Here is a 144,179-nt window from a genome sequence, read left to right as displayed (position 1 = left end):
TGCAGAGCGGTGGTCCAGGGTAGCTTCGAGATTCCATGAGACACGGAATAAGTACAGAGAAAAAAAGGGGTGGGGCAAGAGAGACGCATGGGCCCGAGGCCGGCATTAATGACGGTACGTTCACGGCACTCGTTCGCCTCGTTACCGTCGCCCTGGGGCAGCCTGCACCCCCACCCCACCCTTTACCACCCTCCCTCCGCGCCATCGACTCCTTCGCGTAATGCGGCCAGGGTATTATTTGTTTTCACTTGTTTGTGCCGCGCACCAGAGAGCCTCCCGACAAACAAACAATCTGCCTTCACCCAAGAGCGCCATCGGCTGACTGGCTCTCCTCTTCCTTCTTTCTCTCCCCCTTTTGCGTTCTTCGTCCCCGCGCCAACCCCTTTCCATACTCGCTGTGAGACGTTCTTTTTACCGTAAATGGATCAGGGATGAAGTAAAAAGAAAAATAAAAGGACAGGGGGGAGGGCCGTGACGAGGAACAAGCGGCGGCGGCTTCTATCCAGCGACACGCGAGCCTGGGATGTGTACCGGGAACTAAGGCGTTCGCCAGGCCAGCCCTTTTTTCACTCAATGCCTACGATAATTATTTCTGTAGACCGGGACGCCGTAATGGCTCATTCAGACGGTGTCGCGAGCTTTTTTTCAATGGTAAATCGCGCCATTAAGCGGCCATAATGAACGGCACCGCCGCTGGCAGCGACTCCTCCCTTCGTGATAAGTTTGTCTCCACAGATGACTGACTCGGGGGTGGGGGGCCCTCGCCAATCCCGCGAGGTTTCACGCTTTTCCGCGAGCGTGAAAGAGACTGTCGCCTAGCTAGGTGACTGGGGACGATTCGCGGAGGGCTTTGACGTCGATGGGATATGAGTCGATCGGGAGACAAAAAGATCTAAGGACGTTACCGATTGAGGAGACTGTGCTTCAGATCAGTGCTTCCCAATGTGGGGCAATTTGAAGATTTTCGGGGGCAAAATTAGCAAAGTAGTTGACATTCTTTTGTTTTATCTATGTGACTTTTTTAGTTGAAGCAGTTGTCAATGTTAAATGGTATATATGAGCATATCATGCGATTTTAATGATGGGTATACTTTGTTTTTAGAATTAATTTGTAAGAATAATACGTACTACTTTTTTTATATCTTATTCATTAGGGTATAATAAGGATTGAATGAGTTATATGTACGTGCAAATTATATTAGTGTAGGTCCATTGGACTCACCTTAATAAAGGTTAACATTTCGAGTAGATCGAAGGGCCAAAAGATCCCAGTATCTACAATGTTTGATTTGAACCTTGATGTTTGGGAACAACCTGACTTTCGCGTCAAAGTATCTAGATTAAATTCTAGAAAAACCTTCTAGGAATACAATTTTCTAGATACATATGTACGTTCATGTTGCGCATAATGCCAACATTCTTCGTGATAACTACCCGTCAGATGCGCGTTTGATATTGTCTAACCACCTATTCTACTTGACATGCTTTTGATACCGTCTATCTGTTCCATGTTACACGCAGGCTTAGCCATAATTAACTGCATTCTATCAAGTTAAATCTTGCTGGCGCCTGCGTACTATGCGTGATATGCACTTGATACCAAACTGCATTTTCTACTATATTAATTATTATACTAGATGTTTCCGTATTAACCAGGAACCAATACGATATTTCTGTGACTATGACGTCATCTATTATTGCACTTGGTTAACACTGTGATAAAAAATTCTCGATTATAATATCCTTGTTATCTTGAACCAAAATTAATATTAATTTCCAGGTCAACATACTTTAATCACCGCACAATAAGTCCTCACAAAAACAGTATCTTATCGCAAGCGAAACATGCAAAATCCGCGAATAGATAAATCCTCCCTTCCTATCGCAAGAAAAATTCCCGAAAGCACAAATAACAAACATCAAGTCTTCCTACCCGTACGGTCTCCCTCCCCCCGGGGGCGCAACCACCTGTATATATCCGTTATTTATTCTCTGTTCGACCACTGGACTGGCTTAATTGCTCGGCCAACATCGGCAACGCTACCTCCATTAGGCAGCAAGCCGCTTAATGCGACTCGTATAAGCGGCCGCTTCATTTACGCTTAATATGGCGCGTACGTGCATAAACTCTCCTTTCTCTGTCTTTTACTTGCTCCTCCAGCACGGCCAAAGGAAGCGTCTTGGGGCTCCGTGTAACTCGCGGGGATGTTTGGCCGAGGACGATCGGACGGCGTGGATCGTAGAGGGAAAAGCCTTTCGGCTGTGGTATCCTCCTGTCCCCCCTTTCCACGGTGTGTTTCTACGTTTATCCGGGCCGCTTGCACACAATCGTGCGTATCCTCCCCCACCAGCAGCGGCGGCGGCCACGCCAGAGGCCCCCAGCTACAAGTCCGCTCGAGTACATTGCACACACGCCGGCTAATGGCTCCACGGTGCACAGGTAATCCCACCGCATGATCGTCTCTCTCTCCCAATTCTACCTGCTCGACACGCGCTCTCGCGTCTTCGCTGTACACGTGTAAATTTCTCGCATACCCCGCCGCCACCCTCCACGGCTCTCACATGATTGTTGACCGATCGAATCGACGCGATACGGTTCATGTGTCGGATCCGTTCCAGTGGGTAATCGAGACGGATCATCGGGCGTGTACAGCCTTGTGAAACGGTTCGATGATTGTCTGGCCTCGCGACTTGGTAGATTTGTGTTTCCGAATGAAATTCTTTCTTCTGTCTATGGGATGTATTGTTTAATTGGTTTGATACTGTGGATTAGAGTTGGATGGAATTGTATTCTACGGTAAATCCTTGGTTAATATTCGAAAGCTCCTCTACGCTGACAAGGAGAGATCCCAGGGTGTAACGTTGATATTTTAATGAGATTGCCACCGTGAGAGAGCCTGGAATTCTCATGTAATGCCGAGGAGCCTTCGAAATAATAAATATAGAATCCAGCAGTGATACCAGATTTCGGTTGTAGTAGCTTTTCGAAAGGATCTGATTATAAATGAATAATCTGCTATTACAGTTTCTTCGATTTCTACAATCCACGCGACCTGTCACGTGATTCACAATATAAATTACACGGATCAGCGTTACGTACTCGTAGCGATCGGTATTAATTAATTACAACAGATCAGAGGAAACAAAGTTCACCTAACTCTGCCTAAATCCCCATTAACGATCCATTATTCAACGATAAAGGCGAACATCGATCGTGTCTACGATCTTCTCTTAATCAACATCTAAGATCGTGCTGGTCCGCACACGATTTCGTCTTTATCCTCGATTTCCAAATCGATGTATACGTCTCATTTCGCGTAATTTCCAATTAAAGAGAAGCACAATAATTATCGCCGCTGCGCGAAATCGACACACGATACACGCGATATAATTGCGGGGCCATTCAACACACAGCGATGATTGCAAGTCAGTCGTTGATCGATAAAACCCGATTATCCCTCCATTAACGACACGGCAATTTACCGTCGGAGACACAACATTAAAAAACCGTGTCGCTGCCCCTTTCATATCTGTCGAATGATTATTTAATGTTCGCCCGCAACGAAATCTCGCGGCCCCGAGTGATCCTCTTCGGCGGCGGCAGGTGCCTCACGAGATTGTATGGCCGTTGCATTATAATTGGTCGAGATATGCCTTCGACATGGGTGCGATCGGATAATCGGTTGTATTCGTTTTCGCGTGTACGCGGAACGGTAATTACCGCCGTGTGCTATATAGGTATGTATATAATCAAGAGGATCGAAGCCGCTCGAATATACTCTTGAAACGCCGCGGCCGAAAATTTTACAATAACACGGAAGAATCGATCAACCGATCATTATCGAGCAGATTATTGCCGAAGGTTGCGCTGGAAAAATGAGCTTTGACCTCTCGAACGACTCGATGCGTGACCACCTTTCCTTTTACGCGCACCTTACCGGTTCCCATTTATGAAATGACTTCGACACCGCGAAATTTTTATGGACTTCGATGTTCGTTTAGACTGGATACCATTTTCATAAACAATTAAAGACCGCGCATGAAAAGAGCTGTGTATGTGCTGTATGTTTAAAAAAGTATCTTTTTCCATGAAGTAGGTGAATGTGTCAAGGCCAGTATCAGTAAATGAAAATGCCACTACAATTTTTATATGTGTACATTTTTATATATTGCTGCTTAGCATCGATAGTGGCACAGCTCGACAAATTAAAAATTTTCTTTTATTGAACAGAGGGTCGACATTATGTTTCTGTTTTTATCATGTAAAACTTTACCTCAGCTACAGAAATGCAAATTTTAAAAAGTCTTCTAAAATTTATATTTTTTATAGTTGTACCACTATTAACGCCAAACAGTGCAATATAAAAAAAATAAGTTTTTATATATGTCGTTAATAAATAGCATTATGGTAATTAAAAATCGTTCCCTTCAAGAACGTTTACTCTGAAAATCGGCCAATTGAACCAATAATCAACAAGCTATTTTTTTCTAGTAGACCAACCTGGACATTTACCTAGTCCATAAGACCTAGACCATTGAGGTACGAATGAACCTCAAAACTACCCCTCACAACCCTTCTAAGCATGCCCTCTAAAATCGCTCACCTGCTCGAACACCTCCACAGCAGTGCACACGAAATTCCTCTCAATGAATCCATAATCATTCGTCCGCTCGAAACCGACGTTAGGAGACTCCTCCGCGAAAGAATCTTCCAGCCCAAGGGGTCCAAATGCCTGAAACAATATTCCCAGTCGTCAGTGACACTCACCCCCATCCCCCGTTCCGCGCATTATTTACAATAACTTTCATTGGCAACGGTCGACGGTATTTCTCCAAGACGCGCACAGAGCAAAACAGCGTGTGGCGTCGCTTTCCCACCGTTCGTCCCACCCCCTCATCGCTTCAACCACCACCCCCAGCCGGTTTTTTCTTCGAACATCGTGAGATTTGTGGATAGCCGATCCACCCTCAGACGAGGCTCTATTCGTAAAATAAGGACCGCGTTGGGGATGCAAGCTCGATATGCTAGCCGACTTCCTTCGAGGCGTATTCCTCGAGGAACCCACCCTCTCGCGCACCCTACGGGAGCTTTCACAGCCAGACAAAGCCAGCCCTTTCCTACGGTCTTCACACCCCTCTGCATTCTCCCTTCTACCATTCTTGGTCCCCTCTATCTTTGTTGAACCACTCTGTTTCCTCGTTTCTCCTCTCTTCTTCGTTCCACCCAGCCACCCCTTTCGTCCTAGCCTCCCCCTGGTTCGCGGCTCTCTTTCCACGCCACGGCGACGAAGCATTGATTGCAGGTTCACGGTCTGGAACCTCAATTGTCGCATCTAAGGCGCGCTTCCACGCCTCGAACAATCGCCACGGTGCCGCTTCCTCTTCTTTCTCACCCCTATTCCTTCGCGTCCCACCACCCCATCCTCCACCTCCATCCCACCCACCGACCAGAAGAGTCGATCCTCTACTCTGCTGAAAACGAGCTACCCCGTCGACGACGACGACGACAACGACCGCGTCTTCATCCAGCGGCAGTCGTCTCGACAAAGTATCCTGGATGAAATTATGACTCTTGAATCGCGTGTCGGTTGGTTCGATCCCCTGCCCCCTGCCAACCCTCAACCCCTGGGAATATTCTTGAACTGAAAGCTTTGTATTGTGTACTGGAATAGTTATTGTAATGGGAAGCTTACGGTTCAAGAGTATAAATGATGTCTTGTTTTTTGTTTTGGAATTTGGAATTTTTACACTGGCAAGGGAATATATACCGGAACCTGGACACGCAGAATTTAATTGTTCGTGTTAAGAGAATGATAGCAATCCCATAAATTGAGGGATGAATATATATTTTTTGGAATATATCGATACGTAGAGGAAGTAGGAGATTCTTTTTTTATTTTAAATTGTGTGTTTTCGAACGGAGAATTTAGTCACATAAGAGAATTAAAGAAAAAATTAACATTTTGATTACACTATTTAGACAAATAATTTTTTGAAGAGGATATATTGACGGATTTCGCTGTTCAGAAATGTCTCGATGGTTGAAAAGTTGTACTGTCTGGTATTTTTTGGGTTGAGTTGAATAAATTTTCCCGTTTTTAGGTCTCTATTCTAGGGAATGGTGTATAGTAAATTATTACTACGATTAATTTTTAATCCGAGATGATACCGACGACGGTCGTATGAAATTTTAACGAAAATGGGCGATCAATGATGCATGGGACTTGGAATTACACTTGCGTGTTGCGTTACATTGCATCGAAGGCTTTGTGCACGTGTTACAGGTCATTAAAGAATAATTGCGGCCAAAATAGCGTGAACATGGTAAATTCAGTAGGGAAAACTAATATTGGCTTTTCACGGTATAATATTTTTTACTCTGTGCTGCTTTTTAAATGACTGCTTGTCTACAGACTTTAATTGGTTTGACACACAGACACGTTGTGATATTTTGGTCTGCAACTATCATTTCTATACTAAGGGGTAGCTGTAATTTTATTTTTTGCAACTTGCTGATTAGTTTTGACCTTTAGGGGTTTATACTTTATTGTCCGTGGTCCATATGAAAATATATAATATTAATATATAGGTTTCTCCATATTTTCTACCTAGTCACAACACGTGTATCAATATAAATATCCTTCGAAACAAAATACCCTGTATACCACCACGTCAGACTCGTTTTAAGATGTATATCGTTGTCACGTCTAAGGCGTACATCAAAGAAGTCCGACGAGCTAATAATTCTATTTTTCCATTAAGAGCATAAATTACGGGATCATAAACTGGTCGTTATTATTATAATTTCGATGATCATCCGATCATCGCGCCGCTCGAAGAAAGACGAAAACCAGAGGTTCTCCTCGCGTTTCGAAATTTTCGTTGTTAAAAGGTGCACCGCACCTGGCCGCGCGTCACGGTCGTCGGTTCGATACCGCCTGGTTGCCCATCGTAGGAAACGGCCGAGGGATGGGATATATTTATTGCTTAATTCGCGCTTCTTTGTTTCATAAAAGTGAGAAACAGCTTTAATAACTGGCCTGCGGATGGGACTATAATGAGGGGTTGCTCGAACACCGGAGATCCTCCGTCGTGCGAAAGAGAGCGCGCCATCTTTATAACCCGTTTCGGTTTCACGAAATTGACGGGACAACTGGTTCTTTATCGTTGATACTTAAACGCGCGATTATAATTCAATATCTTGGCTATCCCAACACGCGACACAGGATTCTCTCGGGTGGAAATCAGTTTCTACGCGTCTTGATTAATTATTCCGTAAAGAAATAGAGACAAGATGATTACAGATGCAATCATTACTTTCAGCAATTTTATAATGCCTCGTAACAATTACCACATATTCGATAAGTGTTATAACACTTATCAGTCAGTGGTGTATATTAACCCTTTAAGGCCTGAATTATCTTAACATTATTTTTTCACCGCAATTTTTATCCTAGATACTATAAAACTGGTCAAATATAGTTCATCTTATTTTTCTTTATTTCTTGCATCTTTTAATACAAATAACTAAATATGGTGTCTCCTAGTGCTGACACCATTTTATAGTATCTCAGAAAATTCCAAAAAAATACTAAAGAACTTACAAGTTCTAGCTGGGTTCATGGCAGCATTTTTTTATAATACAAGTTGTACTACAAAATACCGCCAGGACATACAAGGTTAATAAATCGAATGTTGCAATATTCACAAAAAAGTAATCAACACTAAAAATTCATACCCAAAATCTGACCGTACTAATCGCGCATAGCACCGCGATCCACGAAGGTTAACGCCTGTGAAGCGCGACGAAGGAACGTCCTGATAGTTTGACCAGGGTCGCGTCGCACATATCGCGCAAATAACTTAACACGACGCGAGCACAATGGACGACGGTTCGTCCAGGGGAAGGGAGGTGGTGAAAGGAAGCACGGGGAACGGCTTGTTGCGACAATGGCGCGGTTACTTTGTCCAGGAAGTATAGCGCCGCTGCTTTCCCTCCACTTCGTCCCACCCCCCTTGGCCGTGAGACGCTAATGCAACTTCCGGCGAGCCCCGAGGAAACGGGAACGGGGTGTACAGCGTGTATTAGGAACAGTTCTACAGGCTGTTTCTATAGAAATGTCTCGCGGGAACTGTGCACGGATCCGACCATTTTCTTTTGCCGCCGCGAACCTGACTCTGTGAACATGTATCACCTGCAAGGTGAACACGAGGCAGCGTCGTTACGGTGTCTTGCAAACGTAATTTATAGTTCGAGACTAATGAAAGAGACAAATATGGGAAAATTGATGTGTTAACGGTAGATATACAGAAATATTTTGAAACTATAATTAATATTTAGTAACTTTCTAATTTCCCGTAAATTTTATTTTGTATTGTTTGTAATTTTAGTATTATGTAATTCCTTACACACATGAGATCTACAACTACCATACGAAAATCGTAGTAACTTTGTACACTGTCGTGAATAACCCAAACTAAACGAGCTTCGATATTCGGTAAACATCTCGAAGAAATTCTCAAGGAGTCACCAGGGTTGAATCCTCGGCGCGAAAGGGGGGTGGGGGTGGATGTACTTTTCCGATCCAAAAGGACATTCATACCTTGCCGGGCAACGAGTGCTCCTTCAGCCTCGTAACATCGAGTGGCCGGTTCCTTTGAGAAATAAGAATACCCATCCCCAACCGGATCCTCGTTTTCTCGAGGATCGTGTCTTTATTAAAGGACCCCGGAACGGCCTATTCCGTCGGTGTCCGTGGGCACTCCTTTTGCTCCCTCGTCTTGGCCCGGTTACGACGCGGGGCAACGGCTGCAACATCCACCCGGCTCCCGTCGTTTCAACTTTTTATCGGCACTTCATTGGCTCCACTGTTCGCATAATTAACGATACCTTGGCCCGAGCTATCGGTGGCATATACCGAGCCAGTTTCACGCTCCACCCTTCCCTCTACTTGACCGACTCTCGACGCGATGAAACTTTCTTACGCGATAGAGCTTATCCCGCGAATGGAACCAGCCTCAAACTATCTTGCGTAAGGGTGTACGCCGCTGTTTGGGTATATATATCTGCTTTGAGGGTGAGGCTAAATGACCCTTAAGTGACGTGGGAAAAGGTTGATCAGTGGATACTCGGAATTGAGGAAGAAAGGAATATAAACTAATTGTTTAAAAGTAAAAAAAAAAGACAATATTATGTGCCAAGCGCGACCTGTTTTGAGAACGTTCGAAGGACGTGTAATTACATCTTTAAAAGAAAATTGGTTTGACTTGCATTACCTTCCATTAACTAACCACTTTAGTGAAAATTTTAAAGTCGATTTAGCTCGAAATACCGGTTTAGTGTATATGCACTTTTTCCATCAATGGCCTCGATGGCTTTCCTGAGTTTGTTTTTAAATTCATTATTAAGGAGGACGAAGTGAATGAGAATGTTCAAATACGTGGTGTGAATGAGTTAGAATATGATCGATTTTGCACTACTTGGATCAAATTGAAATGAAAGCAAAACGTAGCCCTTGATCTTACTTTTTTGCTGTGGAGATTTATAAATTGAAAGGAACACCAACTAATTTCGTCGCTTTCATATTGCAAAGAAGTTGTAAAATATCCAAGAAAATGTCTTTTTGCAACATTATAATCATCGTTACAAAAGTCTACTAACCCGTCATTTTGATTGCTTCGATAATTCTAGTGTTAAAGTACATATATCGCAGTATAATTTAAAAAGAACAGTACACATTACTTACTGATACACCTAATATATTACGACCCACACACAGGTAAATTTGATCTCTTCGTACATCAGCTTCAATATGACGTGATTGTTCTTTTCACCATAAATTAACGTTAACACGAATCTCACAGTCTTCAAAATTAACATTAAATATTTTTCTAACGTTCCCGTACCAGCGACAACCAGAAAAGTCAAAGGAAATGAAAATCACCGGTGTCTGGAGCGTAGTTGGTAATCCACTCCGCAGCGAGGATAAAAGTTTACTGCTCGGTATTCCTCGGTTACGGTTCGCCCTGTAACGAGTGTCGTACACGCGTATTCCGTCTAATTCCGCCTCGAGCCGACGGCAGATCGAGAAGGGCAAAAATTGCGACCGCTGGGAGAAGGGTGGAAGAACGAAAACAAGGAGACGACCTTCGCGCCGGGAACACAATGGACTCCGAGCGGCTTAATATAAATCGCGGTAACGATATTACTTCCAGTTCTCCTCAATTGCGATTCATTCCCTTTTTCACGCGACGAGGATCGCGCCACTGACAAGACGAACAAATTCCGTGTAATGTCGGTTATTGTGCTCCGGATAAAAGGAATCGAATCCTCTGATTGTTTTATCTACCTGGCCTAATTGGTCGATCCACGGTCGTTTGTAGTCAGATCGTAGCGATGACTTATAGTCATACGATTTTTGGACCATAGGAAGTTAGAGGCTCTTGAAATGGATCACTTTGTGATTACATGGGTTTGGATAGTTAATGAGGGGGGGGGATGACAGCCATTCAGATAAGCTAGTAAAGAATTAATATTATAATGATAATCAAAAAATCATAACAACGTAATTAAGAAATAATTGTGAGTTATTGAATGACCTCAAAAGACTCCATGTCCTAGGTCAATGAACTATTCTCGGAGCGGGCTATACGTTTAGTTAAAAAGGGGTACGTAGTTGGATTAACAAAAGAACAAAGATAACCTTGAAGGCACCTCCACTCAAAAAAAAACTTGCTTTAAAAAGTCACTCTTCAAGGCGATCCTCTATCTTCCTGTTCCATAGGTCACTCGATCACCATTCGTCCATACAATCAGACGAATGTCGGACCAACGGAATCGTTCGTCTACATTAGCCGTCATAACGCGTATTTCCCAGATAGGAAGCATCGTCTCCGTGTCGCGAATGGGGTAGTGGGTAGCTCCGGGGCGTGGGTGGGGATGCAGTCGCGCCTAATGCGCGTTCCGTGTCGACGGGGGCGGCTCGTACACCGCGCCGAAAAGGAACCGTTCTACGTAGACCTTCTACTTCACCGGGATACGCTCCTTGCTGAGGGCCCCAAGAGGGGGAGAGGGGTTGTGAGACACGTGTTTCTAGGGTGCCGATTACCCGGCGTCGCCTTCTTACACGCGTGCACGGTGCCCCGCTCGCGTAACGTCCCCCTCCCGACGATAAAAGCCTCGGGGCGGCCCCGTGTTCTGATTTATGCAAGGTATGAATGTAATATAGACCGGGTCCCCCCGGTCGTTGTCACTCTTTTTTAGAGTCTCGTCGCGAGAAGTTCGCCACTGCGAAACTTGCTTTCGACGGATTCCGGTTGCGTCACTGACACACACACACGGGTCCCTTGTTATGTCGACGATTGAGAATTATTACTAGACTTGCGGAAGTTTATGCAAAATTATTTTTTTTGCAAATTATTGTATTTGAAAATTGAGAATAAAATTAAAAATTTAAAATTAAAAGTTTGGGATTTATTAAATTTTTGTTGCATTTTGAGATTTTGGGATTTTTCTTATTGTCCTTCGTCCTTCTTTAACAAGTACAGCCTACGTACCGCTATCGAGAATGTCTATAACTCTAGGCGATTATACACTCTAGACTGTCAATGTTGCCAAAAGAAATAATTTCCTCTTGAATTTCTATTTCTGTGAATTCATCTCGTAGGTTTCTAGGGATTACATTCGTAAATTAATCGATTATATCAAAAACCCCGAATTTCCACAAGTATATCAATAAGGACCAGTGAAAACTTCCCACGGTAACGACTCACGGTTGCGACCGTGGTCATCGTGTACCAGTACGTCCGTTCAGAGACAATGAACCGTTACAACTCGGCGAACGAGGCCGCGGGCTATCCAGAATTTGAATAGAAAAACCCGCCCCGGAAACGCGGAAGTTCGATCGTTCCCGTGGGTCGCATTATGCAGCCGCCTGTAAGAGGGGGTGTACTCGACGGGGGCCATGAATTCAAATTTAGTTTCGAACCAGGTCCTCTAAAAGGAGCCCAGAAGGATCAGGCTTAAAGCGGTATCCTCTAAACTCCGAGTAGATGTAGGACGTAGGTGACCCGACTTCGGACACCCTCGCTTAAGAGCGTATATCCACGACGGTCGAGGATGAGAAAGGGAGAGACAAAGAGACATAGGAGAGAAAGAGAACCGAGATGAGACGGGAGAGGGTGAACGACGAAAGAGGACAAGGGTGCCTCCCGATGGAAGAGTAGGGAACGTGAGCTGTATCGCCAACCGCGGCTTTAATAAACCCCTTGGATTCCCGACGACGCACCATTGTGGCGGAGTCAGACCCCCGGATCCTAAGGTGGTGGTGGTGGTAGTGGTGTCGTCTCCTCGTCTTCCGTTCACCCCTCACGGTCCTGTGCTTCGACTCGTCTTATCCTCCTCTTAGCCCTATCTCTCTCGCGGGAGACTCTCAATATCCCTTTGTTTAGGGCGCTTACGAGCAGTCGGAGCAAAGATGTCGTGTGCCCAACGGTAGTGAGGAACGGACAGGGATCCATTCCTGACCCTTTCGACCCCCTCCTCCCTCAGAGGTCCACCTTGTGTACTCCAATTCGTGTCTCACTCTACGCTTTCGGATACGGGATTGGTTATAGGGAGAAGATTCCTCTTTTTTTTTAGGGGAAGGTTTGATACCGCCGCTGGAAAAATATTCCAGTGAGTATACTTATCAACGGGTCAATTAATCCATATCCCAAGCTCCTAACCATTAAGCGTATCATTTCGACAACGCAAGTGCAAAAGTAACACTTCGAAGAAACAAGCACAGATCTCCCCCCGGATCTTTGGGCAATAAAAATTTCTACAACACGAGACCCACAATAACACTTTCCGTTCCCCGATGAAATCACTACTCCCGGGCCTCCCCACCCGATATCAATCATGTCGTCACATTAAAAATAAAAAAAAGAAAAAACGAACGAAAGAAAGAGAAATGTCCGGCCACGTGGGTCAGGCGAGTTTTGGGGGGCCTTTCTTTCGGCACGTGGCCACGTCCGCCCATCCAGTTTAAGGGCCATCGAGGACCGTTCTACACGCGTGCCCCCGTGCGCGTCGCTTGTCTCGTTCGCCGTTGCCGTTCATTAGAACACCCCGCGGGCAAAATACGGCCCACGTTTCCGGATCGACGAGGCCCGCGTACACATGTCGTGTTACGATCAATCTTGACCCTCACCCCGTTCCAACGCCCTCGTGGTTTTCATTCGCGGCCAAAGGAGAAGAGGGGGCTTTGACAAATTACGGGCGCGGTGGTGCCAATTTTCTGTTTGGTTCGACGAGCTTGAGGAAACGAAACCGCGAAAGGACTCGTTAGGGGGTTAGTACGTTTTCGACCCTAAAAATAGAAGCTATTGTTTGGAAATTTTTTCTGGGTGCAAGTGAGGAAGTAAACGGGAAATCTATGATAAGATATTTATTGTATGTATCTTGGAGTACGTGGAAATATTTTTTTTATAATAAAATGGCTCAGCCATGTTTTTAAATGAGTACCTAATCGGTGTGCAGAATAATTAAAAATTTTCCTTAGGACAAATAGAGAAACATTTTTATGTTCTACATGAAATTTACTAGAGAAATATGTAGTAAATGAGTCACGAAAGAATTTCGATCTAGAGAGGGTTAAGCTGAGTCTACACTTATAGCAAAACAGTGTTATATAACCATGTTCTACAACATGTTCTTATGACTCGTTACAAGATTATAGAAGTCCCTAACAAGTTTGCGTAACATTTCGCATCTGATTATTAATAATAACATTACACATGATAAATTACATACAACACCTTGCTGTATAACATTTTTCTTCCTGTTTTTCTAACGAGTCTTATAACTTTAATTGGTTAAACCATGTTGGACAATGTCTGGGTATGTGTAAACTCAGGTGTGTGAGGGCTACAGCCTATACGTTCTGCGCTTGATATTGAACATTTAAAGAAGACAGGGATTATCTCGACGATACAATTCTGTTACGTTGACAGTACAGAGACAGGATATATCGCGTTTACTGCGGCGATTCCAGGTGAAAACGACTCGCACAGGATTTATTCATAAAGGGACCGACGAGAAAGCCTCCCCCCGTGGGCAGAGGATAAACGCGGAGAGATATGGAACATGAGAGAAAGAGAAAGAGCGAGGAAGATTGAAAACTGGTGGGGGGTAAAGGAGAGACGACTGTGAGCGACGGGCAACAACACTCGGATTCGACGGTATACGCGTCGCGTTTATATTAAAAGCTTGCAAATTCGTCGCGAGCGCGAGGCTGTCCCGAATGCAAAAGAGGAGAATGACGAGGAGGTAACGTTTGGCGGGGCGGTAAACGGGCTGGATGGCTGGCCAATGGATGGAAAAGCGATGAAAAACCTGGATATCCCAGCGACCGGTGGTTACCTTTTTCTCTCTCTCTCTCTCTCTCTCTAGACGTCGACTAATATTACCGGGAACGAGCCCAGGCCTCCGGGAACAGTGGACGAGTATTTTTAATTATTATTTACGAACAAAATGGGAGGAGCGAGAAGAGAGACGGAACGAGACACAGATGAATATGAAAAAGCACTTCATTTTTTTAATTGGATACGCCCGGCCGCGGAACGGCACCCCCTTTCTCGCCTTGAGCTGACTCGGACTGAATTTTAATTTTGATTAACCGGTGAAAAGCTCGACGTTCGAGGCGTGTCTCTGTTCGCCGAATTCACGGGAATCGTCCACGGAACAGCACCTACTTGTGGACCCAGATTTTGTCTATTGGTCGAACGGCGCACGCTTGAGCTGCGTCTACGCTATACAGAATGTTATTATAACTTTGCTATATAACATGTTTTTATAATTTGTTACCTGATTATATACGTTTTAGACAAGTTTGTTGCAAGTTTGTCAAGTTTATCGATCGAAATTGATATGCGTTTATCGTCGGTAATTCTAGTATTAATATCCTCTAAACAATATTTATTTCAGACGTTCAACAATGCCATAATGCCCTGTGTATGTATGGGGTGGTATGATATATTTTCAGATACCAATAAGTGAATATTATTTGTAAATCTTTTAGCAGACTTCGCCTGCCCTAATGGGCCCGGTGTCCAAGTAAGGGAATTCTGTAAAAAATAATCCTACCGTTTCGCGACGCTGCTGGAAGGCGGAAAAAGGGGTGAGACGCGACGGCGGCGTACGTTGAAGTGGCATTCACTGAATTTGCCGGGGCTAATTTTTGACGCATTTATGGTCGGCGCGCCGCCTTCGGCGAGGATTTATTTTGCTTCTCTTTGGCAAGACCGCGAACGTGCGCGCGCGAGTACCCTACAGAGCGAAAGTGTGCTCATGGTAAACGTCCAAGTGGTTTCTTGGAAGGAAGAACACGGCTACCAGCTTGCAAAATAGGCATTCGTCGACACTAGCCACCGTTTACCTTTAGTCTCTATTTGTACTTATTTTCCGCTCGGCGGCGAAAGTTTCCGCCGTGGCGACGCGACGTGTCGCCGAGGTACGAATCGAGTTCCAGAGACCGGGAAGGGGGGGCTCGTGAATATTTATTTTCACGCTTTCCAGTTGAAATCTAATTTTAAAGGAGTACCGCCACCCAATTTAAGCCCGTGACTATCAATTTCGTGCGGCGTGACACTTAAATTGAAATAGTTTACCTATATATACATTCTTCGCTTGTCGACACAGAATTAATTTAATCAGGTTCAATGTTTAATCGGATGTAGAAGATGTTTCAGAAGTATAAATACGAACGTAATAATACTGATATAGTTAGTTGTTGCTATAGTTAGTTCCGTCGGATCTAAAATGTTAGATGTACGTATTAATATTTATCACGTTATATCATATTGTGTCAGAATCCTGGACATATTAGAGACCAATATTGTCACAGTAAGAATCAGACAGAGTACAAGTGTCTAAAAGATTCCTACGTCATTAATTCTCTCGGTAACGAAACACCAGAACTATGATTCAACCATAAATAGCAGTTCTTCTTCACTACCATCATTTCTCCAGAGGTACAATATTTAATAACCAGCCCGATGCACTAGGTTGCTTAAAAAAATATTATCTCTAAATTTCAACTAAAGGGAAACTCCCGATCAAAGGGGCGAACCATCTACCAAACGCACGCCGTAATTCTAAATGTTCAAATTTCCGAATCATCACAACTGTTTAACTTAAAAACCGCACAAAGCACCAACCAGAAATATACACTGTAATGCTCCATATAAATATTTACCTCTACAAAAATTAAATCCTCGTCCAATGGGTTTACGTCAAGCAAACTGTTCCATCAACCGAATATTCCAACGGAAAACAAATTTTCTCAGCACACTACTAATCTCTAACCCTTTCGATAACGTGACGACGGAGTTCCTTCACGCTTGGAACGATCTCCGAGAACCGATCATCCAAAAGAGGAGGATAACTCGCGAAACGGTACCAAAGAAGGTGTACAACGGCGGTGCAGAAAGGAACAGGAATACCTGGGGTCGACCTTCCGGGGCCCGTCGGAAGGCAACCGACGGCGGCGAGTGCGTGCGAATGCCTGAAAGTGCGACAGAAGTGCAAGGGAACATGGCCGCCGGGCGACGATAGGATTTACCTGGAACACTTGTGCATGCAGGTAGGCCACGCACGTACGCACCACGGTCAATTGCCCCTGGCGGGCAGCCTCTGGCTTAGGTACCGCCCTCCGGAAGTACTGCCCTGTCGTGCAACCCTCTTCTTCTCCCCCTTTTTATCCTCCCCCCTTCCACCACGCTTTCTATCGCTCGTGCTCGGTTGTGTACGCACCTATCAATGACAAATGTCCTCGCGTGACCCCTCCTGGTAACGTAATGATTATCAGCGCACGGTTCCCAAGGTGCCACCCGCATTTCAGCGATCGTAATTAAATAGGCGAACTACCGGTTGAAGGATCAACGTTTAGCAGCTAACTAGGGGTCTCTAGTGTGTCCAGTGAGGCCTAAGTCTTGGGGCCTAACAAGGGAAGGACCCCAACTGGTCCGACTTCGATTTTAAGGGGATAATGGTATATGCGAAATATTAGGTGTAGGCATTCGATAATTTTAAAGGTATTGAATAATTAAAGTTACGAACCTTCGAGATATATTATAGATGTAAGTCAAAGTTATCAAAGTATAAGGTTGTTTGACTAGTAAATCAGAGGTTCTGGGATCGATTCTTGTTCACCGAAATATTTATGTTTTACTTTGCCAACGCGAACTTCGATAACTTTAACTTATATTCGTAAGATATCTCGAAGGTACGTAACTTTATATTCACAAGAACGATACATTGGAAGATATAAAATTATTGCAAGGAAACATCGAAGCAAAATGTAAGTTCGAGCAGTTTTTGAGGGGAGCAGATGTAGGAAGTGAGTGTTCCAGGGTGTTTCAGGCTGGATAAACCGGGGGCCCGGTATCATGGCCTAACGAGGCAGCCGGTGCTTATTTAAAATAGGCTTATGACTGTTACACCGGTGGGTGCAGGATGCCGAGTAATTTGCCCGGTAAACCGAAGGGCCCCCGGGGCAGCTCTTAAGTCGGGCCGAGGGTCCGATCATTATTATCTCCGCAATAAAGAAATCTCTCGATCGCTGTTGCCAGTCGCCCCTAGGCGCGGACTCCTCATTTCCGACGTTACACACGTTGTAAAACCGTCCGACCGCAAGAACGCACTCCCACCTTCCATTACCCACGGGCCCCCGGTACTCTTTTGTCTAGGATAATGGCACGGTCCTCGGCGACCTCGAACGGTCTCGTACGCGCTTGTTCATTACGGTTGTTTAAATATTTCAAAGGAAAAAACCTACTAATTACCAACGTAGATAAATTTCGTTATCGTAACAGGTTCGCGTGGATCCGCTGAACATCGCCCCGCTGTGAATCGGTACCGATGAAAGGGGATATTAACGGTGGATTGTTTAATTAGCCTGGGAGGAATATCCTTCGAGAACATGACGGTTACACGATGTAGATAACAAGTGCGGAAATTACACTGTACGTTTGTACCAGTAATAATACCGATTTGATAATTAATACATTAATCCCCCTGGGTGAAATGAAAGGAAATGTTCCATACTCAACTGAACCACGAAGTTCAAGCTGCTTTAAGAATGATACCCCAACGGGGAAGAATGATAATTACCAGATAAGAACGGTATATCTTAACGAAGACAATACACAGATAAATATCACGACAGCTCTTGATACCATTACACCAGAACAAGAGAGATGGACGGTCTCATACTTGCTCGAACAACTTTCCAAACTCGCGAACCAGTCACGTCGAACGTCGAGCTCTCTGGAACGTGTCATCCTTTCACCGTCAACGGCTCACGAGTGGATTCAGTAACGCGGAAATAAAATTATTTCCCGAAATCCTCGCGATGAAGATTAACGGTACACCCGGGTCCGCCGCGAGAGATTTTCATCCTCGACGGCAAAAAGAGAGAACGGCGAAAAGAAAGGGGGGAAAAAAAACAAGCGAGCAGGGAACTCGAGCTTTATTCCCGAAGCTATCGGGGCTGTATATCATCGATTATACCGCTTAATATTCGGAGTTCGAGGAACCAGCTTACCTCTGGCCGTACTCTTGATTCTTTTGTTCTTCGAAGCGTACTCCTGGCCACCTATCTCTCTCTTCCTCTCTCCCCCCACCCGGCGAAAATCAAAAAGGACACGGGTCGGCTTAGCGGCGGTCCACGCCGCTTGGCAGGTCTCATCTGAAGGGGGAGGGAGGGGGACACGCGACACTTTGGGTGGCCGTCCGCCTTATCCGGGCCGGGATAACGGATCCCTGGACCATACACCTTGGCATCAGTTATTTTAATCCGACGATTAAAAATGTCAGACACATGTTCGTGAACGGGCGCGATCCCGGGGAACTGCATTGCAGCCCGAGCACGACTTTCGGGTGGGGATTATGTCCCCTGTGGCCCAACAGGGTGAGGACGACACCTCGGGAGCCTCGCGAGGTGGAGTGAGACTGCGGGCTGTTCCACAGGCCCCGTAAATTTGTCTGTTTCTGCTGCGAGAGGTGGCTGTCAGACCGCGGTTGGTATCCGACAGGAGGATCCCCGTATAGCTGGGACCGGTTAGGAGAGATCCCTGGGAACTGGGAGAATCCTGGACCGGATGAAGAAGGTACCTGATAATCGAGATACTCTGGATCATTTGGAAAAGATCACTGAAAATTTCGAGAACATAGACTGGTTGGAAAAGATCTGTTGAGAATTGGAAAAAGCTGCAACAGTCAGAAAATATCCCTGAGAATTAGGTGGAGCTCGACCACTTAGGGGAGATTTCTAAGAATTGGGAGTACCTCGACCAGTTACAAAATATCCTTCTAAAATAGGACAACTTTCAATTCCTTGAATCGTGAACTTCTTGCTTTACCATTTTTTCCCGACTCTGTTCACCAGAGTTACTTTGTCTAAAGATTAAATGTCAATACCAACACTATGGTATTTATGAATATAACATTATATTCATGGCTCCCATCGTAGATTACCAAACACACTGTAATTGAACAGCTGACATAAATAGTCTCACGGTTTATCAAGATAACGGTGTCCCCGTCAGTCACTACAATACGATTCCGTAAGCCCCGTATTAAAAGAGCACCACCCCTGCGAGACATAGATTTTAATAAAAAAAGGTTAATACACAGGATCTTGTACAGCACCTGGCGTTTCACCGTGTCAAAGGCAAAGTGCAACCCCATCGATCAACGTCAACACACCAACCCACCAAACTCGCATGTAAAGACAAGAGGTCATGTACATTTAAAGGGCACATCGATGTCGTGGCTACTTCAATAAAGACTGCCTCCGGATAATTCTTGCACAAGACAAGGCTACTATCAAATCTCGAACCTTATCCCAGTTCAGATCTCCTAATCAACCTCACGAAAATTCAAAAACCTACTTCAAAGATTTCTTTCGAAACCCTTCTTCCCACCCCCTCGAGATCATTCATCATCCAAGAAATAAAATTTTCCTCAAAACAGTCATACCAAAATAATTCGATTTCAAAACCTTGTCCAAAATACCCTTACACGAGATTTTTGAAGCTAAATCAAATTCGAGTGTTTCACGAGGGCTGAAACCCTCGACCAAATTTAACACCAAGAAAGCAATCCTAGAAACATTTTTCCAGACTGTATCTGGTTTTTTTCCAATTGTAAATCGATTCGAAAATGATACGGCACGGACGAAGTTCAAGGTGCAGCACCGTGCACAGGTGTCTCGACCGCGCATAATTCGAAAGGGGGCGTTCGCGGGGGCGGAGACGGAGGAAAGAAAGAAGCCGGGGCGCACACACATACGTGCGGCCTCCACGGAACAAGGGTGAGATACGGTGCCGCCATCGAGGCCGCGATATTTCGAGCAGACCGCCGCGCCGTTTCGCTCGGTGCTCTCCTTCGGCAGGAAGTCTGGCTGATTCCTACCCGTCGAACGATACCATCGACAGCTCGTACGTGCGTCGAGCTGTCCCGACGTGTCGGGACGTTGTCGGCGAATAACGAACGCACGTTACTAGCTGAAACAAAGACGATGGTGGATTTCTACTAGAAACTAGAAAGTAACTCTTATCCCTACGTTATGTATCGGAAAAAACGCTTCATTTCAAAACCATAAAACGGTCTGAAGCCCCTAGTTTTGATTGAATACAGTAAATCCTCGATGAGTGTACGAAGACTTCTTGACACTGACATGGAGAATTCCCCAGGTGTAACACTGACATTTTTAATGGGATTTAACTTGGAATTATGATGCCAATGATTTTTGTTGCAGCAGCATAAGGCCACTAGTTTATGAAATATTTATTATTCAGTGCCTAGGAGCCTTCGAATACTCATCGAGGATATACTGTAACTGTGAAACTGTAACAATCAATATACTTGATTGAATTGAATCTTAAATACAAGAAAGGTTTTATAGTTATCAGATGTACTGTATTGGTGTTCGTCTAAAGAACTTTTTTCCCGAAATAGCAACTGAAGGGTTGGTTAATTAACTTCAACAACCACCAGCGTTCTTCCAGACAGACGAAGAATGTACCCACGAATCCACGATGTACTATTAATCCACCACGAGTCTAATACAGCCACCCATTCAGACATGTCCCGCGAAACCGAATTACCCCGTTGCCGCGCAAAACTCTCCGGAAGTTGGGAATACGCGCGAAGACACAAGGTTTAAGAACGCTTTCGGGAATTGGAACCGCGCGCGTCCCGGCAATTTCTGTCGACTATTGTGTTGCCCCGTGGCCCGTCCCCTACCTGAAACACGAGCAACAAGATGTAGCAAGTTCGGCAACGACGCGGTCCCATTATAAACTCGGTGTGTGGAGAGTGTGATTCTGCGCCCCGCTGCGCGCCCAACGGATTCGCACGCGTGTTAACACGGCCGTTTCACGGGCGCGCGCGCCTGTGAGCTGCAAGGCCTCATCGCGGACGCTTCACACCTGTCCCACCGTGTATAGACTGCGGATACGTTCGTGTAGGAAAGTGTCGCTAACTAACTTGGCCCCAGCCACGAAAATTCCCGTGCATACAGTAGACTCGCGTTAAAGTAGCGGTGGTGGCTCTCGAGGCAGATTTTTCCTGCAAACGCTACTTTAACGTGAGTATACAGGATCTCGTGGAAATTCGGTCGACCCACCAATTGGATCAGAACTTTGGTTAGAAATGGCGACCGATAGTGGGGTACACACACGTGTGTGAGTAATTCAAGTGAGCTGGGGAGTTCCTATCGTTACTTTAACGTGAGTCTACTGTAACTTGGCCCCAGCCACGAAAATTCCCGTCCATACTTGGTTAGCCGTCGCGAGATGCGCGTCTCCAGGGGAACAAGAGCATCACCAAACACGTACGAACTGACCCTTCGTCTTATTTTGCAGACCTTAGGTTCGTTTACCGGTCTGTGGGGTCTCGTTGCGACGTAGACGACGTTGGGACGTGTTTTCTGAGGCTTTCGAGTCGGTGGGGTGGATCTTTGGGAAGGTTGTCCGAGGATGTGATCGTATGGAGGCGGAGAATGGTGAATATTGAGGATGAGACTTTGAGAGTGTTGGGTAGGTAGTTGAAATTTTTAGAGTAGTTACATAGTTATGCCACGCAGTGTATAATATTAAACTTCGGAAACTTAAACCTCAATCTTCTCGATTTAGAAACTAGTGGAAATAGAACAATCATGACCTAGAGCAACGATATGGTTCCTATCCTGACCACTGCTATTCACCAATATTAGAATATTTGACCTATAAATAATAGAATATTTCTCCTGAAAATTCAACAATGTATGAAAAGTATTAAATATGACTTTTATTATGAAAGAACTTGCCCAACTATATATACGATCCATGGACAGACAAGCCCCCGTATCTTCGACGATAGAACGCGACGTCGTAAAACGTGGAACTCTTGTTTCTTGTGTCCACGGGCGAATAACATTTCCGCCGCGTCGATGCGAATCGAATCGGAGGAACAGAGCGCGCGAAAGAGAGAGTCTTTCTTAACGATTCATACGGGGGGACACACAGCCGGCACTGGAGGATCGTCACGAAAGAAGGGCCGTCATCCGCGTGCTCGACGATTACGAGGACGGGGGCCCTTCGCGAATCACTTTCCGGTAAAAAGGCTCCGATCAATTTCAAATTGATGGGGCCCCGACCACGTTAATTAGCGAGCCGGATCCTGAACGACGCGGTGAGAGAAAAAAAGCGCGTCTGCAGCGGGCAACATCGGGCGTTGGTCGATGGGTCCAGGAGGCGGCAAGTGGGCCCCCGGCTATATGCCCGGATCCCGATACAGTTCCCGTATCGGAATGGAATATCGCAGGGTAACAGGTGTAGTTTGCGACGGTTTTCAGTTTTTGTAGAGTCGATGTAGTCGATATAGACTGGTCGTGAAATGTGAATGCTTGGTAAGTGGTATTAATGCCACAAGACTGGTATAGGTCGATACAACTTAGGGTCTGTAGGAGACAATACTAGTAAGTAAGGATAATTCCTTTGCTAGTAGGAAACCTGTAGATAGTCATTAATATTTGGAGTTTTGTGCTGCGTTGAAAGAGGATCTTAGATTTAACTTTACTAAAATGGAGTAGCTTTTTGTGTCGCTGTTTTCAATGCATATCCTCTTACAGTAGCCACTAATGACTCCAAAACATATCCATTTAAGTCTTAATCTCTAATCCCCACATACCTTTAGCTTAAAATTTTCGAAATATACTGGGCGATAAAAAATAGGTTTTAAGAGTTTAGGGTATCTCCACCACATATCGAATTAAAACACAAGATTGGTTTAGAAGAACATTATTCTAACTTTCTATGAAAACAGATTATTACTAGTATCAACAAAGATTCCCAGATAAAAGATCATTAGAAATGGAATGAAGGCATACGAAACATATGTACCAAATATTCAAACTATTACATTTTCCTTTAAGAGAATTAAATTCAGGATCTATATCAATATTTTCCACTCCCCTCGTTGAGTACTTTAACCCCCAAACTCCATATTCTCAACGCTCAGACAAGCGAAGACACACAATCAACCGAACTATACCTGACAAATCCCTGGTCATTCACTTCCTCCAAAAATATAACTACTCTTCACTTCCTCCAAAATGACAAACAAGTGCCAAACAAATACTTACTAATGCTTCATACATCCTCCATCCCAGTCAATTATCCAGGTCCATGCAAATCGAGTTCGGTCCACCCAACACGGCTCACCAAGTCCGCGAGGAGAGTTCCAATTAGCGAGCGGTTCGGTCGCTAAACGAGCCAGAGAAGCCCGTAACCGCCAGTGTGCTTCCCGATCGGGATACGCGCACGTACCCGCGTAATGCATCATCGAGCGATGGTTTCGTAGCGTTCAGGCCACCTTGGAGGAGCGGTTCGCCTCTATAAGGCGGTGACCGCCGCGCGACTAATTAGACTATTAGCCGGGGCCGCTCGGGGCCAGCGGCCGCTTCGAAAAAGGCGACGGTGGTGGCCACCAGGCGACGTGAGCGAATGTGGTCGGGCCCCGGGACGTAACGTCGCTTCGCGGCACCCGTGAGGCGTGAATTACGACGCGGATTTCTTTCAGCCGCGAGTCTGCGACCCGCGCGAACCGATATTACCGCGAACACCCACCCCCGTGTGCTTGAGCTGAATCGTTCTTGTTTTGCAATTAACCGTTGCCGCCAGAAAAAAATCTGTTCGTGACAGCATTCATCGGTATCCTGTACTTCAGCGGGTTAGGTCTGGCTGCTGATGATGTACAGTGGTGAGAAAATCTAATAAAGGCGACAAAAGTTCTGTTGAACACGCGGTAAAAGTTTAGAGGATACAACTTCTTTCCTCCGAAGTAATTTTTTACAGTTTCGGGGGAGGTGTTGTGGGTTGGGATGGAGGACTTTAAAAAAAAATGAGGATGTGGTTCCTTAACCTTGACATATGCTGCTGTTAAGAACACTCTTCTGAGTAGTCACCAAGAAGATTTAGCTGTCATTGGTTTTTTATTAAAAAATTATTTGCGAAAAAAGTTTGCAATATATACCAGTTACTCTAACCAAATCCGATGAGTGTAATGCTTCAGAGAGTGACCTTGACAACATATGTCTTTCAGAAGTTTCATTTCACTTACTATACATATATAAATTCATTAGGAAGCTCGACTAGGAGAAAAGATTCCAAAAAGATCTCATTATCGATTCCGTTGACGTCGCAGATCCCGATATTCCACTCCGATTTTCCTTTTATCACACATTTCAGTCCCATCTGAACCAGTTCCTCGCGCAGCGATCTTCAAAAGTGTCAACATCGAGTAAGACCAAATCGTTTGTCAGACGACCAACGATCCACGATGGGCCAGTGCCTCGTCGAGCGTCGTAGGGCCTAATAAAGCAGTCCCAAAGTCGGACAATATTTCCCCGATGGATTAAGTACCGCGGTGAGAAATGATCGTGGCTGAATCTCGAGAGAACCGAGAGGCCGACGGTATACGGACGACGTTTTCCAGGTGCAAGCGTGCGTCGCCGTCCATAATTCGCGGGCCGGTCAGGTGAGTTATGGCGGTGTCGGTTGCGCGTACCTAACAACCTACCCCCGTTGATCGAGGCGCGATCGGTCTCGCCTATAATGCTCCCGTGTAACAGTATTTTCATCGTCGGTAGCGTTCCTTCTCGTACACACGTAGCACATCCGCCCGATGCTGTCTCGGCCGTCGGTTCGTTTATGGTTGACGACGTACAACGTGCTTGATTCATGAGTATCGATGTGAATTTCAGAAGGAACTCGAGATCATCGTTCGGTTACCTTCGTTTCGGTGATGGCTATTTATTTATGGGGTTCTCTTTAACACTTTCAGAATTAATGTTATTGAACTGAACGAGTATGATGACTGGGCTGGGGAATGCTTATGCAAAATAATATTTTGGAAAGTGATTCATGTGGACAAGAGCAGGAACGGACATTTCTTTCTTCTGTTAAGTATATTGGTGGATTAAGGATGAAATAGAAACCTCGTTGCATCTGATGAAAGTTTCGTCCTTTACATTGTCTCAGATCATTTTGCAATTCTTATTACGATTAGAAAGTAAAGAAATTGATCAATTAATTAATTTATAAATTTTCAAGAGTTTGTCATGTTTATCGACCGATCACTGTAGATATGCGTATATCGTCGTAGTTCGAGTGTTAAATACATAGAACACGTTAGTCTTTAAAACCAAGTCACTTTCAATTCCTTAAACAGTCCCCAAAGCTCTTGCAATATTTATTTGTGTAAAAATTTCTACATTCTATTTTTTTATATATATATATCACAGGGACGAAACGCCTGGTACAAGCGCGAACGAATTGTGTATGAATTCATGAAAATATTTCCCGTCCTGGTGGCGTAAACGGGGCACACGAGTGAGTGCTTGAGATTTAAAAAAAAATTTGGCCAAAACAGCGGTGTAATTAATGGAGAGACTCCCTGGCCGGCGGCCCTCGCGTGTGACAAATCGGTAAAAAAGCGTGCAAAATTGTCGCGAAAACCGCGGCCAGGTTATAATACGTAAACCGTCCGGCGAATCTGTGTGTGTCTTCGTCACTTTTATGGATTCCTCGGTGCTCGAGCTCACTTGAAACGGCGACACACGCATGTATTTTATGACGTTGTGTCTCTTGCAGCAGGCACTGAATGCACACGCGCGCGGGCGCCCCCGTAAAAATAACCACGGGTACATGAAACGGGATTAAAAAAAAAGAGAAGACAAAAATAAAAGAAAAAAAGAATATGCACGCAGCGGAAATAAATGGTGTAACCGCCCGGGGATGATGAAGCGACCGCGTCAGAGATCGGGATTGCCGGGGCTTGAATTATGGTTACGCGAAATTCGCTGCTGCTATCGCTACATTAGCCGGTCGAGAGACACGCTGGAATAGATAAATAAACGACGAGTTGCTCGGTGTCGCAGTTCAAATATTCGAAAATAATGATTTAGAACTGTTACCAGACAAATGGTGATTTTTCGAGAAACCTGGAATTTTGTAGAAGTTACAGTTGAGACGATTCGGATTTGCAAAATGTTCAATACTTCGAAAACTTAAATATACAACGCTCGATACTAAAATATTCCATTAAATTCCAGCCTAGCATTTCGATTATTCGCTTTAACATATAAACAATTATTGTATTTTTTGGTCCAAAAACTGATTACCAGGCGTTCTCTGTGATGCAAAACATGAACATCTAATTCGATCATCCAAAAATTCAAAAATCCAAAAATTGCTGCCACTCGAAGGGTTCCTTTAAACTTCCATTCGAGGTTATTTCAATTATTCCGATGTGATGCCGGCAGAGAACCTAATTTCACCGTGATCCAGAGTCCACCGTGAGCCAGTGGAGAGACCTTCGGCCGCGGTTTCACGCAGAACTGAGCGCCCCTCGATAGCAATCTGAAAGCGGCGACATTCCCGAAACGGCACGGCGGCAAAGGGGGAGGAAAGAGAGTATTGGAATCTCCACGGCGAGCAGAGGATCGTGGGCACCGTCACGCCGTGGCCGGGGAATATTTACAGCGAGGGGCTGGAAACCAAAAATCGCGCGCGGCGGGAGTATAATGGCGCCGCGCGTCCCGTTCTGCGCCGAGGAAGATCGGACCCCGCTTATCGGCGGATCGCGGGGCGAATTTTTGTGCGAAACACGTGTTAAAACATTCGGGGACCGTCCCCCCGTAGATCGTTTCGCTCGAGTCCGTATGGAACCGGGACCACGAAAGCGGTTCTGGGACAGTGATCCAAAAGGGGGAGGGGAAGATCTTGGAAGCCAAAGGGGCACTGTGTTCTCGTGTAACAGCTGTTCTAATGATGCTGCGTGTTGTTTAACGGAACGAAACTACGGGTTGGAATGTTCTCTGTGCACTCTGGAACGATCGATTTGTATCAATTGTATATTGATAGGTTAATAAATTATTCGTGAATGTTGGATGTGAGATGATGATTTATTTACTCGTGGACCAACCATCGATAGGAATAATGTTAGAATAATCATAGAATTCGTCAATAGAATTCATTGATAATTTTTTGATCGATTTTACGTGATTTATGTTCTTAGAGTTATTCTAAGGTTAATTTTGACCGCACAGTTTTAGTTTTGAATCCGGTGTTAATAAAGTCATAATGTATAAGTAATTTAATTCGATTGGATCTGGAGTAAACTGGAATAATTAAAGTGTGGTCCTATCGAATGGTTCGTTCTACAGAAAATTCCCCTTTAAAAATCATTTCCTCTTAATGAGCAAACAGTACAAAACCACCTAGACCAAAAGACAAGAATCCAACCTAAGACATAATTAACGAAAAATATCAAAATTCCACAAGACTCAAAGAAAACGACAATTACAACCGAGAAGACTACAATCCCAGAAAACGAACAAAACTAGAAAATGTCTAAAGTACAAAGGAACGACAGCAACAAAGTTAGTAATGTTAGTATGTACCACGCAGAAACATGGGAAGCCCGAATGCCAGCCGACTAAGTACAGGGCTTGGAAAAGAAGAGTGCTGCTATCGGTGGTTCTCGGTCGCGGTATATAAATACATCGGTCGGATGGTACCAAGAAAGACAGCGAATCCCTTCGAGCATATACACACCACCAGAAAGAAGAGGAACGGGACACGGTGATCGTCGACATCCTCGTCGTCGGCATCGGGGTTCACAGCCGTCCGGAGTGGCGTGCGCGCGGGCGCGTTCAACCGGGGCCCACAATGCTATCTGGCCGTTGGGATCAAATTGTCGAAGAAGGAACGAGCATATTTCGCGTGACCCCGCGGGTAAAAGCGCGGTACCGCGGAGCTGCTGCGCGGCTCAATTCCTCGGGAATACCTCGATATATTTGTCCGCTGTTCCGACCGCGGCGTGTATATATACAGGGTGTTTGCGAAATGGTGGTATAACTTCTAAGATTCTATATGGTAAAACAAGTTGAAAATGTAGAATAACATTTTTTCGTGGGATGCTTCGTTTCCGTGGAAATCGAATTTGAAGATCTGCTGGATACGCGAGCAGTTATCGTGGAGGACATGGCTAACGCGTCTGTTCGCCACATTCCGTTTCTCCTAATTGTCACCAACTTCATCAAAGTTCTAAGTGTTTTTTCTCCAAAACGAAGCCTTGTATGAAACAAATGTATTCTTCTTCTTCGAGTTGGTTTTTTATATAGAATTACCTTCAGGTTGTACTGCCCACCTGGGACACCCTGTATATATACGGAGGCGCAACCCTTCGCCCTTTAGCTTCTCCCCCCTCTAGTGTCCTGGCCCCTGCTCGAGGCTGCTCCCCGCAGCATTCCACGCGGTATAAATCTCGAGGGAATGCGCACCGTGGCCCTTACCTGCCCGATGGAAACCGACTCCTCCGTGCCGAGATCTGACTCGTACCGATACCGAACTGATCGGGAGGAAGGGGTACAGGAGACAGAGAGCGTGCTCGATACGCGATCCGCGGGATCCAAGAATTTGCTCCGCGGAAGGGATCGTAGATTGCCGATCCGTTGGCACAGTTTGTACGGTATACCACGCGAATCTTCTGTCGGTTTTCGTGGTGCTCGATTCTCGGGTGCTTTTTCGGAAGGTTTGCTCCTTCGAGCAAGTTTTTAACACTTCGATCAAAGGTTGGGTAAATTATTTCTGTATCTTATCTAGAGGGCTGAGGGGTGTAAATTATGACAATATACACCCCATACATACATCCCAGATGTACAATCTGTATGGATCATAATTTCCTGTAAAATTTGTAAAATAAAATTTTTAACACTTTGACTGCCCACGTCGCCTAAATATGGGTGACATGTATGTTGCAAAGAGGCTGAATTATCTAAGTACCGTTATTGAATTTATTTTCGAAAAAAGAGTTCCAAAATAAATTATTTCAAACAGCTGTTACTTATTTTCATTTCAAATAACATTTGCCAAGGCTGCTCGATACGTACTAATTTTAATTACGACTCTGTCGATGCTCCGATACCTTGTGGACACCTGGGGCGGCTCTCACTGCTGCCTCGTGTAACGTATCGGGCTGGGGTAATGGCGAGAGATACTGATACTCCTCAGCCGGTAATTAAATGAATCATCTTGGCGCGGCCGATCGAAGGCATCTCCTAGTATACCCGCTCGGCTGCCGACACCTCCTCGAAAACGGCGCATAGTTCCTCGGCCGAGACGCGATATATACGTCGCGATATGTATCTGCCGTAAACCCATACTTAACAGCGTGTCGAGCGGCTCGTTCCTGCTGCACCGATATGTCCTCTTCCTCTCTTTGCTAAGCCTTTCTCCTTTCATCCTCCTTCCTTCTGGTGTCCAGCCTCTTCCTCTTCCTTTCTTCTTCTTTCACCGTTCTCCACTCTATCTCGACTGGGTGCGTACGAAACGATTGTTCCTGCGTCGCCCGAATTTTTCCGTGTTCTTTTGAACAAGTTCAACAACATATCCAACAAATGATTGGATGACAAGACCCCCAAGTCTTGAGCTCGACGATAAGACTATTAAATCGTCAGAAACGGGGATTCCTGGACAGTCGCACATCACTAGGAAATATCTACTGTATTAACAAGCCCAAGGCCCGTATCATCGTATTCCAGACTCACAGAAACGTACATCCACCAACGATTTCCGCGATATTAACACTTCGAGGTTTTCCATGACTTTCTATATTTTGGAGTTAGAACTATTATATATATTTTTCATAGTGTTACACTACAAAAAATAAGTGAACCTTCTAGAGCCTAAGAATAGAAGTTCATCGCTCAGCATGACACAACAATTTGAGTACAATATTCAGATAACATCAGGCTGGGTGTCTACCTCTGACTCGAACGAATCCACGTTCTTGAAAACCTTCGCTGTTCATAGCCACGATGCCCACCTGTTTCTTTCTACTTTTTCCACTCTTCTTAACCGATCCAAAGATCCCACGATTTTCACAACTTTGTTTCATGTAACATTTAAAGCATTCCTATTCAGCCTGTCGCAATGTAAAAGGATTTAAAACCATTCCACACGCGCTACACCAACGCAGACCAACTGTCTTCGCAGCGCAGATTCCCCGCATTTTCCATCCGTGAAAAGGCATTAAAATACCGAGAGTGAACCCCCTCGTTCCGGCGTTCGCGCGTCGTTCCACCGCGCCGTTCGCAGCGGATTCCAATTGCTCGCGATTCCGCGGCCACGGGAACGGGACCCCATTTGCATGATAATTGCCGTTGGAACGGTCTAGGCGGATCACCCCGGGCCGCGCTCTGCTCCAGATACACCCGACCGGACACTGTGTTTCTACCACTTGTAGCAGATTAGATAGGACGGCAGCGGGGGCCCGTCCTCTATCCGTGGTCTCCACCCCGTGGCGGATCGCGTGGTTCTCACGGTCCACGGTTCCCCGATGCGTTTATCGATAGACGGCTGCCCGGAACGGATGAATATCAAACGATACGGACGATGTTGCTCTCTCTCTCTCTCTATCTATCGCCAGGCGCCAATCGGACCCCTTGTTGTTTCAATTTTCGAGGTCGGTGTCGGACCGCGTATCTCCTCGAGGATACCATGTTCGAGGCGTTCGAGCACTTATTGCCCCCCTCCTCCTTCCCTAGCTTCAACGGGGACGATTTATGGCCGGGGAACACCGGCGGGCGTTATGGAGACGTTCCGCGCGCGATTGTCGGAACGACCAACGGGGCAATATGTTCCTTGTACCGTGTCGATACTTTTATGGTAAGTTTGTTACTTAAATGATTGTTGGAGAGTAACTACGTGATATGACATGGGCCTGGAGTCGAATTTAAGAGAGGTACCAAGGTGTCATCCGGTTGATGACGTTGTTTTTAGGCCCCCTGTGGTCAGTAGAAGTACCGATATGTTTTACAACAATAAAATATCGGAGAAACTTTCATGGATGTTATTGACTCAGCACATTCGATATTATATATGCACCAAACTAATAGAATTTTATTCCCCCGTATTAAAAGATAAGCTTATTTTCTTTATAAAGAAAAAGAAAAATTCATAGTTCTTACTATCCATCTTCTGTGAAAGACCCTACAATTTTAAAACTTTATACACTCAACCGAAAAGACATTTCCCATACAAATTCCAAATACACAAGTGAATCCAAAATTTTATCATTGACATATTTACGAGGGACCGATCCACTCGAAAAAAATCTTCCAAAGTGATCGCAGTACATTACCATCCCCAATAATTTTATATCCCCGATCAAAGACAAGCATGGTACCATACCCAACTGTCGCCATATATAAACGTGATCGCTATTAAATTAACATTCGCCCCGCTAATGCCATCAGAGCTGCTGCGCAATTTAATTTACACCCAGGACAAAGTTGATAAAGACACATCGGTGTCCGATCCGGGAGAGAACGATGAGAAATGTCGAGGGCCCCTGTCGATTCCGTAGCGCCTTCAGTTTCTGGGCGACGCGATGTAACCGAGCCCCAGCACCTGCGTCCACACTTGTACCCGAAAACGAAGTCGTCCGCGGAACAAAGGGAACGGCATTATGCCACGATGCTCGTTAAGAACCGCCGTTTTGTTCGAGAGACCGCGGCGAAACTCCGTGAAATGCCAATAATTGGCGCAAAAATGCGAACTTATCTGCGGCTCAAAGTTGCACCTGTCGTCGTCGGCCAATGGAAAAGGGGGGGGGGGTGCCCGCGTGGCGCATGCAAATGCGAGACCCAAGCCTCCGCATACCAGAGATTGATATCTGCAATAAGTCGCCGCGGTAAACGAGGGTGTAACCTGCTGCACGGTTTAACAAGCCATTCCCATCGCGAGATACGCTTTCTCGTAAACTATCGAAGTTAATCGAGAAGCCCTTAGTCGCGTTTCGCCGGCACCAAACGAAAAAACTCGAGCAGAAAGCACGATTACACTTCCCTCGAATTCTGGGAATCGTAGTAACCGAGAATCGAGCGAACAGGACAAGAAAATCACGTTTTGCGTGCGGGTAATACACCATTCCTGAAGAATCGTCGAGGAACGACAATAGGGCGAGACAGGACACACCGTGGCAGGACATCCATTTTGATAACGATTTACGAAGGAGCCCTCGAACGTTTCGCCGCCAGGGATGCTGGAAAATCGCAGGCAATTCACGGGTAGACGTCGAGTAAGCAATTTTCTTATCGGGCCCGTCATTTCCGGTCGTTTATCTCATGGCTTGTAGTTAAGAAGGGACATTGATTAAAGGACCATTTTAACGCCCGCGCTAAAATACCTCTCCCCCCCCCCTTCGCAGGGTCTCTTCGACTCCCCATTCCTCCTGCTCATTTCGCCTCCTTTTGATTCAATTTACGAGTAGGATGGCGTCGATAAAGGTACCCCCGGACCACCTGACCGGCGCACCTCCCTCCATCGACACCACCACCATCGTTCCACTCGTTTCTCCGACTGTCGCCTCTTTCCTGTTCCGCGTCGGAAATATATCCGCGTTCTCCTTTTCCAACTTCCAGGCTACCTGGAGATCCTCGAACCTCCCCTCTAGAAAGAGAGGTGGTCGTGTTTTACCTTTCTTCCCCCCTCCCACCCCCCCACCCATCTTCTCTGGTTCTATCCTCTGTCACCCTCTTCGACCTCTCTCTGTCCCTGTCCGAGGCGCGCTGGTTCACCTTCGGGTGCCTTTTATCGCGTCGAGATCAAATCATTCGATTCCTTTCCACGACTCGAACGCGGCCATAATCGCCGGAGCTGCTACCTCCGATTCGGAGAAAGGAGAAAAAATAAAGAGGGTCGCTTTGGTGTCCTATCTCCGGTGACCCCTCAACCCGCCCCCCGTCTCTCCCTTTCTCGCGATGAATCGGATGGCTCTTTTAAGTCGGCGAACCCTCGAACAGCCGCAAGGAGATCGTGTTCACCTCGCGACGATCGTAAAATCGCCGAGCGAATAATACCGCTTGTATCCACGCGGTGCACGCTGGTATTTGTCTCTCGTTGGGGAAGAAGCGGAGAAGAGCACGAGGAACTGGAGTTTTTTATCTAGAAAATTGTTTTGTTGATCGAAAACAAGAAATTTACTTTGCCACATATTAGACACATACTATCGGTTCATTTGACGAATACCATCATCTCGAGTATCTCTGTTCGTAAAACTTCCAATCACAAGGAACTCTCAAAGGTTCTCCCGCCAACCAAGGAACAAATTTTCCTAGGAGAATTTACATTTTAATAACAATCCGCGTCGCAAACTCGCCGAGCTGCGCGAATATACCCGAGGAGGACCAGGAGGCCAAGTCGGTGTGGGTGGGTGGATGAAGACAAGACGCGACCGAAGTTTGATATTTCGCCGAAAAGTCCTCGCATTGTCTAAAAGTTGATGGCGTCACCCCAAGGAGGAAGATAACATCTGGTGCTGCCTTTCTTTCCCTCACTTCGGTGTCTCTTCACCTCCTCGTCACTCTTTCGTTCGTTCTAACACGACTTACCGCGTCGCCACCATCCGGTTCGCCTTTCCCCACCCACAACCCACCCCCTCCCTCTTCAACCACCCCCACGGCGACTCGCTCCTTTCCTGCCCGTCTTTCCGTCTGTCAGCCAGTTCAGACGAACAACGAATTTATGGAATTACGAAAGGCAAGGCGGAATTCATTTGCATCCCTGAAAAAGCCGGATATATAGCTGTGTATTTGTGTGTATGTATGTATATACGAGCGTCTGTGTCCCAGGCAAACTCGACGGGGATGATACCTCGCGAGGAGAGGGAGAAGATACGCGGTAATTGGACCGTCGACCGTTCCAAGCAGCGTAAAGGGATTTCTCGGTGGAGTTATAGATTCGGAAGAGTGCAATGTGCGTTCACGGTTCCGGGAATTCATTTGGTTAATTGACGGTGGTTCCTTTGGTGGGTGTGCTTGACCGAGCCTATCGAAACAGTGTTATATAAAAAATTGTTATGTAACTTTGCTGTACAATATGTTTCTATAACTTGTTACAAGATCATATCTTTTGGACAAGTCATTATTAACAATAGCGTTACACTTGATGCTGCTTTAAAATCAGTACAACTGTAAAGAACATACGATATCGACGCTATTTTTATTAACATCCATAGAGTCGACAATTCAATTCCAGAGGATCGAACGTACCTTACATAGTGCCACTCTAAAGGAAATCACCACGAGTCCCCGTTTCTTTCTCTTCGTGCCTCGAACATAGATTTCCGAAGCGTCCCGACGCGTTAAGTGGCTGCTAATCCTATCAATCAAAATATATTAAACCGGGGGTGCCCGCCCCTGGGGTGTCCGTTACCGTCGCCACTCCAGCCCCGAACTTTACCCTTTTAATAAACTCCTGCCTGGGGGGCAGACGGGCACGATTTAAAGAGTTTTTCGCGGGAAAGAAGCAAGCTGCGAGCAAACGGGGCTTCGTGGAGAGCGGCCCTCCACCCTTTGAGGGCGGCGTAACTACTTAATTCCAAAGGACACCGCGACGCCTTGCTCGCCTCGCCACCTCCGATTTTCCTGCTACTTTTCTCTCCACACCCCTTTTGCATCACAAAAGAACCGCAGGAAATTCCGACTCTGGTCGAACTGATCGCCGAAAAAGAAACGAATTTTCCTCCAATTGTTCGCTCGATTTCGTTGTTAGCGAGAATAAAAACAGTAGCATTGACGACACGTTCAAACGGACGAATTTTTACGACTTAATTTAACAAATTATTTTTAAACAACTGATTAAATATTGGCTTCGGTCAAATGGATCCAATGTGATAATTACGTTTGAAAAAGGAGGTGTGACAACTGAGAGTTAAGAACGAGTCAACCGTTATCGCGTTTACGTCGATAAATCTCGCGCAATCAGGGCTGGTAGCACCGGAGGCCAGTCTGACGTTCACCGCGTGTAACGATCGGACGTAAAGCAAACGCAATTTTCATAATTACACGTTGGACAAACGCGAAAACGTGCGTCGCCATCGTGTATTACGCCGGCGAACAGACGAAAGATTGTTACTATGGCCCCGTTATGTGTATATCGTTTTGCTAATTGGCCGCCGTGACTGGTAGAGAGGACTGGCTCTTAATAAACTGTAAATCGTGCTCGGACAACGATTATATCGTTACGAGAAATGATGTGTAAGAGAAATACTATTTTACCATTTAGAGAAATTTTATTCTACCATTTTTGACCTATTTTTATTTGTCCATTTATGTAATACTATCATTACTATACCATGGCCGATTATATCAAATTTATGGATTAGTTTCTCGAAACTGGACGTCAAGAATAACTTATTTACCCTGTTAAGGATTCCGGTCGTTTCAAAATGTAAAAACCGAACCAGAATGAACTTATCGAATCTTTTTATTATGCTGAATTCCAAGCGATCGTATATTTTATAAATAGGTCAATTAGGGGGTCGATGTAATATATCAAGGTAAAAGAAAGCCTGCCCAAGACACCACGAATTAAACCATTAAACTGTTACCCGATAATCTTAAAGAGTAGTAATTAATACGAGATAATACGACCGGACTACGTAAACTGTCTCAAATAACACATTCTCTTCGATAAACAGCAGGTGCCTGAATAAACTTTTACCTCGACGAAGTAATTGTAAAATACGTACGTTTCATATGTTAATACAAAGTTACCAGCGATCTTATCTCGCAGAGAAATTACGAACAATAAAATTCCACTTGTATAATTCTCGCTATAAAGAAAGGAGATCCAAAGACACCTGTAGTCTTTTGAGCCTCGACTCTGCAATTTCTGCGGACCACTTGAGACTCGTATAATTTGTATCGTCCCAAGGATGGTACTTATTAAATAGTACTTATTAAATAAGACTGGAAACGATCGGTTTTACGGGCGAAAATGTGAAAGTGAGATACCAGCAAGCGACAAGAAACGAGACACGAGACTACTCTCGGACAGACAACTGTTCTTATGACGACCGTGTCCTCGTCGAGAAATTCCCGCCCGACAACAGCCGGGCAATTCCACGGAAAGATGTCCGCTAGAAACGCGGAACGTGCCAGCGGTGACGGCGATTCCGCGTATTCGCGGGTCAATTAAAAGGAACGCAGTCTCGCTGACAGATCGACGGTTTTGCCCCAGCGGGAGAAAGAGAAGGGGGGATCGAGCACCTTCCTGGCACGCAGATCAATCGCACGTGCAGAACTTTTTATCGAACGTGACCGACAAGTCCACGTAAACGCGGAGGAATTAATATGGTCGCGGTTCTTGCTGGATGTCGATCGTATTAACAGTACCGCGAACCACCGACCAGTGTAATTTCAACTTTTTTTGCAATCTGTCCGGTGCCGTGAACTTGAAACGGTTTTTAGAACCTTGAAATTTTCGGATACTTGCGATGGGAGTTTTACCATTCTTGTTACTTCATAATAGCATAAGTGTTCTCCGTCTCAATATCACCTAAACAATATTCGTGACACCCTTCGTCTAATTAAAACACTCTAAAGGCACGAATGTCCAACGAAACAAACCATCCCGCGTATACCTCGCCAAATCTAATACTAAATCTATTCCAAAACCAAGAACTTTCCAAGAAATCGACTCGAGCTCATCCTCCGACATCCCTAAAAAACGTCTGTGAAACGCGTAGCCCAAGAAAAAGAAAATGTACCAGGCGAACGAAATCATCCCTTCGCCCCCTCCCACCTGAACAGGTCTAGGTACTCGAAAACACGTCGCCGCGACACGAGGCCGTCGATCCCGAAAAAAGCAGCACGAACCCCGCGTAACACCGAGCCAGGACAAACCGTAAGATCACGGAGACCCCGGTTGGACACCCCGGAGGGCGCTCTCGGTGGAACGGCCTCGACCAAACACCGCCTACCCCTACGCCACCTTCCCCACGTTCGCCTCTCCACGAGGATGCGCCACGGAAAGCTGGTAAGGTGCAAGGTACAATGCTCGGTGGGCACAGTGTGTCCGACGTTTCTCCGGGGAGCGATCAATGATAGGCCGGGGGTACGAGTCACGTGACCTCGCCGCGGGGAGTTCGCGCAATGCATCACCAACCAACCACCCAGAGCCACCCTCCTCCACCTTCCTTCCTTCTACTGGGGCCACCCTCCTCCTTCGCAACCCCTCCCATCCTCTCCCTCGCCCCTCCGCTTTCGACCGCCCCCTCGACACCCCGCAACACCACCGTAACCAGCCGTCCCGCATCCTGCCACCCCACTCTTCACCTTTCAAACCACCCTTCTTCATCCCGTCCACCACCGCTATCCCCCGCGCGACCATCACCCACCGCCATCGACGTCGTCGTCCCTACTCTCTCTCTCTCTTTCTCCACCTACACATTCGAGATGCTCGGCACCGTCGACGACGACGACGTCGTCGTTACCATCTCGACATTTCTCTCCGTATTCTCTCTCTCTCTCTCTCTCTGTCTCTTCACGGCGCAGACACGACGAGAGTACTAAACGGGGTTGTTGCTACGTTGCTCTTGGCGACCAGCAAGTGTCGTCCTCGTCGTCGACGTTGTCGGCGTCTTTGAGGAGGCGACACTATCCCCCGACCCTCCCACACCCACCCTCTTGCAACCGGCTCTACTCGTCTCTCCCAACGCGACGCCACCTTTTTATTTATCGTGCTCTACGATTGATTCCGAGGCTGGTCCACGATCGGTTGCTTATTCATCGAGATGCGGAGTGGAGATGGGGATATTGGATTTTATCGGCGGCGCAGGATTTCGTCGTTGTTTTTTAACCCTTTAACGCCCAGACACTTAAATCGTTGTTTCGAAATTATGGGAATGATATATATGTTAAAACTTGCTGTTTTGAAGTCGAAAATATCGGTATTAAACAAACTTATCCTTTTCTTTTTTTATTTATTTTGAGGGGGAAATTTGAATTTTTCAATTGAAGACGCAGAGATCTACTTTTATTATTCTATTATATATTATACTATTTACTTGTACTTTTAATGTGATTCTAATGTACTTTTAAAATGAGTGTTGTAGCGGTGCCGAGTGTTAAAGGGTTAAGGATATAAATGCACAAAATCTGCTGCCCTCAGTTATTACTAATCATTCGTGAAAATTATGGGTGAAGAAGAACACGTGATATTTTAGGGAAATGTTATTGTTATTTAGGTAGAAACTTACGTTATTTGAACTTTGAACTTCTGTGTATTAAGGAATTTATTGAACTTAATAAAATATTTTCGAAGTTTGTGATATATCTATTGACTCTGACAAGAATTATATCAGCAATAGGTTTCCAGAACCCATAATGAAGAAATTATTCACTTATTCTTTTAAGATATCTTTTGCAATCTTCCTTAACATATTTTCTCATATAAAATTTTAAGGGTGGTTAAATCGTAAATGTATAAGTCACAAAATTGGTTTGCACGAAAAATTGCGTTCTCGAGCCTCCAGACTTTTCCTTTCATTTCCTTCTGTTAGCGCGCCAGACGCCAGCTTTCACGGAGAGAAAAAAATATTCATAATGGTATTTAAATTTCGCGGTCAGCCTCCTAGTTACATCGTTATATGACAGGAGGGTAGACGGCCGCCACACGCATTCGTATGAAAATATACGAGGAACCCCGCGCGACCCCTGGGAAATCATGGCATCCGTTACTCACGACGAGACGACTCGAAAAGGACTCGAGAAAAATTCTATGCATCTGTCAGCGGCTACGCGCGACGTTTTCGTCCGCTAACGCGACGATAATGATAACCTGACGAAAAAAAAATCTGCCGTGACTCCCTCTGCTCCCGTTTTCTATTCCATAAAACAGATCGCTTGTGTCATGTTACATCGAAGTAATTATCCGAATAAGCGATAAAAGATGAATTACCTTTTAAATTAATTTTCTTGAAATGGAATAATTAGGTAGTTCAGACGGGGGATGATCCTAAAGATAATAAAGTAGTTTACACATTTAATCACCTTTACTATTTCAATGAATTGTAAAATAAAAAAAATCTTCAAATCCGTCATTTTTCCAGGTTTTGTTGTTCTCGCTTTAATTATAATTTAACCTAATAGTTGAAATAGATTTGATTATGTCAAAATACGCTATCGTCTCTGATTGACGAAATTTGTCCAAGTCACCCATACGATTCGGCAATTCGCAACAAGGCGTAAAAAAAACGTGCAAACAGATGGAAATCGTGGGCGTCGTAACTAATGCGATTTTATTTAAACGGGCCAGCAGCGTGTAAAAGGCCTCTCGCCTCGGGTGGCTGTGTACACCCGGGCGCACATCTACATTCCACGGGACTTTCAACCCTTAACGTCGCTGTTATATTGCCCGGAGAACCGTCTGTTTGCATACTAAAAAGGTTTAAAACTCCCGGGACAGAAATAATATTCACACGGTTACGAGCGACGCCTATGGCATCCCTGATCGTTCCGGGCTGATGTACCGATAGTTGCGCGCCGTTTAAATATAAAACGCGCGCACCGGTAGGTATACCGATAACCACGCCTGGTCGTACCGTTTTCTAACGGATGAAAATTTCGTATGAAATCTTAAAGGAACAACGTTGCTTGTTCGAAGATTTTTGGATGGTAGAAAAATAAAAAAAAATATTAACACATAAGAATCAAGTATCTGGGTATTTAATGTTCTAAATACTAATTTTCTTAGTCATTATACAGAAGGAAGTAAATGGCTAACTCGACTATTTGAATTTTTTCAAATTTCAGTGCCAAAGTACTTGATTGGTGTTTAACATTTGATATTTAACACAAATTTTGTGAAGCTAATCGCTTTGGCAAATTAACGACTCAAATAACAGTATACCCATTATAAGGCATCTAGATATCATCCTTCTCTGGTCTTCTCGAAAACCTCGAATTTTCTAAAACAACTTATATATTCTACAAATTATAATATTATACATTTATACTGTTCAGCGACAAGACGACCAAACCTATCGATTAAACACTAAAGAATTAAAAATAACCTCCAGCTATCACCAACCCAGAATACCACCCCCTTGTCCACTGGAAACCCTTAAATCGCCCCCACGTCTAAACCACTTACTTACACCTTATATCAAACAAACCCTAATATTATACATTTACACAGTTCACCAAGACGATCAAATCCATCGATAAAACTCGAAGGAATTAAAAATAACCACCAGCCCTCGACAATCCACAATATCAGCCCCTTGTCCACTGGAAACGATTAGAATGCCCCCACGTCTGAACCACTTAATATTTTCTTTTTTTTTTTCCAAACCGACCGATTAAACCTTCGCTCGAAACACTTAACCACCCTTGTGATATATTCCATAATGGTACCTTTTTTTTCTCCCCGTAGTGGTCGGACAGGTCCGGAGCACGCACGACGGTCGTATATTTCCCCTCGCGAGAGGGTTTTCGCCCCGCATATCGCGATTCATTACATCGTGTTTAGATAATTAATAAAGCGCGGTCTACGTAAATAAACGACGGGAGGAGGGAGGGGGTGGTATCACGACCGATCTGCCCCGCGAAGTTCGGAGTAATTTTATACTTCAACGTTTTCCTCCCAACCCTCCCCCTCCAACCTTCGTTTTATCGTCGCGCCGTGGTCGAGGCGTGTTCCCCACCGTTTCATTCGCAATCAGCAGCGCGGTAGCCGGGAAACGCGGGGCCGAACGGTGTGTGTCGTTCATGGCGGGGAGTACGTAAGTGGTGGCAGTAACCTGAAAGTTATCGCACGGCCAACAGGGTCGTAACGGGCACACACCGCGTAGAGAATGCAGGTTACCGGTCGAAGGGACGGCATTCTGCCGGGCTGTTATGGCCACTAAGGCTTGTTTACACTGACGTTCCTTCAGTCCACCCGGTGATAATGCGTTCCCCCTCGATCGTTCGCGATCGCGGACTCGCGGTTGGACACCCGAAGAACACCTCGATCTCCTTTTACGTTTTCCTCGAAATTTTTGCGGATAATCGCCGATCAACAGGTGTACGACACATTTCGACCGTGAACCTGCGGACTTGTCTGTCATGGCCAAAAGGAATGCGGAATACTACTGACTAGGTTTCTAGGTCTCTTCATTTTTGAATTTTCAGGGTTTTGCTGGAGGAAGAGAAACCTCTAGGATCTGTGTTTTATATTAATTTCGGAACTAGCGAAATGATGAGTACAACTATTACCCTGTTTTTACGTGGACTATAAGTAGAAATAGTATGGAAGAGTAAATAGTACAGAAAGTTCTACCAGGCGGATTAGGCATTTAGGTAACTTATAAATATTAATTGTGAACCCTGCGACATATCACTTATGTAAACAAATAATGACCTGTCAAATTGGACATTGATTATTCTTCCAATAGAGAAACGAGATGTTTTGATGGTTCTTTCTCGAACCCAGGATTGTTTACACCTTAACGTACCTGACCTGTAACTGTCCCTTTTTCTATTAATTATTCTACAATTCGATAGCTTTCCCTAAGCTGCAACACTCGATGCTAAAATCTGAATTTCGATTTAAAATGGACATTTTATCGATCGATTACAAAAGTGATCCTCCCGGAATGACCCTTCCGTTAGTCATTTATACTTCGAACCTCTGAACCGTACCCTTCGTCACGAACTTCCACCCCTTAGTCAAGAGATCGTGAGTTATGTAAGGGAAACGAACTAGCATTTAAGAGAGTCTCTGTAAAACTGACAAGCCTTCACGTTCTATGAGATATTTTATTCACGAAGCCTGTTTACCGTATCGCCACTCAATTGCATATTCCCACGTTACGTTTCAGGTTCGAGGAGATTCCGTGGCGGAGAGCCTGGTGATGGATGAACGTAAGCAATATCTAACAAAGTCAGCGTGCAAACTAAGTTGTAGGTATAGAGAGAGTGAGAGGGGAAGGGGATAGCAAGGGACACGCGGACGGATTATGGACGGTTGCGGACCGTGGTCCGCGTGCGGTCTCCACCAGCGGAGGTTTAGGCGCGTGCGAGCCGGATTTATGGCCCCCATTATGACGTTGACGTATCGCCTTCGTGAGGGTCCTAAACCAAAACCCAAGGCGGATCTAAGCTCCGTGTATCTAAGCCGAGAGAGCTAGCCACAGGTTACCACCGCAACCGAGGACGAGAATATTCGAGATCCCCCGATCCAACCGTGGACCACCCGTGTCCGATAAATGTCCGTGTGGACGGAGGCTTTTCTGGGACATATTCGGACTCGAACTCGAATCCAAGGTAAGGGCATTCGTATTGGTACTGGTGAACAAATAAGATGAACGAGAAGAGGGCAATTCTTTCGGAATGTATCTTGTTTCTGAAAGTTGTTCCTATTATTGTTGTGACTAATTTTATTTGTCTTCTGCAGGTAATACCACTACAGAAACTCATGCACTATTGGTAAGGAGGCTCAGCTCCCAGGTACAGCTCATCCCCGTCGATTAAACGATTCTTTCATATATTACCATCTTCATTATCATTTGAGTAACACGGTATTCCTACAACACTGTTAGAAAATTGTGTAGAATAGTGCAGTTTTGTTGGTTTTTGGAACCTAAGGCAATCCACATTCATCCTGCCCCTGTTTCTGTTTCTTCGTTAAGAACGTTACCATTCGAAGACAAGGCTACCATTTGGCCGAAGAGAAGTGTCCATCACAACCCGACAGTATTCGACCACCTTCCACGATGTGATATTCCGAGACAATTCCTTCGGGAACGCGTACCCAGTCAGATCCTCGAATCCCACACCGGTGGATCCCAGTTGTCCATTAACTCTACGCCCTTTAATGCATCGTCCAGACCTGGCGTCCGCAACCTCCTCGGTATTTTGACAGTCGTCGATGCGTGACGCTGCCCACTATACGTCGCCTGATCCATTTTGCACCGCGATTTATTCGCGTCACCCCTCGAACGTCACCCTCCCCCTGGGCTAGAAGACCGCCGTGGTGGCTACCACCCCCTAGTATTTCATCGAGGAAAAAGAAGACAGAGAGAAAGTCGTCATCCAGCCTAACCGGAAGTGGACGAAGTGCTGCAATCCCGCAAGATGTGTGGCTCCGCCCGGAAACGGGTTGCTGGAGGGTATAAATTGAATCTGGGGCCGACGTCGCGCATCCGACGCGTAAAAGCGACTTCGCACGCCCTTTAAATTCCCGATGCGCGATTCTTTCCGTTTCCCCCCACCGTTTCGCCAGACCAGCCATTACGGGCCGGAAAACGCCAATAATTCTCGCTGCCAGCGCCGTTACTGGCATACCTTCGTTCGACTGAACCCCCTACTAGGGGGTTCTTGCGGTTTCTAATTCGATAATGTCAATCTACCGGCCTCGTGAGACGTTTCAACTGTGTTTCTATCGTGTGTCTCTGACGAACGTAGAGATGATTACATGAAACATTACATGTTCTCGACTTGTGACACTTTTCTTGCCTTGGTGCAGTATGGTTAAGTACACATTCGGACAACGATTTTTATATGAAATCTTCCGTTAGTAAATAGGTTATAGTGAATGTATTGTAGGTACTGCATAGGTACAAAGCAACCCAAATGAAAGACCTAAGGGTATATCATTCAGACAGTAAATTCTTGAGAAGTGTTCGAAGGTTTCCCGGCACTGAACATGAAATATTTCAGAAACTAATAGCTATATGTGGCTGAAACAAATATCATTGGCTTTGGAACTCCAAGTTCTATCACTCTACTAAACCTCATTAAAAAGCCAGCCTTACACCTGGGGACTTTTCCTCGTCAGTGGAAAATTCCTATTTGTTCATATTAAAATGCTGCCTCATATTGTAATTATGTTTAAAAAATAAATAAAGAATACTTTATTTGTGATTGACAGTTCTTTTCATCTGCACAGTTTCTCTTCCATCCGAATAATTACGTGAAAGAGTGGCGCATAAGCCAGCGATATTGAAAGTTCGAGAAATGTATCTATTTTATCCGGCGGGCTCGAGACACGCGGGAACTGGATACGACGTATGCTAGTTCGAGATTCTGGCAAACTCTCCCGAGGGGAAAGCCGAGGATATTGAATATCAGATCGCGTGTCTCCCGGTGTGTTTATTCGCGCGACGCCGAACCCGGCTGCGGCACAAGGAAACAAAATCCCGTGCCCGAAGGGTAGTACACGATCGCACAGTGGAAAGTCTTTTTATCGCGGGCCGAACGTGATTGAGGATAAGTGTATAAAGTCGCTGCACGTTTTAACGCCCCTCCGCAAAAAAAAAAAACAAGGAAGGAGCATACTACTTGCGTATTGTCTTTGTACGACAGGAATATTAATTTTATTTTTAAATATAAGAAAACCTTTAACCCATTTCCCTCGAGTAGCTACACACACCTTCAAACATAATCTTCCGATTCTACTTGCAAATCAATACACAAAAAAACATTAAATTCTACATAAATATGTGCAGTCAGTACGCCAAAAAATTCTTAGCTGTCATGCAAATTGTTAAATTAACTTAATTTTGCACGCGAGAAAAAGAACTGCAAAATCAAAAATGATCATTTCCTAGCATTTGGAACAAAGTCATCCCAACGTACGATACCCTAACTATGGACACTAGGCTGACGCATCTAGATCGATCGGTCCAAGACTTCTCGAAGTCAAAAAGTCATTTATACAACACAACGAGAGAAAGTCCTCGGAACGAAAGAGTATCAGAATCCATCGAGCACAGTTCCACCCCGTCAGCGCGAAGTACCGACCCCTTTTCACAGGAGGCAGCGAAGCCAGATCTCCGGTTGTACGGTCAGGAGATCGTAGGTAGCTTTACATCGCCGCGTGTAGCTACGGGGGTACACGCCGCCACCGGGAGACAAATGGCGGCGGTTATCTCTGGGAGCGGGTGGCCGGGGGTGGTAGGTAGAGAAAGATAAAGAGAAATACGCGGAGAGAAGACTGGAAATCGCTGGAGAGCAGATGGGTGGAGGGGTTGGTGGCGGTACGAAGGGGGGAAGGGCGGGGATAGGGCACAGACAGGGAGTCGAGTAAGGAAGATGGGATGAAAACATCGATTGCAGGGGCTTGTAACACCGCGGTACGAACAGAGGGATCAGGCCAAGCGATAAACCAAGCGGCCTGGAAAATGCCGGATCAACGGCGCGATGTTTCAGCAAAAACTGTCTGGAATCGGTACAGCCTTGGCTCAAGGAGACCGAAGAGAACTGGGGGGTGGCTGTAACGGGTCAGGGAAAGAAGAGAGAGAGAGTTATGCTCCTCGTTTCTGCCTAAGGTCCTATCCTCCTCCTCCACTCCCACGTGGACCTCAGTTAACCGTATATATACGTGTATATACGTACCTATCGCGTTATATGCGACATTATATCGCTTACCTCCCTTAGACTTCAACCCCCTCAGCCCCACCATTCCGCCGACTACCCCAGGCCGGCCGCGAATCCCGACGGATTTATGAGAAAAGTAATACGAATTAAACTGACGTCTGTTCCTGTTCCATCTGTGTGTATACAGGGTGTCTCGCGAAATTTGATGCCTGGTATATTGAGGGGAAATCAATTAGATACTATCAACTCTACGAGTGTGTACGAACTATGTGTCGTGTTAAATTATTTACAATTTTTTTATGTTTGCTTCCTTGAAGTTGCCTATGTTAATCGTATCGGAAAAGAATGGACTCTGAATGTTAACGGCGTAAATGATGTTTGTTATTTTACTGTTGGTTTTAGAGAAGATACGAATGAGAATATCTACGATTAATTTATCAGTGTTATTAAGCGGTTGTTTATTGTAGATTGTGGATTTCGTGTGACTAGTACATATAGCAGTAACTTAAAATAAAATAATTCTTTAAAGTGTAACAATGTGCCCCTTATTGTAGAGATTAGGAAGAAAGATTCAGATGAAGCATTTAGTCCTTTATGCTATCGATTATATAAGAGTGGTTTGAGAAATTCTGAACTCGATGTAACAAACATAGTACAATTTGAAAATTAAGGGGTTTATTGATAAATCAACAATTCTGAAAATAGAGACTGACATCTATGGTGGAGACGACGAAACACCTGAATCGATGAAAACATTTCAACTACGATTGTGTTACCATCTACCAATGTACTTTTCTGTCACATGCTTTGGGGGCTCTAGAGCCCCGTTACCATTGTATCTAGTGGAAATACCCGACGTTACCGATAAGGCATGAATTATTATCACAGAGGTATATGTAAAATGACTGATAGAATGTATCACCGAAGATGTGATTGTTATAAATATTACATTATCGACAATATTTAATTTATTGTAAAATAATTTCGTGCGAATTAATGTAAGCCAAAAATTCTATTCCAAAACCTGTAACAATTATTGTCAACGACAAAAACAGTCAACCGACGATCGAAGAATTCCCATTTTCGACAAATTTAACGATTCATTTCGTACAAATTTCTGTGTACCTCGTAAGAGCTCGTTTATTGTAGCATAAGAATGTATATATGGACAAAAACCTAAATCAGGGTAGTAGAGCTACAGGAACTTGAAAAATTTTCTATAGCAGCGCATATGTTTGAACCCGCCAAATCATATTACGTACACGTAATGTGAACGACACTATAAAGCTGAAAGAGTATTCATCAGATTCTTAAACAAATTGAATCTCCCGCCGAACCACGTTTCAGGCGTCACGTGTCAGTGGCGACGTCAGCGGTGATCATTGACACTTTGTATGAACGGCTGATTCTGATCGATAAGCAGCATAATTCCGCCGCGTCCTCAACAGTTCTCAAAAAGGGCATCGAAATAAACATTACGTGTTTATGTGGTTAATCGAGCACGATAACGTTACTTATCAGCATTCCACGGAACGAAAGCACTGGCTGCAGTCGCAGGTATGTCAATTACATTGCTTTAATTCACCTACTATCCTTTATTCTAAATAATATCGCGGAGAGCCACGTTGTACATTCCGCTTCCGCCTTTACACGAAAAGCTGACGCAGCAACAGCCGGCACTAGTTCGCTTACGCGCGCGTACGCGCATTTATGACGTTTAATGTACCTATACACTTGTAAACTCTTCGCCACATATTTAGAAATATGTATATTACTTTGCATATTAACTTGTTAACTATATCGTTACTGTTTCACACAGTTTTTTATCTTTATTAAAGTAATATTATTGTATACTTTTACCTTAAGGCGTACCTTATTAACGCAGTATGTTGGGAAATTAATAAAACTGACATTAAAAAATAAAACCGATAATATTATATATAAATAAATAATTTTAAAAAATATGAGAATTATGATTACATTGATATTGAATTATGTAACCGTTTTTTAAATAACCGTTACTTCAAGATATCAAAGTGAATTTTTAAAACGATATAGATATCGAAGTGAAGGTCATAAGGTACTATTAATAAATTAAACAATGTATGAATATCATTGCACGGAGTAATTCCTACAATAAGTTCCGATTTGATAACGGAAAATACAATATATAATGCTCGTTCTCACCAATTTGAAATGCAGATACGCTCATACCGCCGTGTACGTAACATCAGTCTTAATCCAAACGGGATTGTGTGGCGCGGATTGATTTCTGATAATCTTCGTTCCTGAATGTGTCATTAAACTTTTAACGTATCGTGATAATTGTTAACAATAACAATTCTGGTTTATTATCGCTGAAATTCTTGGACGGTCTGTGTGCTCGGTTCGAACACTCGCGACTGGATCTGCTGGGTGTTCTGGCTACTGGCGCCACTTGTGTCCAATTCGAGAACCTCTAGAGCGAGCCTACGTAGGGCGGGACGATTCGGGTAATTCAATTTTTTATTTTCACGATTGAAAATTTCTCGTTAAAAATAACATAATTATAGCCTTGATAAATGCACAAAGAGTTATAGTGTGTTTCATGTTAATATTATAATTTCTCTTGGTGTTTTGAAATATTCTATTTGTTATTTAGGTTCAGTTATATTCACGTTGATTTTTTATACCAGTCAGTTGTATTTAATGTTATTATACTTATATAATTATACAAGCAATGCGTCGAAAGGTCTGCGAAAAGGTCAGGTATTTTAATTCATTAATGAAAACCAGTTATCGTGAACTCCGTCGAACATTCAAGTAGGCAATTACTAAATCTTCTTGAACTCCCTACTTACGAATCGTTAATATCACAGCTACCACTCCGTAGAAGATACTCCGTAGAACAATTTGCGATCGACTGTGAATATTTAAGCAACTGTTAAAAACATATTTTCACGTTTACAAGCTATGTTGTTACTCGGATGAGACTCTCGATCGATGTTTGAAACATGTATGAAATACATTTGCATTTTTGCGAACATTTGCATTTTTAAAGTTCCGCGTGGAAGTGAAGGAAACAGGAAAACGTTTTAATCGTGGCTGTATCATCGAGTGCGTCGATAGCCGAGAGCGTTTACATAGTTTATTGCACCGATAAACATAGATCTACGACCAGTATGATTCATCGTGTGATTATTACGTGTGATGCACACAAGTTCCAAGAATTCACGTTAATTTGTGCACATCGAACACTTTTCTTATCCCATTGAAAAACGAAGTATAGAACTTTATTTATAGAAATGATCATATCAAAGACCTAAGTTAAGAAATTCAAATTTTCAGAAGCGGAAATTAACGTTGTGTGTTTCAGATTTTATAAACCAGGAACTCAATGTACTTAGAATGCAAAGGGTAGATTCCTATTAACTTTTTCATTTCAATTCAACTGAAGCTTCCAACAGTTTAGGACAGATCAAGCGAACGAGCTCGCTATCTTCTCCAGCCACGTAATTACATCAATGGCGTTGACCTCGTTCGCGATTGTCATTCGGAGACATCATCGTTCGTTGGACAATCCGTTCTGACAGCGAGACAATTTTCACGTTAAATTTTTGCTCTGTCGTTTCTGAATTTCTAATTGGTAATTGAATTCTTAACCGTTTCTACACTGAAAAAGTATGTCCCCTGGCGAAGAAATTCAAATTTCCCGCGTGAACGAAAGATTCTTTGAAAAACAGCAGAGTACGATCAATTCGGTTCAAATGAAATGAGTCGATATTAGTTAAAGATAAAAGTTTCAAACAAATTTACAATATTACTTGGAAGTTATATATGAATTTGTTTTAGAAATGTCACACAACACCAATGGAAAGTGCGATGCGGAAGTGGATAGGGTTCCCATTTTCCGGCCGGATGAGAAGATTCAAGGGAGGCTGAACACTTTGGCTGCACACTTCAAGAAGAAGTACGATGTTCGACCTTCATTCTTCGTCAGAGTTCCAGGAAGGTATTTAACACTTCTAAATATTTAAAACCGATAGTGATATTAAGTTCAGTTACCTGGCTATTTTACCTAGAACACAGGATGCTTTTTTTTATTTGCAATTTCCAAGGTTCTTAATTTGTTTAACTTGACAGGTTCGTTTATTTTTGCTGCGTCCTCCTGTCGGTTATGTTAACTAGTTATTATTTTATCTACAGTTCTAAAATACCAAATTGAAATCATAGCAAATTGAATTCTAATATTGTTCGCTTAATGGTTATTTCCGCCGTCCCCGATGACTTCCATTTACCGAAGGGAGTGGGGAGGTGATAATTGAATTTATTTTGTACGTCCGTTCATAGAGTTAATTTAATTGGCGAGCACATTGATTACTGCGGATACGCTGTTTGTCCCATGGCCATCGAACAGGACATTCTCGTTGCCGTGGCTGTCTCGCCTGACAATGAAATACGTCTTACCAACCTGGACTCCAAGTATAAAGATTTCCAGTGCGACTTTAAAGATGTCAGGTAAGTAAGCCCTTTATCGTATAATCTTTAATAATACCATGTCCCTTCCTGATTATCTTCGATCATCCGCGTCGAATCCTCCTAATCATCTTTGGCCTACCTTCTCAAATTTCTCCGGTTATCTTTTCACCGACATTCTCGTACCCTTCTTGGCCATGCTTGGCCAACTTTCGCAAATTTCCTTTGATGATTACTATAAATCCTCGAGAAGGTTTAAATAACCATTGAGGTTAATGAATGTGCGTTAACTTCCTCTTGAATTTTGCGTGATGACGGCTAGTCCCCTGTTTAAATTAACACTATCAGCTACCAGTTTATTTCAAGTACGTATTTTTTAGTCTTTGAACTTTACTTTAGCACACTTCTATTTATCTCTTCGATCAACCACGAAGACAACAATATAGTCACTAAAAGCATTTGTGTACCTACACTAAAAGTTTTATCACAAACCCCTTGGTGACTGATTCTACATATAAATAACTTCAAGGATCACTATAAAAAAAACCGTGTACCTATGTTTTTCGATCAACCATCGCTCGCCTCGGCGGGGATCGATTAATCCCCAAAAAGAATAACAACAGGATATTTTTCGCCGTGGCACCGAGAGCTACGAGGAAAACCTATTTCTGGCTCCGATAATCGAAACTTTCGTCGCGCCGCGGTTCTGTATTTTCCTTCTTTGGCGAAGATTCGCGGAAAGTTACTGCAAAATTTCCACCTCCACGCGCCGCGAAACATCGGAATGCAATCTCTCGGGGCCGAGGAGAAATTTCTGACCGGTTGTTGTGCATTTCCTCTCGCGGGAAGGATAAAAATGAAACGCTCGTCCCGACGACGTGGAACTAATTCGTCGTTGGAAACGTTTCCCACCTGAATCTGTCGCGTCGGATTAAAGGGATCGCGATGACATGAAAAGTGGAACAATGAAAGGCAGCGCTCGTTCTCCCGTAATTTCATTATTTCGCCGCGATGCTTAGCGGCCGTCAATTGGAATCGCCAACAGCGCTGCGGCTGCGAAGGAAATAGACAAGGGAACGATCGTTACAACATGACCGTCGGAATTTCCCCGTGGAGAATTATTCTTCGCGGGGCTGCAGACTCGAGGAATCAGCGAAACGTCGAGATGTCACGCGGGTAGAACCCGGGAGAGATTAGGGGATGGGGGTGAAATTCAAACGAGGACGCAGGACGAAATGTCTGGAGAACCGTTTGATTCGTGTTTATAAAATATAATAAGTTGTGAAGATCTTCCTACTTTTGAAAAGATGATTTTTAGAGAATTAATATAATAGAAAACTATCTCTAGCAATCCACAAAAGGGGCTTTATTCATTCTCGATTGCGGTTCTCCGTTTTCCATATCGAATCGGTATCATTTTCGGTCGTTTTGCAATCGGTCAGTTTCAAAGGAACTCGCCCGTAAAACGTCGGAGGGAAAATATTTGCGGAAAAATAACACGAACTGGAAGTTGGTTGGATGTGATCAGAACAACAGTTGCCGCGTTTGTTGCTTATTACGTGAGAATTGTCGCGAGTTACTTACAGCCGATTCTCTTTATTGAGCGTGAAAATGCTGTGTGAAGAACCTCGTAGAGCTCATAGCTCACCGGCGGCTTCATATTTCTGAAACTTATTCGTGGCGACCGAACCGAGAAATTTCTCAAGCGGTTCTGGGCTCTTTCATGGATCGTTTAAAAGTGCAATTCCCTGTACGATCGACTACGATAAGTTGAAACGGAGTCACTGGAATCGATGTCTTTACGACGATCGCTGGTTCTACTAGGTTTCTTTAAAACCGATTTTCATCCGTTGCCCCGTTACGATCAAATTGGCCTAAACGTTCTTTATTAATTTCCTTCAAGTAGAGAACCAGTCTTTCGTTCCTCAAATCAGGGATCACGAGAGATTCTGCTTTGGAATATTTTAATTCCCGAATAAATGAAATCGTAGAGATATATTAAGCATTCACAAGAGATCAGACTACAGTTTATGAAATCTCGATGAGGCAGAAAATGGAAAATTTTATTATATATCAGTGCCAAGTCTCTTAAGCGTTTCATTATTATACGAAATTAGGATCAGAATTCGACAAGCAAATTTTAGTGTTCAATTTTAGAAGCAATTTAGTCTTCTGTTCGTAACCTGAATACAATAATGCTCCAGGGAATAGAAGCAGAACTTGTTGCACCGTCTCTGATTAATCCTTTTCCCGTCGAGAAGAAACCGTAAACTTTCCCGTAAAATAATCGCGGTCTCTCCGACGAGAGAGAAAAACAAACTAATGAGAATGAAAAGAGTAATATGCAGGCGGGCAGCGTAATTCGCGATCTTTCTGTTATACCTTTCATCATTCTCTGTAATTCCTCCCGGTATCTTCCCGACAAATTCATTCGTTTGTACCACTGGCGTTTGTAAACGATGTTGTAAATGGAAATATTTCTTATAACAACAATAGAAAAACATTGTAATATGCGAACATAAATGTTTCCTTCGTTTAACAAATTTGAAAAGAGTTAGAAAATTTTCCATTAAAAGTACACAAAAACAAATTAAACTTAGCTAATGTAATTATAAAAAACACGGTTGAAATCGTAAAGTCGTCAATTTATGCAAGTGGCTCAAATAATTAGACCATCCAACTGTATGTTGCGCTGTTTGTTATGAGACGCGCCCCTTGTAATAATTTAAAGGCACTGGGGTACTAAGAAGCGAGCTAAATTCGTAATTTCCCGCAGCGTTTGCGTCGAGGACGCCGGCGGTGGCCCGGACTGGTACAAATATTTCCTCTGCGGCGTGAAAGGCGCCCTCGAAGTGATCCCGGAGAAGGGCGTGCCTTCGGGGATCCTGGCTGCAGTTTGGGGAAACATTCCTCCTAATTCAGGGCTCTCGAGCTCGAGCGCTCTCGTCTCCGCCGCTGTTCTTCTTACCGTTCACGCCAGTCAGGTGAGCAACGCCCTTCCCTGTTATCTTTTTCATCAGCTAACATTTATACGAACCTACGTTCCCCCGTAATACACGTCTGAATACACGTTCATCCATTCCCCTTGAATTTACGTTCATATCATTTCCTTTGAATGCGTGTTCCCCTAACTTTCCTATCGACAGTTTGCGCGTCACAGAACATAAATGATAAATAAGATAAAACCCCGTGTAACACGGTGGTTACGTACCTATGAATTAAGTTATGAAATTAATACCGAAACCGATATTACCAAAATCGATATATTACCGAAAACCAAAATAAATACCGGTATTTTTTCGGTTTTTCTATTATATACGTGGCAGGGACTTCTACCTGGAAGTCCCTGGTTTCACGATGTCTATTATTCAGGGAGACCTATACGTACATACAAAATACAGGATTAGATTCCGAAAACTAACAGACCTACACTATTCTATACAGTTCTGTAACAATAAGTGTGTCAGAGTGAAATAGTGTTATGGGAACGCCGTGTTATATTGGAGTCGCCTGCTACGTCAACGGAAGCAAATTTTACGATAGAAATAAATCGAAGAAATTCCAAACTGGTTAGACGTCATAAGACGAAGTTGCCCTTTAAGTTTCGTCCCTTAAAGGTTGAAACTTTTTTAACAACCCTTAACGCACGGGGAAACGCTTAGAGACCGGTTCTCGAAGGGCGTACGAGTTTCAGACTTGCCACAGTTAGGGGAATCTCCATGCAAATAAGCTTGTTCAACACTTCGAACGAAAGTTTCAATGTTTCAGTTACCTCGAAAGTATTCGATCATCGTTTGTAATCTCACGTATGAAAATATAGTGTTTAGTAATGTTTGCATTGATTCCTTTTCGTTCGTTCCAATTTTTAGGCTGGTCTTTGTGGAGTCAGTAAGGGAGAGATGCATTACCAGAGTTTAATATCACTGGATTCTATAACGGATCGTCACTTAATAACTCGCAACGAGTTAAGAGTGGAGATTTCGGAGTTTGAACGTGATGCAAACTTCAATACCCTCGTGAGGATATCCTCTACACTGGTCGGAGGAAGTTTCCAGGAATCCCAGTTCCCGTAAGTCCTTGCTTAACCATCGAGCCCTTCACGTAGATCCTGAGTATTAATAATCCTGTGGCAAGGGATGGTTTCTTCGCTGCTGAAAGTAATTAAAATATTAAATTGTACAAGTAAGTTATTGCACGATAAAGTGCCAAGTACTGATTCACGAAGAAATTGTGGATGTTGCGCGTAAAGAGGTTTTATTATGTAACCACCGACAAGTCTACTAACAAGCAAACTTTTCTTTTAATTATTCTTTTGGCCAAAGGGTTGATCTTAATTTAATAATACCTCTCACCGAACTGGAATTTATATAAAACAGTCTTAACAGAGACTGAAATTAATGTGAAAGTCTTCGGGTACCGTGTTTTAGGTGAAAAAATATTTAAAATTAAATATAACATCAACTAGGGGTTAATCGTTACAGTGAAACAGTTTAAAATTTATTTGCAATCACTATCGTTTAACTTCACAAAAAATACTTTCCTAGATAAAGAAAAAACGATATTCTTCAGCGAAACGAATCGTTCGCTAATCGCAGCATGTATCATTGGCACAATCCACCGTCCCAAATTGTCCGAGATTCCAGCTAATTACGCAATAACGTCGGCTAATGAAAGCTGCCGACCGCCATTTTTACCTTCGACCGTAATATTTCACCTGGTGATCATCCCCCTTTTCCTATTCACGCTCGATGCGAACGTTAATAACGTTTAAAAAATGACTGGAAATTTCTTCCCCAAGCCACCTCTGGGGATTAATTTCCTCCCCCCTCTCCTTAGAGGGTTCATGGGGCAGCGATCAACGTTCTCCACTGTCTGGAAAGAAATATCCTGACGTTTTACAGAGGTATACGATCTGTTTAGCGTCGCCTCTGAAAGAATCACCCTTGCAGAAGTTTTATCAAGAACGGGAGGGGAGGGATTCAAAAGAGCTAATCTTTCACCTGAAATTGCCTTTCCAGATAATCGCTGAGTTTCTGTTCGCTTTATACCAAGAAAACGGGTAATTGTCAGACGAAATAGTTACCACGTGTTGCACCCGCGAATATCAACAGCAGAATGTTAAGACATACAAAGTCAAAATGTTGACTATGCTCGTCACGCGCGGAACTTCTGTATTCCTTTAACATGCACGTGTGCTTTACGATATTGAATTTCTCGAACGCCTTCCCCGTAAATTCACAATAAATTAAACGCCCCGCTGGAACACTGCAATTAAGGGACTTTTATGAAACCCGGATAGTGCTCAGAGGAAGAGGACTCGCCGATTTTATTATTATTCCAAGAGGATCTCTTTCCTCGGTGGATTACTTAAGGAAGTTCGATCGTAATAGAAGAGGAATTTCATGGCGATAGGGACGACAGAGGAATTCTATAGGAAACGCGCACGTGATGCTCTTCAAACTTTTTTCACCTTACAATTACACCTACCGAAGGATTTTTACGAACAAGATTCTTACGACTTCGATGGATATTGAACGATTTTTTTAAATCGAACCCTTTTTTACATATTCCTACCACCTCGTGCCAATGGAAGAATTTCATGAGAGTGTCTTGGGTTACAGAAAATTCTTCTCATTATCTAGTATAATTACTTCGCTGTGGGAAGTCAAACAGACTCCTTTTATTCGCCAAACGATTCCGAGCTTTAAACCGAGAAAGAAAGATATTTCGTTGAAGGTACCAAAAGTGTTTCGCCAACAGCCCCCGAGCAGCTTAACTTCGAGATAAGAGAGACAATGCCTGCGAACTTACGCAACAAAAGGGGGAGAGGGAGAAGCAACCGCGCGACTCGACGGTGTGTTTATCGAGCGAATCACCGAGCACACAATGTTCCTCGTCGAGTCGCCATTCGTAAGGTAACGTGATTAACAATCAGCACGAGGTATCAGACGTCACGTTTCCCCGACTCTGGTGTCGCGACTGGAACACGTACACACACGTCACCCAATTCCTGGACCCCAAAGTGTATTAAGTCATACTTTTCAAACTTTAGAGGAGAGAAAATCAAAGGTGCGAAAACCTTGTAACTTTGGAACCGTTCGGTAAAAAGGGAGCGAGAAACAATCGCCACCTTCGAATTATTGAATGGATTTAAGACAAGTCTCTATACGTAGAAATTGTGAACTTTGCATTAATCCCCTATGTGATGAACTTTACACTGTTTTAAAAATATGAACTTAATATCATTTTTAGACTATTATGTACCTATATTAAAAACTAGACGATTTAAAACGAAATAATTTGTACCATCAGAAAGGGTGAAATATTTGATACAGAAAACATGAAAAATGTCATTTTTTCAAAAAGTGGATTTAATATACTAAGCGGCTGCCATGAGATTTGATAAAAAAAACTAAGGTTCCCTATTTAGTGAAGATTTTTATTTATAACTTACACAAAAATTAAACTGTTTATACTGAACTTCGCACGTGTCAAAATGAGAAGAAGACAATTACAAACGAATAAGTAAGAACGCTTCGAATGAAAGTAACACCAACCAAGTACGACTAAATTCTTTGGTTAGTCCTATAAACAATTCAGCCAAATTATAGAAAAATCTGTGTTTATCACTTCGTAAATATCCTCTATGATGTAACCCTACTTTCCGATCACCCTTGATACATCAAGGAGAATCTGAATTTTCGTTGGAAAAGTAGAATCTGGCCCTCCTTTCTCGTTCCTCGCCAGACACGCGATTTCGACCCATTTCTAGTCGCCGAAAGATCGATGAGGAAACTTCCCTAGAAACCCTAATGTCTCTTTCAGCGAAGTCACAGGAGCAAGACCTTCGAGATTATGCGAAATATCCAGCGGATACTCTCATACCTTCCTGTTCATTGAAAACCTACTCAGGATGACTTCCGTGCAGGCTAGTTACCGATCGAAGAGCACGATCGATCCCTCGATGTTTCATCGAACAGTTGTGACATCGTTATCTAGTCGTTACCCGAGTTATACCGAAGCGATTCGTGGCGCATACATCGCGATTCTGTCTAAACGAGATGATTTAGGATTCCGAAGCTTTCGTGGAATTAACGGAGAATCGAAAGTTGAATGTCTAATAACTCGATGGGCAGACTGTCGATGCGTATGCAAATTTATGCGAATATTAAACACCGATTTAGGCAAATGAGAATTTACTTCGTGTACCAGGAATTTCATTGAATGTGCATTCAGAGACGCTATAAATGTATGAATATTGACAGTCCTGCGATCAATCGATAAATTTTCTTCGCAAATTCAACCGACTGAGTAAGCTACATGAATTGTTGAGGACCCATGTGAAATTTCATTTTTCCCGGACTTTCCTCCGAATTTTTACTTTCATTGACATTAAATTTCAACGATTTGAACTTAATGGATAATTGTTTAATGTAATAGAAACTTTGATGAGTATCCCAGAATTGTTTCAGATTTTTTGAATGCCTAAAACAAAATTGTGCCTACCCAGTTGTGAAAAAGTATATTTATCTGCAGAGGGTTAAATGGTGCATTTTCCCGTCTTCTACGCGGATAGTTCTGATAAGATTGTTTAAGTTTATTGTTCGCCCCGTCTGTATTTCTCGAGAAGAGATATCGTTCCTTGGTTTCACTGGTGGAAGGTTCATCCAACGAGAGGACTTTCGTCCGGCAATTCACGCTGGAATTTCCAGCGTCACCTGAGAAGACATTTCCTCTGGTTCGGAAAGTTGAAAGCACCATTAACTCCGGGGAGCTGATTGATTGTTTGTGCCGAGCGTTGATGCATCGCCAGGACAAACAATTGTGACAATTACACCAAACGTAAAAGGTTCTTTCGTTTTGCTAAGAAAATTCGGATTTGTATTTAGCAATGCGTGATAAATAATAATGCAGTTATTTCGACAAATACTCATGGCGATTAAAGTTAACGTAAAAGGTACTTTTTGGGGGGGGAAAAATGTTGGTACTTGTACGTAGCAACGTGTACGAAATAATAATTCAGTTATTTCGGGTCTCTTTCTCTCGTGACTTTCAGGAGAATGGAATTCTGCTCAAGAGTTGGAACAATTTTAATTAGAGATTCGACAGCGCGCAAGTTTCGCTCGACAAAAATGGGAAAAGTTTGCTTTTCTATTTAAAGCATTTTTCGCGTGACTCCATGTTGCTTTTGCAATTACCGGGTTCGCTGAGAGGAGCAAATGTTTTTGAAAGAACGGAAAGTTTTCCATCGTTTCGTCGATCATATCGAAACGACGGAAATTTTTATAAAGTCACTCTTGACTTTTTCTAGCACGACCAGGTTGCAGAAGGAATTTTTTCACGATTTCGAGTTAATAGTTTCGATTCCTAGAATTGTTAACTGTAATCGTGAAGTTATCCTGGCGGTAAAATAATAGATTAAATGAATTTTAATCGAAGAACCTATTCGTGTTGCAGCACCAACTATCGAAACGTGAACTGGCTACCATCAGCGCCAATGCTGAAAGGTACATAGGCACGCAGGGCGGTGGAATGGATCAGGCTATCGCGTTTCTTGGGAAGGCTGGTGATTATCTCTTTTTTGTACAGAAACAAAATACTTGAAACCTTCTGCTATTCTTTAGCAACTTTCTATAGAAACGTTTATTAACACTAGAACTACCAAAGCCAGTCAAAATGACTGCTTAGTACACTCTAATAAAAATTATTATAATGTTGTAACAATACATTTTCTTAGATATTTCCCAAAATTACTCTCAACACGAAAATGACGAATTATTTGGAATATTTTAAAGAGGTTGTCTTGGTCATCGATCCAATAGAAATAGATATACATACAGTTTATCGTCGGTAGTTCTAGTGTTAATGGTGATATAACGATAACAAAATAAATATAAGGAAGTTATTGTAAAGAGATCGACAGCCTCATATAACAGGGAAATACTGCATTGGTGTTTGGAGAGACAAGTGATCGAATAATTTCGAACTATATTTATGATAACACTCGTCAATGTCCATGAAGGTTCCGCGATGCTGATCGAATTCAATCCGGTGCGCGGCACGATTGTTACTCTGCCCGAAACCGCGGTGTTCGTAATAGCGCACAGCCAGGCTTGTCACAATAAGGCTGCCACGACGGATTTCAATTTGAGGGTTGCTGAGTGTCGACTGGCTGCACAGGTAACGTACCCTCTTACGTAATCGAATATTTCAATTGAAACGTAGAATGATAAGAGAAGAAACAAAATTAAGGAAGTATAAATATAAGAAATAAAATTTAATTTTTTTTTTGGCAATATAGTGATATGAAATTCCTGTGATGGTACATTATGTCTCGTAACTATAAAACAATCTTGAAATTTTGTACTTAAGATTCAATTAAATCAAGTGTATTGCATCGTATTGAAAAGCAGTACTTCTCTGTAAAGAGAAATATTAGAGATTTGTGCACATCAAAATTTCGTTATTGTTTCATAGCTGTTCAGCCGAAACTGGGGGCTTCAGATAGTTTAGAGATTTGAAATGCAGTGTATAGCATTAAAATAACGTGTAAATTATGTAGAAATTATATAAAATAGCGATACTGATAATAAAGTATTGATTTAGGAATGAAAGAAATTCATTCAAGTGATTCCTTTGACGCAAGGGAAACCAATTTGCAATCTTTTAATACGAGGAGAGATGAAAGAACGTGAGAGAAGTCTGCCACGATAATGACGGCTCTGACAGTCAAAGACATATAACATTCAATTTGATTATTGGTTTCAAGCGACTATCGAGCATTCGAAGAGTTTCAAAGAGACTAACGAGATTGCTTTTCGATTAAATTTTACGGCTGTTACACAACGGACTTTGATCGATGCGCTTAGCACCCAGAGTTCCCTCTCTGTCTCGCGAAGTAACGAAGTACAAGTATGAAAACCATCCGAACAATCTTCTCCCGTTGCAAAATAACAAAGATTGCTGTCTATGGAATGGATTTCAGTTCGTGAAACAATTAACGAAAGGAATTCGACTGTTTTGTTGCGCAACCTTCGAAATATCAATGGAATGGAAGACGCTTTAACGTTGAAGGAAACATTTTGGTATGAAACTTCGTTCCCATAAAGAATAATTCTGAAGATTAATTCGGTGCAATGTGATTTTTCATGAAACTTTAAATTTACTTCGAAGACGTAGTGTTTTCGTAATCGTTGAAAAATTCAAACCTTGAGAAGTTCATCTTTATTTCGGAGAAATATATACAAAAAGTAGGAACACCGTGGAGGATAGATGAGAACCCATGAATATTCCATGAGCTACTGCGCGCGATTTATTTTCATCGTAGCTGTTTCCGTGTTCGCAGATAATAGCAAAGAAAAAGAACAAGGACTGGGAACATGTGCAGAGATTAATCGACATCCAAGAGGCACTCGACATCAGCGTGGACGAAATGGTTTCTGTGGTAACCACCGACCTTCACGAGGAGCCATATACCTTAAACGAGGTATGCACTTGACGTAGAGCCCTAATAATAAGGTCATCGATATCTTTCATCAATATTGAGGTATCGAAAGAACTCCCCGTGTTAATCGTCGCGAAGAACAAATGAACGATAGAATAAGTCGAATGTGTCACAGAAAAGAAACTCAATAGCATGTGAAAATTGGGTGATCGTCTGGGTGAAACTAATTTATAAGCAAATAATGCGCTTAAATGATCACAGTCGTGGACATCGATAGTTCACTAAACAATAACTAAATCCTACTAATAGCAAAAATATTTTACTTGAAAATCAATTGCTAAATTTAACAATAATGAAGGACGAACAATATATGAAAACGAATTGTAATATCTTTCAAGTTGGTTTAAGTTTAAAAAGGGAAAATGAAACTTACTTAAGACTTATTTATACTTTGTTTGTTCGCAAAGAGTGTTCTTCGATAATTCAGTGTTCCTCAATTTCCTCGATTCATGTTGATACCAGGGTCATGTCCGTAGCAGTCTCTAATCTTCGTTGTAGGAACTAGGGATACGACCCTCGTAATGGCACGATCACTGCCAGACATTATTGATGGGGACATTTTTGTACTATTTCAAGTCGACGGCCTGATTTTTTTCCTTACACTGACATTTTCAGCTTTATGTAATAACCCCCTTATACCGATGACTCTCAGATATCGGAACCCATTTTCTCCAAAGATAGAGATTCAATTCGTCCAAGTTTTAAATACCAATGATTTAACAGCTTTATCGTGTGGTCATTATTAGCAGAAATGCAAATTGCTTATTTAGATCTGCAAGAACCTGGATACAACGATCCAGAAGCTCAAGGAGATCTCGTTCCTGGGATCTTTCAGCGACTCCCAAACGTTCAAGCTCAAACAACGGGCCCTGCACGTGTATCAAGGTAATGGGTCCTTTTTAAAAGAAATTGATGTACGACTAATAGAAAGCTATTATTCCTGATTCGCGGTAGGTCATATTTATCAATACGAAAATGTTCCCGGGAAACAGGCAGGAGTAAGGCAACGATTCCTTGTCCCACCATTTTTCTCGAAGGTGTTCCGCTCGATTGCGCGTGCACTTTCACGGGAATAATTCATATATGCAAATGTTGATGTTACTTACAGGGAAGGCAATCTACTGGTCTCTGAATAATGAAGGAATTCTGACCATCAGGTCACTTATTGTAAAATATAGGACGTTGAAGAAAAATGCTGCAGCATTTATAGAACCGTCAGTTATAGATCAGTTTTATAATTCTGTTATTTACATATCCATTTTCATCATGGTTCTCCAATACCATACGCCATTTTTATCAAGCAAGACGTCGAATGGCAATTTCATATTTAAACTATTCTATTAGTCTATTAGTCACTGAAGCAAATTAAAATCACCATGAAACTTTAAGAATCGTTCTCCAATCGATTTACAAATCGCTCGCCATTTCGTCACGACGTTCTTCATTCTGTGCGGAAAATTTGAATCTCTCGATCGGAAGCAGTTTCGTTCCAACTGATAAACACTTAAGAACTCAACTTTCTAGATGATTTACCAGGTGATAAATACTGTCTCGAACCTTCAGAGAGTCTCCTGTTCACTCAATTCACAATTTGATGACAAGTTCAGTTACAAATTTCTGTTACAAAAGCCCGTTGATTGCCGAGCGCGAGCACTTACACCTGTTCCTTTACGAAGCAATGAATTTTCACGACAGCAAGCGCATCGATTGCGGTTATTGTTCATTCTCCCCTTTGTACTGTGTTCCGACGAATCCATAAAATTTATTGCTCTGGAAACGCAACGGAAATCACGTGTAGAACGCTCCACCATTGTCTCGTTTTTTTGTTCGTCGCCACGTTTCCATACGCGAAACCGATCAATGGTCAGATCTCATTAGTTCGATAAATTTCCTTTGACAGCCGGGCGAAATATTCAGCGTTCGAAATTCATATTGAAAATCCAACGAAATTCAACCCCCTATATAGCGGGGACTCGTTATGACTGTCACGCCCATGCGGATAATAGCAACTCTCTTTACCTAAGCTACTTAATACGATTGAATTTCATGCATTTAACATCGACGCAACGGGGCGACACGCTCGCTATATTTTCAGGAACGATCCGTGCACGCGAGAACGATACAGGGTGATTCATATTCATTTTCCGGATGGATCGCGTTATTACGGTTAGGCAGTCAAGGGCGATTTGTCATCGTGATTGTCTTGCATTCTAGTTTCTAAAATTATCCGTAAACAACACTTGTACTTCCATTTTTTTAAAAAGTGGGTAGTAAAAAAATATATTCTCTGTACTGAATTTTGTCTCATAATCAGTTTCCCCGTACAGAAGTTTTATTCAGTCAGAAGACAAGTATCGTTTTATTAATTCTTAATATCTGCGGAATCAAGCTGTCTAATCTAATAGTAAATAAAGTATGGAGGTAAAAAATGACCATTTCGTAGATCGCTTGGACAAGAAAAATTCTTGCAGGACAAAAAAAAGTAGGTCAAATGTGAAAACGGAGCAATAATCGAGCTCACCTGACTGTCACTTCTACTCATCTCAACAATAAATACAAATCATTTAACAACAAAGATAGATCTCGGAATCCTGAAACCAATGATATTTGTTTCAGTCGCATACAGCTATTAGTGCATGAAATATTTAATGTTCAGTGCCGATGAGCCTTCGAGCACTTGTCGAGGATTTAGTGTAACCAGTACGACCGCGATGATTCAGCCTGTAGAGTGCTATATATATGTTATAAATGCACACGCGCCAGCGACGTTTCCTTGTACGCGCTATTGCCGCGATTATTAAGTTTCGATCGATTAAACGGTCGTATGGACCGCGTGTTTTAGAGGCGGGCCGAGTGGTGGCATTCCGGCGTGTGTGCGAGGAGAACGCGTTAATGGAAGCGGAGAAGCTCCGTGAGCTAGGCGGCCTGATGTCCGGGAGCCACGGGAGCCTGAACAAATTGTACGAGTGCAGCCATCCAAGCGTCGACGGGCTCGTCGAGAGGTCCATGAGTTGCGGTGCGCTCGGCGCTAGGCTCACCGGGGCCGGGTAAGTCTGAACGGAGAAAAGTGGAAACCCCCCACACCCCTCATTCGCGACCCGGAGGACCCGTGAATTCAATTTAAGAATGGACAGATACGATAGATACCCCTCGTATGATCAAACGGAACGACGGAAAGGAGATTCCGTCGGATCGTTGATTCGATTTAACCCACTGCGCGGTGCTTGGATCCTTATGGAACCGAGTTTTTAAAAGCTTCATCTATCTCATCAACCTGTGAATCGTATTTATGCTAAAAGATAATGTTGAGTTACGATGGAAATAATGTTTTAACCACCTCACTGCATTTTTCTGGTATCTTGTGCAAAATTTTTTAAGGAAAAGGACACCGAACACGATGTTATTTGAATCGTTTACAATTTATCAGAAGCGATCAGAATGAGATAACATGAAATAAATAAATATGATACAAATGTATATAATGTTTGGTGTAAGTTTCAATTCGATCATCGGTTAGATTTCAAATCAATTATTTCATGGAACATTATGACAATTTTGAGTATATTCAAAGTTTGTTAATGCAGATTATAGATAAGTATTTCAATATTTAATTTTTTTTAACGTTAGAATGCATGGTCTTCTTTAAATAGCTACACGAATGCAGTTCGAATTGGATTGCCAGGTATTACGTAATTTCTAATTAGAAACAGGTACAGGGAAATGAGATCATTAATTAAATTGCGTTTTGAGGGAGGTCGTTGGGAGGTTGAACCGAATAAAAAAGTTCCATAAGTATAATACACAAATTTGCTCCTTAAGATAAATGTTAGCCGAACATAATCAACAGGATGAAGCTTCTACAAATTTGACCTTAGCAGTCAGACGACGATTACATTCTCGTTAGTTCCATTGATGGATGAGATGTGAAAGTAATGCCCCGATAAAACAGTCTTATCGATCACTGTGCAATACAAGCAAGAGATTCTCGGAATTATTTGTTATCATGGAAAGTATCTCATCAAACATAATACTCCAAAGACACCAGTCACGTAAACCGTGAGTTGATCTTGTACAACAAAATGGTTATCACATCGAATCACGCGAAACAAGTCGAGCCATTATTTAATTATTGCATAAAGGATCTTTGATCTGTTCGTGGTCCGATAATGTCCGCCCAGCCTGCCGAATGTATGTCTGTTGACAAGTTCGTGACACACCTCGGAACTCCGCCAGTTACGGAACTTCCTTTATAACCTAGCAACGATGAGTTTCATCCCCCTCCTCCTGATAACCGGCGTTTCGCCAATGGGAAACGGCCGCGTAAAATTCCCGTGGATCGAACACGGAAGAAGCCGGGGGCCGGAAACGAGCGCCAGGGTAGAACGGGTTAATCGTTTTACGATGAAAACGGGACGGAACTTTATATCCAAGCGCGCGGAGGCCGGCCTCGAGGACATCTTAAACGACTTTAAAAATAAGTTCGACTGTATTTCAAACTTCCACGATTTCACGTGACGCAATTTCATTCGGGTACTTCCTCCCAACCCCTCCGGGCGTCGAGATCCTCCCCGAAATTAATCACAGCATGGTTTTCCTTGGGTTTGATCCTCCTTGGAAGTGGGGCTGATCAACCTGCTTGAAATGAACGGCGGAGGGAATTGATGTTGTAAACATTGTAAAATGTTTAGAATTTATAGCCGAACCAGAATGATACAATAAATTGTTTAATTTAATTTATACCAAAACAGAAAGTAGAAAGGAGTTTATATTTTTTTTTTCACGACCTTTCAATGTCGAATGCAACACTCCTGCCGAGGGGATGTATCAAATCGATCCAAGGGTGTGTTTGAATTGCCGGCTTAGTGTGCCAATGAAATTGCTTTTACAGCCTGGGAACACGCGATTATGGTCTCTATGTTGTTTCGAAATTTTTTTGTTTAAATTACTAAATTTATATTGACTTCGATTTGACTTCGTTCCGATAATTGCGTCTATCGTTTGATCCAAAGATTTGGAAACACTGCATAAATTATAAGATACGACAATCTTAAAAAACTGTAACTGATCGTAGAGATTAATAGCATTCAGGATGAACTGTCAGGAGAGAATTTATCGCACAAGATAAATGATTCCAATCGTCTGAACAACAATTTATAATCGAATACAACTTACACCGCTATACAAACGTCTATCACGGTTTAGAATCGATCGAATCGTTCGACCACGATATTCCACGATGAATTAGTGAAAGTATAACCATCCGGAACACAGAGCTGAGGGTTTTCATTTTTATGCAGGTGGGGCGGTTGCATAGTGGCCATCACAACGAAAGACAAGGTTTTCCAATTTGTGGACGCATTGAAGAAGGAGCTCGCTCGCGATGAGATAAAAGATGGATTCAAGCTCGACGATCTGGTCTTCCCCACGGAACCGAACCAGGGAGCGGCTATTTATACGACCTAGTTTCCCTAGCCATCTTTTACCGACCTCTTCTTGAATTTTAGAAAACGTCCTATGGACAGTCGATATATTTACCAGACCGTAACTAGTAGTTGTCATGTTATTTCTCTATACACCAATGTTATGTTGAAAAAAAAAATGGTAGTCGAATCAATGGAAATTATATCTTGCCAGATGTACCTATCTTTGCGGACGCAAAGTTTTGAGAAGAGGCTGAACTTCGAAATAACATTTACCGTAGCATTTAATATAGCTCTTTGAATGATTAGCGAAACTGCTTCGTGCAGTATACAGGGTGATGCGATCGAAGGGTCGAGGAACTTCCAAGAACTTCGATAGCACGAATATTCCAACTTTTCTGACACTGTGCCAGTTCGTAGAAGACCTCGATAAAAATATGATACGGTATTTGTTTCGTGCCAGTTTTTCGATCTTCAGGGTGAAAGCAACACTTGAAGATTAATGTCTGTTACTCCATTTTTCCTGTACGTTTCGAGAACCATAAAACTATGTAATAAAATCGTTACAAATTTCTAATTCGGATGAAAGATTAAAGATTGTTTTCGTATTTCCTTCTCGGGTAAAAGATTTGTTCAGAATTAACTGAACGTTGAAGGTAATTACTACCACTCTGAAGATCTCTACTTTAATGCAATTGTCTTTCTACGTTCCTCTTAATTTCTCGATCCCTTCACCGCCAATGAGTCACCCTGTATACGATACAAACCATAAAATAACTTTAATTCTGCCAGTACCCCACATTCAATATATTTTGCATAGTCAACACCCACTGCGTGAAATACAGAAATATGTAATATCACCCCCATCGATATTTCAAAACATCCTTTCCAACTTTCTCCCAGGATAACTCATGAATTTCGTAGAAGTCATGGTAAAGTAATCTCTGTGAGTCGTCTCAGATTGATTTACCAGCACACGATCGTGAATGGAATCCTGCGGGAAACAAAGGGTACACTCGTCATCGACATCGTGGGACACCTCCTGGACAGACTCGAATCGACGATCGTTAACGGTCAACAAAGGAGTTACGCGACGAACAGAAGGACTTACGGTAGCGAGCCTAGAACTTCTGTCGGGGCTTGAAAGGGTGAGGCGGAACAGAATTTGTCAAGGGAATATTTCCGTTCGACCTACATCCGTCCGAGAATGTTCTTACATGATCCAATCCTGAGAATTCTGTCACGGACACGGAAATTAGAGTCAGCTGGTCGGCCGTGACTGATTGCGAATTTGTTCGAGATACGAAAATTCTGGAGCCGAAATCGTCGTCATACTCATAAATAAGTCAAAAATGTCGAATAACGTTTACTCATACGATGTTTTGTTTTCGAAACAATCGAATTTCAATAATCCGTTGGATACGCGTGCACTTGAATAAGATTTTTCTACCTCGTCTGTTCATAGCATTCCGTTTCTACTTAGTATCACCACGTGCCACATATACGTGTGTCGGATGAATGTGAAAAATTGATTACCTTGAAAATGAAGCATCCATACGAAAGTATTTTCACATCCTTTCAGATTCTACAAACAATTCAGAAACACCCACTATAACTAAAATGTGTTCCTTACCATTATGGTATTTATTGTAAAAGACCTACCCAGTAGAAATACTTTCTATATTCAATATACCTCCAGAATAAACTATATTCGTACAAATCCTGGCCATACTTTTTTCCCAAAAAAAATCTTTCTCTACGCATCAGCCCGGCAAACGATATTACAGTTAAAACACCGTAGAAAGTATCGGAAAATGTCTCCGGGCGTGATTCAGCTTTCCAATTAAATTTCCCGCCATTCCTGCGGGTTTTATTTTGCGTCCCCCTCGCGGATGATCGATACCCGTGTACACGAAATTGCGAAACCGTAGCAGAGACTTCTTTTTTTTCAACGTGAGGCAGGTCGGCACACACCTGCCGTCCTAAAGTCCGACGCAGATATTGATTTCTCGCCGTCAGTCCGTGTCAATATAAATTCCCCTCCCCGATAAGAAAGCAAGCTACGATTCAGCGAAAGTTTGGTCGAAAGCAACGAAAGAAAAAAAACGTTCCCTTCGAATCGATCGAACGGATGGATAGATGGAAGCTCCTTTAGCCGGTCCAGCCCTTCCACCCCAGAATGAAACGAATGAAAAACCGAAATCAATTTTAGTCCTCGATGGGACTTCTTCCAGCGAACGTTCTCATGGAACAGGATGATTTAAGTTCAACCGATAGTAATGGAGGTCTGAGACCACAGTAATACCGTCAAACTTGAACACGTTTCGAATCCTGAAAATTATACACCGCCATCCCCCCCTCACCGAAAATGAATTATACTTTTTCCGTTTTCTTTCTTTTGAAAAAAAATTAAAGGTGGTGTATGATTTTTTGTATGGACAAATTGTCAAAATTATGTTCTTTTTGTCATTAACAATATTCTTTTAACAGACTTCCTGTACCCCAGGAGGACGTTAGAACAATACCTTTCCAACAGTCATCCAGTTTCCGGATAGACCCAACGATCCTCGAACATTCCCAGCGTCTAACAATGAACCAGTGTCTTCTAGTCCCGTCCGAAAGTTTAAGTTTCATCCGTGGAATGATTAATTCGTTCGCCTTTATTGATCAAGCGAAAACAATTTCGACGAAGGTTCTTAACGCCAGTGTACAACCACGTCGTAATCACTCTTCCGAACTTCGTCGAACTCTCCAGGCATAAGTAGTAGCTCCGACGTGAAGTAGTTAGTATTTCACGATTTACGAGGGACTTTATGCACCGCGAAGTCAGTTATAAATCATTCGGTGTGCGTGACACGCGACGTCGTTCCAGCATCCTGGATAATAAGTTCGAAGTTTTGCGAGGCGAAATTTCCGTTAAGTCTCGGCGGGGGTCAAGCTTGGGAGAATTATAAAGTGGTTTTATTATTCCAGCTTTCAGAAGCCGATTTATTATGCAACGTAGCTCGATTGCTTCTTCGAGGGTCGGACGGGAACTTTCCGATAGTAATATTTTCAGTGTCCTTTGTTCGAAATTACGGGACAGTTTCTGTACGGTGGAGGACGTGCGCGAATTTCTCTACGGAGTGAATTGCGCGAAGGACGAAATTCATTTCGCGCCAATATCGTCTCGAGACACGTGACCGCAACGCCGTGAAGTTCGCTCGCGTAGTGCACATGTAAGGAAAATGGTCAGGAGCTTAGGACTTGGAAATTCCGTCGTGTGAAACAAGTCCGTGTGTATATTCGTAGGATGACAATCCCGAAGTACATGACACGGTGGGAGCTTGAACTCGTCAGAAATCCCGAAATTGATTTACGTTGAGCTTGCATACGGCCTATCTGATGACACCGAGACCTCAAAGTGTAGGTAACTTAATGCATTGGAACAGATACGAGAAAAGATCCTATGTTGTAATATTATCTTGTATAATTTACTGTTTCACAAAACGTTGTAATATAGTCGGGGGCAAAAATAGACGAGTAAATAAATAGAGAAAATGAAAATTGACAGGTTAACTCGAGTGCAGTTTCGAAATTTAGAAAAGAATCAATCGTGGGATGTTATTAGAGGTGAAAAAGCCAAAAGCACTATTTCCGACGTAGAACAGATGAAATAAAAATTTCAATTTCCTTCCGTGGGATACGTTGTAATTGAAACCTGTAAAATAAAGTGGAAGTATATTCTTGTGTACTAGACATTATTTTCAAAGGAAAACTTCGCTTTTCCTTTTGCCTCGTGGTGCTTGAAAGCGGCTAGTGGGAAGAAAGTAATTAAAAAAGTTCTGAGAAAGAAGGTGCGCACGGTTTGCGGCGCAGTGGAGCGATAATTTTTCTACATCCTCTATCGTTGAGTGATATACTCGGTTAATGATACGGCAAACGCACTCGGAAGAATGGTGCGGACCTTTCTATACTTTTTCTTTCTCGCGGTGAAAAGAATAAAAGTCTCATTTTAATAAAAGTATCATTATCCTTTTGTTCCGTGCCCCCGAGAATTAGGGTGAAATGCAATGAATAAATGACAAAATGTTTGAGATACAGTGCCTCCGTACAAAAGTTTCTTTCGAACTTCTTTAACGCCAGTTTTAGTCCAGTTTCCTGCATTGAAATGCTCGTAAAACGTTATTTATTGTAAATCTTCTGAAGCCTTTTTAGTTTTTTCTTTTCTTTGTAGTAAGACGAGCTACTTTAAAGTTTATTTTCCCGAGCAATATTGAGGTCGTTGTTAAAAGTATACCATGCTTCATAAGCGACCAGACTTCACAGAGTTGTTTGAAGACGAGAAAAAAGAAACTACCCCCAGAGAATTTCAGTCAACCTTATACAGGGATTTATAAAATGTTATTCATTTTCTTTCATATATTCCGAAGACATGTTAAGATTTCTTCATTTCACATATTTCACTAGAACGAGTAACAATATTTTGCACGTGATAGACTTTTGACCTCAACATAAATTCAGCTATGAACTACTTATAGTCACTATTTATATCATTCTCATTGCTTCAATATATCTTTCATTTCTTACTAGAATAATTGAAACGCAAATCTGTTTATAACTCGACAAGTTTAGAAATTAAGATTTATAAGCACTTTTCCCATTGTTTCGCTTTGGCTGATGTGTTTTTTATGTTATGAAAATCCCTCCGGAGCTTAGTACAGCGGCACGTAAAATGGTAAATCCTAACATTAAACACGAAAGGTTGAAATACCGACTCGATTTATAAATACCGTATTCGTCCTGTGTACACACTACGTGGGGCAAGACTTCGTTTGTTTATCCCACGCAGACGACGCTCGGCCATGTTATCCTGTCGCGTGGCAGGTCAAAGGGGCCGAGCCTCGAATTTATTCAGATTCCGTAACCTATTGATACGCATATCGTAAAAGCGCCGGGGACCGTACTTTTGCCCTTCGGCAGAAGGAAAAAGAATGTGGAAAGGCTTCTTATTTTCCCCAAGTAAATTCCTGCCCCGACTGTTGTCCCTCCCTTAAACGTCTTATTTCTATTTGGAAAACCATGAAATTGCGAATTCCCGCTCAATTGGTAAATAATTTCGTTCGTGAATCAAGGAACGTCCGACTGTATGTGCTTTCAAGAATATTTACTTTGAACGAAACGAACGATGCCAGATATACAGGGTGTTCCTAAAATGTGGAATAAAGCTTTATCTTCCTCTGAAACTTTGTCTATTGAAAGCCAATTGAGAATTTAGAATAGCAATGCCAAGACTAACGAAATTGTAAAATTTTGGAGCCTTGCCTCGTTCGACTTTTGAACGCTATATGTCTTAACAATTTAGCACTAAGAAACTTTGACTCTATATTTTAGAAACTCCCAGTGTAATACTCGAGGTTCTAATTAGACCGTTTCACAAACGATAATCACTTGAGCAGGCTTCCTCTGATTCCCTGTAATTAGAAAAGCGATTTCAACCGGCAAGGATCTCCGTTTCGACGTAATATTACGAACAAAAGTGCAACCGAATCGATTCTTTGTCACGATAGTCGGATTAATTTTGTTGCAAACCGCGCAAAAGAAACAACGCCAACGATGCCGTAATAATTCGTGTCTCACGATTCATCGGAGCCTCTGGAAGGCTGGCGAAAAAAAATATACAGAAAATGCAAAACCTCTGGTGCCCGGCGAACAAAGGCGCCACCGTCCATACTAATTTCTCGGTCGATGTATCCTCTTTTGTGAACCATGCTACCATACCTCTTCCGGGTGTACAACTATTTTAATAAAAGATCAGAGGCGGTTACGGAGGATTGAGGCTGGCCAGAAAAAAGGTGTACTCCAAAACAACACGTAAATTTACCCTTGTCAAACGATGCGCTGGCCAATACGGAGCCAGAAAGATATTTAGCATGTCTGGACCTCGGAGCCAGAGTGTATTAAGACACACTTTTCAAATTTTAAATGAGAGCAAATCGAAGGTGCAAAAACCTTGTATTTCAACAAGAAACAATAACTAACCTTCGAACTATTAAATAGAGTTAAATAGAGTTAGAAGTGGTGAACATTGCATTAAGCTCCCTATGCGATGTACCTTATGACTTAATATCACTTGCACACTATTGTTTTAAAAGCTACGCAACTTAAAACGAAATAATTCTCACCATTGAAAAGCATAAAAAATTTGATACAGGAAACATGGTCAAACGTAATTTCTTTAAAAAATGTGAACTTAATGCACTCTGTCTCTGGGGTACAAATCTAGATCTTTCGTTTGACGAACTTAAGAATAATTTGGTTAACAGAACTAACCTCAGAAATGATACAAAATTGGTCAATTTCAGTCGTCCTCGTAATACCAGCTTGAACTAAAACATTTATGCAGTTGAAATTTGTATAGGTCCAAGTGGGCCCAGGTCACCTAAGCAATTGTCTTACGAAACTTGCTTTACTATTAGAAAATCAGGAAACGAGACCAGAGTCTATGAACCAATAAATCTTATCTTCGCGAATGTTCCCGTCGGTTTTATTTTTCTCCTGTTACCCCTGTCTTTTAACTGTCCAGGTCCTTCTATCGTTGCAATTTATAGCACCTTCGCGCATCTGTGCGGTGGAAAACTGGTACCTATCGCCTGCGGCGAGTGTGCCCTTCCCTTCTCGTTCGCGAGATAAATTCAACGAAATAGGTGTTCAGCTGTCCATAGATGTCCTGATTTATGCCAAGTTTCTTCGGAAAAGTGTTCCCACCCCCAGACATTTTGATCACCCGGACACTGTGAAGTCGTCGACACCCTCGTAAACGTTAAATCGTCCCGGAACAACGTCATTAACGGTTATTAGCGGTTTTAAGACGGATCACAGGGTTCGATGTCGACGTCGTAATCCCTTGCAGCGACGGCGTTACGTTTCCCTCGTATATAAAACTTTGATGTCTGACGGCCAATGAAACGTCGCGGTTACCGTGGTTCTGCAATAAAACTGCAAACAGCCGTGAAACGAGGACGGTACGGGATCGACAGAAAGTTTAAAATTAATATTTTATATATCCGATGATATTTGAGTAACCGATTGGGTGATGTTCGTTACGTAAACTACCGGTCAAAGATATGAGACCAAGTATGATTTTTGAAAATTTACCACGAAAAATATGTTAAATCAATTTGCTTTTATTCCCATCAAGTTCTTAATCGTCAAAAATTCAAAATTTCACTTCGCACTAGCTACGCTGTTTACGTATGCTGAGGTGTGGTTTCTGAGGTTTAATTATCACTAAAAAAATTCACTTCACTACCAAGCCGATCCGCCAAAAAACCACGTCTTCACAAGCCGTTGAATCGCCACGCGAAAAAAAATCCTGACGATCGTGGAGGTTAATTGACGTCCGGATCGAACGGAACTTCCGATAGTAATGGCCACACGGGTGGAACAAAGCCGCAAAAATTGCCGTAAAACCGAGCCTCATTACATATGCATGAGACAGGATACGATTAACTCCCGCGGTAAACGGTAAGGAGGCCCGCGGAATCGATCGAACGATGCTTCTTCGTAGACGTGTGAGTAGGTACTACGATCCTTGCTCACGAAAACCCCCGTTTCATCATCGGAAGATCCACGAAAGTTGGCCTGGTGTGCCGCCCGACGATGCTTTGTCTCCATGACCGTGGCCAAGGAACGGTAAAACCATTCATGAAATTCGGGGGGGGGGGGGGTATAGGAAGTCGAAATATGCTTGGTATCAGGAGAGTTCGTTCCATCGTTTTTGGAATAGATTGCCAAAGATCGTGAACATGAAAATTCAATAGCGCCACTGTAATCTTCTTCTTTGATCTCTTTTAACTCAGATATCGATAAGCGATCGAATTATCTGTTCGACGAATAAAGTGAATTTTTCAAAAATACTCTTATATTTTGCTTTCGTTAATTCACACCTTTTTTCTTATTTTGTTTCACTTTTGTTTTAATAATACTAGGGTAGAACTAATAGGGAGACATACGTCTGTTCTGATAACCGGTTTTTTATATAATTGGTCGCAGGGGAATCAAAGTTTCGTACAGATTCTATACTGATACAGAATATGGTAAATTCTTTTTATTTATCGTTGTCCTTAGAACCATTGTAGTTATCATATCTATATTTTACGTATGTAACTTGAAAAAGTGAAATTAGTATTTTATTTGGTTACCCTCATATGTGCAATTGTACGAAAATATGTTCAAATAATGATTTTCACGAATGAAAAAACAGTGATTCCTTTTTGCGATTTTTTCCAATAAAAGCACGCGTTAAGTGTTTAATTCCGTAGCTGTTTGGGCTAAAAAAAGACTCACCCTTGTTAACAGGTTGCTGATTTATATTGTACCTGGAATGTATCTTACTTTATCCTACACTTTCCAAGAATTCCAAAAATATCGACGCCACTTTTATTCGAACCCTCGAAGCGGTAGCGTCATTAACGCGGAATCGATCCACGTTGGAATTCCAGCGCTGACGAACGACACCGCAAACTCCGGGTCGTTTCGCGCGTTGCCTATCGGGATGCTAATGAAACTCGCATCTCCGGGGTGAAGTTTTTCCATTAGTATCCGACAAACTCCAACTCCTATGTCCCTGCGGGATCCATGATCCTGTTTCCAGGTGAGCACAACCCGAGAGCGTGCCTACCCCTCGAAGGTAACGAGACGCGTGTCGACTAATATAAAGCATCCTTTTCACACGAATAAAAAAAAACGGGAGATACTGTAATGAGAGACGACGTGATACCCGCTCGAGAGAAAATGTTATTTTACTTTTTTAATAAGAGGTCGTTCGTGTGACGAATAAATTGACGACGAATAGGAATAGCGTACTCGACCTTTATCCCTATATTGATTCAATTATAATAAATTATCTGTTAGTTTTTTGAAGTTATAGTCAACGTGTATTAATAGACAGTACAGTACAGGTGATCCCCCGTATAACATGATAATTAGATTCTTAAACATTGCTGTTTTATGCGAATTCGTATACGTAATACGAAACGAACAGGGAATATATACCGAACCTGCACGCGTTGATTTTACTTAAAAGTTATATAGGAGATAGCTCTCAAAAAAATATTTGATACATATTTTTTGTTAACGGCCATCGTCCATGTTATGGGGATGATAACACCCCGCAAAAGTTGAGGGATGAAAATATATTTTTTGGAATACCTCGGAAACTAGAGGGAGTAGAAAAACGTTTGTTGCTTTAAAATTATGTGTTTTTGAATGGGAAATTTAATCATATGAGAAAATTGAAAAAAAATTCAAATTTTTAATATATTATTTAAACAAGTAATGTTTACTTCGGTAACCCCGTTGACCGTCTTACACAGGGGTCGCCTGTACAGTAACAATGTCCGTAAATATCACAAGAGCTTTCATAGTATAGATTGAACAATTTCCAAGTACTTAATAAACGTGAATTCAGAACATAATAATATTTTATTTTGTAATTGAAATTCATCCGTGGAAAAATGATACACATGTAATGCTCGTGAATCCATCGGAGGCAAACAAATTATTCGACCATACGTTCACTTGTTCGAAATGTAAGCTCGTTTTGTTTTATAATTAATATTCACCAGTTTATTCCGCACACAATCAGAAACAAGGTATGTGTTTTCATTCCCCCCGATTCGTTATTCGACACTCCCGTTCTCAATAAAACATTTTCCCATCTGGGGTGCAAAATTTGCTTCCATGGAGAACGTAGTGCGCACGCGTCGACCGAAGTTTTCGCGCCGCGTAACAGCGTGAGGACCGGCAGTTAGCATCGAGCCACCGTAGGGGTTGGTTCTATAACCGTCGACCGGTGATGTTTTCGTTACCGTGACCGGTCGCTAGATTTCGAATTCGATGATTTCCATCGATATGATTTACAACGGATCGTATAATTCAGTGTCGATCGATTAGTGTCGCGAGACTTTGGTTTTTTGCCGCGTGTGCACGTAATGTGCGGTTAACCACGCGACCGAAGCATGGCTATTATGCAGTCCTGTTGCTGCTGGCGATCCGTCAGGAGGGGTAGTTTCGCTTGCGCTATTTATTCGGGGGTGAGTATCGAATTTTCTCTATATTACCATAAATTCAGATTCTACTTTGTTCGATTGTTCCTTGCATTATCAAAGTTTTTTGACGATTTGCATTTGACTCCACCTTTTATAATGCAATTAATTAGACAAAGTATAGCAGCAGAACTAATGCAGCATAAATTGAATCGGAAATGCTGTATAAATTGTGTCCTTAATTTTTTTCCAATGACAAAACGAAAAAGGTTTGTACACCTTGAGAAACTGGCCAAAAAAATATTATTTAAAAGTTATAAAATCCAATTATCAAATATAGATCACGATAAAATATAGAGTCTTAGGAAGGGTGAGAACTTTGCAGTAATTTAATATTTCATTAACGTATTACCGACCTGCAGTTGTTTAACACTGGAACTACTAAGCAGGTCAAAATTACATGTCAACACACTCTTGCAACGATGATTAAAATGTTATAACATTTTCTCAGAGCTTTTGTAACTGTTATTACGATATGAAAGTGAAGAAATTAATAAATTTTCAAAAGTTTGTCATGTTTATTCGAACAACCGAAATAGATATTCGCGTTTATCGTCGGTAGTCTTAGTGCTAATAGCTTTCTTTGACAGAACGATCAACAGCCAAGGCCCTATTAATAAACGATTCGGTCATAGTAGCGACTCACAATCGTGAAATATAGGCATTTTGTCGATAAGCACTTAAATTACAAAAGGTTACTAATTGGCTATCAATTAAGTAAAGTATTAAAATAGAGGGGTAAGAAGTATTAAAATAAAAGATGGTAATTAACCCCCGCCAAGCAGATAAAGGTTCACTCGTGACCCTCTTTTCGTGATGAATGTGGCTGGGAGACCACTATGACGTAGCACTTTAAAGTATAATATCGGTAAAGTGTACGAAACGCGTGATGTGTACGTCTAGAAAACGCCACCTGCATGTAGAAATATTATTTTATGTAAATTATATGAATAATGAAATAGGTCGAATAATTTATTTTGCACGGACACATTCTTCCTCTCTATACAGGGTGTACCAAGAAAAATTACCATCGTAAATGTCGTTAAACGTTCAATTCAAATAACGTTTCACTCACACGTGTAATTTGTAATTTTTAAAAGGATTGAGAATCAAAGAAATTCAATATTAATATAATATTTATCGACGATCGGTCAGAATGTGCAAGATAATTTAAATTTACTAAATAGTTCTTAATAAAGTCCACCCTGAATAATTGGAAAAAATATGAAAAAGAATATGAATTTAAGTAACAATCACAAAGCAAATGTTACGGCCAGTAAATTTCCTCTCTATTCCAACTCTAGAAACATTTTTTTTTTTTCATTTTTAACGTTTAATTCGATCTACAGCTTTCTACATTCTACGCATCTCTTAATTAATATGGAAACACGAGTAATTAAAAAAATGTCAACGTTAATCGCGTATTGTTTCGCGTCAAACCCGACAAAGACGAGAAAATAGATTTCATTCTGTTTGGAGAACATTCTGCTCGCCGGTTGAACACAATTAAAACGCGCGAAATACATTTCGCTGTGGACGACACGAAAATTAAAGAAGGAAACAACACCTGGTGGCCGAGTTTAAAGTGGACATTACTAAATTCGAAATTCTTGGAATCGAATGTACACACCGGCGAGGGGGACACTCACTCGTTTCCCTTCCGTAACAACGGAGAATTTATGACACGAAAACGGGGCTCGCATTAATCGGAACGGAGAATAGAGGCGGCGCGGAACGAGTAGAATTTTTACACCGCGGTTCTCTCGTTACTCAACTGTCTTGTGTACACCATCGAGCACACAATTTGTCGACTCTTCCTGACTTTGGGCTCGGTGAAATACATACTATCGTCATCGTTCTTCGAATCGAAAGTCTGGGGTGAACGTTTTCCGAATACCCAGTATTCAAATATCTGAATATTCGAAGGTCCTAGTATTCGAAGGTCCTGGTGTTCGTAGGTCCTAGTATTCGAAAGTCTTAATATTCGGAGGTTCTAATATTCGAAGGTCCTGTCATTCGAAGGTCGTAGTATTCTAAGGTCGTAGTATTCGAAGGTCCTAGTATTCGAAGGTCCTAGTATTCGAATGACCTAGGATTCGAAGGTCCGTATGTTCAGAAATGTTTTAAGAAGGTACTTAATGTTTAGAAATGGATTTTCTTTTCGTGTAATTCAAGGACATTGATTACCCGTGACCAAAATGGCAATCAACAGTATCGTTTGCACATAAATCAAAACGGAGAATCGTCAGAGCACCGTGAATAGTGATTTACGATGAAAATCTGTAATAAAAAAAAGCAGTATAATTTAACGAAATTTCAGAGTACATTACACTGTTCACTTGATTTCCGGCGATTGTAACCGATACGTAACCGCCGAAAAATTTACGTATTCGTGAGATGTCAGAATTAATGCGTTTTATTGCCACGGCATGGTCGTAAAGAGGGCAATAAACAGGTGTGCTGTAATGAACTGCATCGCATGCCCGTCGGTACTTACGTGCGACAAGAGATCGTAAAGAAAGGAAAGAACGTAGTGTCTGGAGCTACTCGATCGTTAAGTGGCGGGTCGAAAATCAAATTCTCCGTGAAATCGTAGTAATACTTCATCCTCAACTGTGTATATCTATTGTTATTCCTTTTTCCTTGCAGTACATATTAGTACTGAAATCGCGACTGAGACAGAAGTTCTCATAAAGTTTTCAAAACATAATATTTGTAGAGTTCAACACAATTATTTTATCTATAACATAAAAAAAAATAGAGATTCAATCTATCTGACTGTACAAGTGCAAAAAATTGAGAAATGATTTGTCCATCTATAAATTCGATCTCCCGCGTAAAAGTGAACGACATAAATAAACGCCACGGGCGCAATGACGTAATAGTTATTTATGTTATTAATATTTTCTTTCCATAACTTCGAATATTTTTCGACGGTTCCTCTTGTGCCAATTTTTCGTGCACCCCATTTTTCGACTGTCCCCGTTGTTCCTGTATTTATATTCGTCTGTATCCTGTGATTCTACTGAAATTGCATGAACAAATACGGACGAAAATACTCATGAATTTTCGTCAGAAAGAATGAGGCAACTTTTCATATGAAATCATAAAGATAAAATATATATCGAATAGTTTGACGGAACTGCCTTTTTTTGTTACTGTACGGATTTATTACGTTACTCCAGTAAACGTAAAATATATAGATATTGGAAAACATGGTAGACCAAAAATTCCTTAGAACCAAGGTCCCTGGAAATACGATCAAATAATATGGGACCAAACTGGATGAAATTTAGTTGCAGGTAAATAAAATTTCGGTGATTAGATTCAGTTTGGCTTACCCTCGAGTTTGCGATTGCCGGTGGAAACCATCACGTAACTCGATTCGAGTGCCCCCCGACTCCACGGAAATTCAACAAGTTAATCATGCAAGGTATTTGATCGGATGTACAGCTAGTCACGATCGTTTCAATAAGTATGATAATCATTATTGAACAGTCAATAGAACATCAACATGTTGGGCTGAATTTGAAATAAAATTTGCTTGGAAATTCTCAAATGATTGTATCTACAAACTTTATTACTCATTGGAATATGTTAAACACGCAGGGTGATTCTGAATTAATACCAGAATATATGTAGATATATAAGGTGCCTTCCAAGTGAAAAAGTAAGTCGAAAATATCGAATAAAAGTTTTTCATTTAAGACCTCGTTTTCGAGAAAATCGACTTCGAACATTAATCTGTAGTAAGTAGAAACAGAATGCAACGACCAGACGCAGTAGTAAAGTCCTGTATCAATTGCACGCCTATCCAACAGATTTTCAAATTCGATTTTCTCGAAAACGAAGCCTCGAATGAAAAATTTGTATTGGAAGATAATTTCATTTTTTCTTATGAATTTTACTGAATATTTTGAATGTTGAGAAGATAAATTATTGCATAGAGATGTTCCAATTTCCACTATTGTTTGCACGAAAGATCAGCATCGTAGTCGTTTTTGGTTTCTTCGTAGATAATACAAGTACAAAGCGGCGGGATGCAAAGTTAGGTCTAGGCTCGAGGTAAATAATAAGCATTCAGCTGCAGGACACTGGGTTTTCCGTATAAACTTGTTTGTTGCGCTACGTGGAGCAATATACAAACGGTGCCTCCGTTGGAGTGGCTCGGACAAACTTGTAACTTCATACACGATACACATAGTTTCCCATAAAAAACTTTACACGTGTACCTATCTTCAGATTCTTCGTTGGCGTTTTATTCTCGACGAACAACGTGCACTGTACAAACACGTGGAACAAGTTCTTTTTACGTGTTTTTAGCTCCGTGTGTTAATTACACGTTGCTTTTTCCTACAAGCGTTCGGGTGGTAATGAACATCTCGCGTTTAAGCTTCTGAACGGTCTAAACTTTTTATCGTACACTGTACTTCTTTTTTTGTAACTACCTTACATTATTCTGTAATTGAATTTATCAAACTACGTACACACATTCGATTTTAACCTCGCTGTTCCCCTCGGGTTTATAGGACCCGAAATGGAGATTATATTTTTAATATTTAATGTATTTAAATTTTACGGCCACGTTCTGTGTACTTTGCATTTTTTAACCTTTTAACGCCCAGTGTTGCACTCGTTTTAAAAGTGCGCGAAATTAAATAAAAAAGTGAAGCAGATTTCAGCGTTTACGATTTATTTGGGAAATTCAGTATTCTACGTTCTCAGTTATTTATACTCCCCCTCGAAACCATTTAACTTGTATGTCAATCATTTTTTAATGTCGTCAAAAACAAGCGAGATATACCTGATGATAAAGTTAAGTGGACCACCGGATATATTCACGTTAATACATTCGAATAGTCAATACAGCCTCTGACAAATAATTCCTCAAAAATTACGTTATTCCTTTTGGCTAGGGTATGTCTCTGCAACCCCCTGTTTCGTCCAACACATTGCGCATCGGTGTCTTTCTTACACGTGTAGAGAATGTAACTCCGGCAGTGGCAAAGTTAATTACGTCGAGTGGTTCGGAATAGAATTAACTTCCGGAAACTGGAGGACCCCACCTCCCTGTTTGGGCACTTTCGAATCGGTTAGTTTTAACGCCTTCGGCATCGATTTTCATCGGTGTCTGTGTGTCCCCTCTGTATTTACGATATTAACCACGTGCCATTTAATTTCGCCGGTTCGCGTTCGCCGTTTCCGCGAACAGATTTATCGTTTAAATTCTCGACACGAAAATATCGTCGACACGGAACCAACAAATTCCTATTCCCGGTGGTCTGACAGAAACACAAAATTCGGGATCCACGAAACAGGTTCTGTACCTGGCATTCATTTTCCAGCGTATGATATCGAATGTACGCGCTCTGGATGCCTTCAATCATGATATCAAATGCCCAAGTGTATAACAACGGGTGGAATATGAATCGGTTCGTCGAACCAGCGAATTTGATCGCAGATATTTTTTTCATATATCCACCACGGTTAAAATGTCTGTAATCTATAGAGAACGAACGAAATTGATATCGCCCAATGGAGCATCTAGAAAGAATATTCTATACCGAAAAGTGAACGATGCTCACTGTTTCATTTTGATTATTTCTGTCTATTCGTTAAAAAAACTACAGTGAATTAAATGATAATAGACGTTGTAAAAATTTATGGGAACAAATTTTATAAACGGTAGGTCTCTTAAATTTCATTCTCGTAGAATAATGGTAACGGAAAATTTCGAGGTAGCAGGGTAGCTACATAAGATAGATGGTTGTTTGCAACGAATCATAAACTTCCGTAAGGTTTCGCTTACAAGTTCATTCCAAGAGCGTATAGGAAAACTTAAGAGCAACTACGAAGATACCGGTGCGAGATTAAAGTCGTGGGTCGAGCATGAAAATTGGTATACTTCGGTCCAATCACAGTGAAATCAAGGGTTGACGTAATTGGGGAGATGCAACGATGTCGAATATCGAATATACCAATTAGTATATCCCAGACTTTGTACCGAAAAAGATCAGTTTTTTATATTTCGCTGTATGGAATTCTATAAATTCCGTGGTTGAAGTTTGAAATATAAATATGAATAGGTCCCAATGAATGGGCACAAGTCTAATTTCGGTAACCACGAGTTGGAAGCTGTAATTTATTTCAATTAAGTAATTTTTTTTGTCGTTATTACCAAGCATCGGGTGCCCGGAATGATTATAACACGGGAAAGACGAAGTATTCGAGAAGCAGACGTAAAAATTTCTAATTAACCGGGACCCGAGATGAATTAAAATACGTCCACAGCGTCGTGTACGTCTCTCCTCCTCCCAGTCCCGATGGAAATAAAGTTTCTTCAATCGAGAATTTTTTTTCACGGAACTTTGTTAATAGAATAATTAACTCCAGACGAGATCTACCATTTTAATAAAAACATGCGCACTGTCGCTGGAAAGTTATTTAACCCTTTAACGTCCAGGCCCTTAAATCGTTATTTCAAAATTAAGAGACTGCTATACCTACAATATGTTGCATCTCGTTATTTTGAAGTTGAAAATATCGATATTAAACTGACCTATTCTTTTTTCATTTTTTTTCTTATTATATTTATTCTCGAAGGGAATACTTGAATTTCTCTACTGAAAACGTGAAGATCTTCTAACTACGGATCTTTCCTGACAAAAGGGGCATCAAAGGGTTAACTTCGTAGAGGAAAAAAGAAGGTAAAGTCCCATCGGTTGGATTAAAATTCATCGAAGTTACGTTAAGAAATTGTTACCGTTCGATGGCGAAAAATTTGCACGTTTTCATAATTCTAAATAACCTGTACCAGCGAATTGGAAACTGATGGGGCAGGATTAATCAATGGCACGAATTCGCGGAATTGCAATCAGCCGGTTGGATTCAATTGAAACATTAACGCCCGTGGCGGTGAACGCGTGTCTTTATTTCGATGCGTCGAAACGATTACGGAATCCGACGCTTGACACACAGTAGGTGATTTAATATCGTTGCACCCGAGGCATCGCGTTAAATTAATTAAGATCAAAGTTGAACGGATTCGATACGCGCGGTGTCCGAATTTTCCGGGTCGTGCGCGTGATTCGAAATGTAATATCATAACCGTTGTTTTCTTTCTTTAAAGAAAAACGTCAGTCAGTATCCACAATTATAAGAGTGAGCTTGTTACGGTTTCCGACGGAAAGAATACCTGCCTTTACGTGAAATCTAATACCAATTAGGATTGGGACTGGACATCTTGTGGCCCGTGGATATTTCAACAATTATGCCCCACAGTTTATAATATGCTCTGTTTGCTATAAAAATCGAGTTCTCGAGAAAAAAGTAGTGCAAGTATTTGAATCGGGCTCTTTGTCTTTGGAAGCTTCTTTTAGAATAGTGAACAGAGTGTGGAGGAATGGAATGTGTACTGCAAGAGACACGCCGCGTTACCGACAGAGCAGACTTTGCATGAGACAAGAGGACAGTCATATTGAAAATTGTCGGTATTTATATCTTTCGTAGCGTCTTTTTAGAGTATTTTTACAGTATTTTGTCTCGTATACCGTCTGTTTTTAGGGTGTATAGTGCTAAAAATTTATAAATATTGGTACATAACTAAAAAACGATTTAACGTTACTCCCAGACACCTTTAACCCTCAAGGACACAGGGCAACGAATTCCGTGCACCATCAGGACAGAGAAGTCTTCTGCTTCTCTACATTTTTTTGCTCGGAAAACGTTTTTCCTTCATCCTAATTATCTACAATTAATAATAGAACATTAGAGTTAAAGTAGTATAGTTGAGAGTTAAAGTATTTACACGAAAAGACCATCGATTTTTAAGCAGTAACATTAGCAATTTTGTAAATATAATTTCCAAGAAATCGATGCGTTATTGTACGTCAACGAATAACTTTGCCTAGTGCAATTTGGGCAACATGCTTGAACGGGTCGTTCGGACTTAAAAGGTAAAATACAACATCAAAGAAGCTTCAGTGTCGAAATCGATGGTGCGGACCGTCGCGCGTTATGCCGCGAATAAACCGTAATCAAAGCAATATCGAAGGGAAGGGGAAACCGCGCTCCAACGGTCCAATTCAATAAGCCATCGAAACCGGAGATACGCTGGTCGTTTGAAGGGGAGAAAAAGTCGGGAAGCCTGGTGTAAAGAAGACGATCCACGAGAAGCTGATGGCCCGTTCGAACGGAGGAAAGGGAATTGTTGGCTTTTCTATTGGCTAACGCGTTATACGATTTCCCGTTTCGAAGAACTCTGCGGAGAATATTTGTAATCGGACTCGTCGCTCTGTTTGCATCATTCCTCTTCACCATATCACATGTCGAACACACGACTGCCCGTAGTTTTTCTTTTCTTCAACCGTACACGACGTAACGTGTCTTCTGCCACCGTCATAACGCGACTCAGAAATTCCGAATTAAAAATCGTCGTGGGGTCACATCCACCTGGACTTATTTTCGTCCTTGCCTTATTTCATTTCTGGAATTTTTAGGATTCCTTTCGTAGCAACCTATACCGAGCAACGGGAAACGCAGTACGTTGAAGAAATAAATACTGGAAGTTTGCAGTGCAATTGAAAAAGAATCCCTGTATTAAAGCAAAACAAAACCATAGAATTGTTCTCTTCTCTGGCAAGGCTTCCTTTTATCAGAAATTAGAAAACGCTGATGTTGATGTTTTATCGAGATTTAATGTAGGACAACGGAACTAACGTTTTGTGCGATTAAAAAATACATGTTACTAGTAAAATGCAAAATATGTACGTATTACTTCAAAAGAAATTGTGTGATGCTCGTCTGATGTGATTTATCATTCATACGGTGGATAAGGGTCAACAGAACTATGTTTCATCAAATCGTCGGAACACGTGGAATTCTGTTTAGTAAGCGTTCAGTATTCAGACGTATTTGCCATGTTTTATATTCAATCTATTACTATCTATCAACCGTTTCTCGACACACGTACCTATATTGATCGAGAACTGAGGGACAATTTAGTTATTCCCAATTACTACGTAATCCTATGTAATTCCCGTATCGTTCCTTATATGTAATTCCCTTAGTATTGCAATTAAGTGTCATTATAGCGGTAATAATTCACCGGTGTATATCGAGTTTCAGATGGGGGTGGGTACGTTTCGTGCGTTTAAACTAAATGACGAAACGTACGATGAAAGGGCCATATTTATAGAACATCTTTTGTATTTCTGTCGCATCATCGTCGATATCTTCTGCACGTATCGGGGGGAAAAGGTGAACATATCGTCGACTGGGTTCGGGGCTAATTTTATCCCACATTTAATCCGTTAAAGCAACTATGAGGCTGTGAGAACTAATTGATGATGTTTGGTTACCATTTTATATTATCATCCGCTTATACCCGGATTAAGTCCGTCGAGTTTCGAGCTCGCTGGAATAATCGAGTCACGGCCCGTGTCATTGAAAGCTCGGCGAGCCTCTTTATATCACGAACTGTGCACGAAGCTTTACGTAAGCTCCGGCGAAACACGCGTTTTCATTAAGGATAGAGACCGCGAGTCTATCGTGACACGCGATAACTTTTGTACCCGTCTGGTGTAATTCATGAATTATGATGCAATCGCTGCGAATCGATGAATAGGCAACTGGATCTTTATGTTAACGAGGAAACATCGACACGAACTTATGGAACTTACACAAGTTTGTGATAAGTTACAAGTGTGTAAAAAATAATAATTTACAGTCTGTAACAAAAAACATTAGTGTCTTTATTCTGTTCCTAATTTAATAGAATCTCTGTTGCATTCCTTGTTTTTTTGTCAAATTGACACAGTAGCAAAAAAATTAATGTAACGAAGAGATAAATAGTTAAATTTCCAAATTCTTTCAAATAAAAGTCACGGAGCCTTGGCTAAATTTACCTAGACACGACGGAATAACATAATTTCTTAGGAGAAAAATGGCTGACAGGATAGAGGTTAAATATATTTTTGTATACCTACTTTATTTGAATAAAAGATTCGCAGTCCATTCACAAGAATCGTCCAACAACCGACGATTATCCCTACCGTCGCTATCGAAAAAAGAGATCGAAGATTTACGAGGGAAGACTTTCTTCTCGCCCCTAGGAGCTCGCTCGGAGTAGTGTCGTCGACACGTCGAACGAGAATAAAGTGACGAAATTGGTCCAAGGCCGGCGGTAACTACCCAACAAGAGACAATAAGATTGGGGGAGGGAAGCAATTTCAATAACCCCCCCGTTACGAAGGATCGATCGGGTAGCCGACAAGAAGTGCCACGACGCACCCTCGGGAAACATGTCTTTCACGAACAGTGTGCGTCTTTTTTCGACAACCACACGCTCACACATCCATGTTACGCTGTGCGTTCGTGTACTCGAACCTTGTAGATCATCTATAACATGGTGTCAAATCGGTCGTCAGGTGATAAATGTCGACTACACGCGTGACGAACGAAACAAATTTAGTAAAGTCACCCCCTCGAAGACACCCGCGATTTTTCGACCTTTTTTGTCGAAGAATATTTACAATTAAATTACAATCTTAACTTTGCTCAATTTGTTTACGGGGTCAAGTTTGGAATTTTTTCGGTCTTGATTGGTGCTACTTGTACATTTTAATACGATAAATTTTCTACTGTTTTTAATTGTCAATATGTCTGTCGGAAGAAACTTTCGAAAAAAATATTTTGTCGGAAATGTTTTCCTACCGACATATGGACAACTAAAAACGATACAAAATTTTGTCCAAATCTTTTTTCGATATCTTTTGTAGTTTACGAGTTATAAGCGAGTAAGTAAAAAAGGACATTTCGGATAAAAAGGGTGGTTTCTCCCTTCAAGTCTGTAAGTAGCACCAGCAAAGTACGGAAAAATTCTTAAGGTTGCTCCCATGAACAATTCAGCAAAGTTAGAAAAAAATCGACGTCCTGTTAAGTGATACCTCACCCTCGTTCTTAAAAACACCGTCCACCTTGCCCGATTATTAATTTACATCACCCTAGTAGACACTCCCGGTCACATCTCCAAAAGAAGGAAACCAGCGAAATTCTAATCGAAGCTCGTGTCGATAGAAGGGGAGGATAAACGTCAGGCACGAACGGCGAAATTATGAAACGGTCACGACGGAGATATACCCCGAGGAAGCAAGCCGTAGAAGAATTCTATTTCATGGTGAAACAACCCCGGGCCGCATTCGCGCGTGTCGAAATTGCCCGGACACACGGGCCACCCTCGTTTCGAGGGACGCGATCTGAATCGAGGACTCTTCGGGCTTCTTCTCCGGAATTCGTTGTTTCCGTGGAGGGCGGTGGAGGGAGAGAAACAAAAAGAAGTAAAGGATCAGGGACGAATGATTCGACGAGGAATCAATCGCGATTCGACGCCGCGATATCGGGGCCAGAGCCCGACCAATAACAATGAAATGTGCAATTTTCGGGGTGGGTCCACCCTTCTCAAACCTGGTCCGAACAGAAATTTTATTTGAAATTCGAACGTGATCAAAGTGTTATGATGTAGGCCGAGGTCGACGGAAGTTCGCGAATAATTTTAAAAAAATAAATAGATTTTACACTGACGGTCAATTTATCGCAAAGATATGTACAGTCAGAGTTAAATCTGAATATACACTTTGAATGTATAGGATTTATTCATATTTATTTCTCTCAATTTCGAATCTAATATTCCACATGGATACTCTATTACATTGAGATCTGGTGACTGTGGAGGGGGAGTTAACTGATTTAAGGTGTTTTCCAGAAAATAATTTAACCACATTTGCTGTATATTTTGGGTCACGATCTCACTAGAAGATCCATGAATGCACCTGTAACTGAATTTGATTTTAAAGTATTTCTGTGTACAAAATTTTGTATTTCGGTTTTTGTTGTAAGCTAACAAAAAAAGTATGAAAAGATGGCCACGAAGTTATTTCGTACAACGATCGACAAATGACAAAATATTCATAAAACTTTTTTTTGTCATCCCTGCGCATATTGATCGTCGGCAGAGATCGTAAACGTGCTCTGCAGCGCCATATGCGTTCCACAATTCCGCTGATTCGATGAATTATAATGGAGCCACAGCCAGGTTCTACCATCAGAAAAAGGCTAAGACGCTGCGCCAGCGAAATGCTTATAGCGTCCCCTCTACCTTCGGTTTATTAAGGACCCATCAAACGGTAGTTTTGTATGCGTGCTGCTTCGACCGGGCTGGGAGATTAATAAATAACTTCGCGACAAGTCCTCCCCGTCAATATTCAGGAGAAATTTCCCTGGGACTTATGCAAATTGATCCGAGTCAAAGACGAATGCTAATTAGCGCGAAATGGAACACAGGCGACCGTATAAAACGTGATACTGGGGTTGAACCTTTAGTCGAACAAGCAAGGCAAACAGCTAGTGTACACTCGCGATGTATTTCGGGTCGCCTAATATTCAACGGTAGAAAACGGTACAGTTCTCGAGGGTGACATAAAAGTGTGTTTCGCAGGGCAATTTTTGTTCAAGTTGACAGAGAAGGCATAGTTTTATTTTGAAAGTTTTATGCAGAGAGATGAAACTGCTGGTTTGATTTTCGACAAATTATTATTATCAAATTGAACTAATATTAAGACAAAATGATTTAAAAATCGGATTAAGTACTGTAGAACCTCGATTATCCGAATTAATAGGGAGACAAATCGATTCTGATAAATGACCTGTCGGGTACATAGTCCAGGAGATCTACAATTACATGTATCGATAAAAATGGATGAAAGAATACCATCTTTGCCCGTTTATTCTGTGCTCGAATGATTTGTTCTACTCTAATGCACTAATTAACACGTTGTTGATTGCCACGGTGGTCACCTATGACCGGTGCCCTTAAATTACTCGAAGAATGAAAAATGGCATTAGACATTTTCAAAATGTTCAAATATTCTTGTGAATCGTTTATACACTGCGTGCCATAACTATAAAGCGACCCTAAAATTTGTAATTCTTATGTATTGTGGTCGATATAAAAACGAACCAAGTATGCCATGTCTGAAATCGTGTTCAGAAACAATATTTCTCCAGAAAAAAATAGATTAAATTCCCTAGAAAAAAGTGGTCAGGTTTTATATTAAGCACAGTACATAAGGACAGAAAATTTTAGGGTGGCGGTATACTTATGCCATGCAGTGTATGTCAAATAATATACATAAAAATACGACAAAATATTTCTCTGGTAATGTTAGAATAATTTGGGAATAAAAGTGTTAAGCATCGTTATAAAACTGTACTTATCAGTCATTGGTAGGTTCGAGTATTAAGGAACACACCACGATTGTTTCTCGGACCGCCTGAATCGAAAGAAATATGCTTCCTTTCAGATTTACTTCACCGTGTTGGCGCTAACCACCGGCAAAGTGCTCCAGGGGGAGAGTCAATATCTGAGGGGGAATCGTTCCTTGCCAGAATCCACCAGCTTCCTCGAACCGGACACCATATCCCCAAGTGAGTATCCCCGATCCCTCGTAATAACAATCCTCGCGAAACTGTGTGTATGGTCAACACATACACACACACACACACACGTGTTCAGCCTGCGAACCGACAAACCGAAATTTCTGTATAAACTGAGCGAATTCGCAATCCGTTCGAGCGAAATATACAGTTAACCATCGCGACAACAAAACCGTTTCTCACCTCTCAACGCGCTTCTGTTGCTTCAGCGACTGTACGGATTAACGTGACCCTGCTTCTCTGCTCGTGTTGCGGCGTGATTTGCAGCGTCCTGCTTCTCTATGGCCTCTTCAAGGTAAGACGTTCCCGATTCTGCCATTAAACACAATATTTCTGTTTGTCCGCTGGGAAAAGGGGAATTCTGCAACGCTTCTTGCTAACGGATCTGTAGACTTTTGTGAAAATGGTGCTCGTTCTATTTTCGAGAAAAAGGATACTGTTTGTAATTTATATATTTTTTTCGAAATACGATCACAATTTGTGTCGGTGAAACATTTATACGGGCTTGTTTGAGAGTTTATTGTTTGAAACGAACTCGAGAGAAAATGGTAATTTTTTTTTAGTTAATTATTCTCACACGTTTATTATAACTAAAGCTGATTGATCTATGGATTGTATTCTGTTAATAAGTTAGTAGGACGATTTACGCTGGAAGCATATTGGAAAATCGGAGTATTAAATTTCATGGTTCAGGTGGTACAGACACACTTGCGGGCTATGGAATCCGTAGGTGTAGACCTCGGTTTTAGGTGATCCTTTGTAAGCTGTTAACATGTGCGTGCATCGTAAAGACAACAACGTGTACCCAAACATGGGTGAATTAGATTATCCGTAGGCTCTTATCAAACACTGTTATTGGAGTATAATAATTTGTGTTCTGCTTTCTGCTATATATAACGATATCAACTGGTCTATCGGGGTCCACATGCAACGATCCTGGTATCTCTGAAAATATCAGCAACACAGCATACTTAACATGTTGACTAACTCATAGTTGAAAAGACCACGTTTCAGATTTAGCTGCAGATGAAGGTACAGGTAGTTGGAAACTGTTTATCGTAGAATTGTTTCTAAGGGAGGGTGGGGAGATTAAAATAGGCACTTCAAAGGGAAGCCAAGAACCACTAACAATAATATTTGATTACATAGAAATTACATTTCCTGAACTGCGCTCTCCCACCTCTCGCCAGATTATGAAAGATTTATCATTACGAGAGTTTTTTGAAATAAGCGATGAATTTGACACAGAAAGTCAATTTTGACGGAAAATTACACTCAAATTTTCTAAAATGATTGTTATGCATATGTAGAATATTACAGAAATATGTTTCGTTTAATTTATTTTAAACGTCTCTTTGGATGTATGTATCTTTGAATGGCAACAAGATTAATATTACTGGATGTAATACCAACAGCAACTGAAACTGTGGCCTTCTACAGTATTCCCTGTATATGAATCTGAACCTGGGGCTAACAACGTGCTTATAGAGAGTAGGACACAATTCTATTCATTTTCCTCCCCCGAAAATTCGATTTCGTGTCGTATACAAATGAACTATTCACCTGTAATGTGTGGACAGTTAATAAACTGTGCACTATACGGAAATATTGGAGTCAAGAGACAATATTTGAGACGACACTTTCCTCTGACTAGCCAAAGCCCCGCCAGGATGTGATTTTTCCGTATCAGAGAGCCCGTGGTCGCGATTCGCTCCCAGACGATGATAAAAATTGCATTGGACCAAGCTGGAGGGCGGATTTGTCCGTCATTTTGGATAAACTAACAGGGGGACCGATACGAGGGCGATAAGACGTCGATTACGAGGGACTCTATGTAGAATGCTTGCTCGGATTACACTATGTACTATGACTTTCTTTAAAACGAAACTGTTCGTGCAGACCTATTCTTTCGTTGCTCCCTATCGACACTAGACATTTCATATTTTGTTATCACTACTTCAACTTCGTTCGTTATAACCCATTCTTCAGTTTCTATGAAATTCCTTGTCGACTAACCAATAACATAACTTTTGTTCTATTTATTATAATATAGTACATAATATTTACGTAATGAATCTTTCGACACGAATCTGGATTTTTTTTGCTCATTTTGGGTTCCTCCTTGAACCTGTAAACTGAGGACAAGTGTACCTTGTCACTCGTATTCAGCTGGATTTTTCTATAACTTTCGTTTTCTTCATTTATTTATTGTAATATGTATAATAGTGTAAATTAGATCTTATTTACGTTTACCTCTAAGTATGTCGCCTCGGGTCAGTTTTGTGTTTTCACAAAATTGAATAGAATTTTATCGATGAATCGCGATTGAAGTTACACTTCAGATAACAATTACATGGAACCTAGGTGTCAGAAGATCCTGAACCACGTGAAAAACGTTTACTACGAATCAATGAATATTCAGTAGAATGTGTACACCGACGAGTCACATTGAAAAAAGAGGTGCCGTTGTTTCGCGAGAAGGGATATGTAGGTCGAGGATAATTATAAAATACAGTCGTGACAAAGGAAGTTACCGTGTCAGCCCAAGGAGAAAATAAAAGTGGTATCTGTGAAAAAAGAAAAGCGAAAAGATGAAGGGGAAAAATAGGTAGGAGGATGCTCTCCTCGGGCGTATCTAGTCAACGAGGGAGGAGCAAAATTTACGAGCGAGATAAGGCTGACGCACCCCCTTGACTGGCATCATCCGACCGCAAAATTTCTCCCGAAATTTTCTCCCGGGATCGAATTGAATCTTCGTTACCACCCCACGGGTATCACGAGGCTATGCAAAGCGGAAATTGGAACGCTTTCAGGGCGCAATGGACCGAAAGATTCCGGTTAGGCGTCTCGTTACCAATGAGGATTCTCTGATGCTTCCCTTAAGAATGATCACTGTACTTCGCTGTACGCTTCTCTCGAATGATCAGAATGAAGGATGGTGTTCAATTATGTTAGGATTTGTTCAATTATAGCCTTTCATCCCTTGATTAAAGTCGAGACGGCTGGAGGTGATGTGTGAGCGATGGGGAGATGGTCTGCTCAGTATCTACCACGCATTCCCCCTTTTCATTCCATAGTGTTCACTTCGATTCGCCCTGATATTGTGTTCGTTAAGGAAAGATAAGTTCGTTTTTCTTGCATCAATCATGTTTTGTTTAGTCGAAGAAACGTCACTCCTAGGAACCAATGTGTTTTCGCTTGGTTTTATTAATCCATGGAGAGGACAGAAGGCGTAATTTAAACCAATTCGCCAATCACCACCTAGTAGAGAACTGATAAATTCAAATATCAACTCTGAACGTCACCACTTTCATTACATCTAGCAAGAAATACATTTAAATTATAATTTTTTTAAATAACCATTTTTTCAAGAGCTATATTGAAATATCCATCATAACAACGAACACAAAACCAATACAGTAAATTACTCACTACCCTGCAATTACCTTTCGAGAGGATTTACAGTTTCCTACGGCTCAACTTCATACGCAGCTTTGTGTACAATATTTTCCTGTCAAATTACTGGGAACGCTTAAAAATCACGACTCCTGTTACCATACACGTTCTCGTGTATTCATGGAATAACAGTAAAAATATTTAAAGAATAGTGTTCAGAATTGTTTCGAAATAAATACAAAATTTAGCTTGATATCAATCCGTCCACGTGGCTAAGAGTCGCGTGACGTCTTTGACGCCGCGAGGAAGCTGCGATCGTGGGTGAATATCAGTTTTCGTCGATGATTTATCGACCCTCCTTCATCGCGGTTATAAATCACGTTTGCGAAAAACGGGACTGTTACGTAAAACGTCCGACAACGTGATCGACCAGGAAACGGAACACCTGTTTGGCGTGTTCGAGCGACAATACAGAAAAACACGAAGCTTTTTCGATGCCTTTCCCGCCCAAGGACGACGAAGGTATTCATTGCTCCTTTCCACGGTCAATTGAAATTCAATTCCTTTTGAATCCACGACACTTTTGCCCGACCGAGTGAAAGGAGAAGGTGCGCCCGTCGTCGGTTGAACGCCGTTCAGTGGAGTCGCTGGGTTCTGTAAAACGGTTACACAACAAGCCTGGCTGAGTGGATCTTGATCTCGAAAGGATCGCACAGTGGTCCAAAATCGTAATTTCGTAGCTCAGACGCTTACTTAGCTCAAATTCTACTCAAAAAATTTTGAAACTTGTAACATTATTCAACGCACTACCTATCGGCTGCATTTTAATAGGTTAAGAAACTATTAATAATATTAGAACTACCGAAGCATTCACAATGACACGTTAGTACTTCCTTCTAATGATGGTTGAAATATTACAACAATGCATCTTCAAAGATCTTTAAAACTTTTACTGCAATATGAAAGTGAAGAAATTAGTTTCCATTTCCATGATAGTTTCCGGCTAGGTTTATCAAACTGCCACACAATACATACCATAAAATAATACAGTTTAATTTTATTTAGACCATTAAATGTTATCGCAAACTTTCCAATAGATACCCTGAAAATCCCATCAAAAAGTAACGAACCCACAAAGTGTTCATTCACAGTGAATCCATCTTCATTCCGCCGACGAGATACCAGCCGAATGCATTTAGCGTTTCCATTAACATCCGCCCGTAGAGTCTCCCTGTCTAATTTCTCCCGCTAGGAGGGGGCATCACAGTTCGTCGTATCAGGCCCTCACGATTCATCAGTGTAATTACTTGGTACGCGTAGTTTGAACGTCACCTGGTCCCGTTGTTTTCACACAGTTCACTATGGGATCTCGCGAATCTTCTATCCCACGAAGATTCTATCCAGCGAAGATTTTATCTCCGCGATCCAGCCGCTAAATATACGGGTTCGGAGGTCGATGTTCTCCTTCCTCCTTATCGATCTGCTCATCCATTAATCATTCCGCGGAACGTCGAAACGGCCGTGTCTATTTCGCGATGATAGCAGCCCGCCAGGAATAACCATGGCAACGTTTCGCAAGGATCTCCATATACGGGCCTTCACCTTCTCCTCCCCCTCCCTATCCTACCATCTATTTATCATTCGATCCTGGTGATTTTTTAAATGTATTTTCAGTCGACTAGATACATCGACGTGCCACGTTTCGCCGTTATCGCGACGGTGGTTTGTTCCGTTTCATCCTGACGGAGACGATTAATCGACGGAGCCTCGCGCGCGGTTTCAATGCATGGACACGAGGGTCGGAGCGCCAAGGCTTTATGAAGGGTGAATCGGGTTTCAGGCGGAAAAATTCGAGGCACGGACGAGATTGGCTTACGCGTTTAAGCCGGCTGGAGGTACCTTAGTCGCGGCTAAATTAGCCCCGGATCGATATAATGTCGACGGATAATGTGTCACGACAAGGGCTCACTTTGTCTAACAAGGGAACTTGGGTATCCTGAGGATTCCGATTTTAATTTTTTTTTTAAATTCGCAGATTTGTAAGGGACCCCGATAGGGGCATCGGACAATTTTTTGCTTTTGCTGATATTCGGTTCTTTGGGATGAAACCACCCTGTAAAGGTTAATGTGTCCTTTCCTATTTTTGTGTATATCTTGAAGACTACAGTGGATATTAAAAAAACTGTTGGGATGAAAGTTTAATGGGTTCTTATAGTCTGGAAAACTTTGCGATGAAATTGTTACGAATTTGTTATTGTCCTGTTAATATCCTGCAGATCACTAAATATCATTTTATAGGACGCGACATGACTTCCTCAAGGTATATAACTACGTGTTTTTAAGTATTCCCGAGTTCAGTAATTTTTTCGCCTAGAGGATATCCGCTGCCCATAAATACGTCGTTGCACGTAACAAAAGTTCCTTGGGTGGAGTTCAGGACCATTTGAATCGCATCCCGATGCAACCACCCGCTGGGGGAGCGCAGTCGAAAGCGGAAAATCGTTTCTTTATGGGCTTGCATAAGCGTGCTATGGTTCAACGGGTCGCATTTTTACGACAGATTGCGAATGGAACCGCGTAAACGGATCGTGTCGTCTCAGAAACGACATCCCCTTTGTCTTCAACCCTATCTCTTTTCCGTTTATTCCTATATTCCACGTCACGAAATATTTTCCTAAATAATTTATTCAAAGGTTTCATAGACGCACTTTCACCAACAAGTGTATTTTATTTTTCATTATACAATCCGCGTCAGTCCGCGCCGCGTAACGCAACAATGCTCATTCCCAGAGAACGACGCAATTGTCTCTCAGCTGCTCGAGGAACTTTCAACCCTTTCTCGTCTCGAGAGCTCGTTTCAACTCTTAACTTTCCGAGCCGACTACGCTTTCGAAACTGGTTCGCTTCGTTTCACCGGTCGCGCGACACGAAACTGAAGAAACGCGGCCGGCTGAAAATGGAATTCGGAAAGAAAGATATTAAAACCGAAGGGGACCGTCCAACGCGATCGACCCACCAGAGTTCGTTCCTCCTATCACAGTTCCATTTATCTCTGTACATTTATAACCGATGGTCTTTCAGGATCAACGTGTGTTCCTGATACCATGGATCATCGTCGTCATTACGACCTGCTTCGTCGACGTGGCGCATTCCTTGTACCTGGTCGTCGCTGTCGTAAGTACACAAATATTCTACGAAAATTCCACGACAATCATACAATCATACAGTCATGAGAATTTAGTTAAAATCTATTTAGACTTCTAATTTCCTTGATTAATTCAGAATCACCGTGAGAACTTCAAAGGAAAAATCTGACAAAAGGTATTAACACTTCCGCAACTTTAAGATAAAAGGGTTCTTACAAATTTCTTATTTTTAAATTAGATCTTCCCTTCGAACTTTTCAAATAACATTAGAATTGCGTATTTCTAAATTAGACCTTCCTTTCTAACTTTTTCAATAACATCATACTTGTATATTTCTAAATTAGATTGTCCTTTTCAACATTTTGAATAACACCAGGCTTATATATTTTTAAATTAAATTTTTCCTTCTAACTTATATATTTCTAAATTAAATTTTCCTTTCTAATTTTTTTGGTCATTTTCAGAATATAATTTTTTATAGTGTCCAGTGAAAGAATTTTCATATCTTTATGAACACCTGTTCCAGTCAAAGCATCTTCATTTACTATAGTTACGATAGAGATATAAAGGAACAATTTAAAATAATTTATAATAATAACGGAGTCGTATTTCTGAGGTCTGTTGCATTTTGTAAAAGTCCAACAATAGTTCAACACAGGCCAGCGATGCTCTTGCGCGCCACCGAACAAAAGTAATACAAGCGTTCTCAGGCAGAAGAAGAGGAGCTTAAGCTTCTCCTTGACAGAACGATCAAGAACTTTTTGATCACCCCGCGCCACCCAGAACCGTGCGACATAATGCGGTCGAATACTTCTTTCCCCGAAGTTTCTTGTCCAAATAGCACGGTCAAACAGTAGACGGGCTCGATTCATCGACCAAAAAACTCTCTTTCTACTGCACATCTTAGGATACGTCTTCATTAGCCATGCAATGTGATGGAAAAAGGACAACCGAGAAAACAACCCCGTTTCCCGTAACTGACAAGGGACATAACTCAAGTGTAACACGTCAATTTTTTATACCGTTTCATACAGAGGTACTATTTTTTTAAATATTTGACACAAATTTTTCTGTAGCTACTAACATTTTGAAATATAATTGTTTAAACAAATTAGTATTTCAAAAAACTATTTAAGTACTTACTTTTATTATTACAAAACACACAATTTTTGGTAACAAACATCTTTTATAAATCATATAGTTTACGAGATATTAAGGAAAATGTTTTTTACACTTTGAGGGTTGTTTTCACCCCCTAAATGTTAATGTCAGCAGCCACACAAAAATACGTGTCAAATATTTTTCCAAATACTATCTTAGTACGACATTAAAATCGAGATGTTACACTCGAGTGATGTCCGTTGTGAGTCACAGTAATTTCTGATCGAATAATCCTCACGCTGAACGGGTAAAATATTGTCGAATTCGTCGGTTCTATCGAAACGTGTAAAGCTAACCTTGCCTCTGGCCCTCGAGGGCATCGACTGGCGCAGGATCCTGCTCGAAATTACATTTTCAGTTTTCGTTTCCCGTCGCTTCTGGACACTTTCGTTGCTCGTTTCCGCTTCGTCTCCCAAGTCTACCCAAGTCTACCCAAGTCTACCCAAGGCGAAAAGGCGCACCGAGACGGCCCCTTTTTTTTCGCCTTCGCCCAAGGATGTTCCCAAGGGTCCGGCCAGGCTAGCAATTATCACGGACATATCCTTTTACCACGCGAAAAAGGAGAATCATACGGTCGGTTCTCACGAAACAACCCGGAGAGAACCGGATGTCGTGTTCACGTGGCCGGAGATATGAACCTCGAGCTTCGTGGGATGGCTCCGGCGGATTTATATTCGTTCGAAAGAAGCGTTTTTAAGAGTCTCGATCGGTTAAAAGTGGTTCTCTGAAAATAGACAACTTTAATATCAGTGTTAAACATGCTCCGAAGACTACCCGTTTTACGTGTTTTTTTTTTTTGCGATTTGGAACCGATTTTGTGAAGTAATATTTGGATCAGTATTTAATAATAACCCTTAAATTCTAGTAAGAAATTTAACACTAGAATGACCAGCGTGTTCAATATACAGACTCCTCTCAATTATCGTCTGGCTTGTTCTACACGATTATTGTCCAGGCGTTATCGAGAAGAATCTGTATACTAAATTAAATTTTATAATACATAGGAAACCGTTTTTTCTCCATGTTTTGAGGAACTTTGTTGCACACTGCAAAAAGAAACGTCGGTTAATTATCCGTCTACGATTTAGAACCCACCACCGAACCACCATGACTCGTTTCTCTCCTTGGACTGTTACAGACTCTCGAAGAGATTAGGTTATGTTCGCTCGAACGCTCGATTCGAGAGCGTTCCGTGTCGAGTGGTATTTTCTCGCTTGTGATTTTGATGTCCTTCGAGAACAACGACATTGCGCCGCGTTTCTCGTGCCACGGGAATGTTTTGTGATCCCCGGAGAGGCGGATTCCTCTTTGTCGGGGCGCGTTCGCTGGGCTTTCAGAGATTTCAAGAGACAGTTCGTTCTCTGTGTTCTGTTGTCCCGCTCTGGTTCGAGAAGTTAACGTTCGTGGAACTAACTGGCTGTTTTTGGTGAGGTTGTCGGTCGTAAGTGATTTAATGGCTTTTGGTGGACGGATTGGGAATGCTTCTGAGGTTTTGTGAGAAGTGAAATTAACTTTTTTTTTAGTTTTTTTTAACACTTAACTCACGCAATGAATCATTTTTGGTGCCTTGTACACAAATTTGTTTGTCATAAAATCAAATCATTTTAGGTGTATTTAAAACGTTTAAAAATAATTTTGTTAACACACAATGCGTTTGCTTCCGATAAATAACGAAATAGTAATCACAGTAACATCATTTTTCTAATGGATGTCATTTAAAGAAGTTTCGTGCTAGCAGGAAATGTTCCAGATATTGTCACTAAAGTGATAAAGTAACTACTGTTTTAGCCTTTCAAGCTTCGATTACATCTATACATTTAATGTCTGTGTACGGCAGACTTATTCCACTTCTCAAAAGTCTTAGGCATTCCAACACTTTGAGAGAGAGGTCAAAATATAGACGAAGACACAGAGTTCGAGTAAATTACCGTCTGCTAAGTGTAATTGCATCGAAACGTGTTTAGAACTCTCAGCTTTAACGAACTCGCCAAGTGGTGTGTAACCCCGTGCTCGATAAACTTTTGTCGTGATACAATTACAGAAGCGTAACCCCGTTTCGCGTATTAATTGCACGAGGCGTAGTACTTTGAAAATGTCTGTCTGTCTCACTCTCTTGTTCCCCATCCAGCTGCGAGGCACGTCTGGTTTTTAGACCCATTGGAGAAGCCCCCCAAAGGGGAGGAAGCAGTCCGTGGGCCTTCCAAGTCGGTCCATTTATTTCAGAAGCTTTCGTCTCAAGGACTTTCTCTGTCTCTCTCTCCGTTGAATTATCGACGTGTTGTGGATAGGCGAATGCAGAATAAGCTTGGATCTCCTCGGAGACCTGAGTGGGAGATCTTGCGTACACGTGGCTCCGCGGAGAGAGCTGCATCAACGGGAAAACGATTTCCACGAGTGGTACCCAGTTCTCCCCCGTGAATTAGTCCTCGCGAAGTCCTGTCAACGGAATTTCTGTGCATTCTTCTCGCCTTTTTATTTTACAACACGCGATGAAGGGGGTATTCCCATTTGAAAGGGTCAAACAATCAACTTTTTAAATTGTATTTTCTTAAATTATAACATCTTGAAAATGTATTCCCAAACGGATATGCTTCAATTCATGGAAACTACGAAGTTATAACAATTTTAAGAAAAAGTACAAGTTCCTTGGTCTTGGTTCGAGTGGAAATAGCCTCAGCTGGTGTCGTATATTACAGGGACCGAAAGACAGGATTCCCCCGTCTCTATTATAATCTTTGGGAACGTCGCGAACGTTGGTATTAGCGCTGTCATTAACGGCGGGTGTCGTAATCGTATTACCTTCTATCTGCGTTATTAGTCTCTCCCAGGATCCTTAATTGGGATTCCCGCAGCCGCCTGTGAACGACGAAAGATCGATCCTTGGGCTGAGTTGTGTTATGTCACTTCGCTTATCGCGCACATATTCAACCTCGAGTCGTTGTACTGGACACACACAGCCACACAATATTTATATAAATATATGTATTTGATAATCATGTTCGCCCGGAAGTACGATTCGCGCGCGAAACAACGTTTCATATGAACCACGCACCGTTTCCCAGCTTCTGGAACCGGGACGAAGGCGGACCCCGGACGAGCCCCGAAGGCGTTGGAAAATTTCGACCTCGTTGTAAAACGTTTTTTACGATCTTCTTATGAAAACCTCCACTATTACAGTACCCCTGTTGGTCCGCAACGTGTTACGGTTTTACGACCGTGGGGTATAAGATGGATCTTAAAAAAGTATAAACTCGTCGCGCGGGAATGTTAGGAACGGATGGGAAATGAACAGGGTGTATACCGCGTGATCGTACGAAGACAGAACGTTTTTGTTATCTTGTTTTGTGTAAAATGACGGAAGAAACTTTTGGATCGGAATGGTTTTCTTATGATTCTGAATTAGGTCGATTTGGTTAATTATATCTAGTAGTGAGTGTGCAAATGGTTGAAATGTGTTTTGATTTTGCAGCAGACAAACTCTGTTAGATCGATTAAATCTGAGTTAGTTTTAAGTTGGGTCACAGTTATATGGAAGCTACGTCTAGATAGGATATATATTGAGTCTTAGTTGCTTGCTAACCCAGACCTAAGTCACGACTTTGTCAACGTTAGGTCTAGATAATTAAGTCTGAAGGTGAGATAATTAGATTAACACGTTCACTATTAGAGTTGTGAATATGTGTAAGGCTCCAATATTTAGATACTCACCCTGCTGTTCTCACCTACTCTTTACGTTTCTATCCCTTTGCATAAAATGATTTCCAATTCTGAAATAATTTGTTCTTAAGAAATGCAGAATGCATTAAAAAGTAGACGTAAAATTTAAACACGTTGAATACTAAGAATAAATATTTAAAAACCTAACACCTATTGAGGTACAATCTTCATTTCGGGCCATATAGACCCTAGGAAAAAGCAAAGTTAAAAAATCAAACAAAGTCAGCCATTTGTGTTATTCATCTCTGCCTTATGTCTTTTTAGTACCTGATCAAGAACGTCAGGAAATTCTAGTGAATAGAATGATAGAAATCTAGGTCTATGACGAACATTCTTAGAACAACACGATGGTAGCAAAAGCTGTTAAATATAAAAACCATCATAAAAACGACAGAAATAAGAACAATGTCAGTAGTGATAGCGTGCGAAGTGGAATAAGTTTGTCTTAGGTCAGACGAACCCTATAGAACAAAACTTGTCGGACTCGTTGCTCCGTTTTTCAGCGGACAGCTCCGTAGATAAGAACCATAAACACGTAAACGGAGCTGCAAGACACAAGGAAATATATATGTATGTATATCACACGTGTTGCATACTAAATGTCGCTCTACACGGGTCAGACGGAAAAGTTCGTTCCAGAATAACAGCGCATCCAACAACACTGCACGGACGGCGGTACGCGCAATCTTCATTAACGTCCTTACTGCCCGTGGCCCGGCGAGCTTTTTCATCGTAAAATAGAAACTGGGTAAAACGAAGCTTTTGCACGGGGCATCGAGTGGCTATCTCCGCTAAGTCGAAAACGAAACGAGAGATTTGCATCGTTCACGGGATTGGCTTTCCGGTCCATGAAAAAACGGAACGTACGGCACCGTTTACAATGCGAAAGATAACTAAAAAAGACAATTACAATTTAACCATTAACTGGTAAGGTGGGATATAAGGAACCCCAAAAATATTTTTTTTAATATTTCATAATCGAGAATAATTGCGAAAGAAATTTTGTGTGGTGAGTAGTAAGATTTGTGTATAGTAATATTTGGGGAATAAATAATACGGAACTGTAACAGTAACGGAAACTGTATTGGCATAAACTTCCGCAGTCTAATAATAAGATATCCACATGACCAGTGAAAGGTTCAGAGAATACATCATTTGATGTCTACAAAGCTCAGAGCATTAACAGAAATTAATCACCCAATTACGGAGACTACAATCGTTATGGTATAGTTCATAGTCGTCGGACGATCTATAGTCGATGTTAAAGGCTTCATGCACCATTTAAAATAAACTTGTAGGAATTTGAACTCATGAAGCTAAATAAATGGAAATGTTATTTTATTCTGATCGTCGACCGATCGAGAACACCCTCTTCAAAGAAAATTCAAGCGTTGCGAATTTGTGAAACAAACAGGTATAGAACAAACGGTTTTTTACTTTTTAAGAATCTGTCAACAGCAGTCCCGGTGATCGAAGTGTCCTATATGTTCGATTTAACATTCGATCAACCGATTAAATGTTGTCAACGTTCTGTTTCAGTCCACTTTCGACCCGACGAAAGTGATGCTGTATACGCTGAACTTCTTCCTTCTCTGCCTGAACGTGAGTACCACAGTTGAATCGACAAAGAGCCTGTGTGGAATAAAAAAACCTGGTTTCGTTAACCTAAAACTGGTTTCAAATCTCGAAGCTTTAGTTTCGTAATTTTTCTTTCATTTTATCGTATCAGAGTCTTTATGTTTCAGCATCGTTAACTCTAGAACTACCTACTTTCGCAGTGCAACAAAAGTGATTATTAAATTCACATTAGAGCCACCTAATCCGTTAAAACGACAGATACCAGATTTCATGACTAAAATCATAAAGGTGCTTTCCATCGGAATTTCTGTTGACCTTTAATTTCCTGTGCATACCACGCTAATTTAGGATTTAAGTAACTTCTATAAGAAATAACGTTTCACAACCAATCCATATCGCCAGCGTAGGTAGTTCTAATGTCAAATTTACAGTCTTCTCTTATATTTCCAATCGATCTATTCGACAAACTTTTTAGTATTTACTGACGGTTATATTTTTTCACCTGAATGTTATATTCATGTGTTTACCTTTTCCCTTTTTTTATGATTCTCGCACAATTTTCATTTCCGACTCGTCGCAGAGAGATAGGTAGAAATATACAGACTCCTCTCGATTATCGTCCGGCTTGTCCTACACGATTATTTTCCAGGCGTTATCCCCACCGCTGAGAGGGGGGGCGTGAAAATTGTCAAGCGTATACGCTGTTGCCCCGCCGCTTTTGTTGCAAAGGTTTGGGCATCGGATAAAAAACGAATTCAAGAGGGACTAGCATTTCTTCCTATATGATTACTGTCCCAACGCGAACCCGAGTTCGTGACGATAATCGAGAGGAATCTGCAATACGTTACGTTATCGGATGTGACCAGTCGCTGAATTACGAGGCTGTATTCCCACGTGTGTCCTTATATACCGCAGATATATTCGCTGTTGTGCGTGATCTCCCAATATCAAGAGTATTTGGCCGGTCATGGGACCGCCGCGGACGACTACGAATACAGGGTCAGTATTCTGAGAGTCTCTCAGCGGAAACAGGAACGGGATAAGGGACGAAAAGTTAAGTGTACTAATTGTATTGTTCAACTGTTAATTGTGTTATTCGTTACGGGGGATACCCATGGAGATCCGGGTATATCCGACGATATACCAGTTCACGGTTGCTTCGAAACCGAATTCTGAAACCTAAACAGGGTGTCCCAGCTAAAATGAGCACCTTCAATATCTCACTTGTTATTGAAGAAACAAAAAAATGTGAGGGGACAGTATTACTTTTTTTAAGGTCATATTTTTGAAATTTCAAGGCCATCGATGTTTTTTTTTAATGGGACTATTTAATAACTTATCTTATACACTGAACGTAAAAGTAATATCTACACAAGCAACGAGATGAAATTTAATCCTTTGCCCTCGATTCTCATCTCCGAAGGGGCAAAAAGGACGGGAAATAGGGAAATTCCGAAAGCAAAGGGTTATGAATACGACGTAAAGCCTCACAGAAACGTTTAACAGGAGTAGCCATCTCACTCTGAATACAAACCACCGTTTATTAGCCCTAGAGAAGTGTAGATACTCTAGAAATGTCCAACCAAATCTCATCCTTTCTTCCATCACGACCGAACCAACGATACTAATAGCGATGGCGAGCAAACTCGCTCTCGAATGGAAATCGAATTGCACCCCCTGTACAACGGAAATCTGGCTCTCCGACGAAATCACTGGGGGGGTTGCCAGCGTTAAAAGGTCCCGAAGGGTGAAGGGTATCGATGTCGACCGATCTTATTATCCAAATGGAAGCTTTCCGCCAGTCAATTGGAACGTGTCCCTCGTTTCCATGATTCTCTCGAAGAAACGACACTCGATCCAGCTCCATTGTTCGCTAATGCACTCTCTCTATCCTCCCAACCGATACCAACCCCCCATGCGATAATCGATTCTAATTCATCACATTTTCGACTGACTTTGATCACTCGATACCGGCGATTTTTCGTGAAACATCGATAATTTCTTGATTAACAAAGCGAACAAGGATTCGAATTGTTTCTGTCTGTTCGCTTAATACCGGTAATTACAGGACGACCCTACTGAATCCTTATCTTTGAAATTTAGGGGGTCGTTATCTTCCTTCTTATGAAATATAGGACTGGGCGCGATGTTATCTTCACGGTGCTTGCTGAATTAGGCGATTACTGATACACGTTTCGTGAGGGAACCCAGGGATTTAAACGTCGGTTAAAATCGGTTTAAATGTAGCGTACTGTTGAAGATGATACAGAACTTGTAGGATGGTAGAATAAAATATTAGATATGTAAATAAAATACCGGATGATCTAAAGTCCAGATATCCCCGAACAGTCTGCGTATTGATTGAATTTCTCGTTTTGATCGAAAATGAAGTCTCAATTCTCCAAAGTGTTTACGAGAACACCAGTGGCAGTCGAAATGTCAAACATCGTGATCTCTCACCCGAATCGCGATAGCAATGAATGAATACCATAACCAACAGTCCATGGACCTAATCTCCACGACGGCGTGTAATAATACGGTCGAATCCAAAGAGGAAATTCGATCGTTGCTTCAGACTCTGATTAATGTAGACTGTGTTGCCGGAGTGACGTTCTACCTGGCTCACGAACACACGCTGCAGCGTGCACGTTAAATCGGACACGCGTGTTCTATTGGCTCTCCTCGAACAGGCGGAGGCTTGACGCCTCGACGTCCTTCCGGCCGAAGGTCCCTCAAATAGGCGTCATTCGGGTTGACAGCCACGAAGATTGGTGACAGGACTGATTCGACTCGGCAGGGCACGCTGTTCGCCAACCGAGAAAACGAAGCGAACCCCGTGTGCAAGATTTATTAGATCCGAGGCTGTATTCGATCGGGATTACGGGCCCCCATGGAAATGGTCGACGGTGTACTCGCGATTCCGCATCTTCGTTGATTAATGAGCTTTCAACGGAAACAAATATATTCCCTTGCATTCACTGAATCTCCAACTATAACGCTACAGTAAAAACTGTTTTCGTCGTTTTAATCCCTAAGTGGATTGTCTGAGATCCAATACAGATAAAAGTCGGATAAAGGTTAACGAGGTTCTTTCATTTTATCTGGAAACCCATTAGAGGACATGACCTACTAAGGACCAAGCAGTGAAATAATACGATTTTTATACGGAAGATTTTTCATTCTCTACAAAATTGCATACCTACAGGGTGCGAAGTAATAATTATATCAGACAAAATATTTCTAAATCTTGGGGGAATTGATTACTTTGTCTAATGCACTTTTAACATACTATAACGAAATTTTAATATACGTAAAAAAACCTGATTGTTCCGTGCATAAACGAAACAAGACCTTGTATTAGCACGTGGCCTAAACATGGACGCCCATCCCTGTGTACACTGTATTTCGCTGAAAATCCAATTATAAAATAGGTCTTATGAAGTGTCCTTTGAAGGTTCCAGCAGTGAGGTACGCGACCCAGCCGCCAACAACGACCGCCACGTCCTGCTTGAGCTCCCGGCGAGCAGCGACCAACAACGAAACCAAAGCGACCGCAACACCGACACAGAGTCCTACGGCGGGTCTGAACGCTCATTCTTTGGAGAAAAGTCCGGTCTCGGGCCGGCCAACGAGGAAGCACGTGCAGTTCCCCGATACAGCCTCGGACGATCAGAAGGGAAAGTCTGGTAAGCCGGTTTATAATCGAAATTTATGATAATTCAATAAATAACCACTTCTTAACTATACTTGGAAGCAAGTAAATGGTACGGCAGCAAACACAAGAACATTTTTGACACGCAAGAAATTCAAAGACATCAACATATGAAAGCTACTTTTAGGGGTCTAGCTAAGTGAAAGTCTTGAAGACTAGTACTGCCTTCAGCATTTCAAAAATTTTCAGAACTTGTCTGAAAAGGAACGTAATTTAGAAAGTGTGTGATTTGTACAGCATATCAAAGGATAATGTGTGAGTTCAATAATCTAGTGACACCTTTTGGTAGCAGCCAGAGCCTAACTAGTCCTTAAGGCTCCCTAGCTTTAAGTCTTCACTGTATCATCAGCTCCAAGTATACACTACATAGTGTTCGATGTCTAGCTGTCGTTTTTCCTGATAATGTAATTATTTCCAAACACACAGAAATTCTACCAAATTTTCTATCATCCTACAGAATCTCTGGGTTGAATGGTAAAACCACGAAACTCAGCAAACAGACGTCAACTACATTAATTCAATATCGAAACCCAGTTTTCATAAGCGTTTAGAGCTCGATTACATAACGCTAATGAACTCCGCGAACCGGACACGCATTGTTCAATTTCCAGTAAATTACATCATCGAAAACTGATCCGATAATTACATCGCCGATTAATTTCGTAGCGTAGATCAACCTCTAATCGATCCCGGGGCAAAGAGTACGAGTACGTTGACCAAACCTCGGCACATCTGCTCGACTAGATTATTATTTGTCCCTCCCGACAGCCACTGACGAACAAAGAAGGACGCCAGGATTATGATTTCCAAGCAATTTAACCCGACTGAATTCGCTTAATCTCGTAGACGGCGTTAAGATCATCGCTTTGATCTCAAAATTGAATCGGAAGCTACTGTGCTCCAGTTTCCTCCCTCCTGGAATGGTGTAACGAACACTGGCTATCTAAAATTGCCTTCGAACGATTATTTGTAGACAGGAAAACTTATTTCTGGATATTCCAGGTTTTTATAAGAGTGATTTAACCTGTTGACTGAGTACTTATTGTCGTGTAATAAAATGGATTAAGATTTATTTCGAACGGGCATAATATACCGATTTTTTTGAATGGGTACATTTAACCCCATGATTCAAAATGTCATATATTGCCCGCATTAGATCTGTATGACATAGGTAACCCAACTTCGCCTACCCTACGCTTCCATTTCATTCAGCTTTCATTTCAGCATCTACAGACGGGACAATCCACAGATTCTTCCCTTTCTCTGTTCCAGAGAGCTCAACTACCATGTTGATACCGAGAAAGGACACCGAGTCCACGAATCTGCTGCCATCGTCGCCGCTGAGGCTCGAGGATCCGAGCACCATTGATCAATCCCAAAAGAATAGTCTGATCCGTCACACCTGAATCCAGACCACCACCTTGTCCAACGTCGACGCTAACAATGGAGTCAGTCGTTTCGCCGTTGCAAGGTGCACGCTGCGAAACAAATCGACCGGTTGGACGCGTCACCGAGTCCAAATGAATTATTTATCCCCGTAGAGGGTGAACACGCGACAACCAGCGTGGCTGTGTACATCCGTGGCCATGTTAGGAATCTAGTCTACAGACAGCGTCTACTTCGGCCACGGATCGCTGTCAACTAATCGAATCCGACGATCGAACAGTTGGTCAAGTTTCACGCGACTCTGGCTTATCGAATTTGCGGTAACGCTGGCTTCGCTGGACCGTTCGTTATCGGGCAACGGTTGCCGTTACATGTCGATCGAAGAGGAACGTTGGGTCGAGGAATCAGTCCGTTTGGATTTCGAGGAATTGGCTGGAATAGAACTTTATGATTTCAGTCTGAAGACTAACGGTGGTAGGAGATTGTTCAGATGAGTCTTCCACGATCCCTAATGTAGTCCTATCGCCGAGCTTTTAGGGAATATTTTAGGGAAGAACAGTTGGACGAGAGCTCGTTGCTCTTGACGGAAATTATTGACAAAAATTAGACACGTGAATCTACTCGAAGTTGAATCCACAAGTTTATAATTGATTTCAAATGTCGAAACATCATCTTTTTCTATCGTACTTGTCGAACTAATGTGTAGATAGCTCGAAAGATGGATCGACAAATATGACAGTATTTCGTTTTGCCGTTTATTTACACGGAAACTTTAACATAATTCGAGAATCGAGTACATCATCGTGTATTTTTACATTCATTTTCCAAGCAACAATTCGAGTGAAGTGTTTCTTTCCATCGCCAGTTTCCTCGAAGCCGAATTCCTACCTGGAAGCCGTCAAGGCAATAAGAAGGGGAAGAGAAACAAGAGCGAAAAGAGGGACGTTTAACAAGCCTATTCTGAGCTACTATAGACTGTCAGGTTTTCTAAGAAAAGTTCATAATAGATCTAGCAACAGAGGAACTCCAACAATACCACTGACGAAGTACAAACTTTACTTGCTTCTCTACATCTTCCTCAAACCTTCTCCATCCACATCGATTCAACAAATACGACTGACTCTTTCCATATTATTATACAAACAATTATTCAAGCTGGTTAAACGTTCAGTCAATAGAAAATCATCATACATCCAGTATTTTCCATGAGACAAACGGCTAATGAAACAGACAGTCCAAAAGAAAATTAGCGGGAAATTTCAACACGAAGCGACGAATACTGTTAGAAAGAAAAATCCGCAAGGAACTTGTTACTCGGCCCAACGTATGATCCAGCAAGAAAAAGATCGTTACCCAAGCGCATGGAGGTCTCGTTCGAGGCGGCAAAATCGAAAAAGTTGCGCGTGATTGATACGGCGACCAAACAAATAAAGACGCGAAGTTTTCCGATTAATGCGAGAATGTGTGCAACACGACGGGGACAAAGGAGGGGGAAGCGGGATATAAATCGAATCGAACGATAAGCGTTTGCTCGAGCGTGTCGATCAATATTGACGCGTCCGATAACGACTCCGTCGTCGAATAATAAGAATCGATCTTTCCGAAGATGAAAGTCTCAGCAACCCCCCTCCCTTCGCGAAATTTTCAAAAATTCGACTCGATCTCGTTTCTAGGAATGTTATCGTTAGGATATAAACTCTTTACTTCATCTAAGGCTATCGACTAGTTCATTCACATGACTGACGAATGTAATTAACCGTATTTTTGTATTGTACATTTTCAGACGGAAAAAAAAAGTGAAAAGTATTTTCGAGCGACCGGCGCGACGTTCATTTTTGTTCCCAAGTGAGCGATCTGTTTTACCGATCCGGTCGACGCAATCGGTATCGCGTTCGAATGCGTCGATGCTTCCTCTTTGGTTCGCGGACTGTTTGAACGGAAACTGTTCGCCTATCCGTTACAAGTACACTTCTGATTGAAAATAAATCAATTACCCGACTGTATCTCCGACTGTGTATATATAGAAATATATTATTGTAAATTCGATCGTGTTACCAGTACCTGTTTGTATAGGATCTGAAGAGGACTTTTAAAAGGCTGTTTAAACATTTTCAATAAATAATTTATGTGGTTTTCTAAGCCTAGATTGCACTTATTCCCAGAACAACGACCTTTAAGTGGCTCATAATCGTATCGAACGGTAGATTCCTAGCTTCACGTTCGATGAATTAATGTTATACTTTTCGTGTGATCAATAGTCTGTAGTAACAATACGATTCATTAGTAGATACATATTGTATGGTACACCACAGGCTATCAGTTTTCAGAAAAACATGAAAGAAATGTGTAATTAAGAAGGTAGGTGGAAAGACTATATTTTATAGATTCTTTTTATCTACTCCTAGACAAAGAAAGGTCAAATAATCCTCAGTCATCCTGTGTACCATCACTCTTTCTGGACATTTACTGTCTCCTGGACCGTATCGAAGATGAAACGTCAAAGAATCCTAACTCATCCTGCACCGTTACTCTTTTGTCGTTCTCCCCTTAACATCCGCCATATTGCCATCAATGTCTCGAGGCAGGAGAGCTATCAACAATACGATCTATCAACAAACTATGTAATACAAATATTTTTATTGGAGGATTTTTAAAATTCCCTAGCACACAACTGGATCCTCAAACTGGTGAAGTTTCAAAATGTGGCAGAAGTCACATTTTCTTCCTAACGATCCTCTCCTCTATCCTCGAAAGTGACATGCGCTTTGTCTCCGGCAGGTAAATCGTTAGAAAGATGATCCCAAGAGCGTTCAACGCGGAAATGATCCAGAAAGCAACGTACATACTGTGCTCGAACGCGACGACGCTGCAAATCCAGACCAGAACGAACGACCACAACAAGTTCAAGCAGAAGCAAAGACCGATGCACGTCGCCTTCGCGTACATCGGGAATACTTCGTTCATGATCACGAATGGTACGCTGGTTAAACCCAACGACACGCTAACTGCGTAGACTAGAATCGCCGTGAAGGCTAGCCAATTCAAGCTATCGACGTCGATGTTGTTCTCCAGCATGCAGAAATAAACTCCTAACAGAAAACTGGATATAACGACGCCCACGACGGAAATGATCATCAATGGCTTGCGTCCCATACGATCCACGTGGCCGATGCACAAGCAATAAGTGATCAGTTGCATGACCGCCAGGACGATGCTCATGTAGGTCTCTTGCGAGTCAACGTTGTGGATCTTCTTGAAGATCGGCTGAGTGTAGGCGATCAGAATTATGGAGCCGGAGAATGCTTGCAGCGTCATGACACAGACGCCTATTAGAATCGCTCTTCTTCCACCTGAAACTTGAAAAGACCGTATAAATAATTGCTAGAAAGTTTGGTAATATTTCAAAGGTAACAGAATATTTTCAATGATAACATTTAAAGGGAACAGTTTAGTTGATCTTTAACGTACTTATTTGGGTAACCGGAGGACAATCTACAATTACCTAAGGTCCTTTGGATTAATTGAACCATCTAAACCATCAATTTTTATAAAAATCGTATTTATCTATGCACAGAAATTAGTATATTAAAAGAAAAGAATGACCAGAAGTAACTTGATACTTTTACAAAAAAAAAGTTTATCATCTTATAAAATCTTTTGAGCCTACTATTATTTTCAAATTTCCCGCCAGTGGCTTCACTGAAGAATGAACAATTAGAGGTTACAACGAACAATTTTCTTAGAACGAATTGAAGGAAAATGGAGAGGACATTCTATTAGAAGCGTCACCTGCTTTGGACATCAGATCCAAGATGGCCGACACCACTCCAGTATTCCGGGGCTCGCACTCCACTGATCTCATTATCGAGTCCATTTCCTCCGAGACCCCCCCAGTGCCGCGTAAGAACATGAGTGAGTCCATGGCAGGTGCGTAACGTTTCCGTCGTAGAAGGTAGTACGGGGTTTCGGGAAACCAGACGAATATCAGGAACTGTAGCGTCGTTAACGACATCCCCGCGTAAGCGTACTCCGCCATAGTGGTGAACGAGCCGATTACGTAGCCAAGAAGACTACCGCAATAATCCATCATCACGAAAAAGCTTCCGAGAGCCCCGCGTATGTGGGGCGGAGCGATCTCTGTCACGTATATAGAGCCAGCTGTGAAGACCATGCCACTGCCTATGCCGCCTATAATGCGAGCCGCGTACAGAGTCTAAAAGTTTATGGTAATGGTAAAGTGGATGGAACGCTTCAACTTACATATGGATTTTAGGATCAAGGAATAATGTGGCTCTTTGTGGAGAATACGAATTTTTCATTATTACTTTTTTAAAATATAGCTTTAGAGATACGGGAGATTAATATTTGAGATTTTAATACCCTGACGGGTCTGAAAGTTGATGAAAATGGTAAAGTAGAGGAATAGAGGACTTGTTTGTGGATAACCAGAAGAATTATTCGTCACGATTTTTGAAAAGTATGAATTTAAAGATTGTGGATTAATATTTAACATGGTAATAGTTTGGTGATTCTGAAGTTTAATGAACATGATAAGGAAGCTGCGCTTGATCTAGCCTATTGAGCTAATAAGTGAGGAATCCAGAACTCGATCATTGGGGGTTTGTAGAAGTTTACATTTAAAAACTGTGGATTAAAATTTACAATTTAAGCATCTCGACAACAAGTGGGTTTAAATTATTTGAGACCACATTTTCATAAAAAGTGTGATTAATCAAGCCGGATTCTAACATTGCTTAAGAACTAAGCTCCGTCCATGGCCTTGCAACAATATACAAACATATCTGCTAAAAAGTTTCCAAATGTTTATTCAGCTTGCAACATCACAAGGTATAAAAAGCGACACGAATTAATTGAGCGAGCCGTCAAAGAGCGAACAAACGACAGCGCCACTGAAACGATCAGACGTCGAAGCCGGAACACACGAATTACCGTCAAAGCTTTTGTTTCCTAATCATTGAAGCACAATTGTCTGTTTACTTCCTATCGTTCAGTCGTTTACATAGTAATGTAATTCTCGCCGTTTGGCATTGAATTCTCAAATTCGAGCCCCAAAATCACCAAGCAGTACCAGCTAAAGCCAAAATATTACCATTTACATACAAATGAAGTTCACTTGACATTCGCACTAATTTTCGAAAATTCCATTCTACCGACAAACAAATCGCATAAAAATAAAACACAAATACAATCCTCAATTTCAAGCCGAGTCGGACCTTGAACTGCAAGGTCTTATTGTTCGACACGATTTTTACGAAAAAGCATTAATATTACCGATTAAAAGGACTAATATTACCGACTTTTTTCCAAACAGATAATTATTTGCCACTTGCAAAAGCAAGGGTTTGTCAAAATTGTTAACAATGATAATTTTGGATTACGTCAATTGAAGAACAATAGCTTTCATGAACAGACCGTAATCGACGAGCCCCAGGCAATCAGCGACCAGCTCGAAATGGCAGGCACAATGGCGATCAGTATCGTGATTTTTCGGCCGAGGTGATCGACAATAAACGTCGAGAGCAGACACCCGAATGCCATTCCAAGCTTCAGCAACGACACCGTCCAAGACGCCTCGTTTCGGCTGATCCTCAAAGTCGAATCCTCGGCCATCAATTTCGGTATCATCGGCGACGGCCATCCCAGTAGCATCCCCGTGGCCACCTGGACCAGGCTCACTGTCTTCGAGTAATATTCGTTAATGCGATTTATTCATCGATCGAAACGGTTTTCACGATCGGTTCTCTTACCCACGAAAGTCACCGCGTAAAGTCTTACGTTCGACATACTTGCAACTGCCACGTGACACGTCGATGGAAAGGCGACACTAGGTTTTTCCAGTGCATACAAATACCGCCGATAAATGTTTGTAGTCGGTGACAACGACCGGTTCTAACTGTTGAGCTCGAGGACAGGTATTACGTTAGTATCAATGTCGTTAGCCGAGGGTATACTGGGTGTTCGTGTTAGTATTCACCAAGAACTGCTTTCGTTAAAGAATTAATGAAAGGAAGACCAAAGAAACTCAGGTTTCACTTTTGATTGCATTGTACAGTAGTAGTCTACTATTTTGTTGTGGTTAGATATCAATGTGTGCAAGCAGGAAAGTTGATAATACTAAATACATGTAAAAAAAAAATTCATCAACTGTTATATTGTGTTCATTTAAAATTCTTGAATATTGGGAATATGGAATACTGGTAATATGAAACATCAATAATATGGAATATTGATAATATGCAGTATTGGTTATATGGAATATTGGTAACATGGAAAACTGGTAATATAGAATATTGATAATATGGAATATTTGGTAACATGGAATATTGGTAATACGAAATCCTCGAATAAGCAATTTCAAAATTTTAGAAAATTCTGGATTAATCAACATAGAAACTTCTCCATCATTTCTCCTCTAAAAATCTAACTTAATACTCCCACAACAAATGATCTCAAACTATTAAAAGCCTCTCTATCAATACGCAACGCACAAAAGCTCAAGCATCGATTCATATTGTTGTATCGAAGAACCCCAAAATAATTGCTCCTTGGACAATCGATACCAAACATTTGAAATCTGGAACAATGACTCTTCAAATTCGAAGTGAATGACCATTGACCAACATACGAGATTCGAAATAATTTTGAATTTTTCCCTTTCTATTTCGAATCTCTACGCCCACCACAATGTGTCTCTTACATATCGGAGGAGAAGAGGACGGAAAGTGCACGTGTCGATGGATTAAAGGCAGAGATGACAGTCGATCAATGAGAGGGGACATAAGTGCAACGTGCGCATGAAATACAAGTGTAAGCACGTGCTAAATCATCTTTCACGTGCATACGCAACCCCGGTCATACGCAATGCCCCGCCACACGCGTTGTATTTATTCGCAGTTTACACTGTGAGTAACGAGCATTGATTACTCGGTGATGTTAATTATCGCTGCCAGCGACGGGACGGTATTGCCCCCATTCGCGAACGTTCAACGTTAATTCGATTACGTTCAATTTTGTTCGATGAAATTTTACGGTATTCTAATTGGAAAAGTGTCTCGGTATCAATTTGCTTTATTACGATGTATAAGGTGTTAGTAAACGATTATGGTGAAGAAGGAATCAATTGGGTCGTAAATGTGGCATGAAATTTATTCGCGTGTGTCTACGTTATTAAATAATTTTTTTTTATGAAATTCAAACTATTTTCAAACAGTAACTAATAGATAACAATTATACTGTTATTAATAAAAAATAATAATAGTATAATCGGATATAAGCTTGGGGTATTAAAGGTAATTTAAAAATATTAAGACTCTAAGCTTGTTAATTTTACTCGTTTGGTTATGTTGACGATATAAGTATTATAATAATTCTGTTTGCAATGATTATTTTCAATACTTTCGATATTCATAATCGGTTATTTTTAATTCACTATTATTAGTACGAATCCATTAAACCCGTGGTTTCGTAATCGTACGTTTCTGGTCGATCATGCTGCGGGGATATAATCACCGTAAGTAGTAATGGCTCATACAGGATCAGCGTCAGTAGTAACGAGCTGCACTGATCAGACTATGGTTCACGCAATCCAAGCAGAGCTGCTAATTCTCCAACATCCTCGCAGTCACGTCGATACGATTCGGCTTATTTGTCATAAACAAAATTTTATATATGTTTATATTATTATAACTAATCGGTGCTCATTTATTCATTAGCCTGGACAACTCAATGTTAAAATATTGATGCAATACACAAAATGAGAACATGGGCATCATATGAAATCCATTTCTCGCCACAATGAATAATCCATAACGGTTAATGAGTCATTTCGCAGTGGAATATTACAAAATAAATCATTAATAATGTGTGACTAATTCGTTGAAAACATGCATGAATATTCAGTAAAAATTTATAAGACGAATAAAATCGAGTCCAATACAAATCATTTCAATATTTATGTAATATATTTTTAATGCAGAAAACGATTATTAATAATACATAATACGTTTAAACACACATTTTTCAATCTCGATTCCTATCATGTCACTACTTGGCATTGAACGTGGCACAATTAAACAAAAATGTAAATTGTAGAGAAGTTTTTTAAAATTTACATTTGTGTAGCTAAGGCCAGGATGATAGTGACATAATTGCTCTTTGACGCAATGCTGATGGAATTATACATATACATGTATTTATTTTAATTTACATATGTATATTTTAATTTATATATGCCGTTTTACATGATAAAACTATAAACGCAATGTAGACCTTGCATTTATTAAAAGCAAATTTGAAATTTTGTGAGTTGTGCTACTATCGATGCCAAGCAGCGATATATTCCCCTGTACACCGAGAATCGAGGTGAAACACTCTGATTCGCGAGGGAAAGTGGCAATTATCTATAGGCTGGAATTTAATTGCAAGCTAACGGAGTGCTTTGTGCCGTTGGTGTTTGCGCAAGGTGCGTCCCAGGCGTGTAAGGTTGCATTGTACGTTACGAGGCTGCCGTGGAAGAGATGCCGCTTCTACGTTAGCGACCGTTAAGTGCTTCCGACCCTAAAACGGGAAACGTTGAGCAAACAAGGTGGTAAATAATCTCGAGATACAACTAAGGAGTCTTATAAACTCCACAAATCAGTTCTCTGCTGCTATAACGTTTATCTGAAAATTTTCTGGAACATTATCGATATTTCTCAAACCGATTTTCGATCATCTAACAAGAAGAGTACCCCTAAATGATGTCTCACATTTAGTTCATACCACAGAAAAACCCTATTGTCTCTAGGCCACTTCTTTATTCTCCATTTTCTCAAAAACAATGGTCTATGTGACAGTGAGCTAATAGAGTTTGTCTGTGTATAGTCTGTACTTTAATTGAGAAAAGTTTCAACGAAATCTATGACATCACTTTGGTGTTCACGCGTCGTTAAGAAGTAGAATGTTGCAAGCAGACTAGCACCCAAACTCAGAAGATCATCAAGATATTGAGACAGTACCACAGCTGATACAACAAAATCTAAATAATAATTATCATAAATCCTCCAGAAGTTTCAGATCTACTGGATCATAAAATATTTCAGTTCTGTCATACTTCGAGTCCACTCACATTAGCTTCTCAAACTATCCATGAAGGATCCGAAGAAACTCATTTTTTTCTAGCTTTTGTCTTTCGATTCACCAGGTTCACAAAAATGGAAAGTGTTTGCCCACACTTTGGGAAATCTTCTTCCAGCCACTCGAATATCCCCTCTCTAGGGAACGGCCCCCCGGACAAGCGGACAGGAAATCCCCGAGACATATTGCTGAACGTGTCGCGGCCCGGAACGTAAAACGGACAGATACGAGTGAACAGGTCGTAAAACACGCGGCAGAGGAAAACCTTCCACGGTAAGGAAATTTCACGTTCGCCCGTTCTATTTTTCGCCAACCTTTACACGGAGGGACGAAACTCGCCCGATGGCGGTTGAAGAAAATATCGTTGGGGACTACGAAGGGTCTGGGCCATATTATTCCGGTTCGACGAATGGATTTCTTTCGAACGAGTGTTCAGATCCGTGCGTGGAACAAGATTGCGTAACACCATCTTCGTCGCAGTAATTCTTCTCGACTGGTCTTTTTGTCCGATTAAGAGTAACGAGACTGTTAACGTTAATTTCGAAATTAAGAAACTCAAAATCCACATGAATACCTGTTCTGAACATTATTTCCAAATTATAATAAATATCTTCCCTCAACGTTGATGCTGAATTATGAAAACCAAAAACCACGTAAATGTACCCTCTCTTAACGCTGATTTCCAAATCATGAAACTCAAAATCCACGTCAGTACCTCCTGTTAACATTGATTTCCAAATCATGGAACATAAAAATCTGTCATCGCGACACAGCGCACATGACCGTGACAATGAAAAACGACTTTCGATTGTTCTTCGATAGGTTGTTGTACACGTGATTCGCTATCGTTCTCGTCTCTTTTGGGTCGATACAGATCCCCGAAGCTGCTTCAAGGACTTCTCCGCCATTTTGTAATCATTTCAGGACATTAAGTAGAGTCTCTGGTGTCGACAGCAAAAGAAGGCCACAGAGAACGAACGATGTGTTCGCGATGGGAATGGCGCGTCATGTAATGGCACGAAGTTACAATACGGTTACATTAGCATGATTCCGAGGTCCATGGGACACGTTCGACTACACGTGACTACTCCCCAATGATTCATGTCAGTTATTTCCAACAAGTCATCGCTGACAGACACGTCGCCCACGACTGAACCGATGATTACACAGGGTGATACAAAATACATCTAGAAAATGAAAATTGAAAATGCAATCTTTCTATTGCGTTATAAAGGTTAAAAAAAAGGTTTGCAATTTATTTAATGTAGTGGATAAAGAATGTATTGGCATTTAGTTACTTTCCGAAAATAATCCTGTTAATATCGAGGCAATTTCTGTCAGCTTTGCACCTTCGGTTGCAGTTAGCTTGGGAGTAATAATACGATTTTTTATCAGTAGACTACGGATTATACGCGGAGGATTTAACGTTAAAAGGGACACTTAACTTATGAAATAAATCAATTCTTAACAATTTCGCAACATTGCAGAGAAAAATTTAAATTAGATTCAATTGTTGTGTACAATCTTAAATATGTGTTTAATTGTGTCCAATTTCACTAGTTCTTTATACGGTTAAATTGCCTCGACTATGGATAGCGTTACAAAATTTCCAACTGATTATTATTCTATAATTTTTATTAAGTATAAGATGACATCAATATCTTACAGAAAATATAGAATAAATTACTGGAATTGATTCTGGATCGATTTTTCTGTTTTCTCAAAATCCATCAAGTGATTTATGGACAGGAAATGTGCAAATATCATTTTGTATCCACTATACGTACAAATAAGATCACGATGCGTGGAATACTACATAAAAGCGATGTAAAATATCGAGGTTGCATTATCTCAAGTTTCTAGAGTACGGAGGACGGAAACTGCACTGTAACTTTAATGCATCAGACTCGGTCTAGCATAGCGGAACAGTAGCGTTACGGAAGAGGGATACCATCCAGCTGGTTATGAATGCTAGTAACGAGCAGAGGAGCACGTATTTTCTGCCTATGTGATCCCCTATAAACAACGTTCTGAATACGCCAATTAAGATCCCGATTTCTGGCAGGGAAGCGACCCATGATATCGTCGACCGCGGTTACGTTCGTGGGCGAGCGGAATGGAGACGTCCGACCATAATGAAAGCCGGTATTCATGGAGAAGAAAGTATACTAAAACAGCGTAATATCACAGAAACAGTCAATTTGTCGTCTATATTCGGAAACTATAACAGTTCGTTCCTTAACAAGCAATGAAAATTACGTTGGAGTTCTTGGGAGTGCTTAATGAAAAAACGCAAATTTCACTGCACGCGATTAAACGTTATTTTCTTTTATCCCGTAACAACTGCTACCGTCATATATTGAAATGGAAAATGCAAACAAGAGAAAGTTTTTATAATGTTTAATTGTATGAAAGTTTTATTATTAACGTAGAAAAGCCTCCAGTCCAGAGTTCAAAATTCTGTTTCACTTTAATTTCCATAACGTTTTATAAGTCATAACTGTAGGTTGTTGGAACATAAATATTCACCAGTTTATCGTTTGCACATATTTCCAACTATCGATTACGATCCCCTAATCTCGATACTGTTAATAAATAGCGTGTACAGTATAAAAATTTTCTATATTTCTCAACAATAAATGTTTCTACAATTAAACGAAACTCCAGAGAGCGCAAATTATTTCTCTGGTCTCTTCCACGACATTAATATTTCCATAGACAAAGACTAAACACACAACATACAATCCTACATATTCAGCGTCATCTCGAGATTTCCAGTCCGTCCCTAAAAGGATATTTAAAAATCCCAAACGTTAAAATATCTACCAATATCATCGATAATATCTAGAACAACAACGATTTTCTTTACAAAATAAAAATAGTCCACAGAGTATTAAAACAATTTTCGTCCATGCAACTGGTCCTGCACTTCCTGCAACGTTTTCCCCCTGGTCTCGGGCACGTAACAGTACACGAAGACCATGCCCATCAGAGTAATACCGGAGAACAGCCAAAACGACGCGTACCTGCCGAACGCCTCGACGATACTTGGGAAGCAAACAGTCACGAAAAAACCGAACAGATTACAGCACATTATACCGATCGTACTGCCGAGAGCTTTCACGTTCGTCGGAAAGACCTCGCTGATCATGGTGAACGGAATCCCGGCCAATCCAACGGCATACGTGATTATGTACGATAGCGTACCGATCGCCGGCAACCAAACGATCGAGTCGACATCCATCTGACGGTGTTGAAGGTAAAAGAACAAGCCCACCAACATGGTCGACATGGAGGTCCCGAATGTTGAAAAGATCAGCAAGGTTCGACGGCCAAAACTGTCCACCACGACGGTGCTAAACATAGCGGAAACAACCTGTACGGCACCCAGCATCATTGTTATGTATTTGCCCTCGAAGTTATTGCCCGTTGCGGTGAAAGTCAACTCAGCGTACGAGATTATGGCCATGCTGCCGCTCCACTGTTGGATCACCGCCAAGCAGACGACCACCGTCAAGGCTCTGTAAGAAGGATGACGGTTGCAACGATCGTTCTATTAATGAGTAACTATCTAGGGGTCTTATCCTTCTAAACGGTTCGGAGTGGAACAAAACAATTATAAAGAGTCTCGTCTCTGACAGCGTTCTTTGATTCACAGCTTCTAAAGCAATCGATCAACCGGGGTTAGCCTTCATCTCCAAAATTTGTCGAAAAGGAATACTTCCGAAAGTGAAAAATGGGTTGTCCTGTCGACTCCTCCAGGCGATTATTTCTAAGATGATTCTACTGATATGGAATAATATTTTGTAGATAAAGTGTTTACGATCCTAGCATGATTGTTTTTCGGAAGCATATCCTCTACGATCTCGCACCATTGAGCTACCATCAAAGAAATTCATCTAAGTACACGCACTTGCGATTCCCCGAAACGGTCAACAGCTCCCTCAGCCCGGTGTCGTTCTCCAAATCAATTTTCACGGATTTCTCCATGTTCTCTGCTTCCACGGAAACGTTCATGGTACCCCTTATTCGCGCCAGGGTCTGTATCGCCTCCTGGTGTTTCCCGCGACGCATCAGGTGGTACGGGGACTCTGGTAACCAAACGATGCTAAGCACGAACACTATCGGCAACGACATTGACACCAGCGCCAGATTCCGTGTGGATAGGAACGGACCTATGATCCATTCGATGAGCAAACCGATTTTCACCGCGACAGTCAACGCAGAGGTCAAGATCCCACGTATCCTCGCTGGCGAAATTTCTCCCATATACATCACAACGGACACGTAGCCGGAACCGCTGCTTATTCCACAAATGAATCTTCCTACGTATAATTCCTAGGCAAAGGAAGAAAAGACTGCAGGTGAGATAGACACATTTTTTGTTTTGCGGAAAATTGGTATATGACAATCATTGGGCGTAAAAGTTTGTGGATAATTAGAGGGTAGTTGACAAGTCGTCCATGCATGGATGACGCATCTTTTGGTTTAAAGCTGACAATTCGTGTTATTAGTGAAATGTTAAATGATGTTCTATGCGGTCCGAGAACGTTTGGTGAACGGGGGTTGTGAGAACTGTTTAATTGTACAGACTTCATTTCGTTAGGTCTAAGCACTCTGGGTGCTTTAAAGGGACTGGTCTGTCAGACAAAGTGAAAAGTCAATTGATTTTGTTCTAGCTTCCGGATCAGTGGCCACAAATCAATGTAAGCTTGATTACTAAAGTTTGCTAAAGTACTTTTAATATGTTCTAGATTTAATTGCTAATACGCTTTAAAACACGAACGTTTGATATAATGGACCATTCAGCGAAAAGGTTCGCGCGAATGCTTCGGTCACAGATAGATAACAAAACAAAGAAATATCCTAGCAACACTTTCATTATCTTCACTATCATCATAACCTTGACGATTCTTTAAAAATTGATGTAAGTCAATCGACGGCTTAAAGTATCACCATTATCGCGAGAAGAAACATGAAGAGTATTATGTACATATGTATAAGCGCAATCGAGTTATATCTATCTCCAATTCCCTTCTTTTATCAGTTTTATTTTTATTTATCTTACGCAAAGTCTACATATGTAGCGGATGTGACACTGTTAGCTATACTGATTGAATGATGACAGTACGTATCACTATTTTCCCCGAACTTATACAATCAATATTACTGTCAGTATTTTGACAGAGTGCTCGCGTGCTCATCGTTCGACGTGATACCTGAGCATGTACGTACACACTATAAAACAACAAAAAGTGTTTAAACTTTTATTACATATATTGCAATTAGGAATTATACTATCAACATCATCGACACTCTGGTATTCAATTTCGCTCGATGCCGAGTTATCGTCTATCCGCGATCAATATTACTATAAGTATCAACAAACACTGACCGAATATTTATTAATACTTACTGTATTATTGACAATAAAAAGATTGATGATGTTACCCAGACTGATGAAGCGAAAGCGATCAACAGCCATCCGGTTATAGCTGGTACCGCTGTAAGGAGCACAGTCCACTTCCTGCCGATTATGTTAATGATGTACGTACATAGTATTGCACCAAAAATTGCACCCAAGGCTTGACAAGAGGTGACCCATGTACCCTCTTGCGATGTCACGTGCACGGGGTTCCCTGGTTGCAGAAGTAAAGGCAAAGATGGTGACGGCCAACCGAAGAACTGACCGTACGACATCATACCCAAACAACCTGACGAATAAACCATTTTACTATTGATTATACTGTGTATAAAGTCACTTATATATTTTATTAGAATCTAACTTTTATTATAATTAAAGTGTAAATTTTTCTCCGATAGGGACAAACATGATATTCAATTTAGAATACTTGATTCCCAGGAATAGCGACGCGTCCACCTCGATTACGAGAGAAAAGGAAAATTAAGAAGCAAAATAAAGAGGAGAAAGAAATCTCTTTATGGTAAATTATCTATCAAAATTTCTATCTAAACGTAATCCATAATATAGCAGTAAATGCGAACTATCTCCGCCATGTTAGTAAGATCGACAGCAAATTGCAGGGATTGTACGAGAGAAAGTTAGGTTTATAGCGCACAGAGAAATCCTGTCACAATTAGTGTGCTCATTGCCAAATCTATGTGTATATACTATAACAACAATACACTAAAATCAACTCACTAACAACAGCAGCTAAGTAAACTGTCTTCATTTTTCCGACGGATACGATCGTGCAGTGGATGAGGTACTCGACAATGTAATCGACGAATGACTGAAGATGTTGTAGATAATTGGTATCATGAAACGTCTATGTAAGACAGTCCGGATCGCCAAAAATGTTTATCATTATCAAACAGGATATCTTTAATTACGACGCGTAAAGCCAATGCAAATACGTCAATTCTACTACCGATCTTACGGTCGATTCGAATTTATGATGACTTTATATCAGAAGATACAAGAAACTTCACAAATTTCCATGAAATTTCGAAATCTACGGTACTTACAGAATACAATGCAATAAGTGGTAAACTGTAATATCAAGAGGGGATAAAAAAAATAGATTAATTTTTTTTGTGTATAGGGCAATAGAAAGTCATGAACAACAACGACGAATAGACAAGCATCAGTCACCAATTTTATTGTGTACAACTGTATTTTAGTCTTTCACACTCGGTCTACATTTGTAGTTCGGTTAATGTAACATAAATAGAGCACGGATAGAAAAAGAAACAACAGCAGCACCACCACACGCTATAAATAATTTCGTTGATGCCAACAGTACGATTGTGCAGTAAAACATCCGTCGAACTCCAATGCTCATACTCTCTTTGTGCCGGCCTCCGTAGCGGTAAAATGTTAAATGAACAATAAATAAACGATGTTATCGATTATTCGTGAAGAGAAAAATTCCATTCGAATAATCCATGCGAACATTTACAAATCTATAAAACCTAACGAATACTGTACAATACACAGTATCCATTGGATTATAAAGTAATGGTGGATGATGTATTCATCTCGTTGAATACTGAGCTAAGAAAAGGTAATATTATCAATTTGATAGTATAAATTTATCACAGATTCGTAACGCTTGGAGTGTTTCAAATTGTAACTATGATAAAATTACACCTATTTACAACAACAGCGATTACCAATGTTACAGTTGTCCCCATTTTTTTGTTCCATTTAACGCTAAGATACTTGTAACGTAAGTTCGAAACGGCTGGCCAATGTGTGTAATATTCAGCTAGCACAAGAAATATCGTTCGCCAATGTAAGTACTAACTCCGTGTACATCGTGTACGCCAAGTATAGTATCGATGAAGCGAGAAACGTTAGAGAGATGTGCAAGTTTTGATGTTGTATCAATTTCTGTAAATAACGGGCGCGTTTTTTCACACAACAACCGACATTCATTCGAATGAAATCGGTATCGAATGATCATGCGCGGAAAATATGACAAATGATTATAGTTATCAAATTGATAGTATTTTTCGATGTTTTCGTAAATACTCTTCTTTCCCTTTTTTTGTTATAAACAAGTATCTACGTATAAACACAGCCAATTATATTATGTTCCTTACAATGTATCGCGTTTACCTTGTTCTATTATTAAAATCTCATAATACACTTTCCAACAACAAAACAATTTTCATTCTTTCCACATTCTATAAATCTTTTTTAAGAAAAGCAACCGTTTCAGCTTTACAGAAAAACAAATGTCAAGAAGGTGCAACGAATATTCGTTGACTCTACTTGGCAACATTCCAATGCAATATTCACAGACTTATAGTAATAATTTGTTGCAACATGTGTATCGCCTAAGGTGCTACGAGATATTATTTTTATACAAATTATTATTGATAGCGATGAAATTCTTTTCTCAGAGGTCTCTTCATTCGTTCTCATTCTTCTACCTCTTATCTGGCTATGTATATGAAAAACAAAAAAAAAAGAATTCAATTCGCTACCTCAGTATGGATGCGTAACACGTTATGCGGTACACCCTGTTCAACAGTAACACACATCAGCAAATAAAAATGGAGCTACGATAATATACATATTAATTTTCGTAAAATACTGCTTTCGGAGGTGTTGAACACTTATACTGATTGATGCAATAGCTCTGTAATTACAAAGGAACGTTATCGCCTCCTTCCTGCCATTGTAAGGAAAATGTATTACAAATTCACCTTGGAACATTAATTTTAATAAAAGAATATATTATATAAATATTAAATTAATCTAATAAAGAAACCGACTCGTGGGCACATTAACGGCGCCCCGACAGCTACTAGGAGGAGGATTCTCGTCATCGGAGTTTTCGTTTCTCCGTAACAATATGGAGTTCTGTTGGCCACGCTGAGACTTCTGAGCCTGATGCCTCAATTCCTCAATGTAAGCGGTGGTATCGTTCGCCACGAGCTCCTGTAACTGTTTGCTCAGCGTCGACAGCTCCGGTTTATCTTCCTCGTAAATTCCGTCAAAAGGTACCGATTTTTCATAAAATAATATATACGGCGTATCAGGTGGTTTCAAGTCCCTGAAGTCGTTGAAAGTCGTTTGAGAGACGTAGCTGTCGTTAAACTTGTACCAGTTCTGCTTCGAATCACGGGCGTACGTGAAGTAATGACCATAATCCACGCTGTAACCCGAGTGTACGACAGCAGCATATAGCTGGTAAGTTTCGTTGGTTGTGCACAATGACGACGATACAGGTAACTGTATCGTCTCGTTATACATTACTTTGTGCCGGAGTTTCGTTCGTAACCTGGTATCAAAATCGTAACGGAAATGCTTCAATATCAGGATCAAGTAAGTCGGTGTGTGCAGGATTTTTATAATCCTTTGCGCGTCGCACAGTTTCATACACTTGTCGCATCGATATTTGTTCTCGCCGGTTAGCTTCTCCGGTGTTAGATAGTAGTTAATGAGGTCTTGCACGGAGACTTCTTGGTTCTCTTGTATCTCTTCTGGGAAACACAGTTGTAAATCACGAAACTTATCCGTGTTATGGGAACTGGTATCGCACTGAGCACACTGGTAAGTAATTTTACATTTCCCTCCCAGAACCCTGTGCACAAGAGGTACCTGCGTAGTCGTATCCTCCCCACCTACAGACTGTATACCACTATCTGTCGAGTCTGAATGAGAATCACTAAGCTGCTGTATTTGTGCTAAATCTTCTCCTACAAGAGAACATTCAATGTAAAATTCAATGTTCGATTGGAGCAACTATGCGTTACAGTATGCTTCAGTATAAAAATGGTACCATCTGTAAAATCAGCAAGTGATTGTGTTTTCCTTTCCAATGCTATACTCCCTGTTAAATCTTCTTCAGTTGTCCAACGCTTAATAGTACCACCTTCCTCATTTATTAATGTGACATCATTTGTTTCCTTATCGTCCTTGTATTTCAGATTGGAATCAGTTGCTTCACATGGTATGCTAGTAGTTTTTTCTTGCTCGTGAAGTAGATCCAATAGATGACTGTTGAAATAAATAACAATTGAAACATACAGCACAACATTTGTATTATAGAATAATGCTAATGCAAAGAACAATGTAATTATTTCTTGCTAATAAAACAATTCATAGTTAGCAAGTAATAATTATGAGTTATATATTGATTTCAAAAGAATAAACACGAACACATTCGAGACCGACGTATTATTACAAAATTATCCCCAGCAGCCGGCAATATTTACGTACCGTCTGTACGTGACCCACGTGTTGAATTATCAGCTAAACCAGTGAGATATTGCATGACTCATATGCTGGGTCATCGGTCTCGTATGTGTAAAAGTACTAGCAAGATATTAACCAGAGGAATTCTGAACTATCCTGCTGTTGGCCTGGCAGAAAATATGCTGGACGAGAAGCTAATAAAATTTCAGTTGGTGCCAATGAAATCCTGTTTGAATACAATAAAAGTGTAAACAGCTTTTGTAACTTTTTAAGTACAACTTGGTCATTTGTATTGTTTGAAGGCTTATACATTAATACTTCGTAGCAAAATTGTCTGGTCATTAACAGTGCTTGTAATACACTATTCATATAACATGTGTTTCCAAGATTCGACAGCCCAACTTTTCCAGACTGTGTTTTTGGTGATTCGATTAGTGGTTCAACCTCTTCCATTTCTTCCACCCAAAGGTGATCAGTCACTAATTCCTTCACAATATGTGTATTGAGTTGCATTGGAAAACAATTATCTAAATTATTACACATACGTTGACCTGGGAACCTTAACATAAGTATTTTCATAATATCAACCAAGTCTTGCATGCATTTTTTGCTAGACTCAGAATCCTCTTTCATTAAAAACGTTATGGCTGTTTGCATGTTCCTCCCTATAGCTCGAAACAGGCATGGAGATCCTTGCCTTTTCAAAATATGAAACACAACTATGGAAGCATGCTGACGAATCACTGGCACTAACAAAGCACGAAACATTACATCAAGGGATGCCTTTGTGACGTCAATGAGTACAGAATGTTTATGTTGCTTTTCTAAGCCAAATATAAATTCCATAATCCAAATACTTAGACGATCACCCCTCCATTTTGGAAGCCAATTACACAACACCTTTAAAGCTTGAGTTAACTCCGCATCACAATAGGATTCAGAAAGAATCCAATTTACAGCTTGAGGTATAAAAGATGGGTCTACCAGCTGCAATATAGCTGCCAAACCAGGTCCACAAGCTTGTTTACGTGTCGTATCCGATATAATTCTATATAATGTCTGAAGACATATAAAAATTAAATTATTACTCTCAACATTCTTAGACTGCGTTTGTACTGTTTCCAAAAACTTTTGAACTTTGGTTGCATTGTCGGTGAATTCCGATATCTTTTTTGGATCGGGTGGCATCGAGAATGTAGACAGACTGACAACAATTGCTTCGCAAAGCTTAGAATGATTTGCCAACTCCGGCAAGAATACACTGTGGTCCAATAAGGTCTGAAGTATCATCGTTAAATTCGACATGTCACTGATTACTGTCTTTCTTAACATAGTTGCAATATCATTTGAAATCAGATTAACAAAAAATGGTTTCTCTGTCAAATACTTCGCGAACCAGGTCATGATTCTTGGAACTTCGTGCACATTAAATATCTCACCATTAAGTATTTCTCTCAAAATACTTTCATAATTATTTAACTGCTTGTACGCTGGCTCACTTTCTAATTTTTTAAGTTTAATCCATCCTTCAGTAATGTCTGCCTCTTTACCAATCACAATCAAATTTAAACACTGTTTAATGTCGTATCTAAGAATTTGTTCGGCATCCATTATTAAGGAATTATCACCCTCACGTCACTTTACACTATTCCTTTTACAATTTTTAATTACAACTATTATTAACCTCAAATGAGAATGACTTTCACGAAAATCTAAACGATTTCATAGTCCTAGAGAAATAAAAAAAAACAGCTGTCAACTTCTGAATGAAAAAAGTATCTACACCTATGATACAAAGCTGCAGGCTGCTTTTCATCGTAAAATTGTAATGATCAATGAAATCACCCATTACTATATAAAGATGAAAATCATGTGTTTATTCGAATAATTTGCATAAATATTTAACTGTACTTGATTTGCATACATTTACATATTAAACAGGATTTACTACTACTCCTGTAATTTTAAGCCAACATTGTTTATTAGAGTTATAATTTTCATATAAATGCTATTCATAGGAACGAATATAATTTAGTAAGTTTACAATACTTCTTAGTGAATATGTAGCATTGTTACTAGAACTAGAGATTATCCTCAAAATTTACAAGTTACATATCTAAAGTCATATCAAACTGTTTGAGTAACATGATACTATTTCCCATTGCTCTAAACCTAAACCTTAGTAGTATTTACGATATATATTAAATATGAATTATTTTATTTCAATGATTTTAACTACGTTTTATCACAGGCGAGGTATAGAATAGACTTATCACGTTATAGGACTTTGACCGAAAAATAGTTGGCGCCGAATATTAGTGTTTCTTAATTTATATCTTAATAAATTGCTCCCAATTTGCTCCTTCGGAATCCAAAATTGCTCCCATCGCACCGTTTATATTTAATAAGATATTCACAAATGAAAGAGCAAAAAATGCGCGCCAGCTATGTATTCTTCGATGGGACTTTGTGTCTCATGTCCTGTAATACCGATCGTGCAAACAGTCAGAGACTTTTTACTGCCCCCTACGTTCTGAGAACGATGAATTCGTGAATTAAGTAGAAGCCCAATAATTGAAAGTGCGTTAATTTATTATTAAGGGGAAAAGCGCACGGGTGATTGGAGTCTGTTAATTGATCATTTTTTTTAGTTCTATTTTTTTTATCAGTTATGCCTCGTCTGTGGTGGTGCGAACAGATTATATACAAAACAAGAGATCCTTGCCACGTGCAGGTAACCAGTAAAGAAACTAACAACAAGAATCAATTGATCAAAATAAGCAACCTCGCAGCCAATTAGCTCATATTATTTGCTATATAATTCGTCAACTTATAGGTGATTATGGTTTTCAATTATATATCAAATAATAATGATTTCCCAGGTCTCACCACGTGGAGGTTGCTGCGAATGGAGACCCAAGGAGGATAGATGGAATCACAAGTTGCACATCTATTCTCCTTGTACAAATAATTTAACAATAAATTACATTAATTCAAAATGACAATTTAACAATACTTCACATTCAACAACTTACACTAAACGGAACGCAGAAACTAATGTTCAAACAACGCCATGTGCACATGCCCACCCACCTCTGTCCATGGACGAAAAAAGTCGATTTAGCACTACGTTAGAAGAAAAAAATAGGACTTTGCCCCCACCCCCTTCCCGAAAGAACAAAATTACATTGCCTCCCCCTAACTGATAAACTGGCTACGCCCATGAACAGCGCAGTTATTTTTTAAACCCATTCGGCTCCATGATAATCTGCGGGTGATGATACCTTCATATACTGATCTTCGGGTGAAGAAAAATCTTCATCTGATGATTTCTGAAGCAGAAACTGGGACGATTATAACAAAACATTTTTATAGATTATAAACAATTCATTCAGATGAACATGTAGCTTGATTCCAAGATGATCCCTGAAAGAGAAACTCAGTGGACAATATCATATCAGTGGACAGTTAAACATTTATAATAATTTAGCGAGCATTAATTGAATCCTAGGATGATTTCTGGAACAGAAATATAAGAGAACATACATATATAACATACAATAAGAATAGAAGAACATAACAATACATTTTTATCGACATTTCAATTCAATAATTTAAAATTTGATCCCACGAGGACTCCTGAAACAGAAACTACAACAATTAGAAACATAATATCAAATTTCTTGAGAATGTTGACTCTTCATTTTGGCAAACAGGGATTCAGTGTAGAAAATTTCTGTAAATAACCTGAAACAAAAATTAATCCTTTGGATTAAAAGCTGAAAAAGAAGAGATTAGTAGACATAAAGGACAAGGAAGTGTCAGACATTTTTATCGAGTATACAAAAAATAAAAAAATGAATTTACTAAAAAAGACTGAAAAAAGACTATTAAACAACTGAATTTAAAATTCAATACGTCTCTGTACAAAAATCGAATAAGAATAAATTTTGGAGAATATAAAACAAACAACAAAACAGACATTTAAATCGAAACAATTGTATCTTACTGTATCGAAATTTAAATTGTTTTCGTACCAAAATAGTTTCAGCAAATTAGGAGTGACTCTAATTGAAAATTTGCTATCAATATGAAGGATCGAATTGTATTTCCATATTTTTTCAGCTGCAAGCTTTTCATTAGTTATCATATTCAGCAACAGTCCCGAGGAAACTTTGATTTTCGCAGACATTCCAAAAATTTACAAAAATGAACACTATTTTGATATCAATGGCTTTTGCAAATTACGCATAACGATTCAAGAATTGATATATCACCAACTCTAGCAACGAATAGTCACTTCTAAGGATTCTAATTAAAATTTAATTACAAATTAATTTTAATTTTTGTGTCAATAATTAATCAAATCTATCATCATTGTCGATACATAGATTTTTTAATGTGTATTACAAATTGTAACGAACATTTGCAGAATTATTAAAAATAGAATATTTTGTTTAGTAACATAAATATTCTTATGAACAGTATTTTCAACGTAAACACTTGGTGCACAATAATCAATAATAATAATTCAATACAATAACAACAAAAATAGAAAAACAGCAGCCACAATAGGGCGCTAAACAAGTAAAAAATAGCAGCCACGATAGGGCACTAAACAAGTAAAAAATAGCAGGCACAATAGAGCGCTAAACAAGTAAAAAATAGCAGCCACAATAGGGCGCTAAAAAAGTAAAAAATAGTAGCTACAATAGGGCGCTAAACAAGTAAAAAATAGCAGCCACAATAGGGCGCTAAAAAAGCAAAAAATTGCAGCCACAATAGGGCGCTAAACAAGTAAAAAATAGCAGCCACAATAGGGCGCTAAACAAGTATAAAATAGCAGCCACAATAGGGCGCTAAACAAGTATAAAATAGCAGCCTCGTAGGGCGCTAAACAAGTAAAAAATAGCAGCCACAATAGGGCGCTAAACAAGTAAAAAATAGCAGCCACAATAGGGCGCTAAACAAGTATAAAATAGCAGCCTCGTAGGGCGCTAAACAAGAAAAAAATAGCAGCCACAATAGAGCGCTAAACAAGTAAAAAATAGCAGCCACAATAGGGCGCTAAACAAGTAACAAATAGCAGCCTCGTAGGGCGCTCAACCTGTCCACTCTTTGCATTTCATTTACTTAAAAAAAAAACCGTGAGTGGACCATTCGTTTCTCCGCAACACCAATTTATTGAATATGATATAAAAAGATCCCGAGAGCAGCCACATAGGCGCTTATCACTCACAACACTAATCTCTTTTGTTCGCCATTCTAATTTACTGAATCCAAAAATCCAGAAAACTCCCGTGCACCTTGAATCTGCAATACGCAACACTAACTTTAGATTGATGCAGTTAGTGCAGCCACCTGGGCTGTCGTGAACCACTTTTTGCAGCTATTTCAGCTGCCTTGTGGTTCTGCTGTGGTTCCAGCATTGGCATTTCATGGATCGCAACACTAAAACAAACCCGATCAATTCATATCGCAACACTAATTCAACAAAAGAAAACGACTTAAATAAAAAGTAATAAGCAATCGCGCTCAGTCATTTTCGCAACACTACCCTGAAAATATAAAAATGATCTTAACGCAAACACGATCTCATCATTCGCAACACTATTCTCCAAGTAATTAGGAAGATTAATATTGACAATTCACAAAGCTAATGCAACCCGTGATCTAGTCTCATCCGCAACACTAATTCAATCCGCGATTTTGCCCAATATTGCTGGTCGTTGGGCCGATATGACGGCCAATATACAAACTACTACTACAATTACAGGCGAGTACAGTGAACAAATATTTAGTAATGACTCCACATCCGAAGATGCAGAGCCATTCGTTGCTGCCCTCTTGAGTACACAGTTTGTGCTGGGCCTCTTCTTTTCTTCGGCGGTCCGCCCCCTGAAACCCTAATGCTGCTCGGTTGTGGACGACCAACGACTCGAAGAGTCTGTATGATCGTACCACGAGTGCAATCGAGCAGGTCGTTCGTTTCGACAATCCTATCCTTCCGACCGCGACCGCGACGACGACCCCCTTGGGGTTCGCCAAATTTGAAGAATCGAAATCGAAATCGGAAGCAGACAGCATGCTCCGTCTGGACCAGTTTCGAATCGACGCTACAAATTATCCCGGTAGCAGGACTATCACGCGAAACCTACGCGAGCCTACGCGAGCCTTACCCCATCGGAGAATGTGATAGCCTGCCCCGGCCCCTACCTACTTACAGTCTACTCGCACACATTCACACACCAGAAAGTATGCTACCTGCCTACCTAGCTATATTTTTTAAAAAGAATTTGGCAAAGGACAGATTCTCACCAACACACAACACTCCACGGTTCTCAAGCATACGCCCGGGTGCAATAACCTAGGGAGGACGTCCCGGGACACCTCCGACACCCGAACGTGATATTCAACTTGCACACTCTAATAGGTACGTACCATTTTTCTGAAATCGACTGGCAAAGGCTAGCATCCATTGCGAAAATAGAAACATTTTTAAGCAATGTATATACGTATACTTGGTATATTTTATATCGATTACGTGTTAATTTTCTCGTCTGATAGCGAGGTACTTTAAACCGGTACATATTCCATGGAAATATAATTATAGACATTGTATAAAGTAATGGAATATGCACGACCGATACCGGAAATTGTTCCAAGGAACAATTACAGATGAAATGGTAATTGATAAAAATGTAACCGACGCAATTCCACTGCCTAAGCACACACGCACACATAAGTGGAAAATACGTCGTGCATGGTAAGCTAACGCATTGCCAGTCGCATAGACATGTTATTATTATATGATATGAAGTCATCGTTCCCCGTTGCTCTCGCCCAGCCAAGTAGCACCTGGGCACGTGACAGGGTTCGAGCAACGAATACGGAATAATTATCCTGAAAATCCTGATTAAAACAATTATTACTTTTTGCTCTTATAACGAGCTATTTCTCTTTGATTCTTTTTCATTTCATTTTGCAATAAAAATGAGTCGACTTTGTATTAATAAAAATTGAAAATCAAAGATAGACTATTTATTAATGTTATAGAATTTAGTTATCAAGACTCTGCGATAAGATAAATGACTACGTATTGAATAAGCCTCGGGTGATCCCATCATCAAAGCCAATGGAAGACATAACATAAGTGCAACAGACATGTTACTTTGATGCAGAAATCTACCCGTCGCGAAATGCCTTCTTGTACATGGTCTGTAATACCATATTTATCCAGAACGTTACGGTCTTGCTTAATCCATGTGTATCAAAATACGCTACTTACTTTTTATTTCTGTCGTCGAGTAACGTGGTAGTACGTATTTGTGATATAATTTAGTATACATTGCTAATGTTCAATTGTAGATACATTATTAAAAACATCAATGAAGACACATATTAATCTCAAATTTCTTCACAGTAAACTGATATACATACATATTATGCATATAGGTACTGTATTCAAATAGTAAATAAATTTAAGTTATTTTCCTTTGCATTATTTGTCTACAAATGACGGTATAACTGTTGAAAATAATAATTAACTCACTAACAGGTGAAATAAAATTTTATTAACATACTAAACATCAATCTAAAAGTCATAAAAATTAACTCTAATACCAAAGGTGTCCAAATGCCACCCACGAGCCACAAGCAATTACAAGCTTTCCCTCGTAGGTCTCCCAGACTACCGACCTCAAATTGACTCGAGCGAGTCAATCCAAGTCCCATAGTGAGGGTACCTCCGGAGAGGAAGAATGCTGCGCATAAGTAGTAGATGGACACCCCTGGGCCTGTCCTTCTTAAAGGACAGGATATAAATACTCATTCTTTCTGAGTATATACGTCTACCACACAAATATGTTTGTGGAACACAATACATGCTGGCGAAACAAAGTAGTACCTTCCCTGCATTTAACGCTCACACTCCATTAAAGTGGTCGTGAGTACTCGCCAGTACGTCTCATTACTCTACCCGTGTACGTAACCGTATGCGTTCTTTGCCAGTGGCAACGAAAACATCGGCCACGATAACTGGAAATCGCAATGCACTTTTCAATGGTCATACATGCACAACGTGTTAAATTATTCCATAACACGCGGTTTTTCACTAGGGCGTGCATATCGATGCACAGGTGACATAACTTAATACGTCTTCTTTTTATGCACCGATACTTTATTGCGATTCCCAGTACACGTGTTCCACTATTTCATGGAACTTGCAAATACGAATGATACCTTTGTGTCTCGCGACACTGGTTCCGGGATTGAAACGTGCTGTCGCGTCTCGTGGTATTGCGCTAACTGCTACACATGCCTATCCAGGAAGGCACCACCACGTTTTCCTCTCTATCATAAACATACCGGTGTGATTTTCGTTCTTTCTACTCTGTATTAGAATCTACCGACGAGACTTATTTGCACACATTAATGATTTGAATATTATTTTTATCAGCTGACTGTTATTTATAGGTCATTTCGAATTTATTGTATTTTCTATATTATGTAATTCTCTTTATGTAGAACTATTTCATGCTATATTCATAAATGGAAATGAGTATACAATATACTGAAGTGACTACAATGAAATTATTATACGCATCATCTTCAAATTACTGCATTTTTTAGTGCAATGAATAACGTACTACCACGACATATACTCAATTAATCAAAAAATAACAATTGTTTAAATAATAGATCGCTCTTACTTGAAATGTCAAGATCTCATGTTAAATTGAAGCACTAATAAAAATGCAAAATATCCAATGTGGTTTCGTCTGCATCATACCAAACATTGAATATTTAACTCATAAATATACTTTGAATACAAAATATTTATGAATTATATTACTAATAATAAGCGCGGCGTACAAGAAGACCCTAACCTAACTAAGAAAAATAACAGATCAAATACTACTCACGAATACGCAATCGTACGATTGCATATCCGCGTTCACTGTACTCGCCGAAAACACGTATACAACCTGTCGCCCGTGCCGCTTAGGACCAATCGTCCTACGACATGATTGGGGACTGGAGGAATAAAAGCATGCGACTCACCCGATGATAGAAGAGCTCCCTATAAGACTCGAAGAATCTCGAAAAATCGTGTAGCTTCGCTTAAGAACATCCTCTGTAGTGGTCGCTTATGCAGTGTCTGAAAAAATCTGAAAAAAAGGAACAGAATTCGTTATAACCTCTTCTGAAAATTCTACCTGTTTCAGTTGAACAGTGTAAATAATAACATATAAAGATACTTACAATCTCTCTTTGTAGAGCTTCGCCCAAAAGCATCCTCTTCCGTGATGCACTGACTCTACTTTTCCGAACGAGTACTTTCAAATAGAAAAAAAATTAAAATAAAAGACTATCGCGACCGAACATCCAAGCCGGCGAACAAATGACTTTATTTTCGCGACTAAAAAAGCAGTGTCCCGAAACTCTCAAAGTAATCGATTGTACGCAAAAAACACTGACTCGACTTTCGCGAGGACCTAAGGACATCTCCGGTGAGATTGTAATCTGAGCCAATGCGTTCCGCGTAAACAGAAAAAACTTACTACACGATGTAAACACTGACTCGACTCGACCGCCTTGCACGCGGCCACCAAAGACTGTAAGAAACAGGAGAGGAAAGAAAAACAATACGGCGCACGTGCACCGGCCTATCCTTTTTATTGTTATATGCGACCAAGTGTGTACTCTGAAAGTACTGCCATTCAATGATAAATATGCCTTAAAATGCAAATGTGAATTTAACTATGCAAAGGGGTAATAGTTGAAAAATATTCAATGCCAATATATTCCAGAGTAAATCTCAAATTTTTGAATATATTATATTCATTACTCATATATATATGTTATTAATATCTTATATTAAAGACATTCGTTGTCAGAATTTAAGCATGTTCGTTTTTTTTCTAAATCACGTATCGAATTTTATAAATATTCAGAAAATCATTTCAAGTATCAAAGTTTCGTAATTTACTCTAGCTTCGATGAGCATGATAAATTACGCGGCTTCTATATAATTACACTTACATCCAAAATCTTATATAAATACAAATAAGATGCCTTCATAAAGAGGGACCGATAAAGTTATTAACATTGAAACAATTTCGCGACCGAGATGCTGTACGGTACAAATATTTCTAACTGAAACTTCTAGAAGCTCTCGTTTAAATTTCCTAACGGTCAAGGAAGCCATATTGAATGCTTTAATGACGCGTTTAAACGTGAAATATTTTTCGAAAAAATTCTTGCTCGATTCTAGCACACTTATCACAAAATCGCGATTATATTTACGATGAAAACAATGAAAATGCAATAAAATAGAAATATACACTGGGGTGTAACCGATTTTGTTTTAATACATTACCAAAATTCACCAATTCCCGCCAAATTGTCTGTAACGGCAGAGTCCAGTCATCTCGGTGGCGCGTTCCTTCTAGCCGGAATTCTGAAACAGAAAATAAACGTTAATACGAAGTATTTATACTAAATTAACAATGATTGAGTCACTACGAAACAATTATTAACTCGAGAAATGTTGCCAAAAGTTGCGAATTGAACAAAAACTGTAGAAATACTAAATGGTATCGGGGGGACAACAGAAATCGTGAAGCCGGTTTACTTTATCCAGCAATACTGAGTTAATTTACGATTATTTACACTGAATTGAATAGATATTAAACAAAAGTAACGATAGAGTGCTAACGAAGATACTAATAGCATAAATAATTTAAATTGGAAAGTAATAATACTTACTTCGCCACGAGCGAGATCACTTCACGTCTAATCAGTCCAGCTTCCCTGAGACGAATGACCGTTAGGCTGGCTGACTGGCTGTCATTTGTTGATTCGGTTATGTATAAGGCCTGTGATTGGTGCGTCGGTTGGTGAAGAACGTGTGGATTGGTCGCTTTCCTGCTTGCTAAACTTTCTATTTGAACGAAATAGAATATTTACCGCCGAATTATATTTCAATATATTTTCTTATATGCACCCGAGATTAAGTCAGAAGGGAATAACTATCATAAAAGGGAAACAAAGAGGCACACGCTATCCCCGAAAATGTGATATTCGAATTCGTTTTAGATGAAAAATATTAATTTTACTGCCGTCTTCTCGAAGTTTTGAATCTGCAATCTCCAATGGCTCTCGAACGCCATCTATAATGAATATATCCGGTCAATTTGACAATGGCGCCAAAGTTTATGAAATACAATCTGACAAATATTACTAATAGATAAAAACTTTTCTTTATGAAGAAAGTTTGACTAGCTGAGCTCTAGTGATGTGTGGCATCATTTTTCAAGCTATTGATCAATTATTAACAAGTCCATGCTACTTGATACATATTATCCAGGCGCTTTATTTTAAGAAAAGTAAATATTTGTTGGAAAGCGGAATTTAACGATACGTTCTGTTAATGTTAAATTATTCATCAAAATCTTCTGCAATAAAACTGTTCAACCATAATTGTTGTATGTAGCATTTTTTTAATCAACATTTAATATTTAATAGTATGTCATATACGAGATATGTATAACCTGTGTCTTATATTACCACTGCATAATTTACTTGCGTTTTTCGGTGTATGTTGTTTCATAGCATTGAATATTGCAGCCTTAGTGAACAGTTTCATTGCTGCTCTTTCTTAAAGTCTCCAGTTGCTATTGTAGTGTCGTTTAACAACTATTTTGTTATTGTTTGTATCAATTTATAAACCGTTTATATGTAACAATACACATATCATTTATCACGTGGTTTGCTAAAAGTGTAAGAGAAGTTGCAAAAAGTTTTACCATACAATATGGGTAAAAAAGACAAGAACAAGAAGAAAGTAAGCGGTAGCGTAAAAACGGCAGTAAAAACTGAAAAGAAATTGAATGCAAAACAGAAAAAAGAATTAGCCGCGCTTGGTGAGGTTAGTTAAGTGTAAAACATCATTCATGTTTTTATAATAATCCTGACAAATTTATAATTCGGTAGTTATTGTTTTTTTTTTTTAAACTAACGATTCATTCTGTTAGGAAGACATTGAAAATGTAATTGCTCAAATTGAAAGAGAAGAAGCACGAAGACAGCGTGTCGTTGAAAAGATAATAGAACCACCGTCTCGACGCGTGAACTTTACATTAACAGCACACCCTTTTAAAGATGAGCTTATTATGTTTGGAGGAGAATTTCATGATGGACGGACGGTAATTTAAGATATATTATATTTATTACTAACATACATTTTTCTAAACATTTCATGGTATCAATAAATTGTTAAGCTCTATTTAAATGTTTTACCAAGTCTGAAAATTTCACTTTTACATAATAGACAGTTGTTTATGCGGACATGTTTACATATAATCTGAGCAAAAATGAGTGGACTGTTATAAAAGCACCAAGTGCACCACCTCCACGTTGTGGACATCAAGCAGTGGCAACACCTACAAATAAAGGAGAATTATGGGTGTTTGGTGGTGAATTTTCTAGTCCTTCAGAATCACAATTTTATCATTACAAAGATCTATGGGTTTATCGACTTGGAGATAAAAAATGGGAAAAAATTTCGTATGTACATGGTGTGTTAAATCAATATAAATGCAATAACTCTTCTGTTGTTTATTTGTCTAAATTTTTACAGGGCACCTAATGGTCCATCTGCTAGAAGTGGTCATAGAATGGCCCACTTAAAGAGACAATTGATCATTTTTGGAGGTTTTCATGATAATTTAAGAGATTATAAATATTTTAATGATGTGTACATATTTAATCTTGAAACATATACTTGGCATAAAATTGAATTATCTGGTAATGTTGAGATACATAGAACAATTCATCTTTAGAACTGTATGTATTATAATTAAATTATAAAATTTTAGGTATTCCACCTCTCCCAAGATCTGGATGTGTAATATTACCAACACCTGAAAATAAACTTCTTATATATGGTGGTTACAGTAAAGAAAGGGTGAAAAAAGATGTTGATAAGGGTTTTATTCATAATGATATGTTTGTAATGACTCCAGAAAGTAAGCAGTTTCATTAAGCAATGTTTTTTATGTAAATTGAATGATTCACTGTTTTTAATTATTCGAAAAAGTAAATAAACATTATTAATAAATTTGTATCAGAAAATGATCAAACTGGCTTAAAGTGGAAGTGGGTGTCTGTAAAACAGTCAGGTGATAAACCGTCATCACGCTGTAGCACCTCAGCTGTTCTGGTTCAACCAAATATGGCTTATATGTTTGGTGGAGTCTTTGATGAGGAAGATGATGAAGAGGAACTTCATGGAATATTTTTTAATGACTTAATAGCTTTAGATTTGGAAAAATTTCAATGGCATACAGGTAAATGCAACTGATTACAACAACACACCTCGGCTATTGCTACAGCAGTTGAACTAATGCTTTCCATTTGTTTACTTTTAGTAACGTTATCTGGAAAAAAAGATGTAACCGCACGACGTCGCAGAAGGAAACCGAAAGAAGATGATGGAGAAGAAAACAACAGTGAAAATGAAGAGGACAGTGACATTGAAGTTCCAACATTATCGTCCAATCCGGATCAGTCTATGATTACTGACGACGATGGAATATTCACTGTTACAATAGGACCAACTTCGACATCTGCTGTGCAGAAAAAGGAACGTACCAAGGAGAATATATTTGTTCCATGTCCAAGAACAAATCCAGGATTAGCTGTGAAGCATAATATTTTATACATGTACGGCGGCATGTTTGAAGATGAAAACCGACAGTATACGCTGAACGATTTGTACAGTTTGGGTGTGTATATATTGTATCTAGTTTTATATGTCCAAATAATAAATAACTTTTTATTACCTCATTGTTTTTCTCTAGATTACCGTAAATTAGATGAATGGAGGACGATAATAACAAATGATTTGTCTACACAAACTTGGTTTGAGTCCAGCAGCTCAGATTCGGATGAAAATACCGATAGCAGCGATGAAGATGAAAATGACTCTGAGAACGAACGTATGGATGTTGAGGAAAATTGATGTACGTGATATGGAATAAAAAATGCTTCTCGTTAAAATATATTGTTTCTTTTTATCGGAAAGAGTAGTGTCCATGTTAACGTTTTATATTCGTTTTTTCTTACGACATTTTTCATCTAAATTTTGTCTCATTTGCTCCAGAAACGAAGAATCCTGAAAGGAAAATGTATGTATGAAATATAAAGCATCCTAAAATTAATGTATGACATAATTAAAACCTTACCTGTGCAGTAATAAATAATGCACAATCAGGACCCAAACTGTAATATACACTATTCTCATCTTTTGAATAATTGTTTTCTAAGAATATGTTAATATCAAAGATTTTGCTCCCTCCTTTAATTAAATTTATGACTTTGTTGTAGAAATCAAAATCTTCAGAGTCATTAGTTACAATATGAACTGCAAAACAACAGTACTTTTAAATATTTTTATCAAAGTGACATATTTTGTTATGTGTCCAACTAGATACCTTCTTTCTTCACCATTTTATTAACATTAGCCATGACACTCCTAATTTCTAGTATCAGCTCCAATAATTCCTGTATTCTTTCATCTAGAGTGTCATCTCTCCATTTACTGAACTGTAATAATTGTAAAAAAAACATAAACTATGAAATTTTGTACAATGTAAACAGACAACTTTACCTGTTCTGGCATTGGATATGGTGCTTCCATTAACGACGGTACCGAAAGAAATTCTGAAAATTTATCTGACAATCTTGTATATAAGTCATCAGCGACAAAAGGCGTTATTGGAGCAATTAATCGTAAAGAAACTTCCAAGCATGTTCTTAAGCAGTATGTATGACTTTTAATAATATCTGTATTTTCACTTTTCAATCCCCACTTGGTAGCTTCCTAAATAATATCAGATAAAATATTAATTGTTAACTTAGATATAAGTATATTATCATAATATAGACTCACCAAATAGAAATCACAAAATTTATAGTGTAAAAACGATTTTATTGATGCAATCGCTGTATGAAAATCTCGTTCTAAGAATGCGTTGTTAACCGTGTTGACCACTAAGGATAATTGACTTAAAATCCAACGGTCAATGAGGATGATACATTTTGGTTCTTGACAGTCTTTTTTTGCTGTCGTCATTAAGATATATCTACTTGCTTGCCAAATTTTGTTACAGAAGAATTTATTTGTTTGGCACTCCATCAGATCAAAATTGATTTTTCGATCTGTTCCGGTAAAAAGTTATACATTGAAAACTGCAAATAGAATATTCTTGATATTATTGCATACTGACTTTTAACATCATGACTGCATAAGGTCATGCGCAGAGCATCCGCACCACATTCTGGTATTCCATTAGGGAATATTTTCTTATTTCCAGATAACATTCGTTGCAACTCAGTTTTACTAAGAGTGCCTGAATTATAACTTTCTTTCATTTGTGTACTAAGATCCTGTACAGTAGCGCCGTTGATAACGTTTTCTGGTGAAATGACGTTACCAATTGTTTTAGACATTTTTTTTCCATAGGCATCGCATAAAATACCATGTAAAAGTACTTCCTGTGTAATAACAATTATCAAATGAATATATTAAGTCACAATAATTATGAACATGTGTTCCATTATAAAAAGATATTTTACACTGAAAGGTAAACGATTAGTCAACTCCAATCCTAGCATGACCATTCGTGCAACCCAGAAGAACAGAATATCAGATCCTGTTTCCATTAAAGTCAAAGGATAATAGCTTTTTAGATCCTGTGTCTGGAAGTATATTTAGTATTATAATATACCGATGCTGTTCCACTCATATTTGATTGGTAGTATATTACACCTCTCTCGGCCACCCAAGTACAGCAAAAGGAAGAATTGCAGAAGAGAACCATGTATCCAATACATCTTGATCTTGATGTAATTTCACATCACGTCCATACATATTTTCAGCAATAAGTCTTGCATCATTTTCAGTTCGACTGATTATCCATTCAGTTTTGTCTCCAACTGTAATGTAATAAGCTGGGATGCGATGACCCCACCATAACTGTCTTGAAATACACCAATCTCTAACAAAATAATTGCAATTAAGAAGTGAATTATATTATTGCTCTTGATTTTTTTGCGCATTTTATATGGATTTCGTCTAACCTAATATTTTTAAGCCAGTCATACCACAACTGCTCATGCATAGCAGGAATTATTCTCAAATGACCATCTTTCACAACATCTACTGCCTTCTCAGCCATGCTTTTGCACTTTATAAACCACTGTTCTCTTAATAAATATTCCACAATATCCTGAGATCGTGAACATCTTGGTACACTCATCTGATGATCACAAACACGTTTTAGAAGACCTCTGTTTGATAATTCATTTAAGACTTTTTCTCTGGCAATGAATCTAGGAAGGCCCTACAACAATATTTTCAAGCTTACTTTTAGTTTAAAGTAGCTGTAAGATCAAGAATTTATTTGGCTATCATTATACCTTGAATTGTTTTCCTGCATCCGTTATGTTACCACATTCATCAAAAACTTCAATAATGTCCAACTGATGATTTGTAGCAATTGTGTAGTCTATATGATCATGTGCTGGTGTTACTTTTACAGCTCCTGAAGATATCTTTTAATAATCTTGATGTTATTGAAAATTTTTAGTGGAACTTAATAGTTGCAATATACTTACCAGTGCCAAAATTTTTATCAACCAAAGAATCAGCAACAATAGGTATGTAAGTTTGCCTTAAGGTATGCCAAACCTTTTGGCCAATGTACTTTGCATATCTTTCATCATCTGGATGAACAACAATTGCTACATCACCAAAAAGGGATTCCGGTCTAGTTGTTGCTACCACTATTTCATCATCTAAAAAATCATTATTTCCTTATGAAATTTGATTACCTTCAACATGGTAGAAAGTATTCAAGACTGAATATTACTTGAATCTTTAATTGGATAAGCTATATATGCTATTTCACCAAATGTTACCCTCTTTTTATATCCTGGAACTTCAAGTGCTGTTTTCTCAGAAATAAATAAATGTTCTACTTCAATATCAGATATTGCACTGCGTAAAGAAGTACTCCAGTTAATCAAATCTTTTTTCCTATATAATAGATTACGATCGTTTAGTGCTACAAATGCTTCTATCACAGCATTGTTATGATTCTAAAATTTTAGTTACAAGAACATAATTTATATATTAAAAATAAAAAAATTTTCTCATAAATTTTAGTTGTAAAGTACCTTACTCATTGTAAAATATTCTCTAGACCAATCTAAACTGGCACCTAAAGCTTTCAATTGAGATTTTATTCCAGTTTCTTTCTGTTCTTTCCATTCCCATACAACTGAAAGAAACTGTTCTCTTTCTAAATCAGATTTTGTAATACCCTTTGTTTTAAAAAGATACTTTTCTATCATCATTTGTGTTGCTATTCCAGCATGGTCTAAACCTGGTATCCATACAACAGGATGACCCCTCATTCTGCACCTAAATGCAAAACAATGTAAACCATGTAAATATAATAATTGAACGTTAAAAAATTATTAATAAAATATACCATCTTGCCAATA

General features: G+C 40.7%; 7 protein-coding genes across 7 annotated transcripts in view; 3 read left to right on the top strand and 4 right to left on the bottom strand.

Moving 5' to 3' along the window:
- Positions 1-47,185: 47,185 nt before the first annotated feature.
- Positions 47,186-66,442, top strand: LOC107186544 (N-acetylgalactosamine kinase). Its single transcript, XM_015574437.1, has 10 exons — positions 47,186-47,300; positions 49,575-49,734; positions 50,073-50,240; positions 52,975-53,182; positions 58,656-58,764; positions 59,221-59,378; positions 60,544-60,684; positions 61,473-61,587; positions 63,545-63,749; positions 66,000-66,442. The coding sequence occupies exons 2-10, from the start codon at positions 49,577-49,579 to the stop codon at positions 66,163-66,165; spliced, it is 1,428 nt and encodes a 475-aa protein (XP_015429923.1). The 5' UTR covers positions 47,186-47,300; positions 49,575-49,576; the 3' UTR covers positions 66,166-66,442.
- A 9,681-nt stretch (positions 66,443-76,123) lies between these two features.
- Positions 76,124-107,818, top strand: LOC107186600. The gene is made up of 8 exons (XM_015574498.1): positions 76,124-76,198; positions 89,569-89,692; positions 89,911-89,996; positions 96,179-96,271; positions 102,661-102,723; positions 103,615-103,752; positions 106,154-106,385; positions 107,684-107,818. The coding sequence occupies exons 1-8, from the start codon at positions 76,124-76,126 to the stop codon at positions 107,815-107,817; spliced, it is 945 nt and encodes a 314-aa protein (XP_015429984.1). The 3' UTR covers position 107,818.
- A 2,691-nt stretch (positions 107,819-110,509) lies between these two features.
- On the bottom strand, positions 110,510-113,602 carry LOC107186459 (solute carrier family 2, facilitated glucose transporter member 8-like). The gene is made up of 4 exons (XM_015574321.1): positions 113,566-113,602; positions 113,231-113,493; positions 111,587-112,010; positions 110,510-111,147 (listed from the first exon to the last, which is right to left on the bottom strand). The coding sequence occupies exons 1-4, from the start codon at positions 113,600-113,602 to the stop codon at positions 110,510-110,512; spliced, it is 1,362 nt and encodes a 453-aa protein (XP_015429807.1).
- A 6,218-nt stretch (positions 113,603-119,820) lies between these two features.
- Positions 119,821-123,126, bottom strand: LOC107186458 (facilitated trehalose transporter Tret1-like). The gene is made up of 4 exons (XM_015574320.1): positions 123,096-123,126; positions 122,384-122,646; positions 120,846-121,270; positions 119,821-120,453 (listed from the first exon to the last, which is right to left on the bottom strand). Exons 1-4 carry the CDS (start codon positions 123,124-123,126, stop codon positions 119,826-119,828), a joined length of 1,347 nt encoding a protein of 448 aa, XP_015429806.1. The 3' UTR covers positions 119,821-119,825.
- A 1,921-nt stretch (positions 123,127-125,047) lies between these two features.
- LOC107186555 (ubiquitin carboxyl-terminal hydrolase 35) lies at positions 125,048-128,401 on the bottom strand. Its single transcript, XM_015574449.1, has 3 exons — positions 126,742-128,401; positions 126,190-126,407; positions 125,048-126,106 (listed from the first exon to the last, which is right to left on the bottom strand). The coding sequence occupies exons 1-3, from the start codon at positions 128,214-128,216 to the stop codon at positions 125,163-125,165; spliced, it is 2,637 nt and encodes an 878-aa protein (XP_015429935.1). The 5' UTR covers positions 128,217-128,401; the 3' UTR covers positions 125,048-125,162.
- A 9,988-nt stretch (positions 128,402-138,389) lies between these two features.
- Positions 138,390-140,631, top strand: LOC107186582 (kelch domain-containing protein 4). The gene is made up of 8 exons (XM_015574480.1): positions 138,390-138,537; positions 138,644-138,814; positions 138,940-139,175; positions 139,249-139,415; positions 139,487-139,636; positions 139,739-139,957; positions 140,039-140,395; positions 140,471-140,631. The coding sequence occupies exons 1-8, from the start codon at positions 138,424-138,426 to the stop codon at positions 140,629-140,631; spliced, it is 1,575 nt and encodes a 524-aa protein (XP_015429966.1). The 5' UTR covers positions 138,390-138,423.
- An 84-nt stretch (positions 140,632-140,715) lies between these two features.
- Positions 140,716-144,179, bottom strand: part of LOC107186457 (valine--tRNA ligase-like) — a 3,842-nt gene continuing 378 nt past the window's right edge. Inside the window, exons 2-15 of the mRNA XM_015574319.1 lie at positions 144,167-144,179; positions 143,850-144,096; positions 143,543-143,771; positions 143,289-143,468; positions 143,091-143,215; positions 142,752-143,014; positions 142,441-142,669; positions 142,248-142,370; positions 141,899-142,166; positions 141,562-141,830; positions 141,275-141,492; positions 141,104-141,210; positions 140,855-141,033; positions 140,716-140,784 (exon numbers count right to left, since the gene is read on the bottom strand). The exon at positions 144,167-144,179 is cut by the window's right edge and continues 180 nt beyond it. Of these exons, the coding sequence (XP_015429805.1) occupies positions 140,716-140,784; positions 140,855-141,033; positions 141,104-141,210; positions 141,275-141,492; positions 141,562-141,830; positions 141,899-142,166; positions 142,248-142,370; positions 142,441-142,669; positions 142,752-143,014; positions 143,091-143,215; positions 143,289-143,468; positions 143,543-143,771; positions 143,850-144,096; positions 144,167-144,179 (2,519 nt within the window). The remainder of the gene's footprint in view (positions 140,785-140,854; positions 141,034-141,103; positions 141,211-141,274; positions 141,493-141,561; positions 141,831-141,898; positions 142,167-142,247; positions 142,371-142,440; positions 142,670-142,751; positions 143,015-143,090; positions 143,216-143,288; positions 143,469-143,542; positions 143,772-143,849; positions 144,097-144,166) is intronic.

The sequence above is a fragment of the Dufourea novaeangliae genome, unplaced genomic scaffold, assembly GCF_001272555.1.
Source record: "Dufourea novaeangliae isolate 0120121106 unplaced genomic scaffold, ASM127255v1 scaffold65, whole genome shotgun sequence".
Taxonomy (NCBI): domain Eukaryota; kingdom Metazoa; phylum Arthropoda; class Insecta; order Hymenoptera; family Halictidae; genus Dufourea; species Dufourea novaeangliae.
This window is presented reverse-complemented; position numbering and strand designations above follow the sequence as displayed.

What these genes read in the sequence shown, in the direction of transcription:
- LOC107186600 (XM_015574498.1), top strand. Translation starts at nt 76,124, where the DNA reads ATGGCTATTATGCAGTCCTGTTGCTGCTGGCGATCCGTCAGGAGGGGT. An exon ending in ACCGGACACCATATCCCCAA is followed by an intron (nt 89,693 to 89,910) that starts GTGAGTATCCCC and finishes CTGTTGCTTCAG; the next exon opens with CGACTGTACGGATTAACGTG. An exon ending in TTCTCTATGGCCTCTTCAAG is followed by an intron (nt 89,997 to 96,178) that starts GTAAGACGTTCC and finishes ATGGTCTTTCAG; the next exon opens with GATCAACGTGTGTTCCTGAT.
- LOC107186459 (XM_015574321.1), bottom strand. Translation starts at nt 113,602, where the DNA reads ATGTCGAACGTAAGACTTTACGCGGTGACTTTCGTGG. An exon ending in TTACGCGGTGACTTTCGTGG is followed by an intron (nt 113,494 to 113,565) that starts GTAAGAGAACCG and finishes ACTCGAAGACAG; the next exon opens with TGAGCCTGGTCCAGGTGGCC. An exon ending in CCTGGGGCTCGTCGATTACG is followed by an intron (nt 112,011 to 113,230) that starts GTCTGTTCATGA and finishes ATAAACTTTTAG; the next exon opens with ACTCTGTACGCGGCTCGCAT.
- LOC107186544 (XM_015574437.1), top strand. Translation starts at nt 49,577, where the DNA reads ATGTCACACAACACCAATGGAAAGTGCGATGCGGAAGTGGATAGGGTT. An exon ending in TTCGTCAGAGTTCCAGGAAG is followed by an intron (nt 49,735 to 50,072) that starts GTATTTAACACT and finishes GTCCGTTCATAG; the next exon opens with AGTTAATTTAATTGGCGAGC. An exon ending in GCTAGGCTCACCGGGGCCGG is followed by an intron (nt 63,750 to 65,999) that starts GTAAGTCTGAAC and finishes ATTTTTATGCAG; the next exon opens with GTGGGGCGGTTGCATAGTGG.
- LOC107186582 (XM_015574480.1), top strand. Translation starts at nt 138,424, where the DNA reads ATGGGTAAAAAAGACAAGAACAAGAAGAAAGTAAGCGGTAGCGTAAAA. An exon ending in AATTAGCCGCGCTTGGTGAG is followed by an intron (nt 138,538 to 138,643) that starts GTTAGTTAAGTG and finishes TCATTCTGTTAG; the next exon opens with GAAGACATTGAAAATGTAAT. An exon ending in AAAATTTCAATGGCATACAG is followed by an intron (nt 139,958 to 140,038) that starts GTAAATGCAACT and finishes GTTTACTTTTAG; the next exon opens with TAACGTTATCTGGAAAAAAA.
- LOC107186555 (XM_015574449.1), bottom strand. Translation starts at nt 128,216, where the DNA reads ATGGATGCCGAACAAATTCTTAGATACGACATTAAACAGTGTTTAAAT. An exon ending in GATAGTTCAGAATTCCTCTG is followed by an intron (nt 126,408 to 126,741) that starts GTTAATATCTTG and finishes TTATTTCAACAG; the next exon opens with TCATCTATTGGATCTACTTC. An exon ending in ACTTGCTGATTTTACAGATG is followed by an intron (nt 126,107 to 126,189) that starts GTACCATTTTTA and finishes GTTCTCTTGTAG; the next exon opens with GAGAAGATTTAGCACAAATA.
- LOC107186458 (XM_015574320.1), bottom strand. Translation starts at nt 123,126, where the DNA reads ATGAAGACAGTTTACTTAGCTGCTGTTGTTA. An exon ending in TTACTTAGCTGCTGTTGTTA is followed by an intron (nt 122,647 to 123,095) that starts GTGAGTTGATTT and finishes TTTATTCGTCAG; the next exon opens with GTTGTTTGGGTATGATGTCG. An exon ending in CTTTCGCTTCATCAGTCTGG is followed by an intron (nt 121,271 to 122,383) that starts GTAACATCATCA and finishes TCCTTTGCCTAG; the next exon opens with GAATTATACGTAGGAAGATT.